The sequence below is a fragment of the Oncorhynchus gorbuscha genome, linkage group LG11, assembly GCF_021184085.1.
Source record: "Oncorhynchus gorbuscha isolate QuinsamMale2020 ecotype Even-year linkage group LG11, OgorEven_v1.0, whole genome shotgun sequence".
Lineage (NCBI taxonomy): Eukaryota > Metazoa > Chordata > Actinopteri > Salmoniformes > Salmonidae > Oncorhynchus > Oncorhynchus gorbuscha.
Window position 1 is genome coordinate 67,919,732 of NC_060183.1, and position 128,218 is coordinate 68,047,949.

The 128,218-nt window shown below is 42.4% G+C and overlaps 2 protein-coding genes across 6 annotated transcripts; one reads left to right on the forward strand and one right to left on the reverse strand.

The window, feature by feature from the left end:
* Positions 1–12,519: 12,519 nt before the first annotated feature.
* Positions 12,520–46,105, forward strand: LOC124049156 (1-acyl-sn-glycerol-3-phosphate acyltransferase alpha-like). 2 transcript variants are annotated; one of them, XM_046370531.1, is made up of 6 exons: positions 12,520–12,964; positions 22,369–22,502; positions 39,886–40,061; positions 40,420–40,515; positions 41,498–41,570; positions 41,744–46,105. In XM_046370531.1, exons 1-6 carry the CDS (start codon positions 12,789–12,791, stop codon positions 41,908–41,910), a joined length of 822 nt encoding a protein of 273 aa, XP_046226487.1. In that variant the 5' UTR covers positions 12,520–12,788; the 3' UTR covers positions 41,911–46,105. The 2 variants fall into 2 exon arrangements, with proteins under 2 accessions (XP_046226487.1, XP_046226488.1); XM_046370532.1 differs by having other exon boundaries at positions 41,498–41,600; positions 41,744–41,884.
* Positions 46,106–46,501: 396 nt separating this feature from the next.
* LOC124049157 (epidermal growth factor-like protein 7) lies at positions 46,502–68,211 on the reverse strand. 4 transcript variants are annotated; one of them, XM_046290218.1, is made up of 9 exons: positions 68,001–68,211; positions 56,904–57,166; positions 55,824–55,949; positions 51,802–51,914; positions 51,628–51,723; positions 51,134–51,334; positions 48,478–48,554; positions 47,292–47,454; positions 46,503–47,142 (listed from the first exon to the last, which is right to left on the reverse strand). In XM_046290218.1, exons 2-9 carry the CDS (start codon positions 56,981–56,983, stop codon positions 47,123–47,125), a joined length of 876 nt encoding a protein of 291 aa, XP_046146174.1. In that variant the 5' UTR covers positions 56,984–57,166; positions 68,001–68,211; the 3' UTR covers positions 46,503–47,122. The 4 variants fall into 4 exon arrangements, with proteins under 4 accessions (XP_046226489.1, XP_046146172.1, XP_046146173.1 ...); XM_046370533.1 differs by having other exon boundaries at positions 46,502–47,142; positions 51,628–51,914; XM_046290216.1 differs by lacking the exon at positions 68,001–68,211 and adding an exon at positions 66,586–66,949 and having other exon boundaries at positions 46,502–47,142; positions 51,628–51,914.
* Between the last annotated feature and the right edge of the window lie 60,007 nt (positions 68,212–128,218).

Below are 128,218 nucleotides of genomic sequence, written 5' to 3' on the forward strand. Positions count from 1 at the left end.
TTTATCAACATTAGGAACATAACAACATTAGACCATTTTGTGCCATAAAGAAAAGGCAATCCATTAACAATATTAACAACATTAGAGACCAAAAAAATTAAAAACAACATTATATGTGTTTAGAAACTTGTTCTACCTGTCACCATTAGACTAAAACATTAGACCATTAGACCATAACAACATTAGAAAATTAGATCATCAACATTAGACCATAGACCATAACAACATTAGGTCTCTACTTAACCTAATATCTGTTAGACCAGTTTTTAGACCATAACAACATTAGACCATTAGACCATAACAACATTAGACCATAACAACATTAGACCATAACAACATTAGACCATAACAACATTAGACCATAACAATATTAGGTTAGGTACAGAGTCAGTGTGTAAAAAAAATAAAAAAAAATAAAAGCCCCTATTTCAAAACATTGCAATGTGGATAACTTATTCAAAAGACATTGCATTTTTATCAATGGCCACTTGTTTTGTGCCAACAAGAAAAGGCAATCAAGAGAAAAAAATAAAAAATATATGTGTTTAGAAACTTGTTCTACCTGTCAGCTAAAGTGGTGTGGAAAATACTCAGTAGGGTCTCTACTAACCTAATATCTGTAGTTTTGGAGGTGGACTGTGTAGTACATATCCAGCAGCACTTAATTATCCACCCCCTCCATAGCCCCCAATGCAATACACTGTAATAGACTATACATTGGAAACATCACTGATACATCACTTGGGCCAAGCTTCCTGCCATCCAGGACCTCTATATCAGGTGGTGTCAGAGGAAAGGTACCCCCCCCTGTATATAGCCGCCACACTGACTCTGTACTGGTACCCTCAGTATATAGCCTCCACATTGACTCTGTACTGGTACCCCCTGTATATAGCCTCCACACTGACTCTGTACTGGTACCCCCTGTATATAGCCTCCATACTGACTCTGTACTGGTACCCCCTGTATATAGCCTCCACACTGACTCTGTACTGGTACCCCCTGTATATAGCCTCCACACTGACTCTGTACTGCTAGCCCCTGGATATAGCCTCCACACTGACTCTGTACTGGTACCCCCTGTATATATATAGCCTCCACACTGACTCTGTACTGGTACCCCCTGTATATAGCCTCCACACTGACTCTGTACTGGTATCCCCTGTATATAGCCTCCACACTGACTCTGTACTGGTATCCCCTGTATATAGCCTCCACACTGACTCTGTACTGGTACCCCCTGTATATAGCCTCCACACTGACTCTGTACTGGTACTGTATATAGCCTCCACACTGACTCTGTACTGGTACCCCCTGTATATAGCCTCCACACTGACTCTGTACTGGTACTCCCTGTATATAGCCTCCATACTGACTCTGTACTGGTATCCCCTGTATATAGCCTCCACACTGACTCTGTACTGGTATCCCCTGTATATAGCCTCCACACTGACTCTGTACTGGTACCCCCTGTATATAGCCTCCACACTGACTCTGTACTGGTACCCCCTGTATATAGCCTCCATACTGACTCTGTACTGGTACTCCCTGTATATAGCCTCCACACTGACTCTGTACTGGTATCCTCTGTATATAGCCTCCACACTGACTCTGTACTGGTATCCCCTGTATATAGCCTCCACACTGACTCTGTACTGGTATCCCCTGTATATAGCCTCCACACTGACTCTGTACTGGTATCCCCTGTATATAGCCTCCACACTGACTCTGTACTGGTACCACCTGTATATAGCCTCCACACTGACTCTGTACTGGTACCCCCTGTATATAGCCTCCACACTGACTCTGTACTGGTATCCCCTGTATATAGCCTCCACACTGACTCTGTACTGGTACCACCTGTATATAGCCTCCACACTGACTCTGTACTGGTACCCCCTGTATATAGCCTCCACACTGACTCTGTACTGGTACCACCTGTATATAGCCTCCACACTGACTCTGTACTGGTACCACCTGTATATAGCCTCCACACTGACTCTGTACTGGTATCCCCTGTATATAGCCTCCACACTGACTCTGTACTGGTACCACCTGTATATATGCCTCCACACTGACTCTGTACTGGTACCACCTGTATAAAGCCTCCACACTGACTCTGTACTGGTACCACCTGTATATAGCCTCCACACTGACTCTGTACTGGTATCCCCTGTATATAGCCTCCACACTGACTCTGTACTGGTACCACCTGTATAAAGCCTCCACACTGACTCTGTACTGGTACCACCTGTATAAAGCCTGGCTTGTTATTTACTGCTGCTGTTTAATTATTTGTTACTTTTCTTTTTTTAAATTTACTGAACACTTAAAAAAAATCTTATCTTCTTAAAGCATTGTTGGTTAAGGGCTTGTAAGCAAGCATTTCACTGTAAGGTGAAATACACCTGTTGTATTTGGCGCATGGGACAAATACAATTAGCTTTGATTTGTGTTGTACTACTGAATGAAACTGTGAAGATATGCACTCAGACCAGCCTTTGTGATTGAACTTACGTTAATTACATGACTTTAGTTGGCTGCTTTGACCAAAACGTGAATGTCGTAACCTATTCTACGAGCCTATTGTTTGTGTATGATCTTTATTCATTGCTCACTTGTTTCTTAACCATGTCAGGTACAGGCCAGGATGACTGGGACCTTCAGCAAGTAAAAGACAGGGGGTAAGAAATCATTTGAACATCACAGATATAAATTGCCACTGTGCCCATGATAAATTTAACTACATTACTTTAGTTGTCTGCTATGAGAAAAATGTGTATGTAATATAACCTATTCTGGGAGCCCAGTGGGTGTGTATGAACTATGTGGAATATCTTTGGACCATTGGCTTCCCTGAAAACATGTACTGATAGGAGGAGCAATATGAGTCTCAGAGGTCGTTACGCTGGCTGGGGATGGTGATGGAGGCTTTGGTGGTCCACACAACAAAGAAGCAGGTGTTTCTTCCAATGATGTGGAGCTAGCCTTGGACCTGGTGCTAGTAAGGATGGTCTTCACGGAGGCGGTAAGACCCTCCCCCCTTGATATAGAAATCCTTTGACTTCATTGCCTCTTCAATGGTAAGGTCCCTCGCACCATAAGGACACTTGATCTCCACCACTGCTGTGGTGCCCACAAAACCATCTGGTGAGGCACCAAGGATCCCAGACCCTGTGACTCAAAGCCCTCACTCCTGCACATCAGTCGTTGTAGCCATTTTGAATGCCTTGATGTCCTCCACTTTGCTATCTGTGCCCCAATACACAAACAACCCCTGTGATCTGAGGACCCTTTATAGCAGTGACATATTAAAATGCTTGGCCCTAACCCCTGCTACATAATTGCTGGCCCTTAGCCACTGAAGATCCTCCTCTGTGGGCTCTCAGGACAGAAGGCTGTAGTCTTCGGCCGGGTACAGGTCCTCCACTGACTGCACCTGGTTGGGCATGGCAGGCTTCCTCCACTCACGTTCCACATCCGTGCCGCCGATATTGTGAACCACCAAAATAGGCTGCATGGCTACACTTACTGTATGATCTTCATGGAAGCATTTGAATGTTAGAATCCCCTGGTCACCTATAGAGACCTGCCAAGAGGAAGGATGTTAAGTGCCACATGCCTTTCAATGCATGACTTTGAACACCTTGAAAAGGATTTGTGGTAAGAAATGTGTTTTATAAATAAAGTTTGATTTGATTGATGACATTACTAGGACGGTTCCGACCTAGAATATGTGGACAACTATAAATACCTAGGTGTTTGGCTAGACTGTAAACTCTCCTTCCAGTCTCATATTAAACATCTCCAATCCAAAGTCAAATCTAGAATCGGCTTTCTATTTCGCAACAAAGTCTCCTTCACTCACGCTGCCAAACTTACCCTAGTAAAACTGACTATCCTACCGATCCTCGACTTCGGCGATGTCATCTACAAAATAGCTTTCAACACTCTACTCAGCAAACTGGATGCAGTCTATCACAGTGCCATCCGTTTTGTTACCAAATCACCTTATACCACCACTGCGACCTGTATGCTCTAGTCGGCTGGCCCTGGGCTGGTCATCTATAAGTCTATGCTAGGTAAAGCTCCACCTTATCTCAGTTCACTGGTCACGATAACAACATCCACAAAGCCAACACCTCATTTGGCCGCCTTTCCTTTCTCTGCTACCAGTGACTGGAACGAATTGCAAAAATCGCTGAAGTTGGAGACTATCATTTCCTTCACCAACTTTAAACATCAACTATCTGAGCAGCTAACCGATCACTGCAGCTGTACATAGCCCATCTGTAAATAGCCCACCCAATCTACCTACCTCATCCCCATATTATTTTTCTTTACTTTTCTGCTCTTTTGCACACCAGTATTTCTACTTGCACATCAACATCTGCTCATCTATCACTCCAGTGTTACTTAGCTAAATTGTAATTACTTCGCTAATATGGCCTCATTTATAATTGAGATGTGTCCTAATGGTCCATGGTCATTGCCCACTGTCTTCATGTATAAATGAGATGTGTCCTAATAACCCATGGTCCACTGTCTTCATGTATAATTGAGATGTGTCCTAATAACCCATGGTCCACTGTCTTCATGTATAATTGAGATGTGTCCTAATGGCCAATGGTCCACTGTCTTCATGTATAATTGAGATGTGTCCTAATAACCCATGGTCCACTGTCTTCATGTATAATTAAGATGTGTCCTAATAACCAATGGTCCACTGTCTTCATGTATAATTGAGATGTGTCCTAATAACCCATGGTCCACTGTCTTCATGTATAATTGAGATGTGTCCTAATAACCCATGGTCCACTGTGTCTTCATGTATAATTAAGATGTGTCCTAATAACCCATGGTCCACTGTCTTCATGTATAATTGAGATGTGTCCTAATAACCCATGGTCCACTGTCTTCATGTATAATTAAGATGTGTCCTAATAACCCATGGCCCACTGTCTTCATGTATAATTGAGATGTGTCCTAATAACCCATGGTCCACTGTCTTCATGTATAATTAAGATGTGTCCTAATAACCCATGGTCCACTGTCTTCATGTATAATTGAGATGTGTCCTAATAACCCATGGTCCACTGTCTTCATGTATAATTGAGATGTGTCCTAATAACCCATGGTCCACTGTCTTCATGTATAATTGAGATGTGTCCTAATGGCCAATGGTCCACTGTCTTCATGTATAATTGAGATGTGTCCTAATGGCCAATGGTCCACTGTCTTCATGTATAATTGAGATGTGTCCTAATGGCCAATGGTCCACTGTCTTCATGTATAATTGAGATGTGTCCTAATGGCCAATGGTCCACTGTCTTCATGTATAATTGAGATGTGTCCTAATGGCCAATGGTCCACTGTCTTCATGTATAATTGAGATGTGTCCTAATAACCCATGGTCCACTGTCTTCATGTATAATTGAGATGTGTCCTAATGGCCAATGGTCCACTGTCTTCATGTATAATTGAGATGTGTCCTAATGGCCAATGGTCCACTGTCTTCATGTATAATTAAGATGTGTCCTAATAACCCATGGTCCACTGTCTTCATGTATAATTAAGATGTGTCCTAATAACCCATGGTCCACTGTCTTCATGTATAATTGAGATGTGTCCTAATGGCCAATGGTCCACTGTCTTCATGTATAATTGAGATGTGTCCTAATGGCCAATGGTCCACTGTCTTCATGTATAATTGAGATGTGTCCTAATGGCCAATGGTCCACTGTCTTCATGTATAATTGAGATGTGTCCTAATGGCCAATGGTCCACTGTCTTCATGTATAATTGAGATGTGTCCTAATGGCCAATGGTCCACTGTCTTCATGTATAATTAAGATGTGTCCTAATAACCCATGGTCCACTGTCTTCATGTATAATTAAGATGTGTCCTAATAACCCATGGTCCACTGTCTTCATGTATAATTGAGATGTGTCCTAATGGCCAATGGTCCACTGTCTTCATGTATAATTAAGATGTGTCCTAATAACCCATGGTCCACTGTCTTCATGTATAATTAAGATGTGTCCTAATAACCCATGGTCCACTGTCTTCATGTATAATTAAGATGTGTCCTAATAACCCATGGACCACTGTCTTCATGTATAATTGAGATGTGTCCTAATAACCCATGGTCCACTGTCTTCATGTATAATTGAGATGTGTCCTAATAACCCATGGTCCACTGTCTTCATGTATAATTGAGATGTGTCCTAATGGCCTTCATGTATAATTGAGATGTGTCAATGGTCCACTGTCTTCATGTATAATTGAGATGTGTCCTAATGGCCAATGGTCCACTGTCTTCATGTATAATTGAGATGTGTCCTAATAACCCATGGTCCACTGTCTTCATGTATAATTAAGATGTGTCCTAATAACCCATGGTCCACTGTCTTCATGTATAATTAAGATGTGTCCTAATGGCCAATGGCCCACTGTCTTCGTGTATTAATGAGATGTGTCGTTATGGCCAATGGCCCGCTGTCTTCATTTATAATTGAGATGTGTCATAATGGCCCACTGACTTTTATGTAAAATTGAGATGTGTCCTAATGACTGTTGGCCCACTGTCTTCATTTATAATTGAGATGTGTCATAATGGCCAATGGCCCACTTTCTTCATATACAATTGAGATGTGTCCTAATGACCCACTGACCTTCATGTATAATTGAGATGTGTCCTAATGACCCACTGACCTTCATGTATAATTGAGATGTGTCCTAATGACCCACTGACCTTCATGTATAATTGAGATGTGTCCTAATGACCCACTGACCTTCATGTATAATTGAGATGTGTCCTAATGACCCACTGACCTTCATGTATAATTGAGATGTGTCCTAATGACCCATTGACCTTCATGTATAATTGAGATGTGTCCTAATGACCCACTGACCTTCATGTATAATTGAGATGTGTCCTAATGGCCAATGACCCACTTTCTTCATGTATAATTGAGATGTCATAATGGCCCACTGACCTTCATGTATAATTGAGATGTCATAATGGCACACTGTCTTCATGTATAATTGAGATGTCATAATGGCACACTGTCTTCATGTATAATTGAGATGTCATAATGGCACACTGTCTTCATGTATAATTGAGATGTCATAATGGCCCACTGTCTTCATGTATAATTGAGATGTCATAATGGCACACTGTCTTCATGTATAATTGAGATGTCATAATGGCCATAATGGCACACTGTCTTCATGTATAATTGAGATGTCATAATGGCACACTGTCTTCATGTATAATTGAGATGTCATAATGGCACACTGTCTTCATGTATAATTGAGATGTCATAATGGCACACTGTCTTCATGTATAATTGAGATGTCATAATGGCACACTGTCTTCATGTATAATTGAGATGTCATAATGGCACACTGTCTTCATGTATAATTGAGATGTCATAATGGCACACTGTCTTCATGTATAATTGAGATGTCATAATGGCACACTGTCTTCATGTATAATTGAGATGTCATAATGGCACACTGTCTTCATGTATAATTGAGATGTCATAATGGCACACTGTCTTCATGTATAATTGAGATGTCATAATGGCCCACTGTCTTCATGTATAATTGAGATGTCATAATGTCCCACTGTCGTCTTGTATAATTGAGATGTGTCCTAATGGCCCACTGACCTTCATGTATAATTTAGATGTGTCCTAATGGCCCATGGCCCACTGTCTTCATGTATAATTGAGATGTGTCCTAATGACCCACTGACCTTCATGTATAATTGAGATGTGTCCTAATGACCCACTGACCTTCATGTATAATTGAGATGTGTCCTAATGACCCATTGACCTTCATGTATAATTGAGATGTGTCCTAATGACCCACTGACCTTCATGTATAATTGAGATGTGTCCTAATGACCCACTTTCTTCATGTATAATTGAGATGTGTCCTAATGACCCACTGACCTTCATGTATAATTGAGATGTCATAATGGCCCACTGACCTTCATGTATAATTGAGATGTCATAATGGCCCACTGTCTTCATGTATAATTGAGATGTCATAATGGCACACTGTCTTCATGTATAATTGAGATGTCATAATGGCACACTGTCTTCATGTATAATTGAGATGTCATAATGGCACACTGTCTTCATGTATAATTGAGATGTCATAATGGCCCACTGTCTTCATGTATAATTGAGATGTCATAATGGCACACTGTCTTCATGTATAATTGAGATGTCATAATGGCCCACTGTCTTCATGTATAATTGAGATGTCATAATGGCACACTGTCTTCATGTATAATTGAGATGTCATAATGGCACACTGTCTTCATGTATAATTGAGATGTCATAATGGCACACTGTCTTCATGTATAATTGAGATGTCATAATGGCACACTGTCTTCATGTATAATTGAGATGTCATAATGGCACACTGTCTTCATGTATAATTGAGATGTCATAATGGCCCACTGTCTTCATGTATAATTGAGATGTCATAATGTCCCACTGTCGTCTTGTATAATTGAGATGTGTCCTAATGGCCCACTGACCTTCATGTATAATTTAGATGTGTCCTAATGGCCCATGGCCCACTGTCTTCATGTATAATTGAGATGTCATAATGGCCCACTGTCTTCATGTATAATTGAGATGTCATAATGGCACACTGTCTTCATGTATAATTGAGATGTCATAATGGCACACTGTCTTCATGTATAATTGAGATGTCATAATGGCCCACTGTCTTCATGTATAATTGAGATGTGTCCTAATGACCCATGGCCCACTGTCTTCATTTATAATTGAAATGTGTCCTAATGGCCAATGGCCCAATGTCTCCATTTATAATTGAGATGTCATAATGTCCCACTGTCGTCTTGTATAATTGAGATGTGTCCTAATGGCCCACTGACCTTCATGTATAATTTAGATGTGTCCTAATGGCCCATGGCCCACTGTCTTCGTGTATAATTGAGATATGTCCAAATGCTCCAGTGTGTCTAACTGCACGCACCACCACAGCCTGATGCACTCGCTGTAAATTAACACTAGGGCCAGACAGCTGTGGGCTGTTATATCCTATGATGGCTGGCAGTGAAAGAAGATATGGGTCATTCTCATTTAACCAAACATTTTTCAACTGTCATTTTTCACGAAATATGCTCTTGGATCACTGAGATTAGGATCTGCAAATATCCGTTTCATTATTATTTGTATGTTTTTTGATCAGATATTATGCATTTTACCACAATTTCCAAAAAAGTAATGAACAAATAAATGTATAAGATTTTTTATTTTGCTCCCCCAATGAAAAGGACTGAGTTCAACCAAACTGAAAGTAAAAATATTTAAAATTAAATGATAAAATCATTAAATTCAATCAGACTTTTAAAAATGTATTTTAGCTATCTGTTTCGATAATGAGAAGGCAAAGTGGGGTAAATGGGATGTTGAGAATAAGAACCTCATTCTGAAGGCATGTAAGCAAGTCAATTAACTTCTACTACTATTCTAGAGGATGCAGGATTGGTGAATCAATCATTTTCAAACTAGGACCCAGTCATCTTTCTTTCTGACAGGCCCAAACACCTGTGTCACCATGGTGAAGGATGGCTTGTTAGTCTGAGGGCTCCTGTAAGTCAAACACACAGAAGCACAATACAACACCACTCACTCACTCAGTCAAGTGGTTTTAGTTATGTATGTTTACATGCCTTGTCACTGACAGGAAATATTAAAACCGGAACTTGTGGAAACAGGGTGAATGGTAAATGGTGTCTTTTAAAAGGATTGTTGTGCGAGTCAGTGCATGGTTGTGTACTGTGAGAGAGACTGTGATAAGATTGTTTTAAATAAGACCGATTTGGTCCGACAACCCCAGATCCAACTCATCAGAAAGCCCCCACCCCATGACTCCCGAGGCTCCTGAGTGGCGCAGCGGTCTAAGACACTGTATCTCAGTGCAAGAGGTGTCAGTCCCTGGTTTGAATGCAGGCTGTGTCACATCCAGCCGTGATTGGGAGTCCAATAGGGTGGTGCACAATTGGTCCGGGTTTGGCCGGGGTAGGCCGTCATTGTAAATAAGAATTTGTTCTTAACTGACTTGCCTAGTTAAATAAAGGCTAAATAAAAAATGACCCAACTATCAATTTAGATCACAGATACAGTACATTTTAAGTGACAATGCAGTGTGGTTACTTTGTTCCCTTAGCTACTATAGTTGTATGACTAAGGATCTCTAAGGTGACACATGGTAATACCTGAGGCTACTAGATACTGCCCATTTCACAGGTAGCCTGGTGGGTAGGTGCGTTGGTCCAGTAACCGAAAGTTTGCTTGATTGAATCCCTGAGCTGATGAAGATGTTGATTAAGGCAGACCCCTGCACATGAATGTTGCTTAAGGCAGCCCCCCACATCTCTCTGATTCAGAGGGTTTGGGTCAAATGTGGAAGACACATGCATTCAGTTCTACAACTGGCTAAGTATCCCCTTTCCTTCTCTTTGACTTCAGTTTCTGTCATGTAAATGTCAGGCATTAGGTGACACTCCTATACAGGTAGGCTACAGTTGCTCTCTGGTTTGATTATTGTGAAGTGAGAGAGTGATAAGTGCAGCACACAATTGGCCCAGAGTTGTCCAGGTTAGGGGAGTTTGCCTGGGGTAGGCCATTATTGTAAATAAAAATGTGTTCTTAACTGATTTGCCTAGTTAAATAAAGGTAAAGCAAAAACAAAATAAGATCCAATGATAACTGTAGACTATTCAGGAAAACAGACATTACTGTAATAAACAGACATCTACAGTGGGACAAAAAAGGATTTACGCTATTAAGTCACACTTCGTTCTTGGAACTGAGCTGAAAACTTAAATGGGATGCAGTTAATCTAATCTCCAGTAGGTGGAGACAGAACACCTTCAATTATTGACAAAAATAGGGTACAGGCTGAGAATTTTCAACTCCACAATAAGAATTCTCAGCTTGGTACCGGGTTGATTTTACATGAGGAGAAGAAGCTGGGGAAAAACCAACTCAGTTCAACATGAAAAATAAAACATTTATTGATACATATGCAATAAACAACACTGTAATTTTCTAAGGAAATCTTTGGGCTCTTGTCCAAAACCATAAACTATTTTCTATGATGTAGTAGGATATAAATAATCCAATAACTTTCGGAGGCTTCTTACAATCAGATTACAGCAACTAATGATTTGATAAAAAACGTAAAACAATGTTGACTTTGTAAATAATGACAGTGAATGACAATCATAATGAATCAATGCTATTTTGTCTACTCCTGAAGCTGCAGGTTTACAGCTTTTGACTGACTAGAACAGTAGTAGTGGAATAGTAAGAATCACTGCAGTCACTCAGTGATTGATTATCTGGCCATGGTCCAAAGCATCTCTAGTTAACAAACAGCAGATACACGGTCTAAAGCCTGAGGCACCGGGCAGGGCTAGATTACGCTCCTGGATTATCACAACTAATCCTGTTTTATCTGTAGTCTTAATCTGGCATATTGATGACTTAACATCTTGATCTATAAGAGGGATAAACGTGTAAATGTCTCTTCACTGTCAGAAATGCTTAAATCTGGTTACGCTTGGACCATAGCGGAAAAGGGTTTTGTTGCATACACTCATGATTGGCTTTTCCGCTCATCTTCCTGCTTTTTCTTCTGAAGACCTCTAACCATCAGATCCATCTTGTTGAGTGTATTGAGCCATCCTGACAGGGAGTCCACCAACATGTATTTCAGAGCATCCTCAGTCCCACGGTGTGTGTGAGTCAAACATGAGTCATCCTGGTTCAGATGCCAATCAAAGTCTGTGTTTTCTGTGTCATATATTAAATACATGATTTATCCTACTTCAGACATGTTTAAAAGGACAGAACAACAAAGATATTGTATATACAGTACCAGTCAAAAGCTTGGAAACACCTACTCATTCAAGGGTTTTTCTTAATTTTAAAAACTATTCTATACATTGTAGAATCATAGTAAAGACATCAATGCTATGAAATAACACATATGGAATCATGTAGTAACCAAAAAAGTGCTAGACAAATCAAAATATATTTTATATTGGGATTATTCAAAGTAGCCACCCTTTGCCGACACAGAGAGAGAGAGAGAATGAGATGCTGTACAGCCCAACAAATATTTTATGAAGATTTTAAGAGGATGACAAATAACACGAGTTTTGACTTGAGTTTGGCCCCAGGCATCAACAGTAACTTAATGCATTTTTCAATGAGATCAGCAGCCTAAGTCATTAGCTGGATGTATAAATGCAGCCTGCAAGCTACATCTGTTGAAACCGTAATGTTATTTAAAAAAATATTTTACAACTTATTTAAAAGAAAAGATTAGTCACAATACAAAGCTTGCTCTTCTACATTCCCTACTTCTGGAAACCGTTACTACAGTATTTGCTTTGGGCTGGGCTGTCATCACTGAACGTGATCTGAGAGCGGTGACCGAGGAACCATATAAGGTGCAACCGGAAACAGAAAAAAACATCGAATTCCATGGCAATTTACCTAAAGAACCTCTACACGAGGCTGCCTTTCACCATCGTTGACTGAACAGTGTTGTCCACGAGTTATATTAATCTAGAGAACGAGTCGTGCACCACCGAAGTTGCACAAGTTGTGTGTTGCCTCTTGCCAGTTGTAATGTCAGTCGGTGCCACACAGTGCTGCTAATGATTGCACAACATTAGCTAGCACCATCAGAGACTCTTGCTGGCAATATCAGTGGAGGAATCAGTATGGATGCGCTCTTGGTGTTCCTACTGCTGCTGGTCCCACTCTTGCTATGGACCAGCAGCACTTTTGTTTTTTATTTTAAAAAGTGTTTCTACGTGGCCTATATGATGATTTTGGCTGCGATTGCGATTCTGCTTAGTATTCTGAAAAGCGGCGGCAGGGACATCGAAAACATGAGGTAAGTTCCAGGTTGTACAACAACGCGAGCCGTGCATTGCTAGCTAACGTTTGCTCATGGGAATGGAAGATGGCTACAGTAGCTATATAGCTCGCCAAAGACTGAAATAATGCAACCATAACATCACTATTTGTTTCTACTTTCAGGAAAAGTATTTGCAGATATTTTCACCTATTCGTTGTTGCATTTTGTAACGGACTGCGAGATGGCTATCCAGCGGTTGGTAAGAAGGCTAGCGAGCTAGCTCCAATGCATTGCCAGATGTTTGGGACTTTCTGTACGGTATCATGCGGCTAATGCTAGGTAGTTTGCTAACGTTGTCGTTACATATGGCATTCAGACATGGCCTCAGGGCCCGACATTTTCGTGGCTGGAAACCAGGTCCAAACATGTATCCAACAGGCATGTTTTTTTTTGCACAGATTTAAACCAACAACTGCAAAAAATGGCACTTTAATCCATGCATTGTTGTCATCGATTTTGTGTCTCAAGTCTAAACAGGACCAAGGCAAGATGTTTTATTTGATCAGTTGGTTTAATGTGATTGGACACGGTGTATTCGGAATGTATTCAGACCCCTTGACTTTTTCAAAATGTTGTTACGTTATGGCCTTATTCAAAAATAGATGATCGTTTTTCACCCCTCATCAATCAACAAACAATACCCCATAATGACAAAGCAAAAACAGACATTTAGACGATTTTACACATTTATTTCAGTTCGTCAAATGTCTTCAATTGACTTATATCCTTATATGAAATAACTCAGTAAAATATTTGAAATGGTTGAGTTTGACATATTTGTCAGGTGTAAATCGCAATTCAAATCGCAATTGCAACATTTTGTTCAATATCGTCCAGCCCTATGTGGCTGTGGAATTGCAAATAAAATTTGTAAGTCGCTCTGGATAAGAGCGTCTGCTAAATGACTTAAATGTAAATGTAAATGTAAAAATGTATGAAGTTGAATTTAATAGCAATCAGAATGGAGAAATACCCATTGAAATCACTTGGAATGTATGTGTTGCCACCAAACGGTCACGCACTACTCCTAAAGAGAATTTCGATTCTAAAATACAGTTAAACACTACCTTACTGTAAAAAAATAGGTTTTTTAAATGCCGTGATATATTTCGGCCATATCGTCCGGCCATATCTTATGCAGATAAGATTTTTGCGGGGGGCGCACGTAGACTCCAGGGGGTTATTAATATCGAATTATTACTGTGCATGTAAAAGTACTCAATGAGTAACGTTACAAGGGGTACCAGGTATTATATCGATGTGCCGGGGTACGAGGTATTTGAGGTAGATACTGTATGTACATGACTAGGAATAAAGTGACAGTAACCAGTAGCAGCAGTGTAAGTGGAACACTGGTCTATGCAGAATGTTTGGGTAGCTATTTGGTTAACTACTTAACTATTTAGCAGTCTAATAGCTTGGGGGTAGAAGCTGTTTTAGGATCCTGTTGGTTCCAGACATGGAGCATCGGTACCTGAAAGATTAGTGGAATCTGTGGGTAGCTGGACAGGTAGAATGACTGACAGTGAAGGTGAACAGGTGGTCACGTGTCAGGTGACAGAGGAATGGATGAGACTGAGGAAGGAATTCCTTTAACCATAAAGTGGTATATTTACTGAGTAGTCTGTGCTGCATCACAAAGGAAACAAATAACATGTATCCAATCAAATTCATAATCAAAGATCAAATCAGATCATTCATTATTAACATAAGTTAGGGAGTTCAACAGTTCAGTTCATTAAGTCAATAGTAATCATCCGCGAGTCATTTAGGCTCGTAACTATTCATCATAAATCATGAAAGAATACAAACGGTGAATGGTTATACAATCTATAATCCCCATTATCAAAGTCAATCAGTTAGCAAACAATGACGTTTCTCATTTCACTCTTTCAATTGTCTTCATGTGTACATATAATTGATTTCAATACACATGAACCATATCGATTGCATAATTGGCCTATGAGGATCCGTAGGGCCGTGATCATTGACAATTCACATTACACAATATGTTTGAAGCTGCGCTCCAAGCTGCGCTCCAAGCCGCGCTCCGCGGTAATAACTATTAACAGTAACTGAATGGCCCACTCTCCCGATCGCCACAGATAATTCAGATGAAAGGTAAGAGTCGGTGGACTTATGTGGATTCATGGAGGCACAGAACTTCTGGATCAGATGGAGTTAAGGAAGAGAAAGCAGCGAGATCAGGCGATGGCAATTTCCTCCTTTTATGGAGTTGAGATCTGTCGGACATTTCCACCTGACCTAATTAAAGCGCCCCTGGCCCAGCTGAGTAAATGGCAATGAATTACTGCCGTGCAGTAGCAGAGACCACCGTGTATGACTAGGGTGGCTGGAGTCTTTGTCCATTTTTAGGGCCTTTCTCTGACACTGCCTGGTATAGAGGTCCTGGATGGCAGGGAGCTTGGCCCAGGGATGTACTGGCTTGTGTGCACTACCCTCTGTGGATCCTTGCGGTCAGATGCCATGCAGTTGTGATACCAAGCGGAGATGCAGCCCGTCAACATGCTGTCATTGAAGCAGCTGTAGAACTTTTTGATCTAGAATGATGGTATTGATGTGAGCCTGGAGCAGCCTTTAAAAACATTTAATGGCTACAGATGTGAGTGTTAAGGGGCCATAGTCATTTAGACAGTCCCTGTGCCCAAGAATGCAAACGTCAGTCAACTGGTCTGCAGGCCAGAGGGATTGGGACATATTTTACTGTGGCTAGTGAGACGACATGGCCGGTTGGACACAATAAGAGAGGAGTTGGGGGTCAGATAGTCTCTCCCTTTCAGAGTCATGTTACCGGCTGGTTGTAACTTATCTCTTCCGAAAGGTACCCTAGAAATCAATGTATGTCTTCCCCAGCCTTGTGCTGCCTGTTGTCCTTTATGTTAGTGATAACACAACTGGCAGACTGACTTGGCTCAGGTTCAGTGCTCTTGGAATAACAGAACTGTTTCACAGCCAGGTGTGCAGACCAGAAGTATTGGCTGTGGTGTCATGTTGCACCTGGCAGTATTCTCTTAACCCAAAGGTTTTCTGCAGCTGGACCATTTTCACAGTCGCCAACAAGTGTGTGTGTGTTTTTTGCATGTGTGTGAGAGACAGAGAGATTGAGTGTGTGAGGGAGCGTGTGGGGAGAAGTGGAAGATGGAGATCCAGACACACAGTGACACAGACCGAGAGGGGGCAGGCCGTATTAGAAAGAGTTGACTGATTCAACACGGAAGGATAGCACAGCCTGTCACGGTCATCTACCCTCAAATTGCTAGTGGGAACTAGAGGTCGACCGATTATGATTTTTCAACGCCGATGCCGATTATTGGAGGACCAAAAAAAGCCACTACCGATTAATCGGATGATTTAAAAAAAATACAAAATAATAATAATATAATTTACATTTATTTGTAATAATGACAATTACAACAATACTGAATGAACACTTTTAACTTAATATAATACATCACTAAAATCAATTTAGCCTCAAATAAAAATTGAAACATGTTAAATTTGGTTTAAATAATGAAAAAACAAAGTGTTGTAAAAGTGCAATATGTGCTATGTAAGAACGTTTAAGTTCCTTACTCAGAACATATGAAAGCTGGTGGTTGCTTTTAACATGAGTCTTCAATATTCCCGGGTAAGAAGTTTTAGGTTGACTAGTTCTCTCTCTACCATTTGTATTTGACTATTGGATGTTCTTATAGGAACTTTAGTATTGCCAGTGTCACAGTATAGCTTCCGTCCCTCTCCTCGCTCTTACCTGGGCTCGAACCAGGAACACAACAGCCACCCTCGAAGCAGCGTTACCCATCGCTCTACAAAAGTCTCAGAGCGAGTGACTTTTGAAACGCTATCAGCGCGCACCCCGCTAACTAGCTAGCCATTTCACATCGGTTACACCAGCCTAATCTCGGGAGTTGATAGGCTTGAAGTCATAAACAGCGCAGTGCTTGAAGCACAGCGACGAGCTGCTGGCAAAACACACAAGTGCTGTTTGAATGAATGCTTATGAGCCTGCTGCTGCCTACCATCGCTCAGTCAGACTGCTCTATCAAATCATAGACTTAGTTATAACATAATAACACACAGAAATATGAGCCTTAGGTCATTAATATGGTCGAATCCGGAAACTATCATCTCGAAAACAAGACGTTTATTCTTTCAGTGAAATACGGAACCGTTCCGTATTTTATCTAAGGGGTGGCATCCATAAGTCTAAATATTCCTGTTACATTGCACAACATTCAATGTTATGTCATAATTACGTAAAATTCTGGCAAATTAGGCGGCCTAAACTGTTGCATATACTGACTCTGCGTGCAATGAACGCAAGAGAAGTGACAATTTCACCTGGTTAATATTGCCTGCTGACCTGGATTTCTTTTAGCTAAATATGCAGGTTTAAAAATATATACTTCTGTGTATTGACTTTAAGAAAGGCATTGATGTTTATCGTTAGGTACACATTGGAGCAATGATACGCACCGCATCAATTATATGCAACGCAGGACACACTAGGTAACTACACATGGTTGATATTACTAGTTTAACTAGTGATTATGATTGATTGATTGTTTTTTATAAGTTTAATGCAAGCTAGAAACTTACCTTGGCTTACTGTATTCGCGTAACAGGCAGGCTCCTCGTGAAGTGCAAAGGATGGTGGTTAACTAATGTGGCAAGATTGAATCCCCCGAGCTGACAAGGTAAATCTGTCGTTCTGCCCCTGAACGAGGCAGTTAACCCATTGTTCCTAGGCAGTCATTGAAAATAAGAATGTGTTCTTAACTGACTTGCCTCGTTAAATAAAGATTTAAATAAATAAATACAAATTTAAATCAGTGTCCAAAATACCGATTTCCGATCGTTATGAAAACTTTAAATCGGCCCCAATTAATCGGCCATTCCGATGAATCAGTCGACCTCTCGTGGGAACTGGGACTCTTGATCCTCGCTCACTCTGTGTGAATGACCATAGTTTACAGCCCCAGGTCAAACACCCACTCAATGCTTAGTGTCTTTGAAAGCCTTATAGGTTGGCCATGTTTTCCTGCCAAACTAGTGCCGGTGTGTTGAGCATTATCACATGGCAAAAGGCATTTTTAGCAATTATTCTAGAATGGGAGACTGTTTTTGTAGAGTCATTTTATTCTCAACCAAGACAGCGAAGGCACTGTCTACATCCCTATAGGAATGTTGCTACAAGATTCCAACCTGAATTGTCACACAGAGTTTTGGGATGGAAACAAATGAGGTTTAGACACTGCTCAAGGGGAATGGCTTATTATCAGTGCTAGTGAACCATGATGTGCTATGTAGTGTATTGCAGTGTGCTGTCAACTCTTTCTTTTTTTCTCTGGGTTATGTCAACTGTCTCGGACTGCTTAGACTGGAACTTTGGCACGTTTATCTGTTGAAACTGGAACAATACTTTGGGATAGAATTGAGGTCCCCCTGACCTTGCTCAATTAATATTTAATTAAAACGCTTTGTGAAACACTTACACGGTAGACTTTTGTTGAAGATACTGTTGGCTTTGCTCGTTTTGAAATAGTTAAAAACGAGGGTTAAAATGTGTCTTTTAGAGAGCAGTCATGCAATGGCATTCAGGAGGAAACTGACAACCTAAACATGATCATTAGAGGATAACCGTTGTGATATGTCAGTTGTTGACATTGCGGTTGCAACTGAATTTAAGGCAATTGTCTTCCTCTTTACGACTGTGCTGTAGTCTAATAAGAATAGCAGCTTGCTTGTCGATAGAGGCCTTGTGCAAAAGCATGCGTGATTGTGCAAGATTGGACGGTTTTATCGTCGTGATAGTGTTTTTATTCTGGTTTGAAGATCATATTTTGACATGCAGATCCAGTCTCATTGCATTCTACTCTACACACTCATTCTTGTGACTTGAGCAGTGTTGATCGTATTCTAAACCCACACAGGGAGGGGCCAGTGGAGAATAAAAGGACAGTATGCTGAATGCTAGACTGGAGTAAACAGAACCACACACCTCTTCATCCTTTAGGGACAGAGGCTGTAGTCTTCCAGTAATGAAGGACATCTGTTAGAGAGCATGCTCTGCTAGCCTTGTGTCCCGGACAGATCTGGGGGTTTATGTTATGGCTGCCTTGCCCTCCTCTCTTCAGCATGATTGTTATTGCTTTCCTGACAGAGAGCCTCAGCTTACCTTAAACTAAGATACATAGTCAGTAATGAGAAACCGACATCTCAGGCCGGTCTACTTTGTGTAAAACTAAATAGCATTAGGGTAGAATTAGACATAACATTGTGTTTATGATTAAATACCATTGCCTATCCCCCTCCCCCCCTTAAAATATTTAGATGCACTATTGTAAAGTGGCTGTTCCACTGGATGTCATAAGGTGAATGCACCAATTTGTAAGTCGCTCTGGATAAGAGCGTCTGCTAAATGACTTAAATGTAAATGTAAATGTAGTACAGGCTATCGTTATTCATATGTTACGTAGGATAGGCTATTTTATAACTGACCCCAACTCTAAGAGAACGATTTCTTTCCACTTATTATGGTTGTAAGAACAAGAACAGCAGACCAGTCTAACCATGCTATTGTATGTGATGGTGAGTCTAACCATGCTATTGTATGTGATGGTGAGTCTAACCATGCTATTGTATGTGATGGTGAGTCTAACCATGCTATTGTATGTGATGGTGAGTCTAACCATGCTATTGTATGTGATGGTGAGTCTAACCATGCTATTGTATGTGATGGTGAGTCTAACCATGCTATTGTATGTGATGGTGAGTCTAACCATGCTATTGTATGTGATGGTGAGTCTAACCATGCTATTGTATGTGATGGTGAGTCTAACCATGCTATTGTATGTGATGGTGAGTCTAACCATGCTATTGTATGTGATGGTGAGTCTAACCATGCTATTGTATGTGATGGTGAGTCTAACCATGCTATTGTATGTGATGGTGAGTCTAACCATGCTATTGTATGTGATGGTCAGGGTTTCCATTAGCTGGCAATCGCTGGCTTTTGGCTGAAAATTTTAATCAAATTAGAAGGCGATTGGAAATAAAACTGTTGCTGGCCAAAATGACTGGGGGGGAAAAAATGTATTTCATATTATGAGGCATGTCTTTCCTTGCTTCAAAGTAGCCTATAGGCAGAATCTGACCATGGAGGCAATGATTTCATAGACTTCATAGGCAGTGAGTGAGTTTCAAGTTTGGGGAAGCTCATAATTTATCCTACCATTTTCTACCGTTCTGTGTGCCAATTATGATTTTCATATGTACATTTAAGTCGAACAGTTTCATTTCACTAACGTTTTCGTTTCTCAATCATTTTCACGTGGTTAATCATAAAAATCTGAATTAAATCGATAAGTCAACTAATGCGAGATCACCAGCCTCTGCCATATGGACACATTGATACACCGTGATCCATTGGCGGCTAAAGAAATGAGCGCATGGAACTCATTGTCCATAGGTCAATAAGGCAGTAGACCTATAACTTCCACTGCTCTTTCACACTGAGGATTGGTGATTATCCATGGGGAGATTGTTGGAAAGTTTTTTCAAATAGCATAATGTGAAGAACTTTACTTTTAATATACACTACATAGCAAAAGTATGTGGACACTTACTCATCAAACAATCTCATTCTGAAGTCATTGTAATTAATATGGAGTTGGTCCCCCCCCCCCCTGCTGCTATAACAATCTCCACTCTTCTGGGAATGCTTTCCACTAGATGGAACATTGCTGCGAGCCAGGCGATTAGGCCTGGCTCGCAGTCGGCGTTCCACTCCATCCCAAAGGTTTTCGATGGGGTTAAAATTGAGGCTCTGTGCAGGCCAGTCAAGTTCTTCCACAGCGATCTCAACAAACCATTTCTGTAATGACCCCGCTTTGTGCACAGTGACATTGTCATGCTGAAACAGGAAAGGGCCTTCCCCAAACTGTTGCCTCAAAGTTGTAACCACAGAATCATCTAGAATGCCATTGTATGTTAAGATTTCCCTTCACTGGAACTAAGGGGGGCCCGAACCATGAAAAACAGCCCCAGACCATTATTCTTCCTCCACCAAACTACAGTTGGCACTAAGCATTTGGGCAGATGGCGTTCTCCTGTCATCCGCCAAACCCAAATTTGTCCATCAGACTGACAGATGGTGAAGCGTGATTCAGTACTCCAGGGAACACATTTCCACTGCTCCAGAGTCTAATGGTGGCGAGCTTTACACCACTGCAGCCGACGCTTGGCTTTGCGCATGGTGATCTTAGGCTTGTGTGCGGCTGTTCGGCCATGGAAACCCATATTATGAAGCTCCCGACGAACAGTTCTTGTGCTGACGTTGCTTCCAGAGGCAGTCTATAGTGAGTGCACTCGGCAGTCTTATTCTGTGGCCTACCACTTTGCGGCTGAGCCGTTGTTGCTCCTGGATGTTTCCATTTACAGTTGACCGGGGCAGCTCTAGCAATGCAGACATTTTACGAACTGACTTGCTGGAAAGGTGGCATCCTATGACGGTGCCATGTTGAAAGTCACTGAACTCTTCAGAATGGGCCATTCTACTGCCAATGTTTGTCTATGGGGACTGCTCGACTGTGCTCGATTTTATACACCTGTCAGCAACGGGTGTGGGCTGAAATAGCCAAATTCACTAATTTCAAGGGATGTTCACATACACTACATATACACATTTTGTGTAACAGCCTACTCATTATGATTAGGAGGTAATCAGTCTGCTCACCTGGTGATCACGGACTGAGCAGAACTGATGCTCACGGACTGAGCAGAACTGATGCTCACGGACTGAGCAGAACTGATGCTCACGGACTGAGCAGAACTGATGCTCACGGACTGAGCAGAACTGATGCTCACGGACTGAGCAGAACTGATGCTCACGGACTGAGCAGAACTGGTGCTCACGGACTGAGCAGAACTGGCGCTCACGGACTGAGCAGAACTGGCGCTCACGGACTGAGCAGAACTGGCGCTCACGGACTGAGCAGAACTGGCGCTCACGGACTGAGCAGAACTGGCGCTCACGGACTGAGCAGAACTGGCGCTCACGGACTGAGCAGAACTGGCGCTCACGGACTGAGCAGAACTGGCGCTCACGGACTGAGCAGAACTGGCGCTCACGGACTGAGCAGAACTGGCGCTCACGGACTGAGCAGAACTGGCGATCACGGACTGAGCAGAACTGACGATCACGGACTGAGCAGAACTGACGCTCACGGACTGAGCAGAACTGATGCTCTGAAACTCTGCCGTTAATGTCTTTGTTTTGTTTCTAGTCACACCGTTTGACACTGAAATGGTTTTCAAATAAAGATTGAATTGATTGTTGTTCCTTTCTTGGTTTCCAGGGTGATCCGTGCTTTGGTTCGTCACGTGAAGTACTTCCTGGGTCTGAGGTTTGACGTGAGCGGCTTGGAACACCTGCAAACAGAGGGACCCTACGTCATCATCTCCAATCACCAGAGCTCCCTGGACGTACTGGGTAGGAGACACACACAGATGGATGAACGGACCGACACACTCACAGATGCACACTTACGCGTGCACACACACACTTTTGAGTAGGATCGAGGCATTTCCCTGGTCTCTGAGTCTCTTCCCTCTTGTATTGAATGCAAACACTGGGTTTCTCCCTTCTCACTAACTCCCACCTTACCCTCCATAGCTCACTTCCTAAGGGAATCTTCTAGTAATGGTTTGAGTGCTGCAAGTCACAGAGCACTCTATTTTGAGAGAGGAGGATAGTGGGGATTGATACGCATGGTTTCAGTGGGCGAAGACTGACAACTGTCAGTTGGAATAGCGTCACACAAGCTCCGATCACTACCATGGCTGTCTAAGTCTAAACCCAACACCGACTGTGTATCCTCACTCTAGGGCTAGACAGCACTATTTTAAGATGGTGTATTTTGTAAATAATGTGGTTACATTAGAGAAAGGCATGGATCAATATAAACTGCATTATGCTTGGCACCAGAGGATTGTGCAGCACTAGTCTTAATTAGTGCCATGAGGCTGACTGGCTGAATTTAGTTATTGAATGCAGAATGTGTTATGCATTTTCACATCGAAATTGATCATCTTTGGTATCCCCTCATGGGAGATTTTGTTATCATTCTAAAGGTCTTTGAATGATGTCTATTCAGAGAGTTGGTCAGGAGAGGAATTCTTAGTATGTCTCCTACTGGATGCTCATATGGCCTAGGTTGTGTTCCTTGTGTGTCACATTGATTTAAGTGTGTGTGGGGGGGGGTTCACTTTAACAACTAGCTGGCGGAGTCAGTGTGTATGTGTCTTGGTGGTGACTGAGTGATATGAGCTGGCTGCAAGTCAGGAGACTGACTACACGCTAGGAGACTGACAGCAGGAATGCAAGGGAGGGAGGGAGCGAGCATGTGTGAGGGAGAAGGTGATTGTGTCTGACAGCGGGAGGGAAAGAAGGAGTGTGTGACAGTGAGGGAGAAGGAGAGAGGTGCTTCATTAGAGCTGATAACACACCGCAGGAGGTTGATGGCTGATCTAGGGTCGGAGTTACCATACCAACCTCCCATAACAGATAATCTACTGAACTACTGCTCCACCTGCTGATCCCAATCCTCATGAACAACCCCGACCTTCTGTCCCTAGCTTCGCACCCAATGAACAACCTGGCTTACTGTCCCTAGCTTCCCTCCTCATGAACAACCCCGGCCTTCTGTCCCTAGCTTCCCTCCTCATGAACAACCCCGGCCTTCTGTCCCTAGCTTCCCTCCTCATGAACAACCCCGGCCTTCTGTCCCTAGCTTTTCTCTCTGCTCCTGGCCTCAAAGAGCACTTTGTTGGGACAACTCGGTTGACAGGACACCAAAACAAACAACCATCCAGACACATGCCAGCGATATAGATCAGACTCGCTCAAATGATCAATACACTACTGATGACATTGACTACAGACAACTCTCTAGGGCTCACCCTATTTAGTCGACTGGTTGGTGGATAGGCTGTTGGACCGATAACTGTTTTTAGTCGGGCAGTTAAAATGATTACATTTTGATTGACACCTGTCTCAGTGGACTAATCCATAGTGTAGGCCACGGGGATGGCTCACCAGTAGTATAGTTACCATTAATTCCCATAATTTCTAAGTACAATGTTTGTTTGGTTACCGGAACTTCTGTTAACCTCTCTGCGCACCGAACCCATTAGCCAGATTAAATTCGACAACATACGGTGATCGCTACATAAATAGTCATATTAAACATTCATGTAAATACAAGTGTCTCCCATGGTTCGAAAGCCTAGAATCTTGCTAATCCAACTGCGTTGTCAGATTTAAAAAAATATATTTATTGTGAAAGAATACGCTGCGATTATGAGCACAGACCCCCATATCAAACGACTTATTCAGCCAGCGCTTGCGTAACAAAATCACAGATTGCATTGAAATAAATCATTTACCTTTTGAAGATCTTGCTCTGGTTGCAATCCCAAGGCTCATTGTTACACAATGAATGGTCTTTTGTTCGGTTAAATCCATTTTTTTTATAGCCTAACACAAAACATTTTGTGAAAGCTTATCTCGTTGAATTTCGTGTCATTCAATTTTCGACGTAACATCCAACGTAAAATAGACTTTCCCTGACTTTATCCAGTCATGTTTGGTTTCCTTGCAATCAACTGTTTGTTTGTAAGTAACACAACCAAACCTGATGGGTCATTTTGCGGGACGTATTGACCCGGAAAAAACGATTGGAAGACAACAAGTGACGAGCCCATTGTGCACCAATTATATGACCACTGTCTCGTTGATTGACTGTCTTTTAATGACCACTGATCGTCTTGAAATCTAGCTGGGTAGATAGCCAATGAGCAGAGGTAAACGGCAATATCCCATGATTCTTTGTTGTAAAACAAACCTTTCCATTGAACGCTGGCGTAAGGACCGTTCTTTCACCATTGCCAATTCAACCGTGAAGGAGCAAAGCTTATTACGCACAGCAGTATTTCGGTGACTTGCATCTTCAGCTGTTTATTTATCCAATATCATGGTCGAATAAGTCAAGGAAAGCTAATTCTAAGACTAGATATATATGAATGTACAAACAATTTTAGAGGAAATTCATCGTGAAAGTGAGACAGATCTGCTTTTTGAAGACTCCATTTTGAAGACTGAAACTGGGGCATATTTTTTGAACGGAGAGGACATTGTTTTGGACTGGTAAGTTGCTTTCATGCTAATGCCGTTGTTTGAAATTAATATAAAATATTATTTGTTTTTTACGTTTTATTTGCAATATATAAAGATGTAATGAAATGGTAAAGGTAAAATGGTAAAGTACACGTTAGCTAGTCATTGTGAGTGTCTGTTTGTATGAGAATGACCTGTGTGTGTGTGTGTGTGTGTGTGTGTGTGTGTGTGTAAAATATATATACACACACATACTGCTCAAAAAAATAAAGGGAACACTAAAATGACATCCTAGATCTGAATGAATAAAATATTCTTATTAAATACTTTTTTCTTTACATAGTTGAATGTGCTGACAACAAAATCACAAAAAAATCAATGGAGGTCTGGATTTGGAGTCACACTCAAAATTAAAGTGGAAAACCACACTACAGGCGGATCCAACTGTGATGTAATGTCCTTATAACAAGTAAAAATGAGGCTCAGTAGTGTATGTGGCCTCCACGTGCCTCATATGACCTCCCTACAACGCCTGGGCATGCTCCTGATGAGGTGGCGGGTGGTCTCCTGAGGGATCTCCTCCCAGACCTGGACTAAAGCATCCGCCAACTCCTGGACAGTCTGTGGTACAACGTGGCGTTGGTGGATGGAACGAGACATGATTTCCCAGATGTGCTCAATTGGATTCAGGTCTGGGGAACGGGCGGGTCATTCCATAGCATCAATGCCTTCCACTTGCAGGAACTGCTGACACACTCCAGCCACATGAGGTCTAGCATGGTCTTGCATTAGGAGGGACCCAGGGCCAACCGCACCAGCATATGGTCTCACAAGGGGTCTGAGGATCTCATCTCGGTACCTAATGGCAGTCGGGCTACCTCTGGCGAGCACATGGAGGGCTGTGCGGCCCCCCCAAAGAAATGCCACCCCACACCATGACTGATCCACCGCCAAACCAGTCATGGTGGAGGATGTTGCAGGCAGCAGAACGTTCTCCGCGGCGTCTCCAGACTCTGTCACGTGCTCAGTGTGAACCTGCTTTCATCTGTGAAGAGCACAGGGCGCCAGTGGCGAATTTGCCAATCTTGGTGTTCTCTGGCAAATGCCAAACGTCCTACACGGTGTTGGGCTATAAGCACAACCCCCACCTGTGGACGTTGGGCCCTCATACCACCCTCATGGAGTCTGTTTCTGACCGTTTGAGCAGACACATGCACATTTATGGCTTGCTGGAGGTCATTTTGCAGGGCTCTGGCAGTGCTCCTCCTGCTCCTCCTTGCACAAAGGAGTGGTCCTGCTGCTGGGTTGTTGCCCTCCTACGGCCTCCTCCACGTCTCCTGATGTACTGGCCTGTCTCCTGGTAGCGCCTCCATGCTCTTGACACTACGCTGACAGACATCGCAAACCTTCTTGCCACAGCTCGCATTGATGTGCCATCCTGGATGAGCTGCACTACCTGAGCCACTTGTGTGGGTTGTAGACTCCGTCTCATGCTACCACTAGAGTGAAAGCACCGCCAGCATTCAAAAGTGACCAAAACATCAGCCAGGAAGCATAGGAACTGAGGTGGTCTGTGGTCACCACCTGCAGAACCACTACTTTATTGGGGGTGTCTTGCTAATTGCCTATAATTTCCACCTGTTGTCTATTCCATTTGCACAACAGCATGTGACATGTATTGTCAATCAGCGTTGCTTACTAAGTGGACAGTTTGATTTCACGGAAGTGTGATTGACTTGGAGTTGCATTGTGTTGTTTAAGAGTTCCCTTTATTTTTTTTGAGTTATATATATATATATATATATATCTCTCAAATGGTATTGTGTAGAATGCAAACTCATACATCTCAACACAGCCAGCATGCTTCCTCCAATCAGTCTACATTAGAGGGAGCATCAAGGAGCAACAGCACCACTGCAACAAGCCCTGTCCCTTCTGCTCATCTGCCCAAATATATTTGTGCATGCATGGATGTGTCTAAGGGCCAAAAGGGCACAGCATGGAGGTGTTGCTGTGTTGCTTGCAAGATAAAGTATCCCATCACATGCACCACATGCTCAGGGCCCTCTGCTTTACATCAGAAAGAGACTGCTATGGCATCTGGCATCAGCAGCAGAATATTGTCTAGAGTTTTGGCAAAGTTGGTGGGATTATATGGCAAAGTGGGTGGGGGCTAGGGTCAGTATGTTATATCTGGAGTACTTTTCCTGTCTTATCCGGTGTCTTGTGTGAATTTAAGTCTGCTCTCTTTCTCTCCTTCTTTCTCTTTCTCTCCTGAGGTGCTGTCCTGTTGCACCCTCTACAACCACTGATCTCCACCCGGCACAGCCAGAAGAGGACTGGCCACCCCTCATAGCCTGGTTCCTCTCTAGGTTTCTTCCTAGGTTTATGCCTTTCTAGGGAGTTATTCCTAGCTACCGTGCTTCTACACCTGCATTGCTTGCTGTTTGGGGTTTTAGGCTGGGGCTATATAAATTGATTTGATAGAGGACTGAGGGTCTTCCAAATATTGAAAGTGTGTAAATAGTTACATGTTATTTTGTAAGTGTGTGTGTGTGTGTGTGTGTGTGTGTGTGTATACATACATAAACCCCCCCCCCCCCATGATTTTACCTCTATTTTTATTAAATGAGGGGGGGTGTCAGAATACCATTTTGGTATTTTGTATATAGTTAGGTTTCAAAATGTATACCTTCACCAATTTGGCCACTTGGGTACATTTGGGCTACTCGTGTGGGACACCTGGGTGATTTCATGATAAATGTCATGTAGCACACTCATTTTGGAAGTTATCATTCTGAAACTTTGCACAAGTACTGTTGCCCTATTGTATTTTTCACTGAAATTGTCCACATCATCCAGGTTGCAATTGTAAATGAGAACTTGTTCTCAACTTGCCTACCTGGTTAAATAAAGGTGAAATAAAAGAAATAAAAGAAATAAAAATCCTATCTGAATGTTTGTTTTATCTTGTTCATTTGAAAGATGATAAAAAAAACGTATGTTTTTTTTCCATTGTTTTATCTAAACCAGATCTATTTTGTTATTCTCCTACATTCAATTCACATGTACACAAACTTCAGAGTGTTTTCTTTCAAATGGTACCCAGAATATGCATATCCTTGGTTCTGTGCCTGAGCTACATGCTGCTAGATTTGGGTATGTCTTCAGGCGGAAATTGCACAAAGTAGGGGGGGGGGTGCTAAGAAGTTTTAATGCATTTAATTTATTATTAGTCATTTACAGTTGTCATTGTCGGAGTGGACACGTTGTTTGCAGAGCACAAACCTCGGCTACACAAGTTTTTATTTCATTCCATTTACGAGTTGTCAATTTATGAATTGTTTAGTTTTGGAGCGCTCCTCTCAATGTTGAGTAAGGACGCGCACCTGATTTATGCGCAGAAGTAGGCCTAGGCTACCTAGCCTGCGCCAACTGTATGTTTATGTGCCCATTTGGGGATCTGATAGTATTTCTGAGTGTCTTGACTCACCACCACTAATGAGCTTTGGCGCTTCTCGAAGTAATTTCTTTTTCACATCAAATGGCAAATAAACAAAGTATGTTTTTACATCCATTGAGAATGACAATAGTTCCTCGATGTAGCCTATTTGAACCTTTCCAGTCCTCTCCCTTTCGAAAACCACTCAGGGGGAAAGAAAGTCCTGCTTTGATCTAGTGGAAAGTCCTAAGAGGCCCAGCTGTTTTACTTCTTATCCCTTGCGCTAATAGCCTACAGCTGTGTCTGTCTGGATCTCACTGGTTCTGGAAACTTGAGGTTCCAGAATATTCTATACAATGCTGCAAGTTTGTTAGTGCAAGCTTGTGGCTGGATCAGCTAGTTAAAGTGAACATCCTTTTCGGTGAAATTTACCGTTTTGAATCCAAATTTGGTGACCTACGTGATTCGTGTAGATCCGATGAGAAGTTCGGGAGGGGGTCTTTGGATCACTACTGGCTGTAAACGAACGAGTGATGCGCTTTTGTAAGCGATACTGTCTGTATCTAAGGCTCAGCCAATCCTTCACATAACAGAATGCAGCGCGCGGCTGAAAAGAGCAGAGACAACCAATTTGCTAATTACAGAATCGGCGAGCGCTCTGGAAAGACCGCAGTCGGGTGTAAAGGCAGTTTGCCGAACGATAACGAAGAGGTAGGTGAGAAGCCTGACCAAGGAGACTGGGATGAGAAGGTGATGAAGTGTACTTCATGAGCTGTGACCAAAAAACAACTGGCATTTGGAAAGTTTGAGGTTATGGAGAAAGTGTGGTGGAACAAGAATTGTTAGCATTGTTAAGTATCTTGCTATAGTAGCTGGATCAAATTCTCCGTTAGCTAGCCAGAGAAATATTGAGCACATCAAGTAATTGAGTTTATTGTGTGAAAATTAGCTGGCTAATACAGTCCGACAGCTAGCTAACGTTAGTAACCTAACCAATTTGCTATAGTATTAACGTTAACTGGTATACAACTCCTTGCCGTTCCTCAAGTTTTAACGCGTTAGTTGCTTCCTGCCTGGACCCTGGCAATTTGTGTAAAATGTTAACTAGCGAACGAACTAATGTTTCCCCTCTAATTTTCAGAATGAGAGCATGAGGTGAAAGTGAGGTCGTTGCTTGTTAAACAAATGGATTCAGGGATAAAGTGGAGCTGGAGCTGGGCCTGGCTTATGCTGGATGCCAATAGAGGTGAATGAAATGCCACACACTTTCCTTCTTTCAATATAGTGGATAAAAAGGTGTATGCCAGGTGTACTCTGCCTGAAAGAGATCAATTGTGCCAACAAAGGGTATCATGCTCCACTGGCCACACGCTCCACTGGCAGACAATGTAATAACGTGCAGTTGTAGCCCAAAGATATTGCTTTAGTTGTGTTGAACTTGAAAGTAACACCTTTGGGATTTGAGGGGGATTATTACATTTTTTTACTCTGAATGTTATTTTTGCATGTAGCCTTGTGCTCTTGATCGATGTCTATAGTGGCCACTATAATAGTGCAAAAATGTAATGCCTGTTTGTTTCATTCTATTTTTAAGATGTTTTTTCCCCAAGTGCAATATTTAGATGTGTGTGGTCACAAACATTCTATTATAAAGGCTGTCATGTCTAACTGCAATATTACTGTGTTTGTTTTCAAGACTTGAGTGTCATTTGCAGTGAAGTCTGGGCAACAAATAACATTGGATTGCTTTCCTTACATTTTTTAGCTGTGAGTTCGGTTCACATTAACCACTTTATGTTACACACATACTGATGATGTAGATCATATTCTTTGTTTAATTAGTTAAAACCTGGGATTTGTTTGCATGTTTCAGTGTGAAAAAAAGTGTAACCTTTTTGGGCCCTCACCAGTTTGCATCCCTGGGTAAGAAAAATTGGCACTCCAAATGGGAAAAGGTTGCCGAACCCTGGTGTAGCCTATTAGCGGCCACTTCAGTAGCCTAATGACAGAATCTGCGAAGGCAAGCAGCAGCTGGAAGAGGTGGGTCGGGAACAGGTTTTTTTTTCTTCTGGTTTGGCTATCTTGATTTCTGGCTCCCTCTTGAGTCCTTTGTGTCTGATTTAAATAATGATGTCTGCTTAAAGCATCAGACAAGCTCCGTAGCCTACATATAGTTGATTTTATTAAAACGCATAGGGTGTGTTTACATACCGAAAAATACAAGTTTAATGAACAGTCGATTCGTCGAAGGAACAGACGACTCTTGGTCGACCAAGATTTTTTTTTTTGTCGGCGACAGCCCTATAACTCACTACAAGGCATGGCGACTTGACCCAGTACAAAATTCCAGACCAATCAAATGCAAAACTTTACTGATTGTAATCAGCCACCTCAAACAAATACAGGGCTCTACAGTGTGATAATTTTGCTCGCCTATGTGCCTAAATATTTTTGCTGTGCGACCTGAAATTGATTTAGGAGCACCATTCTAGCTTTAAAGCAGTGGTCACCAAACTACGGCCTGCGGGCCGGATACGGCCCGTCAGCACATTTGGCCCGGCCCTCTGAATAATACCAGAGACGCTATCGAATTTTTTTTCCTATTTGGCCTCCAGAAAAAAAATCCTAGGCCCGGCCCTGTCAAAGAGAGAACGGAATAATGGCGAAAAGGTTAGGTAAGAGAAAAATTGATACAGAATGCAGGGTATTTAACCTGCAGTGGACAAACGATTATTTTTTTTGTTCAATGCAAAGAAAAGGCTGTTTGTCTCATCTGTCAAGAGACGGTGGCGGTATTCAAAGAATACAATCTTCGCCGACACTATGAATCCCGTCACAAAGACAAGTACAATAGCTTGCAAGGCCAAATACGAGCAGACAAACTCTCAAAGCTAAAAAGTGGACTACTATCTCAGCAGAATACATTTGTACGCCAAGCTCAGCTGAACCAGGCATCCGTTCGGGCCAGCTTTCGGGTTGCTAAACTGATAGCAAGAAGCGGTAAGCCTTTCACTGACAGAGTTTGTTAAGAAATGTATGGATGGTGTCGCGGAGGAGGTGTGTCCCGAGAAGAAAGATGCATTTAATGCCGTAAGTCTGTCGGCGAGTACAATCACCAGACGCGTTGAAGAAATCGGGAGTAATGTATATGCCCAGCTGCAGCAGAAGACGAAAGAATTTGACTTTTTTTCATTAGCACTGGATGAGAGCACGGACGTGCAAGACACAGCGCAACTGCTCATTTTTATTCGTGGAGTTAGCGCAAACTTTGAGATATGCGAGGAGCTGGCAGCCCTCCAAAGTCTCAAAGGGACTACAACGGGAGAGGATATTTTTGACAAAGTGTGCCAAACCATGGAGAAGTTGGACCTGGACTGGTCAAAGCTAGCTAGCATCACGACTGACGGGGCTCCTAGCATGGTGGGCGAAACTCGCGGTCTAATAGGACGCATGAACCGGGAGTTGGAAAAAAGGGGTCTCACCGCCCCGCTACGAGTCCACTGCCTAATTCACCAGCAAGCACTGTGCTGAAAAGTGTTGACGTGGGATTCTGTAATGAAGGTTGTGGTGTCGTGCATAAACTTCATCAGAGCAAAGGGACTTAAACACAGGCAGTTCCAAGAATTCCTGTCTGAACTGGAGTCTACGCACGGAGATGTGCTGTACTACACAGAGGTCCGATGGCTGAGCCGGGGCAGAGTTTTGAGGCGTTTTTACGAGCTGCTACCCGAAATTAACGCATTTCTTCATTTTAAAAGACAAAACGGTCCCAGAGCTGATCGACCCAGAATGGAAATGGCACCTCACATTTTTAACAGATGTGACAGAAATACTTAACAGCCTTAACTTGCAGCTACAAGGCGAGGGGAAACTCATTTGCGACATGTATTCACACATAAAAGCATTTGAGGTGAAATTAGCGCTGCTTTTGGAACAAGTGAAAAAGCGCAACTTCGTCCATCTTCCTGCTACCCAAAACCTGTCGACAGAGAACCCAGCGGTCCCGTTCCCAGCTGAAAAGTGTGTGGAAGCACTGGAAATGCTGAAGGCGGAGTTCGGTGTGCGATTCAGTGAACTACATGTTCATATGCAAAAGAAATCCGTCTTTTTCAGAACCCCTTTGTTGCCGACATTGATGAAGCCCAGCCTTCATATCAGTTTGAGTTGGCTGAGTTACAGAACTGTGATGTTCTGAAAGTCTCATTCAAGCCCAACAGTCTCATTGACTTCTATGCCGCCCTCTCAAACGACACATATCCAAACATCAAAAAACACGCAATGAAAATGTCCACAGTTTTTGGCAGCGTGTATATCTGCGAGAACCTTTTCTCGCATGAAACTGCTGAAAACCCCGATGAGATCAAGATTGACAGATGAACATTTGCATCAGTGCTTGAGACTGGCTGTAACTAGAATGGAACCTGATATTCAACTTCTCACCAGCCAGATGCAGGCCCACAGTTCACACTGATGAACATACATAGGTAAGCTCACTTTTCTGACTTGAATGAGTCATTCTGAGCATAAACAAATATAATCATAATAAAATCTACTGGGATAAAATCCATCTTTACAACCATACTGGTAGTGAAATGTATTGTGCTGTGTAGGTGCTGTATCACATAGTTCAGTTTCTCAACCTGCTTTTGTGGTTTTCACAGGGAAGTTGATGAGAGAGAGCTGCAAACAGCGGTGTCTACAAGCCTACTGGAACCTACAAAAGGATTATAAGGAAGGAACACAAGAACTTTAAGAGACTGCTCATATGTGTCAGAGAGATTCTGCTCTGACAACTGAGCTGAACTTTTATCTGTTAAGATTGTGCATGGCACGACAGAAAGTTAATGTTCCATGGCTTTTTTTTCTATGAAGAACCCAGAGAGAGTTATTTAGTTATTATTTATTTCCTGTTTTTTCTGTGAAGAACTCAGAGAGGGTTATTTAGTTATTATTTATTTCATTAATAGTGTTATTATTTGTTTCCTGACTTTTTTTCTGTAAAGAACCTGGAAAGGGTTATTTGGTTATGTGTGGCTTTCTGGAAAACAATAAAAATTTTAAGCTCCCCTACGATCGTCACACTTTTTCTGTTACAAACTGACACCGGCCCCCCATCAGAGAAGGGAAAAGTTATGTGGCCCTCACAGGAAAAAGTTTGGGGACCCCTGCTTTAAAGGGTAGGTAGCATGAGTTTTTACCCACCAATGTAATTGTGTGGTCAAAGATGTAGTAACTTAGTTATAGTCACGATCTGGTTACCTATAAGTACAAACATAGGTATGTTTTGGGGTTATTACATATTAACTTATTTCCAGATCACTTCTAAACTACCCACAATGCACTATTTCTCAACGTCGTATGGAAGATCTACTGTGGCTACATAGTTCGTAGGCTAGCTTGGTAGCTAGCTCAAGGTGGCTTACGTTAGCCACACCTCATGCTATTTATGGCTTTGAGGCTGTTATCTAGTAAGGCAGGCTCTGTTGCTATCTTGCCGTGAGTTCAAAATGTAAGAGAATCATGCCTGCTTTCTCTTTGTGTAGTACCTCGTCTGTTTTCCTTTTTGTTTTAACTTTTCGGCATGTTCTCTGTGAAGTAGGCTATGGGAGTTTTGTAGATTTTTCTACCTTGGCTTGGTGCTGGCACATGTTTGTGCAACGGTATCTTATCAGAGAGAAATAGGCTGGATATGTTGGCTGGATAGCTAGCTAGCTACATGAAGTAAGAGTCACCTGGAAACACTGACCAACACTTTGGTTCCTACCCTGTCAATAATTCCTCCCTCGTTTATTCATTGGTCCTCCCCACGATATTCCAACTATTTAATTAGAATAATCATATTTACAACAGATCACCAATTAACTAGGAATGTATATTTTTTGCCAACATGTGTGGAAATGATAATAGAAATGCAGCGATTGATTGAAAATGCTGAATATTTGTTTTTTTTGGATTTGGATTAAAAAGTATATATAGAGAGCCCCATTTTAATAGTTTGTGAACAATTCATACAGCATATTTAGAACTTTTATTATTAAGAAACATAAAATACTGTCACATATCAAACATTTTGTGATATATTTAGTTCATATTGCCCAGCCTTACTACCTACCCTTTATTATTTCAAATGTTTCATTGTGCTCCTAATTTCTTTGTCTACATTTTTCAATTTAGGCTCACATGTGCTCCTTGTAAAAAAGGTCAGTTCTAGAGCCCTGCAAATAGATGACATATTAACTGTGACTTCGTAAGGCTAGTGTGAGATAAGGTGAGGGAACACCATTCAAGGTCAGACATTTCCTCACAATAATAATCAGACTACTGTGCATTAAAGGGTGAAGTCGACTGATCAGACCACTGACTCAACAGTGTGATTACCAACAACAGCAGGGCTCTCCAGAGGGTGGTGCGGTCAGCCTAACACATCACCAGGGGCACACTGCCTGCCCTCCAGGACATCTACAGCCACAGGAAGGCAAAGAAGATCAAGGACCTCAGCCACCCAAGCCACGGCCTGTTCACCAGCTACCATCCAGAAGGCAGACTGTACAGGTGCACCAAAGCTGGGACCGAGAGACTGAAAAACGGCTATCTCCAGGCCATCAGACTGTTAAATAGTCACCACTAGCCAGCCTCCTCCGCCCAGTACCCTGCCCTGAATTTAGTCACTGTTACTAGCTGGCTACCACCTACTCTACTCTGCACCTTAGACTGCTGCCCCTATGTACATAGTCATTGAACACTGGTGACATTAATAATGTTATAATGTTTTACCCACTTCAGCAAGTATTCATACCCCTTGACTTCTTCCACATTTTGTGTTACATTCTGAATTTCAAATGATTCATTTTTTTCCCCCCAGCCATCTGCACACTACCTCATAATGACGAAGTGAATACAGAAATATCTAATTTACATAAGTATCGTCACCCCGGAGTCAATGCTTTGTAGAATCACCTTTGGCAGCAACTACAGCTTGGTGAGTCGTCTTGGGTATGTCTGTATCAGCTTTGCACATCTGGATTTCCTCCCATTTTTCAAGCTCTGTTACGTTATACGGGGTGATTAGCAATCTGGAAGTCTTTCCACAGATTTTTAATGGGATTCAAGTCTGGGCTTTGGCTGGGCCACTCAAGGACTTTCACATTCTTGTTCTGAAGCAATTCCAGCATTGCTTTGGCTGTGTTGCTCGTGGTCATTGTCCTGTTGGAATGCAAATCTTGGCCCCAGTCTAAGGTCTTTTGCACTATGAAACAGGTTCTCATCTAGGATTTGGCTGGATCTTCATTATTTCCTCTGGCCTTACCAGTCTCCCAGTCCCTGCTGCTGAAAAGCGTCCACATAGCATAATGCTGCTACTACCATGCTTCATGGGTTTTCTCCAGACATTGCGCTTTGCATTCAGGCCAAAGAGTTACATTTTTGTCTCATAAGACCACAGGCATTTTTGCCTTATCTTGCATGCTGTCATGTCTTTTTCTCAGGAGTGGCTTCTGTCTGGCCACTTTCCCATAAAGTCCCGATTGGTGAAGTGCTGTAGAGACTTTTGTCCTTCTGGCAGGTTCTCCCACCTCAGCCAAACAGCTCTGTAGTTCTGTCAGTGGTCATTGGGTTCTTGGTCACCTCCCTGACCAAGGTCCTTCTAGCCCGGTTGCTCAGTTTGGTCTGAAGACCAGCTCTAGGCACACTACCGGGGTCGGGTTAACACAGAATTCTGTGTTTATCGTGCATAAGAAATATATTGCTTCATTTTGTAAACGCAGATCTAAAATGCTTCTTGTGATTTGTGCTTGGCATTACACATTTGCACTCCGATGAGAATTCACAAACATGCAGACAGCGCTCACACATCAGTCAAAGTTATTTTCTCAGTGTAGCCTACTTTACTCTGGTAAATGCAAGATTAACTTTAAGAAAAATATTAGGAAATGTAGCTGGCTACATTTTTTCTATGATAAACGTTGTACATTTGTTGACCTTGCATAGTTTTAGCAAAAAATACCTTGCTTTTTCATTGTAAGCTCATTTACTTGTGTAGCTGCTATGCATTGCACTTCTGTCATCTGATGAAAATTATTATTTTTTTCTGCCTAATGTGTTGCGCTAATGCATTTTTTTGTGGAGGAGAACATTAGTTGCGCGCTCCTGATCACACTTGAATTCTAACATAAAGCGCATGTGAAATGGTTTGAAATGCAGATTTTTTTTAAAGATCTGCATTTTGAAAATGCTCTAGAAATGTGTATACCCTTCCCCAGATATGCATAATTACAATCTCGTAGATCTGCGGACAGTTCCCTGGACTTGGTATAGTTTCTGCTCTGACATGCGCTATCAACTGTGGGACCTTATGTAGATGGGTATGTTTCTTTCTAATTCATGTCCAAGCAATTGAATTGGCGACAAGTGGATCTCAAGGATGATCAAAGGAAATTGGATGCACCTGAATTAAATTTGGAGTGTCATATCAAAGGGGTGGGAGAACTTAACGAAGTTAGATTTCTATATTTCATTTTGAAAAAATCTATATTTTGTCACTTTGTCATGAGGTATTGTGTGTAGATGGGTGAGATTTAAAACATATATTTGATCCATTTTTAATTCGGGCTGTAAAACAACCATGTGAAATATGTCCAGGGGTATGAATACTTTCTGAAGGCCTTGTATATACTGTATTCTAGTCAAGGCTCATCCTATATAGCTACTGTTGTACACACCTTGTCAATTCATATTTTTTCTACACACACAATCATACAGTGCATTTGGAAAGTATTCAGACTCCTTGACTTTTTCCACACTGTTACGTTACAGCCGTATTCTAAAATTGATTAAATAAAATGTTTTCCTCAACAATCTACACACAATACCCCATAATGAAAAAGCGAAAACAGGTTTTTATACATTTTTGCAAATGTATTAAATAAACACTTTTATTGGGTCACAAGGGCAATACAATCCTAAAAAATTAAATATTACCCTTTTACATGTGTTTTGTAACTTACACACCCCCATTCCAAACATGCTCCAATGTTGGACAATCCACAAAAATAAGGTACCAGTCAAAAGTTTGGGCACACCTACTCATTCAAGGGTTTTTCCTTATTTTTCCTGTTTTCTACCCTATAGAAGAGTAGTGACGACATCAAAACTATTAAATAACACATGGAATCATGTATTAACCAAAAAAGTGTTAAACAAATCAAAATATATCTGAGATTCTTCAAAGTAGCCACCCTTTGCCTTTGACAGCTTTGCACACTCTTGGCATTCTCTCAACCAGCTTCACCTGGATTGCTTTTACAACTGTCTTGAAGTAGTTCCTACATATGCTGAGCACTTGTTGGCTGCTTTTCCTTCACTCGGTGGTCCAACTCATCCCAAACCATCTCGATTGGGTTTGATCTCTGCAACATGGTTGCCATGGAAAATCTTTGAATGAGTAGGTGTCCAAACTTTTGGCTGGTACTGTATGTGAACATCAGATGCAAATCTGTATTCCCAGTCATGTGAAATCCATAGACTGAATCCAAGGCCTAATGAATTTATTTCAATTGACTGATTTCTTTATATGAACTGTGTAACTCAGTAAATAGAAATTGTTGTATGTTGCATTTATTTATGTTCGGTGTACTTTTTTTCAGATTTGCTTGAAGTGCATTCTAGAGCATGCACTGTTTTCTTCTACCATACAGTATATCAAGAACAGAATAATTGAATGGCAATAGTTCATTGTCACCGGCAAGTATACACATTTCTAGGGCAAATGTGACATTGTACCATGGCTGTAATTTAAGACTCTGGAATATGTAAGGGATAATCAACAAGGGGCTATGCGTCCTCTGGAAAGTAATGCAACTCTGTGGATGGTTAGATCCACTCCGTTAGTACGTTGTGGAACAAACCTTCTACGTTCATTATTTTCTATAAAACACACATCCCCTCATTGATAATCCCTTACATATTCCAGACTCTGACATTGCTCCTTCTGATGTTTCTTAATTTATTTTTATTTTGGGGATTTGTTTGTTTTCTTCGGTGTTACTGCACTGTTGAAGATAGAAACATAAGTATTTCGCTGCACCTTTTGATAGTATGTGTACATGACCAATAACATTTTGATTAATTTGTTTTTAATGCACAGTGGTCTGATTATTAGACTTGGGCCTTTAAGGGCTAACACGGAACCCAAACCGGCAATCTTGCATCCATTTATTTTGTCCCCCTACATCAAACGCGATCACGACACGCAGGTTAAAATATCAAAACAAACTCTGAACCAATTACATTTAATTTGGGGACAGGACAAAAAGCATTAAACATTTATGGCAATTTAGCTAGTTAGCTTGCACTTGCTAGCTAATTTGTCCTATTTAGCTAGCTTGCTGTTGCTAGCTAATTTGACCTTTGATATAAATATTGAGTTGTTATTTTACCTGAAATGCACAAGGTCCTCTACTCTGACAATTAATCCACACATAAAAGGTAAACCGACTCGTTTCTAGTCATCTCTCCTCCTTCCAGGCTTTTTCATCTTTGAACTTATATGGTGATTGGCATCTAAACTGTCATAGTATTACCACGACGACTGACAACACAGTTCATCTTTCAAACACCCACGTGGGTATAACCAATGAGGAGATGGCACGTGGGTACCTGCTTCTATAAACCAATGAGGAGATGGGAGAGGCAGGACTTGCAGCACAATCTGCACCAGAATTAGAAAGGACTTCTATCTTAGCCCTTGGCAACGCAGACGCTCGTGAGCAGTGGGTGCAATAATTGAATAACATAGATTTCTAAATTTATTTTGCCACGCTCGCGCAAGCAACATGAGCGGTGTAGTCAGGGTATTAGTCTCATTCCAAATCATTCAGTGGTGTCAATGAAATCCTTGTGCAAAACTGTTAATTCAGTTACATGCATGGTTGGTTCTTAAGTTTTAGATTCAACCCCACATGATGACGATTTCATACAGATGAAATATCCCAGCAATCCGATCTAAAAGATCCTTGAATGCTTCATTTACACAGGCAGCCCAATTTTTATATTTTTTTTCACTAATTGGTCTTTTGACCAATCAAAACATCTTTTCACATCAGCTCTTTTTCAGTGCTGATCTGAGTGGTCCAAAGACTAATTAGTGAAAAAATATTGGGCTGCCTGTGTAAATGCCTGACAGATCTAATAGTCTAGATCTCCTCAGGTCTAATGGAGGTCCTGTAACAGATCCACTAACAGATCCTTTCCAACCCCCAGGTCTAATGGAGGTCCTCCCAGATCGCTGCACCATGGTTGCCAAGAAGGAGCTGGTGTACGCTGGCACTGTGGGCATCGTGTGCTGGCTGGGCGGCATCGTCTTCATCAACCGCAAGAAGACACGAGACGCCAAGAGTGTCATGGCCGAAGCTGCCAAGACCATGCTGGATGACCAGGTAAATCAACAGGACTAATCTATTGGACCAGATTAATTCGTAAACCCGCGCTGTGCTCTGGAGCCTTCCAATCTAACGACTAACTCCATTCTGAAAGCCCAATAATGTATGATGTCAGGGAGTGACATACTGTTAGATCATAATAATTAATTAAACAAATTAATTAAATTCCCAAGCCAGTATATCCTGAAACTTAACCCAAGTTTGAATACTTGTAACTTGATAAAAAATACTTAATTTTTTTCTATGTTTATTTCTGGTTTAGTGTCCAGACCTTTCTCCACCACTGATATTTAAATACTGTTTCCATGCTTCCACATAGGCCTCACCTTTGACCCCTAACCGTTGCCCCCTGTAGATCCGTCTGTGGGTGTTCCCGGAGGGTACACGGAACCAGAGGGGCGACCTGTTGCCCTTCAAGAAGGGAGCCTTCCACCTGGCAGTGCAAGCGCAAGTGAGCCACAGGGCCGTGTGTGTGCGTGCATGCCTCTATTCCAGTGTTCACAAGGGGGACCTAACAACCTAACATTGAGACTGACTGAACATCATATGAATTGCAGAGGACATTTTCACTACCTTTGACACAGATTGAAGACAAAAGGGAGTAAGAGAGACCGAGAGAAGCAAAGACTGAGGGAGCAATACAGTGGGAGAGAGACCCAGAGAGCCTAATGGAAAGGGTTTCTAAGGTTATAGATGGAGGGTGATATCGGATGAGTGTTGGGGAGAATGAAAGACTGAGGAAGGGAGACAGGTGAAATAAATGTAAAGAATAACGTTACATGAAACAGAGCCAGACCGACACCGCAGGTTCACTCCAGGTTATGAGGCGTCGAAGTGTGTGTGTGTTTATTGTACAGTCTGTCTGTATAGCCTGTATTCAATGTAGGCCTTGTGCGCCTGCATGCTCAATCAAAGGATGTGTATCAGTGGATAGATCTGAGAAACAGACGGAACACAGTAACCAAGACCTGCTGGTCCATATTAACTAACACAGAAATGTCTGAGGAATCTGGTCTACAGAAGGGTCAATTCAAAACCCTAATCTGTGTAGTAGATCTCTGCAGAATGGTATATGTTTGAGTTTCCCATATCATTAACACATGACTGTTGTACTCCAATGCAGAGCTAACGATATCTCTAGGGCTGCCTCTGCAGGGCTGGAGGAGATGGTGCATGTGTGTGTGTGCCCATAGATGTGTGTACAGAGAGTCTGTGTAGGCCAGTCAGCCATGCATGTCTTTGTCTGTGTGTTCATGTTTGTCTTTGTCTTGCCTGAGGGAGGGAAGCATCCTTAAAGTAGATTTTACTTGTTGGTTTGTGATCGTGGAAATAATGGTATTTTGGTACCCTGGGCTTATCGAATGTGGAACGAACTGTCATGGTAATTATATTTCTTTGCTTCTCTCTCTTTCTTGCTTCTGTCTCTGTTCCAGGCTCCTATCATTCCCATCGTGTTCTCCTCCTACAGTAACTTCTATCTACGGAAAGAAAAGCAGTTCAACTCGGGTACAGATGTTTGTAGTTCATATTGAAAAGGTGTTATCCACAGCTACTCTTAATGGCTTATAATATTATTTATCAAAATAAGTTGTCCTTTGCTTCCATGCAGACACGATGAGGGTTGTTGTGATGATGTTTACGATGATGTTGATATTTATGCTATGCTATGTTCTAACAAGGGACCATCACACTGAAGATCCTTCCGAAGATTGAGACGAAGGGCATGACGTCAGACAACGTGGCCGACCTCTCCAACAAGTCCTACGACCTCATGCGCTCCGTCTTCCTAGACATCTCTGGCTCTGCCCCCGTAACCCAGAGCAACGGGCCCTCCTTGTGCCACTAAACATGAACAACCTCCCTCCTCATTTTCCTGTCCAAGACACCAAACCCCCCCCCCCCCCTTCTCTCCCCTCCACATCGTCCCAGCTACCTACCTACCTACCTACCTACCTACCTACCTACCCACAAATTAAGTCAAATATATTGGCACCCTCGCACTTTACAATGGCGCAGAATGTTCTGTTTTCTCTTTTCAAAACTGGTTGAATGGGTATGTCTTACCCTTAAGGCACCTGCAACTTACCACGGGTGAGAGAAATGACACCGTAAACAAGATAATTGCTTCCAACCAAATTAATTTTGTATAATTTAGTCCAGGCTATCTTTTTTTACTTTGAAATGAACAATCTCAATTTTAGAAGAAAAAATGTATTGGTCCTGTGCAGTTGTAAATAAAACAAATTCATGTGTGTACACCAAATGTTTTTTAAATGTCAACTTATCTTAAACATAGTGAATCATGCAAGGGTGCCAATATATTTTTTAAATGTCAACTTATCTTAAAAAACATAGTGAATCATGCAAGGGTGCCAATATATTTGAGTGTATCTCTACCAGGACAGAACGCACACACCAGGTCTACGTCATGAACTCTTCTCTGCTTTCTGATGTGTTGGCCTGGTCCAGTTTGGTTCTGGTTGGTTCCTGGTCTGGCCTGGCCCAGTACATTCCAGCCCTGACCGCTCACTGCAGCAGGTTAGAACAGCAGGGATGTGATGTGGTTCATCATGCATTCCTTTTGGATTACTCTGTTGTCCAGCTTTTTGTTTTGTTTATCTGTTTTTAAGTGGCTTCATGGTTGTCTGATTTTATGGCAGTAGTTGTGCTTTCGCTATTTTCCCTCTCCCTTCCTTCGGCTTGACTTTAGATTTTCGTAAATGTCGCCAGTGGATATTTATAGCTTTTTCTGGTGCTGCCTAACCTCTTTTCTTAATGCGCTCTCAGACAATCGCAACACACAACCACCCTGCTTTAACATGCACACACAACAGTTCCCGCTGCTCAACACCACATCCCACCCAACCCCAGTGTATCATCCCCTGTTCTGCATTCCAGCCTATTGTCTCTGTGAAGAACAGGGGGTCTGGAGGGGAGGTGGAGGGCAACAGAGGAGCGAGATGAGATCAACAGTAGTTGACTTAGGAACTTGTTCCTTATCTGTGTCTCAGTGGAATCCACTCTATATTGTTACTTACTTACATACTGACCACACTGGCATCTCAACCACCTTATCACAATAGCTCAATGATATACTGTACCATGCTTGATGTACTGTACCATGATATAATGTACCACGCCAAACAAGGTATACAACGAAGACAAGAACCATCCTCCGTGAATTCATGGACTTTACTGGACTTATCCGTTTCCAAATGTGCATTTTTGGTTTACTACACAGATTTTCTTCATTCTTATTTTCTATCCGCCTAAGAAATAACCTGCATGTAACATTGAGCAAAGTGTTCTATATTTCTCTTTATTTATATCTACATCATATGGTCTTGTGTTAATTTGATTTGTGTCTTAAAGGTCTGTTCTTTGTGCATGGAGAACCTATTTAAGATGTATAAAAGGTGATTTTATGAAGTGCAATGTCCAACTGTTCAATCTAAACTGCTCCAAAGTGTAAGAGTTCTAGGATGTATTCATTACATCTGGCAACGGAAACTGTTTTAAGAGCCAAACAAAGCAAATGGAGCAAACTGAATGAAACGGAGGGACTTACTTGAACTCTGGTTTTGTTGGAAAAAGTGTGCTAGTGCTTTAAAAGTAACACTTTGGGAAGTGATCTAGATGTAACACGGGTACACGAGTAACATGTATTTATTACCTAAGTCTTGTGCATTCTTTGCTTGGCCAAATGTTCCTTATTGTTACATGGCAACTATACTGAACAAAAATATAAAAGCAACATGCAACAATTTTAAAGATTTTACTGAATTACAGTTCATAGAAGGAAATCAGGAAATAAGTTCTGTAGACACTAATTTATGGCTTTCACATGACTGGGCAGGGGCACATGGGTGGGCCTGGGAGGGCATCGGCCCCCCCACTTGGACGCAAGGCCCAGTCAGTCAGAATGAGTTTTTCCCCACAAAAGGGCTTTATTACGGACAGAAATACTCATCAGCACCCCTGCCTCCAGACGATCATGCAGGTGAGGAAGCCAGATGTGGATGGCCTGAGCTGTTGTGGTTACACACAGTCTGCAGTTGTGAGCCAGTTGTACGTACTGCCAAATTCTCTAAATTGACACTGGAGGTGGCTTACGGTAGATAAATTAACATTAAATTCTCAGGCAAGAGCCCTGTTGGATGTTCTTGCAGTCAGCATGCTAATAGCATGTTTCCTAATTTTGACAGATCTGTGGTAACGTGTTGTGACAACTGCACATTTTAGAGTGGCCCTTTATTGTCCCCAGCACAAGGTGTACTGTGTAATGATCACGCTGTTTAATTAGCTTATTGATATGCCACCTGTCATGTGTATAAATTACCGTGACAATTTAGAAATGCCCACTAATAGGATGTAAACAAATTTGTGCTCAAAATTTGAGAGACAAGCTTTTTGTGCCAATGGAACATTTCTGGGATATTTCAATTCATGACACATGGGACCCAACACTTTGCATGTTACATTTATATTTTTGTTCAGTGTAGAAGGGCTGCTGTCAGAGTGGTTTCCTTAGCTTTATACTTGATAAACTGGTGCTTTTCCTATTAATGGGGAAGAGGAGGGATACACGCATAGTCATTACATACTGTGGTTTTCTGACCAATTATGATACCCAAAACAGAACTGAGAATATTACATTTGATGTTTTTAATCGATGGATGGTGTATGATATGTACAACTCTGACTGCGGGGGAAAGGCGCGGTCTATTTTTAAAGGAAGCGAGGAATTGGCTGAATATTTTTGGCCTTGTATTCAAGGTAGTAATAATCAAAGTTGGGATTGTGAAGTTTGTAAACTTGTGAGAGGTTTTATATTCCGTAATTAATAGACAGATGACTGGAATGACTGAAATACTTTTAATGTATGGCAACGCAGCTTCTTATTATAATTTGTATCCAGATCTTGACATTTTTTATATTCACTGCCTTTACATTAGTGGGCTAAAATGATGTCGCTTGAAGCTTTTTGCCTGTCAAAAACACCAGTCTGAGAATGTATTTCAGGATTATTTGTGTACTACTTATTGCATTTAACTCTTTATTTTTCAATTTAAAAAAACTAAGTATAACTTATTTCAATGGAATGTTGTTTTGCATACAGTTGGTTTCTGACACGAAGAAATGTCAATGATTAATTGTTTTTATTTTAAATTAAGGTAAAGTAATTGAAAACTTAATTTAATCTCCAGCATTTTTCTTTGTTGTGCACCCAAACTTCCTGAGGTACAGGGTTGAGGGTCAATCAATTTAAATTCAGTCAATCCAAAAAACATCTACTTCAATTATCCTCAGTGCTTCTCTGAAACATGTTTAATTAGAATTTCAGTTTACTTCCTGAATTGACTGAGTTGATTAACTCCAACCCTGTTGAGCCGCTCATGCTGTAGAAGTGAAATCATCTATGCTTTGTCTGGTAATAACCCTGTATACGAGGCCTCTTCATAGTCGATTGGCTACAGTAGCTTTACCTGCTGGGCTTTTGGCTTACTTGGTTCTGAGGAGTAAATCAACTCAAGGCCCGGGCTTTCCTCATCTGTATGTTCTTGAAGGCCAGTACCACCATGTAAGGAATATCAGTCTGAATACATCAAATAAATCTGTGACTTTAATTTATGTTAATAGAAGTATATATGAACAATAGTAAGCCTTTCATGGTTTTTGTTATCTTAATGCAGTGGTGTCTTTTAAAAAAATCTTACAACAGAGGTTTGAATGTTCATCAAAGATGCTACCAAATTGGTTTCAACCAAATGTATACTGTCATTGATTTTTAGACAATGGTCAATAGTTCGCCTATTAATCTTTTTATGATTATTTTCATGGTGTTTTGTAGCTTAACTTTCTAGTGTGTCAGCTAAAAGCGTCATTGACTCATGACGATCATATGTTAACTCAACAGGCTCTGCAGCACTACTTTGGAGAGCCTGGTTGGTTGATCTGGCTGTTGTTTACAAAATGATATATAAGATATTGGAGAAAGATTTAAAGTATTCTAAATATGAATAAAGCACTTTTCATGTTGAGTTTGTGGTTATATTTGAAAAGAACAAATCTTATAAATATTCAAGTATGCAATTCAAGTGTAATCTGTTGGCTCTAGATGACTATGAAGCATTGAGCTGTGGCCAAGGTGTCTTGTCTTATGACATCCTGCTGAGCTGTCTGTGTGGCCTAGACACACACACACGACAACATAGAAGCCCATTGTAGTATCTGGTTAATATCGACGATGTAGTATTTCTTGATTTCACAGAAATATTGATTAAACATGTTTGATGAATTCTTTGGAAAATAATGTCTTTTTTTCTTAAGGAGCTGTTGTAGAGCTTTATTACTGTTTCTTAACTCTCCATAGAATTGAAATCGGCAACTAGTAATGTGTTCATTGAGTGTTCAAATGAGATCTCTAGTTCTTCCACGTGGAGCAGACACACATCCTCTCCCAGACATTTTTGATTTAATCAATTTTATTACAAAAAGTTACAAAACAAGGTAAAAAAAAGAAGTAAACTAACTATTGTAGCTCTATGAAATAAGCACAAGGAATTCTAACTTAAATACATAAATATAGATGTCCATGCGAACCCCACCATGGGGGCTCTGACAGTGGACTGAACCTAAAACATGGAAACCAGATACTTCAGAGTGAAATTGGCAGTTTTAACTTCGACTCTCAGGTAATGTGCTAATGGTAGAATGAGGCCCCTGTAACCATCACAGGTGGTGATGCTATATGCTCTTCTATGTCTCCGTAATACAGCAATGACATGAAATTATGCTGTTAGGAGTGAAGGAAAGGGACACTTAAAAGGGTTGTATGTGTCACTGACAAAGCACATGACAGGGTTGCCCATCATAGAGCTAGTGTTCGAGTTAGCCTTTGGGCTGGTATAGGAACAGGAGTAGGTAGGCCTATGTTTTGCTAATGTTCATCCTCATCCTCCCATATCGCTGGGCTGGGGCATTCATTCCTAATGTGTTGTGGACTCAGACTTGCCTGGAGATATCTGGTTGGTGAGGGTGACCCAGTCCTGTTGTTTCTAATTCTCTTGGCAGGAACCTTTAGCAACAAAGGACAAATCAATGTTACTATCCATAGTCAACCAAATCACTTCACATCCATTTCAAGCCATTATATGGCCACTTTGTCCTGTCCAACAAGAGGAGTACAATGAAAAAAAGTTTGAAACTTTGTCTTTATCCACTCACAGCTTCCGAGGCGTTCCTCGAGGAAGCCGACCTGTTCGCTGAGCGAGTCGATGCGATCCAGCTGCTGGAAGGAGTGGGACAGGAAGCTGGTTTTCTCAGACACGCCCTCGTCCAGCGACATGGGGAACAGACTGGTGAAAGGGGCCAGGACCAACTGGAGCTTCTGGAGAGGTGAAAAGGGAGGGAGAGAGGAGATGGAGAGAGAGAGGAGATGAGGAAAGAGATGGGTGAGAGAGGAGATGGGGAGAGAGGAGAAGTTTGGAAGAGGGAGGCAAGAGAGAGGTTTGGAAGAGGGAGGCAGGAGAAAGAGGAGAGAGGTTTGGAAGAGGGAGGTAGGAGAGAGAAGGGAAGAGTGAGGGGAGAGGGAGAGAAGGGCATTGGCAGGGAGAAAAGATGAGGGGCTTTAGTATATGTAGTGTATGTGACTAACAACATGGGTAACAAATCCCAACACAATCCGTCTCGCCATCACAGCGGTCGCTGTAATGTGAAAGTACTGCTATATTATACGGATCCTCCCATTTCAGCTGCCTGCATCTCCTCATTCACTTTTACTGTAATCCACCGAGCATTAACGACATGACTTCTAATGAAAAACTAAAAAGACGTTTAAAAGGTCACTATGACAGTCTGGCATTTCAAAGGATGCTGGGTTTTGTGAGTGATTGTGTTCTCTGTTGGTTAACAAAGTTCATGATTACATCTTGAGTGGTATTTGATAATACACCAGCGTAACAGTCTAACGTGTGTCTGCCTGGCGCTGGCTCAGAGTGGGTGGGAGATGAGGGGTACTGGTAAGGGTTTAAGGGGGACTTTACAAGGATAGGAAGGGAGAGGGTATGTACGCCTGTTTGTGAGTGTGAATGTGTGTGTACACGTTTTCCTACTTTATCAGGACCACAATCCACAGACAAGTCACCAGAATGTTCTGACAAGTCACTAGAATGTTCTGACAAGGTAGAAAAATAATATATATATTTTTAAATGTCCTGAATTTGTTAAAATGCTATTTTTGGCGTAAAGGTTAGGTTTAGGGTTTGAGGTTAAGGTTAGGTTTAGAGTTTGGGGTTAGGAAAAATATAATTTTGAATGGAAATACATTTTTACTCCCCAGAAAGTCCTGAAAATTCCCCAAAACAAAGCTGTGTGTGCAGGTGATGGTAGAGAACAGGGGGTGCAGTTGTACCTGCTCCAGCAGCTCTACTCTGTTCTTCAGGCTCTGGACCTCCTCTGTTACGTTCTCAGTCAGCCCATACCCTCCACCTGAAGACAACACACACAATCACACTGTGGATCACCAGTATATAAGACACCCTCTATCTACACAATGGGGTTGTATATTGGGAGAAAACGTTTTGAAAACTATGAGGTACTACCTGACCTGATTTTTATTTTCTGTTGCAAAACGTTTTGCTACAGTGAACCCTACTGAATATGATCCAGTAGGGTTAGTTTACAAAGCTTTGGGGACAGATCAAATCAAATATTATGCACGGAATACAACAGGTGCGACCTTACAGTGAAATTCTTACTTACAAGCACTTAACCAACAATGCTTTAAGAAGTTTCAAGAAAAAATAAGTGTTAGATAAAAAATAGATAAGTACAAAATTTAAAATAAAAGTTTAAAAAATTAAACAGCAGCAGTAAAATAACAAGCCAGGCTATATCGAGGTAATATGTACATGTAGGTATAGTTGAAGTGACTATGCATAGATTATAAACAGAGAGTAGCAGCAGCATAAAAGAGGGGTCTGGGTAGCCCTTTTATTAGCTGTTCAGGGGTCTTATGGCTTGGGGGTAGAAGCTGTTGAGAAGCCTTTTGGACCTCGACCTGGCGTTCCGGTACCTCTTGCCGTGCGGTAGCATAGAGAACAGTCTATGAATACGGTGGCTGGAGTCTTTGACAATTTTTAGAGTGGAACGGGTTGGAGAGAGTGCGATGGTTAATCCTTCCAATTCTATCTAAAGCTTAGACTTGTGACATGTCTTTGAGATAGATAATGACTTCAGCATCTTACTCCGATCCTGCTCCAGAGTGATTCATAAGCAGACAGGGGGCCTCAGTCTCCGAGCTATGAAACAAATGGGAAGAGAACCACAAGCTGGCTGGGGAATTCAGTGCTAGGGGTGAAGCCGGTAACAAATCCATAACTTAAGACTGCAAAAGGGGCAGAGGATATGAGGAAATGACACACACACACCATGTAACTGGAAGAGAGGGCACTATGAATAAGACACACAGTCCATCATGGCTAAACATGTTGTCCTGTATCAGTTATAAGACAAGGAGGGGTGAGCTAAGTTGGCCTGAGTCCAACCAGCCACTGAGTGTCCCCCTGTTCACCATGACAGGTCCCCAGAGCTATGGCCTCAGAGCTGGGTACAAATCCCACGTCTCCCCCCGGTCAGCCACGGAGCTAAGGCTGAGAACAACTCAATCTCTCCCAGATGTGGACAAGAGTCGAAAGGGAGGGGGGGTGGAAGGGAGGGAGGCGACCCCCAGCAGATGAAGTTGATGAAGCTGGAATGAGAGCGCAAGTTCCGGCCAAGAAGAGAGAGAGACCGAGAAGGAAGAAAAAAGATGGAGGGATTCAGACGAGAGCTGTTAAGGTCTGAGCAGGGCATTTATTCCCTTGTTTGTCTTGGTGATCTTCATCAACATCATACCTAAGCCTGGATATGAACAGTTCATGGATATAATAGGGCCATTAACCAAGACAATACTGCTGCTGATGTTAATGCTGCAGCAGCCTGCTGGCCTTGCACTTTGTTGGCCAGGAGAACAGAACTGTACTGAGCCTGCACATCTCTCTTTGTGTAGTTTAGTGTGTAAGACAATCTATCCTGTTTATCTCATCTCTATCTAGACAGACAGACACAAGGTAGAGGAAATGATTAGTCTTTCTTTATGTGTGTACTGTATGCTCACCGTACTACAGTTTACTGGCTAACAGTCTGAGAGAAATGGGAATTTTTTTAGTGTTCCATCCAGCCACTTCTAGACATGGGAGGTTGTTTTAGCCTGTTGCTGAGTTACGCCAAACACAGCACATCTATGGGAGCTGTTTTTTTTCCTTTTCTTCAGTGATATGCAGCAGTTTAGAGAATAGCTTGAGTGTGTGAAAGTGTGGGAGAGGAGGATGTTTCACTGCATACTAAAGGAACATTTTGGAATGGAACAAAGTTTTCCTATGTTAAAGATGGGGAAGAAAGGTCTACATCAGGGATGGGCAACAGCCCCCCACCTGTGGATAGTTAGAATAGTATAACAACATTTAGCTTAGGGCCCCTGGCCCCAAAAGCCTAGGGCTGGCTCTGACTGCATGTGTGGGTATGAAACGTGACCCACGAGCCACTGCGGCCCCTCATGATGAGTTCCAATTTTTTGTGGGCCCCACCCCCATCAAAGCTGCCCATCCCTGGTCTGCATCAAACAGCTAGCTGATGTACAAACAGTGGTTATCAGCATGGTTCATCAGGTACCATACTGTACATGACCAGAAACTGTTGGTTGCTGACCGCAGTTGGTCTATCAATCGTTGTTTATACTGGTTATCAGTGTGGTCCATCTGGTCATAACATACACCACCACACCTTGTTGGTTGTTGACTGCATGCGGTCCACTTTGCAGTGTGCACCAGTCTCAGTGCATTATTACTCACGGTACGAGTAGAGTTTGGCATAGCGCGTACCAAAAGTAATAATGGACCAAGAGCCTGGCTGTGGTCCTGTCTGTCCTCTTCTTCACTCCCATTGGAGGCTTTGCTGAAACACACACACACACACACACACACGATTGATTATCATGTCTGCAGATAAAGATAATGGTGGAGGTGTACCTGTATCACTGGAGGGGGGTCTGTGATCGTTTGCTGCTTCTTGACTGGGGTGGGTGGAAGAGGCTGGAGGAGGAGGAAGGTTCTCACAGGAGTGTGTGTCTCCTGCCAGCCTGTAGCCCTCTTTACACACACAGTGGTAGCTGCCTGCCATGTTCACACACTGATGAGAACAGGGCTGCTGCTCACGGCACTCATCCACATCTGACAGAGAGAGGGAGGAGAGACTGGGTGTCACTGATATTGTTAGGGTTAGAATTACGTTAAGGGTTAGGGTTAGGAGCTAGGGTAAGTTTTAGGGTTAAGAATTAGGGTAAGTTTTAGGGTCAGAACTAAGGAAAGTTTTAGGGTTAAGAACTAGGGTTAGGTTTAAGGTTATAAAGGTAAGAGTACAGGCTTAGCGAAAATAGGATTTTGAATGGGACTGAATTGTACAGCTATCCACAAGGTTAGCTGTACAATACTGTGTGTACGTGCAAGAGCGTGTGTGTGTGTACCTGTTTGGCAGTGACGACCCATCCATCCCAGAGGACAGGCGCAGTGGTTGGGTCTTAAACATGTTCCTCTGTTCACACAGGACTGGCCACACACCGCTGGAGAGGACAGAGAGAAATAATCAAAAATTAACACGCACACATACGGGATGTTAGGAGAGTGTAAACCCCTATTACCTTGGTTACAGTTGTGTGAGTGGAGTCGTCGCCAACCCGGGCAGCATTCTGGGTAAGAGTGTGAGACTGGCACTGCTCTGGTCACCTGACGGTACGCCACCCTGTACACTGTCCTGGAGAAACACACAACAGAAAGTTACAGCTAGGTCAGACAAGGTCTTTACTGCCCACACAGAGCCACTTAAATAGGTTTGAGTGATGATTCTGAGAACCACTGTGTGCGTGCAGAGCTCCTAGAGTTTTCCCCTTGTCAGCAGACATGGACACACAGGTATATTAGGCTGGACCATGGACCAATGGTTACCAAGTGTGTGTGACAAGAGGGGGAGGATGTGGACAGGATGGCAGGGGGTGAGGTTGACACCAAGCCAGTTCTGGGTTCTGCTGTTTCACTGAAATCTGCTGAAATGTTTCCTGGCATTGTCCTCAGAGAGAAAAAGGGAAAGAGAGCAGGAAAGAGAAAAATAGCCTCACAAAAGATGTCTCACAAATTCATCAATAACATCAGTCTCATAGTGGGAAGAAAAGTTTATGATTATGGTTGTCGGCTGGGAGCAGTCTGCTGCTGCGGAGAGAGAGAGCGAGAGAGAGAGAGAGAAAGAATGAAAGAGTGCGTAAGCACAGAGGGAGAGGTTGTCCAAGATAAACACAGCAGTGGTCTCTGTGGGCTGGCTGTTCATTTCCCGTAGTTACACAAATTGCTTGATATTTATATTCCACCAAAATATGTACCGCCATGACCCACTTCTGTGTATGAGTATGATATGAAAGAGAGACTTAGAGAGAGAGAGGGGGGGGGGTGAGCCAGAGAGAGACAAAGGGGGAGAGAAAGAGGGAAAGCGCGAGAGAGACATGGAGGCGAGAGAGAGAGATGAACAGAGAAAGCGATACAACAGAGAGGACAGCGGTAGCGAGGACAGCGGCAGCGAGGACAGTGGTAGCGAGGACAGCAGCAGCGAGGACAGCGGTAGCGAGGACAGCGGCAGCGAGGACAGCGGCAGCGAGGACAGCGGCAGCGAGGACAGTGGTAGCGAGGACAGCGGCAGCGAGGACAGCGGTAGCGAGGACAGTGGTAGCGAGGACAGCGGCAGCGAGGACAGCGGCAGAGAGGACAGCGGCAGAGAGGACAGTGGTAGCGAGGACAGTGGCAGCGAGGACAGCGGCAGAGAGGACAGTGGCGAGGACAGTGGTAGCGAGGACAGTGGTAGCGAGGACAGCGGCAGAGAGGACAGCGGTAGCGACAGCGGCAGCGAGGACAGCGGCAGCGAGGACAGCGGTAGCGAGGACAGCGGCAGCGAGGACAGCGGCAGCGAGGACAGCGGTAGCGAGGACAGCGGCAGCGAGGACAGCGGCAGCGAGGACAGCGGCAGAGAGGACAGTGGTAGCGAGGACAGTGGTAGCGAGGACAGCGGCAGAGAGGACAGTGGTAGCGAGGACAGCGGCAGCGAGGACAGCGGCAGCGAGGACAGTGGTAGCGAGGACAGCGGCAGCGAGGACAGCGGTAGCGAGGACAGCGGCAGCGAGGACAGCGGCAGCGAGGACAGCGGCAGAGAGGACAGTGGTAGCGAGGACAGTGGTAGCGAGGACAGCGGCAGAGAGGACAGTGGTAGCGAGGACAGCGGTAGCAAGGACAGCGGCAGAGAGGACAGTGGTAGCGAGGACAGTGGTAGCGAGGACAGCGGCAGCGAGGACAGCGGCAGCGAGGACAGCGGCAGCAAGGACAGCGGCAGCGAGGACAGTGGTAGCGAGGACAGCGGCAGCGAGGACAGCGGTAGCGAGGACAGCGGCAGCGAGGACAGCGGCAGGTCTTCACCTGGAGGGATAAGACTCCTCTGTCAAAACATATGCGGAGCTGTCTACCTTCTTTAGAGTGTAGCCCTGCTAACAAATAAACACTGTAGAACAATGTATAAATTCCCCTTAACATCTTCTGTGTCAGAGATGAATGTATTGCCTGATGTTGGCTGAGGTCAGACTGTATAGACAATGCTAAATATGTGGTTCTCTGTAGCTCAGTTGGTAGATGATGGCGGGTTCGATTCCCATACATACACAAAAAAACAAAGTCGCATGACTAAGTCTGCTAGCGATAGCAATATTAACAGTGATAGCAATAGAGATATTGACAGAGATAGCAATAGAGATATTGACAGTGATAGCAATAGAGATATTGACAGCGATAGAGATATTGACAGTGATAGCGATAGAGATATTGACAGCGATAGAGATATTGACAGTGATAGCGATAGAGATATTGGTAGTGATATTGACAGCGATAGAGATATTGACAGTGATAGCAATAGAGATATTGACAGTGATAGAGACATTGACAGTGATAGTGATAGAGATATTGGTAGTGATATTGACAGCGATAGAGATATTGACAGTGATAGCAATAGAGATATTGACAGTGATAGAGACATTGACAGTGATAGCGATAGAGATATTGGTAGTGATATTGACAGCGATAGAGATATTGACAGTGATAGCAATAGAGATATTGACAGTGATAGCAATATTGACAGTGAAAGCGATAGAGATATTGAAAGCTATATCAATATTGACAGTGAAAGAAACATTGACAGTTATAGAGATATTGACAGAGATAGAGATATTTACAGTGATAGAAAAATATTGGTAGTGATATAGACAGTGATAGAGAGATATTGGTAGTGATATAGACAGTGATAGAGAGATATTGGTAGTGATATTGACAATGATAGAGAGATATTGGTAGTGATATAGACAGTGATAGAGAGATATTGGTAGTGATATAGACAGTGATAGAGAGATATTGGTAGTGATATCGACCGTGATAGCGAGATATTGGTAGTGATATAGACAGTGATAGCGATATTGACAGCGATATCGACAGTGATAGAGATATTGACAGTGATAGAGATATTGACAGTGAGAGATATTGACAGTGAGATCGATATTGATAGAGATATTGACAGTGATAGAGATATTGACAGCGATATCGACAGTGATAGAGATATTGACAGTGATAGAGATATTGACTGCGATATTGACAGTGATAGTGACAGAGACAATGATAGTGATATTGATAACGATAGAGATATTGACTGCGATAGCGATAGCGATAGAGATATTGATTGCGATAGCGATATTGACAGTGATAGCGATAGAGATATTGACTGCGATAGCGATTTTGACAGTGATAGCGATAGAGATATTGACTGCGATAGCGATATTGACAGTGATAGCAATAGAGATATTGACAGCGATAGAGATATTGACAGCGATAGAGATATTGACAGTGATAGCAATAGAGATATTGACAGCGATAGAGATATTGACAGTGATAGAGACATTGACAGTGATAGCGATAGAGATATTGGTAGTGATATTGACAGTGATAGCAATAGAGATATTGACAGCGATAGAGATATTGACAGTGATAGCAATAGAGACATTGACAGTGATAGCAATAGAGATATTGACTGCGATAGAGATATTGACTGCGATAGAGATATTGACTGCGATAGTGATATTGACAATGATAGTGATATTGATAATGATAGAGGACAGTGGTAGAAATATTGACAGCGATAGAAATATTGACAGTGATCGCAATATTGACAGTGATAGAGAGATATTGGTAGTGATATTGACCGTGATAGCGATATTGACAGTGATAGTGACAATGATAGTGATATTGATAACGATAGAGATATTGACAACGATAGAAATATTGACAGCGATAGAAATATTGATAGTTATAGCGATAGAAATATTGCCAGCGATCGCGATATTGACAGTGATCGCGATGTTGACAGTGATAGAGAGATATTGGTAGTGATATTGACAGTGATAGCGATATTGACAGTGATAGTGACAATGATAGTGATATTGATAACGATAGAGATATTGACAGCGATAGAAATATTGACAGTTATAGCGATATAAATATTGACAGCGATTGCGATATTGACAGTGATAGAGATATTGACAGTGATAGCAACAGTAGTGGTCATGAGAGTCATGGCTGTGTCACTTACTTGTAGGTGCTACAGAGGCGGTGTCCCTGACATAGGGCGATGTAAGGTTTGTGAACGGGCTGGACGAACGACTCGGTCGTCGTGATGACACTGCTGTGATGAATATCTCTGCCACACACCCTCCTCCTGCAACACACACATAGGAACACACAGGTGAGATCACTCACACAGGTAGAGACTAGTGAGGTATTCTTTGGAACATATGAGAACTGTGGGTCCGATTCCTGGGACCACCCATATGTAAAAAAGTAATGCATGCTTGTCTGTTAAAAGCATCTGCTAAATGGCATATATTATATTAAATTAGGACTGTCTCTGCTGTCATCAGTCTGTCACTGTGTTAGGTTTAACAGCTCCATGTCATGAAATTCAACATAATCACAATTCTTTATCGTCAAATAAACAATTTGCTTAATGTTGGAAGTGAAATTACTGACAGGAATCGTAATGGTTTAAAATGTGAAATTACACCACTTACTCTTGATTACCTCTGAAGCATTCACATATAGAATGTGCCGTGTCAGGGGACAGTTTGAGACTGGGTTTAAAACCTGCTGTGGTGGTCTCTCTTAACAAGTCTGAGAACTAATCAGTCCCTCAAGCATTTTAACCCTCAGTTGATGACGTGACCTCGAGGTCTCTGTGTCAGTGGCAGTTAACTGACATGTAATTGATGCTGACTGGCCAATGTTATCGCCACTGAACCTGTCTTGAGTTGAGAGTCACCTCTAACCTTTCATCACCCTTTGATCTTTTGTAAGGGTTGTAGTTTGTTTTCTTCTCTGGCCAAATCAACTGAGATCTCAAAGAACCTGCATCTTCATAGAGTTGGCATAGGTCTAATACAACATGTCACCGTCGTAAATGTTTAACTGTTATCTGGACTATCAGTATACATTTACTCAGGGTGAGAATGCAAAGTGAAGCAAATAACCATTCTAAATATATAGCCCCCAATTAACTCCATAAATGATTGGTGTGTAACTGAAGCTAGAGGCCCATGTAACCGAGCTATCACAGGGACCAATAATGGGTGACGACCAATAACAAACACAAGAAATGGAATGAGGGAGCTGTTACCCGTGGTGACCGTGGAACTGTGGAGTGGCCGTCACATGGAGGATGAAGAGCGAGGAGGAGAGGAGGAGTGTTTGGTACATGTCTCCCTTTTCTTTTTCACTTTCACTCGCTCTTTCCCTCTCTCTCTCTCTCTCTCTCTCTCTCTCTCTGTCCAATGGGAGAAGAAAGGAGGATGAGGGGAAGGGGAGAAGGGCTGTGGCTGTGTCTCTCTCTCTGATGTTAAGAGCCTTGTTTTAGACTTCTAGGAGGAGGATGCCAACTACCTGTAGGTACACAGAGAGGGACAAACACAGAAGTTTGGGTTCAGAAAGTGAAGAGTAACTTCTGTTCACTCTTTTCATGCATTTCCACTTGACGTTTCCACTCCACTTATGATGCACAGACGATCCGGGTTTGAATCCCAGTCAGTCATATCAACATCTAACCTTTTAGAGAAACCATGATAGAAAGAAGTTCACTGAGTTCTCACATCAGAGGGAGTACTAGCTTACTTCTCCACTCTCATAGCTGATGTGGAAGGCTTAAGTGTTACCCCCATTTATAAACACTCAAACAGAATCCATCTCCAAACAACACTCCAAATATCAGTTCCCACACCAGAAAACATACTTACTGCTTGACTTGAACCTCAAATCAAGTTCTGGAGTGAAGAGCAATGGGTTATGTAATACTTTAAGTTAAAACAGATGATGTACATACTGTTTTAATTAGTGGTCGACCGATTAATCTTGCCTAGTAAAATAAAGGTAAAATATATATATATTTTTTTAATCGGAATGGCCGATTAATTAGGGCCGATTTCAAGTTTTCATCACAATTGGAAATCGGTATTTTTGGGCGGCAATTTTTTTGCCATTTATTTTGTATACCTTTATTTAACTAGGAAAGTCAGTTAAGAACACATTCTTATTTTCAATGACGGCCTAGGAACGGTAGGTTAACTGCCATGTTCAGGGGCAGAACGACAGATTTTCACCTTGTCAGCTCGGGGGATCCAATCTTGCAACCGTACAGTTAACTAGTCCAACGCAATAACAACCTGCCTCTCTCTCGTTGCACTCCACAAGGAGTCTGCATGTTACGCGAATGCAGTAAGCCAAGGTAAGTTGCTAGCTAGCATTAAACTTATCTTGTAAAAAACAATCAATCGTAATCACTAGTTAACTACACATGGTTGATGATATTACAAGATATTATCTAGCGTGTCCTGCGTTACATATAATCTGACTGAGTATACAAGTATCTGACTGAGCGGTGGTAGGCAGAAGCAGGCTCGTAAACATTCATTCAAACAGCACTTTCGTGCGTTTTGCCAGCAGCTCTTTGTTGTGCATCAAGCATTGCGCTGTTTATTCAAGCCTATCAACTCCCGAGATGAGGCAGGTGTAACCGAAGTGAAATTGCTAGCTAGTTAGCGCGTGCTAACTAGAGGGAGGGAAGCTATACTGTTTCACTGGCAATACCAAAGTGCCTATAAGAACATCCAATAGTCAAAGGTTAATGAAATACAAATGGTATAGAGGGAAATATTCCTATAATTGCTATAATAACTACAACCTAAAACTTCTTACCTGGGAATATTGAAGATTCATGTTAAAAGGAACCACCAGCTTTCATATGTTCTCATGTTCTGAGCAAGGAACTGAAACATTAGCTTTCTTACATAGCACATATTGCACTTTTACTTTCTTCTCCAACACTTTGTTTTTGCATTATTTAAACCAAATTGAACATGTTTCATTATTTACTTGAGGATAAATTGATTTTATTGATGTATTATATTAAGTTAAAATAAGTGTTCATTCAGTATTGTTGTAATTGTCATTATTACAACAACAAAAAACAACAACAAAAATTGGCCGATTAATCGGTATCGGCTTTTTTTGGTCCTCCAATAATCGGTATCTGCGTTGAAAAATCATTATCGGTCGACCTCTAGTTTTAATACAATGATGAGGTTGAATCTGCAGTGGAGAGTGTAGCTCTGTTACTAAAATAAGGCCAGGATTCAATCCGGAAGATCCACGTTGTTGCGCAGTTGACATTTCTGATTGAGCCAACATCTGCAGCGTTTCATTTGAATGCCATCTCTGCGACTGCGGTAACATCACCTTTAAATGGTGCATAGCCAAAAAGGGACGATCGGATTGAATCCTGGAACTAAAATGTTTTAATGGAATGGGGTAGAGGTGGACACACACAGAAAGAGAGAATTAAAGTCAGAGACTCAGTACGACTCCCCCTGTATAATAAGAAATGTGCCAGTGATTAACATACCAACACTGACATTAATTTCACTTCACAGCAAATGACTCAACATTTACACTAGGGTTGAATGGCGGGAACCCGGTTCCCGAGATTTACTGCCCAAAACCACTTCCTTTTCCCAGGATAAATAATGATGACAAACCAGCGAATTATAATAAATGATTTATATGAACAGCATGGCGTGAAAAGTGAACTGTTAAATTATACAGTGCCTTCGGAAAGTATTCATCAACGCTCAGGATGGGGATAGACAGCCCATCTCAGTATGGAGCATAGTTCACAATGCATGTAGACCTATCATCTCATCATCATGGACATCATTTTTTATACCAATAGACTATTCGACAAGGGATGGAAGCTCTTGTTTGCTGAATGATAAATACAGCAGCCAATAGAACAACTCACGGGTAGTTTGAAAGAAGAGTGAACAGGCAATGGCGATAGGCTATAGCAGTTATTTATTCAGACCCATAACCATTCAATGTTCCTGAAGAGAAGTGAAAGCTTTCTGCATCTAATTCTAGTCCTATATTATTCAAGGATGTCATTAGAATGATGAAGATGAGGACAACAAAACATATTTAATTTAACTGTTGAAAGCGAGGAAGGAATGAAGCAACAACAGAGAGAGAAAGAGGAAGTAGGCTAATAACATTAGGGGAAATATTCTGATATGGTATGTATGCGTCAGCCTACTAATTATACAAATAGGCCTTATTATGCTTCAAAACTCAAATCCATTTTGCTAGCCTATAATTGTAACTTTTTAGGCCGCATGTGCTACAACAGAATCGCATGTTCTCTCCCTGCTTTATCATGGATTGAACAATGAGTGTAATTCCAGTCATATAATCCAGTACTTATTATTTATTGATTTATTTGCACCACACAGTAATATAGTCCACACTCAAATAAATAAGCCTACTCATTGCTTTTACTTGAAAGCTACCTACACAAATAGCTAGCTAAGAACAAAGTGTTAATAAGATAAATTCATTAAAAAGATTAAAAGTAATTCAAATAAGTTATCCAGTAGGCATCTGGAGTAGGGAGCTAGTTTAATTTATTTACCCAAGAGCGCATAGACAGTGGGGCAAAAAAGTATTTAGTCAGCCACCAATTGTGCAAGTTCTCCCACTTAAAAAGATGAGCGAGGCCTGTAATTTTCATCATAGGTACACTTCAACTATGACAGACAAAATGAAAAAAAAAAATCCAGAAAATCACATTGTAGGATTTTTTATGAATTTATTTGCAAATTATGGTGGAAAATACATCTGCAATAGGTAAGCAGCTTGGTATGAAGAAATCAACTGTGGGAGCAATTATTAGGAAATGGAAGACATACAAGACCATTGCTAATCTCTCTCGATCTGGGGCTCCACGCAAGATCTCACCCCGTGGGGTCAAAATGATCACAAGAACAGTGAGCAGAAATCCCAGAACCACACGGGGGGGACCTAGTGAATGACCTGCAGAGAGCTGGGACCAAAGTAACAAAGCCTACCATCAGTAACACACTACGCCGCCAGGGACTCAAATCCTGCAGTGCCAGACGTGTCCACCTGCTTAAGCCAGTACATGTCCAGGCCCGTCTGAAGTTTGCTAGAGAGCATTTGGATGATCCAGAAGAAGATTGGGAGAATGTCATATGGTCAGATGAAACCAAAATAGAACTTTTTGGTAAAAACTCAACTCGTTGTGTTTGGAGGACAAAGAATGCTGAGTTGCATCCAAAGAACACCATACCTACTGTGAAGCATGGGGGTGGAAACATCATGCTTTGGGGCTGTTTGTCTGCAAAGGGACCAGGACAACTGATCCGTGTAAAGGAAAGAATGAATGGGGCCATGTATCGTGAGATTGGTGGCTGACAAAATACTTTTTTGCCACAATGTATGTATTGGATAACAGCACAATCATTTGGGCTTCCAGACATAGGTTTATTTATGTTTTATCATGCTTTTGAATGACCTTTCCGGTTTTTGCGAGAAATAGCGGGTTACCCAGGAGAAAAGTGATTTATTCTCGGGATGAAACATTTGTAAAAATACAGGGAAAATATTTAACCCTAATTCACACAGGTCATATTTTCACTGTATTCATAATATATAGCTATGTACTTTCTCTTTCGTTTGTTACGTGACTCCAGTTTCCCTACCACAGCTCTTTGTATGAACGGCAGAGCCCTTCATCTTGAAAAGCTTAACGTAATCAACCCATTTATTTATATAACGATCCCCCGATTTTATGAGTTGTTTAAAATAGATTTGATTGTGCTTCCCTGGTGGGTGATTTTAAACATGGCTGTCGTAAAAGTGAATGAGTTCAAACAACAGGTAGCAGCAGTAAGGGGGTGCAGTAACCAGATTTAGCACGTTGGTGGTTACTGTACCCCCTCCACTCAGAACACTGTTTGCCACTGACTGTAAAGATGATTTGAGCCATGTTTGTGCTTCATGCTGAGTGTCTGAGCTAGATTGTTTGTCGGGTGCTCTGAGCGGTAGGTTGTGTGTGTGCATGGGTGTAAACATTCACCATACTCTCTCTGCTGGGTTAATGTTCCCGGCTAACCAACATCCTGTGGACTCCTCCGACACTGCACCCCTACGGCCCGTGGATGATGACCTGTCATTAGAGGGCTGTTAACCCATCACTCCCCACCACAGCCAGGCCCCAGGGAGAAAGGTGGCATCATGCGGTGTTCCCCAAATGCCACCCTATTTCCTATATAGTGCATTACTTTTGACCAGGGCAGATAGGGTTCTGGTCAATAGTAGTGTACTATGTAGAGAATAGGGTGCCATTTGGGACAGCCATGGAGCCAACAGGGCGGTCTGGATGATGAGGCACTAAGAGACCGTATAGCTGGTTTAGTGGTTTTATCTGAACCCCAGATCCACCCTAAAACCCTGGACATTATTATAGCTCTGTTATATTGTCTATTGACCCACACACACACAGATACCAAGGCGACACACACACACATGCATACACATGACACGCATGTACATACACACACACAGAGAGACAGATCCTGTGTGAGGCCAGGGTGAACTTGCCCGTCTCTCAGAACATAAAGTGAAGATAGGTCTACCTCCAGCTCTGTCCCATAATCTCTTCCTACCTCCCGTTCCACTCTGTTAGATTGATGGAGAACTATAGCAGGAGTTTGGTTAACCTTCAGAAGAGCTGGGGGAACTCTGGCTCTGGATTTTGATTTAGCCTCCAAGATGGCACTACAGTTAACCTGGGATACATCCCAAATGGCACCCTATTCCCTATATAATGCACTACTTTTTTACCAGGGCTCATAGGACTCACTATATAGGGAATAGGGTGCCATTTGGGATAGAGTAGCAGACCTGGAGTTGATCCTATATAGGCCAGGGCCTTGGTTCTTGTTGTAGTCAATAGCATAACACTAATGTTACCCTGGGTGGTTGCTCTTAGCCTTGGGCTAGCGGCTAGCCTGATAGGGAACAAAGAGTTAGTCTGCGTTGTAAATGTCACCATACTTTAGTTTTGACCAGAGCCCCATGAGCCCTGGTCAAAAGAATACACTACATAGGTAACAGGGTGCCATTTGGGACATAGACAGAGTTAGGCTGGAGGTGCCGCTAAGCCCTGGCTGACAGCGTGCATGTCTCTCAGATCCTCTATTGGCTCTACACCCAGAGAGCAAACACGCAAACCTTACACAGCTTGGATTCATTCACAAATCGCCACAGCAATAGTACAGTACAGCATAGCTCCAGTCTGCTCTTATCTTTAGAGTAGATCAAGTGCAAATTTTAAGTATCAAAAAAGACCTTAAGGTGTGCAGCTATCACAGCCTTGCTTCCTGACAAAGTGTCTAGTGTGGTTTGAGAACATCATAGCCAGCAGCTGTGTTGCCGATGATTAGATTGTAGTTAAATGTAAGGTTGTGAGACTGGCTACTGCTGCCAATAGTCGGAGTCATACTCCCACAGGGAATATATAGTACATGTAACAACCTCTGGCTGAGATATAGGTGGATGATATCAACACGTAATTGAACCTACAACCTTGCTGGTTACATACAATATATTTCTACAGACATTATCCTCTCTAATAGAAACATATTAAGCCAAGCAGCCAATGCCTGGGTTCACTCTCCCTGCACAAAAGACACTCACCTCCACAGGTGATAAAGCACCATATAGGAAAGACTTTTAGGCAATAAAGACCCATAAAAACATTTTTCCCTTTACCCCATACTCCAATATCTCAGTGCCCCCCTTCCACCCCCCTTCTCTTTGCTGTGTCCCAGGTGAGCCCACCTAGGCAGAGGTCCATGCTGACCGACAGACCGACGATGATAGTGGCTGGGGGCTGTCTATCTGTCTAAGTGTAAATCTGAGGAGTGAGGCTCTGTGAATCCCTGTATGGAGGATATCTCCCTAATGGCTTCAGACAGTGGGATCAGCTGACAACACAACATGCCTGTCGGGGGGTTACCAAGGTCGGGCCCAAGGAGGGGTTATGGACGGTGGGTTGGGTGGGGGAAGAGACTAGTACATCTGTGTCTGAGGGTTCCTCCCCTGTGGAAAGAGAGAGGGGATGGTAGGGGAAGGCAGGTAGCCTAGCGTTTAGAGCAGGGGTGGGCAGTTCCAGTCCTTGAGGGCCTGATTGGTGTCACAGTTTTTCCCCAGCCCCAGCTAACACACCTGACTCCAATAATCACCTAATCATGATCCTCAGTTTAGAATGCAATTTGATTAATCAGCTGTGTTTGCTAGGGATTGAGAAAAAGTGTGACACCAATCAGGCCCTCGAGGACTGGAGTTGCCCACCCCTAGTTTAGAGTATTGGGCCAGTAACTGAAAGGTTGATAGTTCGAATCCCCGAGCCGACATGGTGAAAAATCTGTCCATGTGCCCTTGAACAAGGCTCTAAACCCTAATTGCTCCAGGGTTGCTGTTGATATTAGCAGACCCTGGCCATGACCCCACTCCCCTTTCGGAGTTGGGATATGTAAAAAACACCAGGGTTGTGGGTTCAATTCTCAGTACCAGTACAGGGGAAAATAAATGAAAAATGTATGCACTCACTACTGTAAGTTGCTCTGGATAAGAGTGTCTGCTAAATTACTCAAATATAAAAATGGGAAGAGTGGGCAGGATAAGGGTAGGTCAAAAGTCACTGCCGTTTCCATGTTCAGATAAAGTGTATGGGTTATAAGATGAAGAGCACACACCTCTGTCTTCCTGAATGGATTTACCTAACCTTACCTTACCTAATTATGTCATACCCCTGGGGATCTGTGAGAGTGCATGAGGTGGGGATTTGACACTGGCAGAATCATAAACCAATGCCATTGACTGAGACATGCTGTGTATCTTCCCTGACTGCATGGAGCCCTAAAACACACACAGTTCACACTGAGTTCATCTTCAGTTCACACGTAGAACGATCTAACCACAACTCTCCCCAGCCGAGAACACAGTACTCAAATCAGACCTGGCCACACAAAACAAAACTGAACAGCTTCACCTGGACCGATAAATGGGTTAATTGCTCAAATCCTCTGAACTCCAACCTGGACTCAGAGTATTTTGTATTATTCTGTATGTAAATTCAAGCCTCTCCATTTAATGTGATATATTACGTTTCATGTGGTCTGTATTAATTTGTGGCTGTCCATCGGCCATTTCATATGAAATGTTCCGAATTACAATTTGTATTATATGTTACGAATTTTCAAAACGTTTGATATGTTACGAATCTAGCTAGGTTGCTAACATTAGCTAGTTGGCGAATGTAATCTAGGCTAGGGGTTAGGGTTAAATTTAGGAGTTAGGCTAAAGGGTTTAGGGGAAGGGTTAGCTAAACAGGTTAAGGTTAGGGGAAGGGTTATCTAAAAAGTGAAATGGTTAGCTAAAAAGTGGAAGTGCAATGTTGTAAAGTACTCCAGTAAAAATAATTTAAAGTATTACTTAAGTCATTTTTTTGGGTATCTGTACTATACTATTTACATTTTTGACAACTTTTACTTCATTACATTCCTGAAGAAAATAATGTACTTTTTACTCCATACATTTACCCTGACACCCAAAAGTACTAGTTTGATTTGGAATGCTTGACAGGACAGGAAAATGGTGCAATTCACGTACTTATCAAGAGAATATCCCTATTGCCTATGATTTTGCAGACTCATTGGAGTGTGCCCCTGACTATCCAAAATTAAAAATGTAAATAAATCGTGCCATCTGGTTTGCCTAATACAAGGAATTTGAAATGATTTATACTTTTACTTGTGATACTTAAGTATATGTAAAATCAAATACTTTTAGACTTCTACACAAGTAGTATTTTTCTGGGTGACTTTCACTTTTACTTGAGTCATTGTCTGTTAAGGTATCTTTACTTGTACTCAAGTATGACAATTAGGTACTTTTTCCACCACTGGGGAAGGGTTAGCTAACATGCTAAGTATAGAGAAAGGTGCTAATTAGCTAAAATGCTAAAGTTGTCCGTGATGAGACTCGAACTCACAATCTCTAGGTGGTTAGACATTTGCGTTATACGCCCACCCATCCACCCTGACCATCCACCCTAATTTCGTTTTCGCCTTAAGTAACCATCTGTTTTATGTAACCTTACGAAATCTAACATATTTTACTAATTTGAGTGTCTAGGATTTACGTTACATCTAGTCTATGAGACGAGGCTGTGAAATCAGGTAAATATTGATCTAGTTGAGATCTTAAAATATTGTTATTGATGCTAATGAGCTTGGTATTCAAAGTAAACAACAGCTATCCCAACACTCAGTGGATGGAACATGCCCTCATTGCCCTGGTCTAGTCCAGGGTTTTCCAAAGTCGGTCCTGGGGTCAACCCTGGGTGCACGTTTTGTTTTTTGCCCTAGTAAAGTTGGTTACTTGAATCAGCTGTTAAGTGCTAGGGCAACACTGGTCTAGTCAATGCATCATTATAGAATTAAGCAGTTGGCACATGCGACACATTTCTTACAGTGGCCAACAGACGGCAGTGTTTTACAATACTTTCATCATTAGATCACACACCGCAAACTTGCCTCTGAGCCAGAGATGCTCTTGCTCTTCTTTCTATCTCACTTTCGCATACACATACGCACGCATATACACGTATACCCACTTATTCTCAGTAGCCTACAACATAATGCAAAAGTTACCGATATTAATAATAGTCAAAGTATAACAAGCTTAGCCTATAGAAATGATATCATTGATATGGTCCTATCAAAAGTAAAAGTGAGCGGATCTTACGCATTGGCTATATAATTAATGTGCGTAATGGGCTGAAATGGAATGAAAACGTGCAACTTACAAGTCTGATATAGTAATTCCAATGTGCTCCTTGTAATTTAGTGAAATTAAGTGATACTCGTTTTCGCTTTTAAACTTACAACTGTTCCATGTGCAGCTAAGTAGCAACGCACTGTTCCCTTGTCCAGAATGTGAAATGTCTAGCAAAACGGAAAACCTCGGTCAAATCCACTCGCTATGCTAGTTTAGTAGCCTAGTGAGCGTTTCCCTTTGAGTCGTCTTGTGTTATAGCCTTGTAGTAATATCTCTCTGCCAGTCCAGATGCAGGTTCCGTCTCCGTGAGTAGCCTACAAACCTACTAACTGTCAAAGTGCGCATGGGGGGTACCCGCGGCAGCACCCCCTCCGGCTCGAGCCAGCTGGGTATCTCGCAACCGCGACGGGTCGAGGGGGACTCCCCGCGTTGCGTTACTACAAAGAGATTTCACTTGAATTTATTTGTAGGCTATTTATTACAAGTGCTATCGTGGCCAAGAGCGAATGAACCTGGAGTTGCATTGGAGAAGGATAATATGGTTTTGGCGTCTTTTGAAAATACAGGCTACTGTAGCCTGTAACAGGTCCTAAAAATAGCATCACCCACATTCATATTTTGTTGTCCATTTCCAGCAGAGCTATTGATAGCCTAGGCCTACCAAGGAAAATGACAACCAACTGGGCAGAGACCTCAATTCAACGTCTAATTCAGGTTGTTTCAACATAATGTTATGAAACAGCAGGGAGCAGGTCTCGATTCCTCGACCTTCTAGCCCGAGGTCCGGGGCGCTATCGACTGCGCCGCAAAAGCATATACGTGCTGCAGAGTCGATTTCCGCGCTTATAAACCCAGGGTCGTTACAATAATTTCATTAGGTTGAATCACGTTGATTCAAGCAATACCTAGTGGGAATTTTCTCATCAAATGTGATACATTTAGTTGAAATATGCCACCTTTATAAATATATTGTTAAATGTAGGCTAATTGTTGTTGTAGCATACCACATTCTCAGACGTTAATAAATATATATTTTTGCAATGAGTTGACTAGCACAATGCTTGGGAGCGCATTCAATTAATACCATGAAGGCCTATCGTATCCCAATGTCTCAAGCTACTTTCTCAAGTATAGGCTACATCCCCTCCAACCCCGTGCCACACCCACGACGAAAAGGTCATTTCCATTTAGACAGGTCCATAAATGCTCATAGCATATCATAAAGCTATTCCGTTTCGCGCCCTTGGTCGTGGTCGGCTGTGGCTTGATCGAAACGGGTCCCAATGACGTGACAATGATTTGTCACATTTGAGTTGTAAGTAAGGTTAGGCTATGCATGTCTAATATAAAAATGAGTGTCATTTTTAATACTGGCAGTAGGCCTAGAAGAGGGCTCAATAGCCACCGTTGTTTCGTCAACACAATTAAAACATCTTACATAAGTATAGTAAATACTTTACTAAATTTTCTCCAAAAGTTAACAAAATTATGAGTTAAGATAAACGAAAACAACTCTTCTTACCCCCTCAGTATGAGGTCATGTGGTGGTGCGGCTCGCGCACGCAGAGCCGATGCTGCCATGGGAACCAACTCCGACCACTTGACAGCCAGTTTAGTGGACTCTTCCATCGTTGCAATTTATTTTTAGCTCGTCCCTAGTGTTTTTTTTCCTTAGAATTAAACCTCAACGCTTAATGTTTAGATGCTCCCCGTGAACCGAATGGAGAGAAATGAAATGCCTTTGGGCGTTTTTCAGTTGCTTTTTATCCAGAGCTTCCTGTGGAACGCAGGAATTGGATGGACAATCCCAAACCGGAATTCCTGTGAGTGTTTCACGCTGATAAAACCGTTCTACTGCACAAACACTCCATCCTGCTTGAACCTCTTTGTCAATTACCTTTTAAAGCATTCTCTGCCCCCATTAGGCCTATAGTCTGCGGTCAGAGTTTGAAGGGGACAAGAAAAAGCTTCTTGCTCTGACTATTGTCAGAGATGGGGTTAATTCGAATTAAAAGCAGTCACTTAGGAAGTGATTGACATAAAAAAACATTGAAAAACAAATCAAATAAATAGCTTCTACTTTTCAGTTTATTGAGAAGTCATTGGCATTTCAGTACTTCCTGAATTGACTGCCTTCAATTTGAATTGATCCCAACCCTGGACTGTACTGTAGGCCTTCAGATTTTAACCCACAAAAGATTTCATTACATTGCACCATTACAGCGTAGGCTTAATCAGCATACATTATTACTGTAAATAGAGACCCCTCCTGTTTAGGGTTGCATATCAAATCAAATTGATTTATATATCCCTTCTTACATCAGCTGATATCTCAAAGTGCTGTACAGAAACCCAGCCTAAAACCCCAAAAAGCAAGCAATGCAGGTGTAGAAGCACGGTGGCTAGGAAAAACTCCCTAGAAAAAGGCCAAAACATAGGAAGAAACCTAGAGAGGAACCAGGCTATGAGGGGTGGCCAGTCCTCTTCTGGCTGTGCCGGGTGGAGAGGACTGGCCACCCCTCAGGACAGCGGAGTCAATCACCACCTTCCGGAGACACCTGAAACCCCACCTCTTTAAGGAATACCTAGGATAGGATAAGTATTCCCTCTCACCCCCCCTTTAAGATTTAGATGCACTATTGTAAAGTGACTGTTCCACTGGATGTCATAAGGTGAATGCACCAATTTGTAAGTCGCTCTGGATAAGAGCGTCTGCTAAATGACTTAAATGTAAATGTAAATGTATATTATATGTTCAAATGTTCATAAATGACCAGCATGGTCAAATAATAACCACAGTAGTTGTCGAGGGTGCAGCAAGTCAGCACCTCAGGAGTAAATGTCAGTTGGCTTTTCATCCCTCCATCAGTTTCCAGACTGTCTGCAATAGGCTGAGAGAGGCTGGACTGAGGGCTAGTAGGCCTGTTGTAAGGCAGGTCCTCACCAGACATCACCGGCAACAACGTCGCCTATGGGCACAAACCCACCGTCGCTGGACCAGACAGGACCGGCAAAAAGTGCTCTTCACTGACGAGTCGCGGTTTTGTCTCGCCAAGGGTGATGGTCGGATTCGTGTTTATTGTTGAAGGAATGAGCGTTACACCGAGGCCTGTACTCTGGTGCAGGATCGATTTGGAGGCGGACTGAGCTTGTCATTGCAGGCAATCTCAATGCTGTGCGTTACAGGGAAGACATCCTCCTCCCTCGTGGTACCCTTCCTGCAGGCTCATCCTGACATGACCCTCCAGCATGACAATGCCACCAGTCATACTGCTGGTTCTGTGTGTGATTTGTCAGTGTTCTGCCATGGCCAGCGAACAGCCCGGATCTCAATCCCATTGATCACGTCTGGGACCTGTTGGATCAGAGGGTGAGGGCTAGGGCCATTTCCCACAGAAATGTCCGGGAACTTGCAGGTGCCTTGGTGGAAGAGTGGGGTAACATCTCACAGCAAGAACTGGCAAATTTGGTGCAGTCCATGAGGAGGAGATGCACTGCAGTACTTAATTGCTGAAAATAAACGCAGTTGACAGTGAGATGACGTTTCTTTTTTTGCTGAGTCTATAAAGCATGCTCCACTCTCAAGTTGAAGTTGAACTTGTTGACTGATGCCAAGGCGGTGGCTGCTAAGAAGAAGGGAGCAGCTGCGGACCAGCAGACTGCAGCCAAGGCAGCACTGCGAGTAGTATTGGTTGGTACTGTATGTGCCTTTAGGTTCCTCTCCATGTGTAGGCTATTGTACTTGCCGGTGTGTTGCAGTCTTTCATATTTGTAGTAGTTTGTTGCAATGCTTTGCTTAGTTTATCATTTGTGTCAACTTTGAGTTCAATCTAAGCCACAGATTGTTAACTTCCTGCACTTTGAGAGCAAGCAGTATATAAATGCAGTGTATTCTAATCAAATCAAATCAAATTGTATTTGTCACATACACATGGTTAGCAGATGTTAATGCGAGTGTAGCGAAATGCTTGTGCTTCTAGTTCCAACAATGCATTAATAACCAACAAGTAATCTAACTAACAATTCCAAGACTACTGTCTTATACACAGTGTAAGGGGATAAAGAATATGTACATAAGGATATATGAATGAGTGATGGTAGAGAGTAGCATAGGCAAGATACAGTAGATGGTATCGAGTACAGTATATACATATGAGATGAGTATGTAAACAAAGTGGCATAGTTAAAGTGGCTAGTGATACATGTATTACATAAGGATGCAGTCGATGATATAGAGTACAGTATATACATATGCATATGAGATTAATAATGTAGGGTAAGTAACATTATATAAGGTAGCATTGTTTAAAGTGGCTAGTGATATATTTACATAATTTCCCATCAATTCCCATTATTAAAGTGGCTGGAGTTGAGTCAGTGTCAGTGTCAGTGTGTTGGCAGCAGCCACTCAATGTTAGTGGTGGCTGTTTAAAGGTCTGATGGCCTTGAGATAGAAGCTGTTTTTCAGTCTCTTGGTCCCAGCTTTGATGCACCTGTACTGACCTCGCCTTCTGGATGATAGCGGGGTGAACAGGCAGTGGCTCGGGTGGTTGATGTCCTTGATGATATTTATGGCCTTCCTGTAACATCAGGTGGTGTAGGTGTCCTGGAGGGCAGGTAGTTTGCCCCCGGTGATGCGTTGTGCAGACCTCACTACCCTCTGGAGAGCCTTACGGTTGAGGGCGGAGCAGTTGCCGTACCAGGCGCTGATACAGCCGGCCAGGATGCTCTCGATTGTGCATCTGTAGAAGTTTGTGAGTGCTTTTGGTGACAAGCCAAATTTCTTCAGCCTCCTGAAGTTGAAGAGGCGCTGCTTCGCCTTCTTCACGATGCTGTCTGTGTGAGTGGAACAATTCAGTTTGTCTGTGATGTGTATGCCGAGGAACTTAAAACTTGCTACCCTCTCCACTACTGTTCCATCGATGTGGATAGGGGGGTGTTCCCTCTGCTGTTTCCTGAAGTCCACAATCATCTCCTTAGTTTTGTTGACGTTGAGTGTGAGGTTATTTTCCTGACACCACACTCCGAGGGCCCTCACCTCCTCCCTGTAGGCCGTCTCGTCGTTGTTGGTAATCAAGCCTACCACTGTTGTGTCGTCCGCAAACTTGATGATTGAGTTGGAGGCGTGCGTGGCCACGCAGTCGTGGGTGAACAGGGAGTACAGGAGAGGGCTCAGAACGCATCCTTGTGGGGCCCCAGTGTTGAGGATCAGCGGGGGGGAGATGTTGTTGCCTACCCTCACCACCTGGGGGTGGCCCGTCAGGAAGTCCAGTACCCAGTTGCACAGGGCGGGGTCGAGACCCAGGGTCTCGAGCTTGATGATGAGCTTGGAGGGTACTATGGTGTTGAATGCCGAGCTGTAGTCGATGAACAGCATTCTCACATAGGTATTCCTCTTGTCCAGATGGGTTAGGGCAGTGTGCAGTGTGGTTGAGATTGCATCGTCTGTGGACCTATTTGGGCGGTAAGCAAATTGGAGTGGGTCTAGGGTGTCAGGTAGGGTGTAGGTGATATGGTCCTTGAATAGTCTCTCAAAGCACTTCATGATGACGGAAGTGAGTGCTACGGGGCGGTAGTCGTTTAGCTCAGTTACCTTAGCTTTCTGGGAACAGCAGACTGGTATAGGGATTGATTGAATATGTCCGTAAACACACCGGCCAGCTGGTCTGCGCATGCTCTGAGGGCGCGGCTGGGGATGCCGTCTGGGCCTGCAGCCTTGCGAGGGTTAACACGTTTAAATGTCTTACTCACCTCGGCTGCAGTGAAGGAGAGACCGCATGTTTTCGTTGCAGGCCGTGTCAGTGGCACTGTATTGTCCTCAAAGCGGGCAAAAAAGTTATATAGTCTGCCTGGGAGCAAGACATCCTGGTCCGTGACTGGGCTGGATTTCTTCTTGTAGTCCGTGATTGACTGTAGACCCTGCCACATGCCTCTTGTGTCTGAGCCGTTGAATTGAGATTCTACTTTGTCTCTGTACTGACGCTTAGCTTGTTTGATAGCCTTGCGGAGGGAATAGCTGCACTGTTTGTATTCGGTCATGTTACCAGACACCTTGCCCTGATTAAAAGCAGTGGTTCGCGCTTTCAGTTTCACACGAATGCTGCGATCAATCCACGGTTTCTGGTTAGGGAATGTTTTAATCGTTGCCATGGGAACGACATCTTCAACGCACGTTCTAATGAACTCGCACACCGAATCAGCGTATTCGTTAATATTGTTATCTGACGCAATACGAAACATATCCCAGTCCACGTGATGGAAGCAGTCTTGGAGTGTGGAGTCAGCATGGTCGGACCAGCGTTGGACAGACCTCAGCGTGGGAGCCTCTTGTTTTAGTTTCTGTCTATAGGCAGGGATCAACAAAATGGAGTTGACACTGTTTTGCAACAAAGTTCTACAATAGCCTCAACAGCACTCTCAGGGGTAGCTAGCTTCTGTCCTCTGGGTACATTGACTTAAATTTAAAACCTAGGAGGCTCATGGTTCTCACCCCCTCACACAGTAATTATGACAACTTCCGGAGGACGTCCTCCAACCTATCAGTCCTCCAACCTATCAAAGTATCAGATAAGTAATCTAGTACTGAAAGCATAAATTACAGCTAGCTAGCACTGTAGTGCATAAAATATGGTGAGTAGTTGACTCCAAGAGAGAGAAAGACAATAGCTGAACAATTTTGTACAAATTTCTTCAAAAATTAAGGAGAATTAGCAGCAGCACCAGCAGAAAGAGCTAGATATATTTGGTTGTATTTTTTTCTTCCACTTGTCATTTAGCTAGCTAATTAGGTCTCCTCAAACAGAGTGGATTGCTATTTATGTTAGCTAGCTAGCTAAGGCTATCCAACACGGGCACTCCTCCAAGTCAAGGTAAGCTTTCGGTTGTATTAATTTATTGCAACTGGGGCCCGCCGGTATAACTGATAAGCTGCTTGCTGTACACTGTACTGCTTGATTGTGGCAGGTTTACTAACACGTTAGTTCTAGTAGCTATGTGGACTATGACGTTAGCTAATATGGTGACAACGATGTAAGCAGTGTGTAGCGGATATGGTATGAAGGTTTGGCTTGGAAAGGTCCACAAGCGAAAGGAAAAGGTGAGAGGAGGAGAGTGCGTAAATGTGAGAGAATTATACAACGAGCAAAGTTATAATGCTGTTTGTATGTGGCTACTATGAAAGTGAACTGTGTGTATTCATTCCGCCGATTCTCTTGGAATAGTTTCTTAAACGGAAGCAAATGGAACAAAACGGGGATCAACCTACCCAAATTTGTCCAATAGAAACTCTCGTTTGCAACTGTTTGGATGAATGATTTCACCCTAAATCAGCTAGAGGCAGGTAAAAGTGTGCAAGGCGGTATTGAATGTGTCACTGTCTGTCACCTTGATTACTACAATTTGTCTCTCGCCCTGTGCACCTACATTATAAACTTTTAATTTGTGGCTAGGTTGTAGCAACTATATGATGGGTTTAGGGAAAATTTGAGTGTTATGTAGTAGCCTAAACCTATCGATGCTACATGGAGCTGGGTGAATGGAATTTGAATGACCGACTGTGGCACCGACTGCCACTGCTCTCTAAGGACGGGACTGTAAAACCCATGCATTAAAATGACTCCATCTACAGTCCCTTCAGAAAGTATTCACACTCCTTGATTTAAAAAATAAATAATTGTCTTACAGCCTGAATTTAAAGTGGATTAAATGTTGTGTCACTGGCCTATATAGAATAGCCCATTTTGTCAAAGTGGAAATGTGTTTTTAGAAGTTAACAAATTTATTTAAAATGAAAAGCTGAAATGTCTTGAGTAATTAAATATTCAACCCCTTTGTTACGGCAATCCTAAGTTAAAAAGTAAACATTTGCTGGACTCTCTGTGTGCAATAATAGCGTTTTAACATGTTTTTTGAATGACTGCCTCATCTCTGTACCCCATACCTACAATTATCTGTAAGGTCCCTCAATCGAGCAGTGAATTTCAAACATAGATTCAATCACAAAGACCTTGAAGGCTATCCAGTGCCTCGCAAAGAAGGGCACCTATTGGGCACCTAAAAAGCAGATATTAAATGAATATCAATTTGAGTATGGTGCAGTTATTAATTACACTTTGCATGATGGATCAATAAACCCAGTCACTACAAAGATACAGGCATCCTTCCTAACTAAGGTGACGGAGAGAAAGGAAACCGCTCAGGGATTTCACCATGAGGCCAATAATTACTTTCAAACAGTTTCCGAGTTTAATGGCTGTGATATGAGAAAAGTGAGGATGGTCAACGACATTGCAGTTACTCCACAATCCTAACCTAAATGACAGAGTGAAAAGAAGGAAGCCTGTACCGAATACAAATATTCCAAAACATGCATCCTGTTTGCAACATGGCACGAAAGTAATACTATAAAAAAGTGCTATGTTCATGGCAAATCCAATACAACACCTTACTGAGTACCACTCTTCATAATTTCAAGCATGGTGGTGGCTGCATATGCTTGTAATCGTTAAGGACTGGGGAGATTCCACCAGACACTGGGAGATGAATTCACCTTTCAGCAGGAAAATAACCTAAAACACAAGGCCAAATCTACACTGGAGTTGCTTATCAAAAAGACACTGAATGTTCCTGAGTGGCCAAGTTATAGTTTTGACTTAAATCTACTTGAAAATATATGGCATGACCTTTAAATGGTTATCTAACAATGATCAACCAATTTGACAGAGCTTGAAGAATTTTGAAATGTTTTGAAGTGTTGCAATATCCAGGTGTGGAAAGCTTTTAGAGACTTAACCAGAAAGACTCACAGCTGTAATCACTGCCAAAGGTGCTTCTACAAAGTATTGACTCAAGGGTGTGAATGCTTATATAAATTAGTAAATTATATTTTTCAATGTAATTTTCTAGACATTTACAAACATATCTAAAAACATGTTTTCACTTTGTCAATATGGGATATTGTGTGTACATTAGGGTTGAAAGGCGGGAACAGGGTTCCCAAGATTTACCGGGAATTACCAACCAAAACCACTCCCTTTTCCCGGGATAAATAACTGGTAACTTATAAATTATTTATATGAATAGCATGGTGTGAATTCATATAGACCTATCATCTCATCATGGTAACCTTTTGTTTTATTGTGACAAATAGTCCTACATTTGCTGCAGCATAGCTTATGCTACAGTTATATAAAGACAGAGGCTGCAGTCCAGACAGTTAAAAGTCGCACCCTATCCCCTCAGCCCTCAAATTAAGTAGACACTTCTGATGATGTATCATGAAGTCTGACAAGTATACACTTGCAGGGCAAGGGGCAAGGGAGGAAGGAATGATTTTTAAAGGGACCACCCTTGGCCATAGATTCGTCACTAGTTCATCCCGTGATGATTGCGTTTTCAGCCACCGGTGGCTTGAGGGTTCTTTATATGCGCTACAGTCAATTATGAGTGCATGTCTACTTATATTAAATATATCATTATTAATACCCAAACATTTCTGCAGCATTGAAGGTCCCCAAGAACACAGTGGCCTCCATAATTCTTAAAAACCACAAAGACTCTGGCTGCCCGGCCAAACTGAGCAATTGGGTGAGAAGGACCTTGGTCAGGGAGGTGACCAAGAACCTGATGGTCACTCTGGCAGAGCTCCAGAGTTCTTCTGTGGAGATGGGAGAACCTTCCAGAAGGACAACCATCTCTGCAGCACTCTACCAATCATGCCTTTATGGTGGAACAGCCAGACGGAAGCCACTCCTCAGTAAAGCACATGACAGCCCACTTGGAGTTTGCCAAAAGGCACCTAAAGGACTCTCAGACTATGAGAAACAGGATTCTCTGGTCTGATAAAACCAAGATTGAACTCTTTGGCCTAAATGCCAAGTGTCATGTCTGGAGGAAACCTGGCACCATCACTACTGTGAAGCATGGTGGTGGCAGCATCATGCTGTGGGGATGTTATTCAGCCGCAGGGACTGGGAGACTAGTCAGGCTCGAGGGAAAGATGAACGGAGCAAAGTACTGAGAGATTCTTGATGAAAACCTGCTCCAGAGCGCTCAGGCCCTCAGACTTGAGTGAAGGTTCACCTTCCAACAGGACAATGACCCTAAGCACACAGCCAAGACAATGTACGCTTGTAGCGTCATACCCAAGAAGACTCGAGGCTGTAATCGCTGCCAAAGGTGCTTTAACAAAGTAATGTGTAAAGGATCTGAATACTTATGTAAATGTGATATTGCAGTTTTTTTAATTTGAAGTAAATTTGCAAAAAGCTAAATCTGTTTTTGCTTCGTCATTATGGGGTATTGTGTGTAGATTGATGATAAAAAAGGACAATTTAATACATTTTAGAATAAGGCTGTAATGTAACAAAATGCCAGAATACTTTCCAAATGCACTGTATATGCATCAGCCTACCAATTATACAAATAGGCTCTATTATATTTCAAAATTCAAATCAAATTTGCTAGCCTATACTTGTAACTAGCCTATACTGCACCGGAATGGCATGTTCTCTCCCTGCTTTATCATGGTTTGAATGTGTGTAATTCCAGTCATCTAATCCAGTGTAATACAATATATACATCAATACAGTCCATACTCAAACGGATTAGCCTACTGGAGCTAGTTTAATTGATTTACCCAAGAGAGCATATAGCTACAGTAGCTACATCTATGGAGGTTTATGTTTTTCTGTCATGTGTAATGTGCAGTAGCCTATATCGAATATGTATTGCATAACAGCATAATAATTTGGTCTTTTTTGGGCTTGGGCTCATTAAATGCCTTTTAATGTAGGGCTCATAAAATGTATTTAATATATGGTTCATCAGTCTCAGGAAGCATCAGACTTGAATCAAAGCTCTAATCAAATCCAGACATAGCATTATAAAGCATATAAATAGGCCTTTTGAATAACACTTCCAGTTTTGGAGCGAAATACCGGGTTACCCGGGAGAAAGGGTATTTATTCTTGGGATGCAGCATTTGAAAATTACCCTGAAAGTGTTTAACCCTAGTGTAGATGGGTGGGAGAAAAAAATATACTTAATCCATTTTGAATTCAGGCTGTAGCACAACAACATGTAGAATAAGCTAAGGGGTATGAATACTTTCTGAAGGCACTGTATGCTGAATTTATTAAACATTTTTACTTCAAAGCTTCTTTTAACTATGTTATGAAATTTGTTCAGAGGTTAACATTTGGTTAAACTTTTCGCTGGTAAAAATGTGATATTGGTCTACAGATACGTTACAAAACTAACAGAGAAATATAATAACGTATGCATTTTAAACGAAAATACCAAACTTGCTAAAGTGAGGTATGTTTTTATTCCTGAGGTTAGTTAAGGGCCCAGTGATTTGGGTTGTAGCCTAGCGATGTGCCTCTACTGTACCTGCACACATACTGTTTTTACTGCGATGACGAAAAAGTCTATGTGCTGTAGCACCATGGCTGGGGCTCGCAGTTGACCACACACACCAACACACACTCAGGACTTTCTGCCAAGGGTGATTGGCAGGAAAGGTTCAAGCACCGTGAGACACAAAATGTGCGTGTGTGAGCGAGTGTATGTTTCTTTTCAAGGAATATATTTTTTTTCTTTGAAATCAAGGCTTGGCCTGACGCAAGCAAAGTTTTGTATGCCGATTGCTGAGACCAAAAAAATAACTGAAGCGAAGCAGCACTTCCTGCCGAAGAGGAAGCAGGAAATGGCTGTGGTAGTGAGATTCTGGAGTTGGGTCCCTTGGAACAATAAAAATCTCACTTGTACAGGAAGCGGACGTGCGTCAAAGGGGACCTGACAGATTTGGCTAAAAGGCAGAAGCTCTGACCCTGGAGAGAGTAGAGAGAAGGGTCACTGTGCCCATGCTATGGTCTGAAGAGGTTTAGAAACATGAACAAACTTTCCTGATGTGGGCTGAGAGAGAGAGAGTGGTGGGGTAAAGAAGGGCATACAATACAGTAAATATGATTGTTGCTGGCAAACAATTAGGTCTGGAGCATTGCCGGTTCTGGTTTATTATCTGGCTTCACAATAGGATTGGGGTGTGTTTATGTAGAAAGCGTTGGTTGTGCCAGTGTAAGTGTGCAGGCGGGCGGTGTGTGTGCGACCAGTGTGTGTTTTCTCCACCGGGAGACATCAGGTATTTCTCCCTGGCTACTGAACTATAGTGAACACCTCCCTCCCTGTCTCTGAGTATTGATGACATCACCAGTGTGTTTACAGAGTTTGGTCCTGGTCTGTTCCTGTCTCTTCTGTGGCTGCAGGCACTTAGATCCACCACTGATATCTACCTGCTCTTTAAAACATGAATGGATAAACAGAGCATTGATAGAATTAAAAAATCCCTCTCTACCCCCCTCTTGCTCTCTCCACCCTCCCCTTCTCTACCTTAGTTGTGGATCAGTGATGTGTTTAAAGTCTCTGGCCAACTCTAAGACGGTTGGGCTGTCCTCACCAGTAATGTAGGAATTTGAGGACACAAACATAGTCAGCAGAATGGGCACAGTTTAACATTTACTGACGCTTCCAGATACTTGATACAGTAGTTCAACATGATTATGTGCTGCTTGGTCTCTGTCTGTCTGTCTGTCTGTCTGTCTGTCTGTCTGTCTGTCTGTCTGTCTGTCTGTCTGTCTGTCTGTCTGTCTGTCTGTCTGTCTGTCTGTCTGTCTGTCTGTCTGTCTGTCTGTCTGTCTGTCTGTCTGTCTGTCTGTCTGTCTGTCTGTCTGTCTGTCTGTCTGTCTGTCTGTCTGTCTGTCTACATGCTGGAGACTAGAATGAAGAGACTGGATGCTGTGGAGATTTGTATTGTAAGGCTTCTGAGCATGTGTGAGAGAGACACTGAGATATGTATGTGTGTACAGATATGTGCAAATGCACACCTATTGTCCCTACACAATGATGCATACACACTGCTATAAAACCACACGTCCTGCATACTAATCCTTGTCATGACCCTGTTTGTTGCTTAGATAAGACAGAGGAGAGGATGAGTAAGAAGAGAAGAAAAGTCTCTGGGACCCTCATATAGCCCCCCTTCCCCCCAATACACACACATACTCTTCACCCCCCTCTCCCTGTGCTCTAGACCTCTCCCCACCACTACCCCAGTGATGACATGATTTCCATTCATTCAAGCCAAACAGGACGTCCTGCATCCAAGGCCTCAAACCCGTCTTTTCACCAACACCCATTTCTTCTTAATTTTACAGTCATCAACCCATCTCACTTCATACAAGCAATAATGATGGAAGCTTTATGAACCATGCAGTGGGTATAATATGTGTTCACCCCCCATTGTATTTCTTCACATTTTATTGTGTTATAAAGTGGGATAAATGGATTTCATTGTAATTTTTTGTCAATGCTCTACACAAAATGCTCTGAAATGTTAAAGTGGAAGAACAATTCTAATTCATTTTTTGAGATGAATGAAAAAGAAAGCACTAATATCCCTTGATTAGTTAAGTATTCCACCCCCTGAGTCAATACATGTTAGAAATGTAGTTTACAAAAGTTCAATCAGGAAGGCTGGTCTGAATGGCATTTTTAATTCATCTAGTAGCCACGAGCTCCTCTCTTCTGGCTGCGGATGTACTCGGCTTATCTCTGCAACTCCTAGACGATGTTATCCCCTTTGCGGGAGAAGAGGTTTTCCCCCAGAGGGAAGAAAAGGCTCTAGATTCGGCTTCACCAGCAAAAGGGATATTCCAAGATACAAGGTTATGGGCTCCTCTGACCAGGCTGTTCCTGCTTCCTTCACTCCAATGAAGCCGCCGTGGCTCCTCCACCACTTCCACCCGTGCCCCTTTCTCGGCTCCTATGACCAACGACCCAGCACTGGTGTCTATCCAGCCATCTTTACAACTGATTCCAGGCTACATCATATCCAGGAATGGGTTTACCACGCTGGTTCCTTTACTGCTAGTGTACAAGGTTCATCTGGCACCTGCAAGGGATTGGGTAGTGCTCAGTTTTAATAATACTTTTATTCAAGTGCCTTTACATGGTTGGTCCTATGGTCACGTCGCAATAGCGCCTGATCTCAGATCTCATTATGGGTTAGATAGTTGGCTCTTAGTACGGGTACTACTACGGATGCTTCCTATCCATGTACTTTTGGGGGGATTTTCACGCTCAAAGTCGGCAGTTCATCAGATTTACATGACAGGTAATTGGTTACTCTTTAGTGGGGCTCAAATCATAGGCCTAGCGTCAGCATGTCATACACCAAGCGAATCACGTTAGTCAGGCACTACTACGCCTGGTTGCTTTGTCTCGTGCCATCTTTTCTCATTTCTATCCAATCAGCATGACTGTTCAACACAACAGTTTTAATCTCTATCCTCAGCCACTACATGACCAAAAGTATGTGGACACCGGCTCGTCAAACATCTCATTCCAAAATCATGGGCATTAATATGGAGTTTGTCGCCCCTTTACTGCAATAAAAGCCTCCACTCTTCTGGGAAGGCTTTCCACTAGATGTTGGAACATTGCTACGGGGACTTGCTTCCATTCAGCCACGAGCGTTAGTGAGGTCGGGCAGTGATTAGGCCTGGCTCGCAGTCGGCATTCCAATTCATCCCAAAGGGGCTCGATGGGGTTGAGGTCAGGGCTTTGTGCAGGCCAGTCAAGTTCTTCCACACCGATCTGAGAATTAGAAACAGGCTCAGCCTCTGGTTCAACCGTGATCTATCCGGAAGGCCAAAGTTAGTTACTTTAACTTCTCTAGGGTAGGGGGCAGCATTGGGAATTTTGGATAAAAAGCGTGCCCAAATTAAACTGCTTGCTACTCAGCCATAAAAGCTAGAATGTGCTATATTTGGATAGAAAACACTCGGAAGTTTCTAAAACTGTTTGAATGATGTCTGTGAGTATAACAGAACCCAGTATAACAGAACCCATAACCTGAGAAAGAATCCAACCAGGAAATGGGAAATCTGATGTTTGTAGTTTTTTGACTCTTGCCCTATTGAATACACAGTGTCTATGGGGTCATGTTGCACTTCCTAAGGCTTCCACTAGATGTCAACAGTCTTTAGAACGTTGTTTGATGCTTCTACTGTGAGGTGGGGCCGAAGGAGAGGGGAATGAGTCAGAGGTCTGCCAGCAGCCACGAGCTCAGTCTCGCGCATTCACGTGAGAGCGACCTGCGTTCCATTGCATTTCTGAAGACAAAGGAATTCTCCAGTTGGAACATTATTCAAGATTTATGTTACAAACATCCTAAAGATTGATTCTAGACATCTTTTGACATGTCTCTACGGATTGTAATGGAACTTTTGGACTTTTCATCTGCTCGTGCGTCATGAAGTTGAATTACTGTGCTGATCGCGCTAACAAAAAGGAGGAATTTGGACATAAATTATGGACATTATCGAACATAACAAACATTTATTGTGGAACTGAGATTCCTAGGAGTGTATTCTGGTGAAGATCATCAAAGGTAAGTGAATATTTATAATGCTATTTCTGACTTCTGTTGACTCCAACATGGCGGATATCAATTTGGCTTGATTTGTCGTCTGAGCGCCGTACTCAGATTATTGCATGGTTTGCTTTTGAAATCTGACACCGCGGTTGCATTAAGGAGAAGTATATCTCTAATTCTGTGAAAAACACTTGTATCGTTTATCAATGTTCATTATGAGTATTTCTGTAAATTGATGTGGCTCTCTGCAAAATCACCGTATGTTTTGGAACTACTGAACATAACGCGCCAATGTAAACTCAGATTTTTGGATATAAATATGAACTTTACCGAACAAAACAAACATGTATTGTGTAACATGAAGTCCTATGAGTGTCATCTGATGAAGATCATCAAAGGTTAGTGATTAATTTTATCTATATTTCTGCTTTTTGTGACTCCTCTCTTTGGCTGGAAAAATGGCTGTGTTTTTCTGTGACTTGGCTCTGACCTAACATAATCGTTTGGTTTGCTTTCGTCGTAAAGCCTTTTTGAAATCGGACACTGTGGCTGGATTTACAACAAGTGTATCTTTAAAATGGTGTAAAATACATGTATGTTTGAGGAATTTTAATTATGGTATTTCTGTTGTTTTGAATTTGGCGCCCTGCACTTTCACTGGCTGTTGACAGGTGGGACGCTACCGTTCCAGGTACCCTAGAGAGGGTAAGGAGCAGTTCTCTCTCTGTGGGTCTAACCCTAAGAAGTTCTGGAAAATGGTTAAAGACCTGGAGAATAAACCCTTCTCCTCACAGCTGCCCATGTCCCTTAATGTTGATGATGTGGTTGTTACTGACACGGAGCACATGGCTGAGCTCTTTAATCACCACTTTATTTAGTCAGGATTCCTATTTGACTCAGCCATGCCTCCTTGCCCATCCAATATTTCCTAATCTCCCACCCCTTCTAATGCGACTAGCCCCGATGCTCCTCCCTCTTTTTCCCCTGTTCCGCTACAAAATGTCTCCCTGCAGGGGGTCACTGAGTCCGAGGTGCTAAAGAAGCTCCATAAACTTGACCCCCAAAAAACTGTCTGGGTTTAGACCCTTTCTTCTTTAAGGTTGCTGCCCCTAACATCACCAAGCCTATTTCTGATGTTTTTAACCTGTCTAAACTCACTGGGGAGAGGCAGCCACGGTGTGTCCTTTTTTTAAATGGGGAGATCAAGCCCATCTTAACTGTTATATGCCAATTTCTATTTTGCCCTATTTATCAAAAGTGTTGGAAAAACATGTCAATAATTAACTGACTGGCTTTCTTAATGTCTATAGTATGCAATCTGGTTTCCGCTCAGGTTATGGATGTGTCACTGCAACCTTAAAGGTCCTCAATGATGTCACCATTTCCCTTGATTCTAACCAATGTTGTGCTGCTATTTTTATTGACTTGGCCACGCTTTTGGTACAGTAGACCATTCCATTCTTGTGGGCAGCCCTAAGGAGTATTGGTGTTTCTGAGGGGTATTTGGCCTGGTTTGCTAACTACCTCTCTCAAAGAGTGCAGTGTATAAAGTCAGAACATCTGCTGTCTCAGCCACTGCCTGTCACCAAGGCTCGATCCTAGGCCCCACGCTCTCCTCAATTTACATCAACAACATAGATCAGGCAGTAGGAAGCTCTCTCATCCATTTATATGCAGATGATACAGTCTTATACTCAGCTTGCCCCTCCCTGGAGTTTGTGTTAAATGCTCTACAACAAAGATTTCTTCGTGTCCATCAAGCTTTCTCTGCCCTTAACCTTGTTCTGAACACCTCCAAAACAAAGGTAACGTGGTTTGGTAAAAAGAATGCCCCTCTCCTCACAGGTGTGATGATTACCTCTGAGGGTTTAGAGCTTGAGGTAGTCACCTCATACAAGTACTTGGGAGTATGGCTAGATGATACACTGTTGTTCTCTCAGCACATATCAAAGCTGCAGGCTAAGGTTAAATCTAGACTTGGTTTCCTCTATCGTAATCGTTCCTCTTTCACTCCAGCTGACAAACTAAGATTCAGATGACCATCCTACCCATGCTAGATTACGGAGATGTAATTTATAGATCGGCAGGTACGGGTGCTCTCGAACGGCTAGATGTTCTTTACCATTTGGCCATCAGATTTGCCACCAATGCTCCTTATGTGACACATCATTGCACTCTATACTCCTCTGTAAACTGGTCATCTTTGTATACCCGTCGCAAGACCCACTGGTTGATGCTTATTTATAAAACCCTCTTAGACCTCACTTCCCCCTATCTGAGATACCTATTGCAGCCCTCATCCTCCACGCGTTCTGCCTGTCACATTCTGTTAAAGGTCCCCAAAGCGCACACATCCATCCCTGTGTCGCTCCTCTTTTCAGTTCGCTGAAGCTAGCGACTGGAACGAGCTGCAAAAAAACCTCAAACATGACAGTTTTATCTCCATGTCTTCATTCAAGGACACAAATCATGGACACTCTTACTGACAGTTGTAGCTGCTTCTCATGATGTATTTTTGTCTTTACCTTCTTGCTCTTTGTGCTGTTGTCTGTGCCCAACAATATTTGTACCATGTTTTGTGCTGCTACCATGTGTTGCTACCATATTGTTGTCATGTTGTGTTGCTACCATGCTGTGTTGTTATGTGTTGCTGCCATGCTATGTTGTTGTCCTAGGTCTCTCTTTATGTAGTGTTGTGGTGTCTCTCTTGTCGTGATGTGTGCTTTGTCCTTTATTTATTATATTTTTAATCCCAGCCCCTGTCCCCTGCAGGAGGCATTTTACCTTTTGGTAGGCCGTCATTGTAAATAAGAATAAGAACTGACTTGCCTAGTTAAATTTTAAAAAATTAAATGTGAACTTCACTCAACTTTATAGAGTAGTGGTCACCAAGGCATTCCTTGTCGAACGCCAAACATTTCTGTAAAAAAAAAGAAAAGATAATGCCTTGTGTTCCATTTTTCTTGTATTAGTCTCGGGCTGTTGGTGGTGGGTGCACCCGATTCAGCTGCCCTGCGTGCCGGGTAGGCAAACTGTTGCCATTTTGAACCATTTCATGTGTCTGAGGGTAAAAACTCTGCCTTCCCAGCAGACCCAGAGAGCAAATCAGGTGCACTATAGGCCTACTGCTGACCAATCGGATGTCTCAGATTACCATGTCTAAAGTGACGTAGCAGGCATAAAATAAAGCTTACAGCGAAGTTAATACTGTGAGATTTCACAACGTTTAAAACCATGACTAGAGAGAGACTGTCAACGAATACAGCAAAGCTGCAGTTTGAGTGAGTTCATGTTAAAGTTCTTACTCAGCACTGTCAACACTTTGTAGTCAACACTTTTATAAGCCATAAAATGCCTCGTTCTTCCTATTACCACTCAGCGCTACAACAAACAATGCAGCAGTAATGAATGAATAGGAAAGTGTATCTATATTCTTGCATTGTTGTTATTATTAGTGGCTTGGGTCTTTTTTAATATTTAGGAATATTTAACTTTCTCTGTTCATAGGAGTAACAACATGAATTTGTGCATGAGGCAGCAATAATGCGGTGCGACTCGAGTTTCCCTATCAGTTGGAAGACGGTGTCCATTTTTGGTCAGTGTCAGTGGAGGAAAGGGAGAGTGGAGGGATGTTGAGGCTGCTAGAATCCTGACTAGAACCACGTTTTTTTTTATCATATTACTCCAGTGCTAGCCTCCCTACACTGGCTTCCTGTTAAGGCAAGGGCTGATTTCAAGGTTTTACTGCTAACCTACAAAGCATTACATGGGCTTGCTCCTACCTATCTCTCTGATTTGGCCCTGCCGTACATACCTACACGTACGCTACAGTCACAAGACGCAGGCCTCCTAATTGTCCCTAGAATTTCTAAGCAAACAGCTGGAGGCAGGGCTTTCTCCTATAGAGCTCCATTTTTATGGAACGGTCTGCCTACCCATGTCAGAGACGCAAACTCGGTCTCAACCTTTAAGTCTTTACTGAAGACTCATCTCTTCAGTGGGTCATATGATTGAGTGTAGTCTGGCCCAGGAGTGTGAAGGTGAACGGAAAGGCTCTGGAACAACGAACCACTCTTGCTGTCTCTGCCTGGCCGGTCCCCCTCTTTCCACTGGGATTCTCTGCCTCTAACCCTATTACAGGGGCTGAGTCAGCTAATTGTAGGCCAGTGTAACTCAAAATTTGGGTTGTTGGGTTGTGCCGTGGCGGAGATCTTTGTGGGCTATACTCGGCCTTGTCTCAGGATGGTAAGTTGGTGGTTGAAGCTATCCCTCTAGTGGTGTGGGGGCTGTGCTTTGGCAAAGTGGGTGGGGTTATATCCTTCCTGTTTGGCCCTTCCGTCCGCGCCGTCGTGCGTGCTTCGCCAAACTCATTCTCCTGTAAATTCCGCGCACTGTTCCATCGAATCCCAGGCGGACTCCGGCACTCTCCCTGGGTCGACCGCCCACCTGTCTATCTCCTCCCAAGAAGTATAGTCCATACTGTACTCCTCTTTGGGCTGCTCTTGTTTCCTCTTCTCCTGCTGCACCTTTGGGCGGCTACACTCCCCTGGTTTAGCCCAGGGTCTTCTCCCGTCAAGGATTTCCTCCCATGTCCAGAAATCCTTAATACGCAGCTCCTCTTTGGGCTGCTCCTGCCTGTCGACACGCTGCTTGGTCCGTTTACGGTGGGTGATTCTGTCACGGTTTTCATGTGGTGAAGGAGAGTCGGACCAAACTGCAGCGTGTATATTACGATCCATGTTTAATCACACAACGTAACACGAATCCAAAACACAAACTCTACAAAACAATAAACGTAATGAAAACCGAAACAGCCTAAACTGGTGCAAACTAACACAGAATAAGGACGTCAAGACACTCACGACAAACTCAAAGAATATGGCTGCCTAAATATGGTTCCCAATCAGAGACAACGATAAGCACCTGCCTCTGATTGAGAACCACTCCAGACAGCCATAGACTTTGCTAGATAACCCCACTAGCTACAATCCCAAATACATACACACCAAAACCCCAAGACAAAACACACCACAATACAAAAACTCCATGCCACACCCTGGCCTGACCCAATACATGAAGAAAAACACAAAATACTTAGACCAGGGCGTGACATGTTGTGTATTTAACCTTCTGTTTCCCCTCATGTCTTTGTCAGAGATTGTTTATTGTCAGTGTAGTGTTTTTTGTATAGGTGCGCGACGGGTCTTCGTACCCATATTTGTTTATATTCATTTTTCTATTTAGTGTTATGGAGCATGTTACTTGGACATTTATTAAAAGACTCAATTTTACACTCCGTTTGACTCTCCTGCGCCTGACTTCCCTGCCACCTATACACATATATCTGACAGCTGATGTACGAAGGGCTATATAAATACATTTCATTTGATTTGAGGCGGACCCTCAGCCTGCAGGCACCAGCAGCCCAGTAAAAAAAAGAAATGAACAAAAAATGATTGAAATGTATGCTCACTCAGCTGTGCCTCACAAAGTAATACAACAACGGCTCTATTACCAGTGTGATCATACAGCCTACCTCAAATGTTAAAATATCATTTTAAAAAACGGTCCGAACAACAATGCATAGGCAGGGCAATTCAAGCAAAACCAATATGCGGTCATAATGTACTGGGCCTATAGCTTACTGCACAAACCTCATTTCTACAGTACTGTTTTTAATTGGTTAATGTTGCATATGCTTACGGTTTTTACGTCATGTAAAAAAAAAATTGAGCGATAGATCTCAGCTTTTATTTTGACTCAAAGTGATCTTGAATCAGAAAAGGTTGGTGACCACTGTTCAAGTTTCCCCATCAACGATTCCCTTTATTGTGGCAACTGATAAAATCAATGCAATATTAGCCACATTCTATTCAACATACTGAAACAACACGAACTATGCAAGAGATTTTGTTGTCGGCAGAACGCATTGGATTAAGATTCCATTGCATTGGCACGCACTACTCAGCCCATACTCTACGCAGACCTGTGCAATCAGAGCTGCAGTAGGTCTATATGCAAATAGACCATTACCATATATGGGTCTGTGTCATTTACTTTGAACTGGGCTATGTTTACAGCATGAGCGGTCGTGAGTAGATGCGCTTGGGATGCATTTTTTCCACAGTTCTTTTTTTAATGGTAGGCCACTCTGGTAGGGTTAAATTATGATCAAATAGCCACAGTAACCCACATAGCCACTGTTAAAGCTGTAACTTAAAGCGGGTACAGCCTCAGTGTTCACAGTAAATGTGCACTGAAAGTTTTCACAAGTTTGCGCTCAGCAGACTTAAATTCGCACACTGCCTAAGGCAACATTACCCATAACATGATGCAGCCACCACTATGCTTGACAATATGGAGGCAATTACTCTGATGTATTGTGTTGGATTTTCCTCAAACATAAGGCATTTATTTGCATTTATGCCAAAAAGTGTATTCCTTTGCCGTGTTTTTTCACTCTGTCATTTAGGTCATTATTGTGGAGTCACTGCAATGTTGTTGATCCATCCTCAGTTTTTCCCCATCACAGCCATTGAACTCCATAGCTGTATTAAAATCATCAATGGCCTCATGGTAACATCCCTGAGCTGTTTCCTTCCTGTCTTGCAGTTTAGAAGCCTGACTGTATCTTTGATGTGTCTGCGATTTAATACAGCATCCACAGCATAATAATTAACTTAAAGAGATATTCCATGTCTGATGTGTTATTGTTACACATCACTGCCCTTCTTTAAGAGGCTTTTGAAAACCACCCTATTCTTTGTAGTTGAATCTGTGCTTTAAATTCAATACTTTAATGAGGGACCTTACAGATGTTGTATGTATGGGGGTAGGTGCTTATATTTGTGATGGCAAGGGTCACCATTGTATAACTCCCCTGGAGCAATTAGTGTTAAGTGCCTTGCTCAAGGGCACGCGGGCAGATTTTTCACCTTGTCGACTCCGGTATTCGAAGCAACGACCTTTCGATTACTGGCCCAACGCTCTAACCTTGAGGCTACCTGCCACTCATATGGGGTACAGAGGAAGGTGTAGTCATTCAAAAATCATGTTAACCCCTATTATTTCACAGAGTCCATGTAGCTTGATATTTGATTTGTTAAGCCAAATTTGACTCATAAACTAATTTAGGCTAGCCTTAACAAAGTGGGTGAATAATTATGCAATGACTATATTATATGTTATTTCATTTGGCTTAACACAACATTTTGTGTAGATAAAAAAAAATTAAAATCACAATTAAATCTATTTAAATTCCACTTTGTAATGCAACAAAATGTGAACAAATCCTAGGGGATTTGACCATTTATTTTAAGAAAAGTCATGCTTTGATATACTTCCCAGTTTTGGATGTGTGAATAGCCTTTTTAGAGGTACCAACCTTTATTAATCTCACTTCCGCTCTCTGGTCTTCAGGAGAGGGTAAGGGAAACTAGTCATCTAGTTGAGTAGTAGGATGGGTAAGTTTGTCACTAGTGTATCAATGTTGCGCAATTGGTTTTACCATCCATGCCTTGGGCCCCTACAGTAAAAATGCTTAGGCATCACAGAAATACATGAGAATAGCCTTGACTAATTTTGTCCTGCATATCAATGTGAGCACATTTTTTAAACATGCCTTTTTATGGCCTCCCTCCCGTTCCGCTCAGATTTCTTCCCCTTGTTGCTGTTGCCAACAATCCTCGTCAGAAACTGTCAACGGCGACCAGGGAGGGATGGGGATTTTATACACATTCCACCCAAACTCTGCTCCCTCAGAAACACGTGACAGTAATTGGCTTATTTACCATAGTAATCAAATTCTCTCTCCATGAGGCTAGCATTTGGAACATCTTGTATTTGAGCCAAAACATTCCCTAGAGTTGTTTGAGGAGGCTGGTGAGTGTGAACTGTGGACATTCACACCACAATAGTCCTGAAGGATCTCTTGTAGTTCAAATCAACTGTGATTTAATGTACAGTTTTTGCTCAAATATTTGTTACAGAACACTGATGCATTCCAGCAAGGAATTAAGTTATATGGAGACGTACATTATTTGTTGGCTATTTAATATCCCATGGTCTGCCAACTTCTGCGGCGTTTTGCAATCAATAATATATGCCACTCTGCTGCTGTGTGTTATGCTATTTCTAGAAAGATTATCCCCATGGTTTCCTAACCCAGTCATAAGAGACTGTGTAGTGTGTGCGCGTGCATGCGTGCGTGCGTGAATGTGCATGTGTGTGGTGGGGCAGTAAGAATAGATAAAGCTGCTGTGAATTAATGGCAGGTGGTGCCAATAAGGGTTCTGTATCTGTATAGGCTAGAGATCAAATCCACATAGGTAGTTGATAAGATCAGTTTTTATAGATAGAGGTTTGATGGCAGCTAAGTGGAGAGGCTGGGCAGTAGGTAAACCAGGATTAATGTAAGGAGATAGAGGTGTCCAGTAGTTTCCACCACTAGAGAGTAAGAACTCTACACTTCACTCAGACTGTAATGTTAGCAGGGTTATTTGGCTGTCCCCATAGGAGAATCCTTTTAGTTTCCAGATAGAACCCTTTTGGATTCCTTTAGAACCCTCTGTGGAAAGGGTTCTACATGGAACCCAAAAGGGTTTTTCAAAGGGTTATCCTGTGGGGACAGCTGACAAATCCTTTTAGGTTCTAGATAGCACCTTTTGTGTAGCGTTGAAGCCAGAGCCTAAACTGAAGTGTATATAATGGAGCCTTCAGGGCCCAGATTCACAAAACATTCTTAAGAAGAAATGTCTACTTAACTGCCATTTTTCCTTAGCTATAGACTTAAGAAGAAAGTTAAGCAAGTTGATATTCCTCAAAGGTTCTTGGACATTTTCTTGCGCTATTTCTTATTTCTCCTTAAGCAAAAGGTTCAGAGCCAGAGCGGGCCCTGGTCAAAAGTAGTGCACTATATAGTAAATTGGGTGCCATTTCAGACGTACCCTATGACTTCTTTCCCTGGATGAGAAGAAAAGGCCCATCAGAAACAGTACAGATGTAGGATCTTAATTTGATAACTTTTTTGTTGCAGAGAGTTTTCCTTCTCTGCAGGAAATGCAGGTGAGCTTTGTGATTTACATAAATTCACTGAAAACCCACTTACACACAGTTATGTTAAAACTATTGCACTTTTCATGTAGTCTAATTTTGGCCAGCTGATAGCCTAACCACAGATCAAGCAACATTATGGACAAAATGTTAAAATCCTGTTTATGCAGGATTATTTTTCTGCAAATTAAGATCCTACATATGTAGCACATAGAGTCTAAAGACCTTGATTCAGTCGGCGAGGAGGCTTGTTAAAGTAGATGTGCACAGTAGCAAAAAGATTTGAAAAACAAGCCTGACGGTAGCAAAAAGATTTGAAAAACAAGCCTGACAAATGGCCTTCTTTGTCAAGGCCGTGTCCCTGACCAGCCTGGTGCTCCTCAGTTCATTTATGGGGCGAGGTGCTCTCTTAAACATGTCAAGGACATGCACACTAATGCGCACATAATGTGTGAAGGACATGCAGTCTAATGCGCCAATAATGTGTGAGTGACATGCTGTCAACAAACACACTTCAACAACCAGGCACTGGTAATGTATGACAATTGTGTACTTTTTCCACCACTGTTGGTAAGCGAGGGAAGGAGAGAGGGTAGTTAATGGAGGGGAGGAGGGTGGGAGGGTGTTAAAACAAGGGAAGGCTGATTGACCCCCACAGGTAAGAACAATAACCCATCAGCCAAGCAATTGTTAAATCCACACTGTTTCCATGTGGGGTCGTTCACCCAAGGGACTATTAATCCTATAGAAATCATGGGCCATAACACCTATTATATCAGTCAAACACAAACACACACACATTCAAACACACACGCACATAGAAAATAATTCATCCAAGCGCTGTCAAATACGCTCAAATAGTATAATGCACTTAAAATAGAACAGCATCACTGCAACTTGCACAAATTCACATTGTATTCACGCAAAAACACATTTTCCCACAGTGTGAACAGAAGTTGGAAGAGGTTTGTCCGCCTCAAATCCCAAAACCCTGTACTGCTGACAGACAGCAGTTTCCTAGACTCATTAGGGTGATTGAGGTCTTTCTGGAAAGGAACAGAGGATTACCCTAAATCTGTCCTCTGTCGACGTTGAGCCTCAGCCTGAGACATGTATCTCCCTGACGTCCCATAGGAGACAAACCCTTCCACTTAAAATCCCCTAACCACGTAGGATAGAAGTGAGTGTGTGTGAGTAGTGCCAACACCATGAAAATGCAAGACGGGTTAAAACACACTGTAGTTTAAAAGTGAGATGTAGTTGTTGTCTTAGGAAAACACCGTCTTTGTAGGCTTTCATAACGTAATAAAGAGTATGGCAGTGTTTGTCTGTCCGTTAGCCCTGGGCTGGCATTGGTCACTTTGTAAATCACTGTTTATGTTTGATGTTCACACACACACTTCCTTTTAGGGTCTGTGAGTGTTTCTACTAGCGTGCTGTGGGACTGTGGGGCTTGGCATTCCTCAGTGCCCTGGCCTGAGATACAAGGACAGAATGGCTGGTACAGGATGTAGACAGGGTGTGGTAACAAACCATTCACATGCACACGCACACACAGAGACACTTAGAAGCCTGTTCCACCCCCGACATAGGGGTTAATAAACTTGTTTTGAATTCCTTCACCTCTAAACAGGATTTACATTCCAAGCCTTGAAAATAGAGTGGTTGAAACAAAGACAGGAAGTGATGTTAGAGGGCTTCCTGTCTCACCTCCTCACCCTCCTCTCTCTGCATTTATCTTGACCCTGCAGACTGGACTCCCTGCAGCCGGCCACCACACCCACCCAGCAACCAAAGCGAACACACACCCACAAGGACACGCGCACACACACTCTCAAACGCCAGACTCTGTACCCCATTAAAATGCCCCTACATCCCCCTCCCAACCCCCTGCCAGTCAAGGACCAGACACTCACCTAACCCTTAAATAAGGCAGGTAGCCTAGTGGTTTGAGTGTTGGACTAGTAACCGAAAGGTTGCAAGATCAAATCCCAGAGCTGACAAGGTAAAAATCTGTCTTTCTGCCCCAGAACAAGGCACTTAACCCACTGTTCCTTAGGCCGTCATTGAGAATAAGAACAGATTCTTAACTGATTGCCTAGTTAAATAAAGGTTAAATTAAAAAGACCTCTTGTTCCACTTGACTGTTGAATTTGTCACACTCACTTAAATGTGAAGAATATTCCAAATCATCTGCAAACAACACAATAAAATATGCACATCAGTGATATTCTCTTGTGGAACAGTTAGTGTAATTTCTTCCACCCAACCACCTGAGAATGAAAGTTCTTGGACAGACGGAGCTGTCATTCAGCATCATGGAAGCTACAGTTCCTCATTAGGAATGGATGCTGCATGGCAGGAAAGCTGTATATTGGTACAGCTAATATAAATGTTGCCAACGAGCTTTAATCTACACTTTATGAATGAGTAATTTAAGTGTTTTTGGGGACTATAAACTATATCTGTCTTGATAAAGGTCTCCAACTGAAATGTTGACACAAACAATATGCAGAGGCTCGTTTTTGTGGAAGTTATATTGTATATTGTGAACTGCACTATAAGCCTCTGGTGTTGATGTAATGAATTACAGGGCTATATTAGAGCAGGAGATATATAGGGTGGGAGAGGAAAGGACAGGAAAGGCTATTTAGCCTGCAGTGACTCAATCTCCAGAAGCAGACCTTCCGGCCCATGGCTTGGGTGCTTTCCTACGTTAACACTGCAATAATATGAGTCACCCTAACACTGATAGGCAGAGAGAGGGACAGATGGAGAGAGAGAGAATGAAGGGTAGATTGATACTGGGGATGTGGAATAGAAAGAAAGGGGGCAAGGAGAGAGAGAGAGAGAGAGAGAGAGAGAGAGAGAGAGAGAGAGAGAGAGAGAGAGAGAACAACAGGATGGTCAACTATTTTTGCTGGTATGACAATGTTATGTTGGAAAATAATATACTTATAGTGCTGAGGTTTCTGTAGGGGGACAAACGCTCTACAAGCATACTGTAGAGCACTGAGGAAAATAATAGAGAGATAAGAGAGAGAGAGAAACAAGACAGAAAGAGAGAGAGTGGGGACAAACTATACAGACTGCAGGAGCCGTACAAAAGCCATTCCTCATTCTCGACCACCCTGGGCCTGGATTGGGGTGCAAAACAAGCCTGCTGATTTGGGTTTCCTTTCTGAACTCCACAGATGCAGCCACACACTGCACGCTACATGTTTTTTGTCAGCAATGTTTCTGTCTCTCTCCACCATGCCTCCACCTGCTCCTCCACTCTCGTCACCTCTCCTCCTCTCCCTCACTCCTTCACTTCTCTTTTGCCTCACTCCTCCTCTCCTCCTCCCCCTCACTACTCCTCTCTCTCACTGCTCCTCTTCCTCACTCCTCTCTCTCACTCCTCTCCCTCACTGCCTCCTCTCCTCGTCTGTCATTGGGGCCATCTGTAGTGTTTGGGAGGCTGTAATGTATACGGCCAAAACACATCTCACAGTGAACGAGAGTCCTGAAGTACTGACCCCCTATTTCTTTCTTTCTGTTCCCTCTTTTTTTCCACATACAGCATGTGTGCTGGAGCAGTGTGTTTCCCCAGAGCCTGACTCAGACCCAGTCAGCAGAATCTATGTAAAGGCATGTTCCACTCCTTCACTGATGGAGGGGGTAAAGATTTAAAGACTGCTGATGTGGGAGGCCAGCGACCTCAGCCCCTCCTCCCCCATGCTGCTGTCATGGCACATCACAGTAAGTAGTGCAGCGGGGTCCACCCTGGTTGAATCAATGTTTTTTTCTACGTCATTTCAATTCAATTACATTGAACCAATGTGGAATAGACATTGAATTGACATACGTATGTGCCCAGTGAGGAGCCATTCTCCAGCTGTCTGTGTCAGGTCTTTCACTCTCTGCCCCTGTTTAGTGTAGTCCACCGGGTGGCACAGAGAGTGTGGGAACTCGACGATGTCCAGGTGTAGTAAACATACGGTAACTATTCAGAGAGGGGAGGGGTTGGAGGAAGGGCAGGTTTAACATTAGTGTGTCGGGGCTGACACTGTCAAAGAAGATAGCGCTGCACTGGGTCTCTTTTACAGCTAAATCAATGCATGTCTGTGTTATCCCTGCTCACATTGTAGTCTAGTGTTCTGATAACAGCCTAATCAATGACTTGTGTGAATGAGTGTGTGTGTGTGTGTGTGTGTGTGTGTGTGTGTGTGTGTGTGTGTGTGTGTGTGTGTGTGTGTGTGTGTGTGTGTGTGTGTGTGTGTGTGTGTGTGTGTGTGTGTGTGTGTGTGTGTGTGTGTGTGTGTGTGTGTGTGTGTCCCAATGCAAACTCAGACGAGACTCCTAAAGTGCTCTTTGTAGCAGGGTGGCGCCCTGATAACTTATGGTGTCAGTCCATCTTCATTAAAGTTTGAGTAATTAAATATTTTCTCAGTTTCTGTCTCAGTGAGTGTGATGTGAAAGCTCAAAGCCGTGAAGGTGATAACTCTTTTCAGTCTTCTCTGCTTCAAGAAGAATAACAATCAATGTTGCCATGGAGTTACCATGGCATTTAAATGCACTTAACTCGAAGATTCTTAAATTGTTCTTTCTCAGCTCTTAAGTTTTCTTGGAGAACTCTTGCCCAATAAAGAACCTTTGAGTTAAGTGGGGGGTTATCTACCTTTACTCAGAATTTGAAAAGGTTATTGAAATGTGTGGAAGCCTGCAGATGTGTCCCTTTCATAGCACACAGCAAATTGTCCAGTGTTTACTAGTGTTGATTTTTCAGTGTAACATTAATAGTGTTGATTAAATAGTTAAATTAACACTCAGTGGTGTAAAAGAACCATGGTGTTGGTGTTAATAACCAGAGTTGAACCAAAGCCACAAAGCCTCAAAGGCCTCAAAGGCCTCAAGCATCAAAGGTGGCCCAGCAGTTGATGCTAAGAACTGGGTTGACCGGTTAAAGCAATGGAGGTGGATCAGTCCAATGGCGTGGGACTAGCAGCAAGGCATCACTCTGGTTTACTTGACCATGGTTGTGGACACCTGGACTTGAGGAAAGTCCTTGGTTGGTGTCATGTCAGGATACATGGGACATTGCTGTAGGTTGCTCTAGTATGAGTGGGTGGCTGGTCTGGTGCCAGCCGGAGTTCCCTTCATGTGATCCTGCCTGGTGGTCGATCGCGTCTTGAGTTTTTGGCTCCTGCTTGGTGCCACGCTTTGTCAGGTGACTGTTCAAGATGCGGCTGGGGGTGCATAGAGGGGAATAATCTTCACCCATTTCTAGAAGGGAGTGGCACAGCTCCGCCTTCTTCAGCTCGTTCTGGGCCTGGTGAAGGCGTTGCTGCTGTCGCCATTATCTTTCTCTACTCTCCAGCTGCATCTTCTGGGATCTTCTCTCCATGGTGAGTTGGAGTCTCTCGATCTCTATTTCCGAATTTAACACCTTTTGTTCTGGCTGACCTGGGCTCAACAGTTCGCTTTGTTGAGGTTGATGATGATCCTCTTCATCAAAATCCTCCTCAAGGTCTTCTTCTTCTGGGGCGTGGCTTGCCTGAAGCTGACCTATGGGGGAGGGCTCACCAGTTAGAATGCCCTCACCTCGGTGGGCATGGCCACTTGGAGCGGTTCAGAGTGCGTGGGTGATTGACTATGTAGTCCTCCATTCCTTTAGGCTGCTGTATCTGCCATAGTGGATGGTCTTCTCCTCTGGGATGGGATCCTTGGGAGATCTGGTTGTCCTCAGTCTCGATGTCCATCATCTGGCTTAAATGACCATAAAACGGAGTCTGGTGCTCTCTAATGTGTGGATTGTCACGCCCTGGCCATAGAGAGGCTTTTTATTCTCCATTTTGGTTAGGCCAGGGTGTGACTAGGGTGGGCATTCTATGTCCTTTTTTCTATGTTTTGTATTTCTATGTCTTGGCCTGGTATGGTTCTCAATCAGGGACAGCTGTCTATCGTTGTCTCTGATTGAGAACCATACTTAGGTACCCTTTTCCCCCACCTGTTTGGTGGGAAGTTAATTTTGACTTTGTTCAGGGCCCAAAGCTTCACGGTTTGGTTTTGTTCTTTGTTTTGTCGGCGTCATTTTTAAATAAAGAAAATGTACGCTTACCATGCTGGACCTTGGCCCAGTCCTTCAGCCAGCCGTGACAGAACTTCCCACCACCAACGGACCAAGCAGCATGGTAAGGTGGACTCCTGGACATGGCAGGACGTTCTGGACGGCAAGGGAGTCTACACATGGGGGAGATCCTGGCGGGAAGGGTTTGCCTTCCATGGGAACAGGTGGAGGCAGCTAGGAAAGCAGAGGCAGCCGGAGAGAGGAACCAGCGTTATGTGGGAACATGGCTGGCAAGGAAGCACGAGAGGCAGCCCCCAAATTTATTTTTGGGGGGAACATGGGGAGTGTGGCAGAGTCAGGAAGCAGACCTGAGCCAATTCCCCATGCTTACCATGGCGAGCATGGGACTGGTCAGGCCCTGTGCTATGGGGTGATGCGCACGGTACCGAGGCGGAGTATTCACAGGTCGGTATGCTCGGTGCCAGCGTACCGCATTTGCCGGGAGGAAGCTGGCATCCAGCCAGAACAGGTGGGGCCAGCTCTGCGCTCGAGACCGCCAGTGTGCCTCCACGGCCCTGTGTATCCGATGCTTCCACTACGCACCAGGCCTCCGGTGGCAGCCCCACGCACCAGGCTGTCTCTCCGTCTCCTTCCTCCAGGTGCTCCAGCCTGTCTGGAGCTGCCAGAGTCTCCCGCCTGTCCGGAGCTGCCAGAGTCTCCCGCCTGTCTGGAGCTGCCAGAGTCTCCCGCCTGTCTGGAGCTGCCAGAGTCTCCCGCCTGTCCGGAGCTGCCAGAGTCTCCCGCCTGTCCGGAGCTGCCAGAGTCTCCCGCCTGTCCGGAGCTGCCAGAGTCTCCCGCCTGTCCGGAGCTGCCAGAGCCGCCCTCCTGTCCGAAGCTGTCAGAGCCGCAGCCCCTCAGTCCAGAGGCGCCCCTCAGTGCAGTGGCACCCTCTACGAGGGTCTTCAGTCCGGGGCCCGCTGCGAGGGCCAAGACTGAGGTGGAGCGGGGTCCACCTCCCGCACCCGAGCCACCGCCGTAAGAAGGCCAACCCAGACCCTCCCCTTTAGAGTCAGGTTTTGTGGCCGGACTCCGCACCTTTGGGGGGGGAGGGGGGGGGGGTACTGTCACGCCCTGGCCATAGAGAAGCTTTTTATTCTCTATTTTGGTTAGGCCATGGTGTGACTAGGGTGGGCATTCTATGTCCTTTTTTCTATGTTTTGTATTTCTATGTCTTGGCCTGGTATGGTTCTCAATCAGGGACAGCTGTCTATCGTTGTCTCTGATTGAGAACCATACTTAGCTACCCTTTTCCCCCACCTGTTTTGTGGGAAGTTAATTTGGACTTTGTTCAAGGCACATAGCCCAAAGCTTCACGGTTTTGTTCTTTGTTTTGTAGGAGTCATTTTTAAATAAAGAAAATGTACGCTTACCATGCTGCACCTTGGTCCAGTCCTTCAGCCAGCCATGACATGGATAGGCTACTTGGAGTAAATGGATGCCGGACTGCACTTTGGTCAAAGAGCGATGACAAACACAGAAGCTCAGTACTTGGACAAAAACTCACAAATATCCCTGCAAATGAAAACGGTCTGATCTTCACGAAAGCCAACCGAACTGAGAAAGTTTTGTTTTTATACTAACAAGTGGTTGCCATGGTAAATAATCCAATAATACTTGGTAGGAACCATCAAAGAGTTTACCAGAATCTCTAAATGAAAATACTGGCAGATCAATAAAATTTCCTTGTAGATCTAATTACATTTTTAGGATTCTAAATGAATATCTAAGGGGCTTTTATGCACTGGTGGATTGTAATAGTTTAAGATCTGGTTTGGTGATTAGGGTTAGTTGGCAGTTACAACTAATAGCTATAGGTTTACTGGGGCTGAGTACCATTTAGGGTGTAGGGTCAGTGGTCTGTGGAGCAGGTGGCTGTAAGACTCGCCCTGTGTTTGTTTCTCTTCTCCTCTTGTTGTTTCTGCTCATTCATTTATTTTGGGTGTCCATTTCCTCATCCTTCCTCCTCTCAACCCAGGCAGGTTGTTCCCAAGACCCCTATCACAGTGGGGGTTCCCAGATGGTACGGACTCCATAACAGACCCCCTCTACTCAGAGGTGATCTCACACTTACATGGTAACACAGGGCATATTATTCGGTCATGCTTGCCTACATAGTAGTAGCTGAGAAATTAGTGCTTTTTACTTTACTTTAAGAAAAATATTTCAGTTGTGTATAATACATTTGTTTTATTTGATGGCGTTATTATTTAATTCCAAGTCATAATCTACTCTATAAAGCTGCTGCCTATGCTGTCTGACAAAATCACTATTTTGTTCTTCAAAGTAAATAAGGCATACTTTTATGACTGCTGAAAACCAACTATCAATCACTTAGATAATGTATTTCCAGGTTGAGATACCTTGCGAAACAATTGCTCAATGCCTCTCGATCATACATTCTTCTGTCTCTTTTATGTAGCGAGTGTAAAAGAAACCGGACAAGTAGGCAGGCAATGAATCATGATCATTGTAGTATATTACTACATTTTCTGCGCTAAACTATGTACAATATTGACCTGTTGGAAACTACAGCTCCCTACTACATGGCACAGTTTGGGCTTGATCTGATTCATCTCTACAGAAACAAACCTAATCCGAATTCAAATAATTAAAACGACATTGGTTCAAATAACTTAAATGTTGGTTAATCGCGCAGCACTACAAAGATAGTCTCACACTAGCTGTTTCAGTTAAATTATCCTTTAAGATTCTGTACTGGACAATCTTCTTTCTCTGTTTTCACAGTATACTTCGTTCTGCGTCCCAGAATACACCATTGGCAGGAATAGGACATTTAAGGTACCTGGCTGGTACATACATTAGTTACGTTTGTTTTATCTGTGAATGGCACATACTCTTTGAAAAGGAAATGTCCTTGTGAGTGTTCAAACAGGTGTGTGTGTGTGTGTGTGTGTGTGTGTGTGTGTGTGTGTGTGTGTGTGTGTGTGTGTGTGTGTGTGTGTGTGTGTGTGTGTGTGTGTGTGTGTGTGTGTGTGTGTGTGTGTGTGTGTGTGTGTGTGTGTGTGTGTGTGTGTGTGTGTGTGTGTGTGTGTGTGCTCTCTGTGTTTAACTACAGACAACATCCTTTATTTTCCTCAGCTGTCACCTTCAAATGGACAACAGTCAACATGGTGCTTCCTCGTTAGTTCATTGGGACGTTTTCAGGTCAAAATGTATGACCACAGTCAGAGAGGGAAATCAACCACACTTAAACCGCTATTCCATGATGTCCATGCCGCCATAAAACCAGTCATTTATCCCATGTGTTTTACAGCCTTCCCATTGCTTTGCTTTACACTACAGCCAGAAGTTTAAGTATGAATTTCTCACATTTTAGCAAGATAATTTACAACAGTCATTATTCAGATCCTGCCTGATTGACTAACGACAAGAATTATTAACTGATATTGGCTTATAAACCCTGACTTCGGGCCTCTATGATTGAAAATTGATTTATTGTCTTCCAGAAACACATGAACATGGTTTTATGGCCATTACTGTAATACAGTCAAACAGAAACATCTCTGGGTGTTCTGACAAATTTATTTTCATAAAAATAACTATACCAGCCAATGGACCCTGAAACTGGTCTGGTGTTGGCCTCCTTCCCATTCACTCTATCATTCTCTCTCTCTGTCTCTCTCACTCTCCTTTTCTCTCTCTCCCTCTCTCCTTGTGTCTCTCTCTCTTCTCTCTCTTTCCAGTGGTTGTAACTTGTAACCAGACCTGGGATATGTTAAAAAAAAGATTGGCTGCCACCCAACCTGAAAAGTATAGCTCCCTAACGGAGCTTTATAGCAGTCAGACCAGCCATATAGATCACTCTCACTATATACTGTACTCTATCTGCTCCCTGGGGTGGGCTCTCCTGGAAAATAAAGTGCTTTTAATATAGGCTTTCGTAGCGGCTCCCAAACCACAACTGTATAGTGCTATAGAATAATATTGTAGTGGTTTCAAAACTTATTTTCTTTGTGACCAACCTAAAGCATTTCAAGGTTGTAATGCCAAATAGATAAAACATGTTTTTAACCACAACGCAGGACGCAAGAGGGACCGGCCATGACCTACCATTTGAAAACTGAAGTATGGTAGCCCCCCAAAAATAGAATGGTACCCCCATTTTCTCTTGACCCGCTGTTCGTGATCTTAATTATCTTCATGGGTAGCTCTCACCCCTGAGAGAGGAAGACTGGGGAGGAAGAGGAGAAAGGAAGAGGAGGATGTTGGATATATACAGTGGGGCAAAAAAGTATTTAGTCAGCCACCAATTGTGCAAGTTCTCCCACTTAAAAAGATGAGAGAGGCCTGTAATTTTCATCATAGGTACACTTCAACTATGACAGACAAAATTAGAAAAAAAATCCTGAAAATCACATTGTAGAATTTTTTATGAATTTATTTGCAAATTATGGTGGAAAATAAGTATTTGGTCACCTACAAACAAGCAAGATTTCTGGCTCTCACAGACCTGCCGCATTCAAAACTGGGAACTATAAAAAAAAAAATATTTAAAAAAAACAAGCTCAGACTGAAAAAATACATTTCTGTTGCTTCATTCCTTCCTCGCTTTCAACAGTTAAATGAAATACGTTTTGCTGTCCTCATCTTCATCAAGTATTTCATGACATGTTGTTTTTAGAAAAGGGCATTATTTTTTAAAGTACCGGGGTAATTGCCCCGGAATATGACTAATAACATTAAATAACACTGGAATATATCATTTAATAACAAGAACTCATAATTTAACGAATGTATTCAGTGTAACACTGATGTGGAAACTCTCTTGTGCTCTGCTATTGTACGATTCTAATTTGTAAATAGGTCACAAATAAAGCTACATTACCAGACAAAAGTTTGGACACCTACTCATTCCCGGGTTTTTCTTATTTTTACTATTTTCTATATTGTAGAATAATAGTGAAGACGTCAAAGCTATGAAATAACACATATGGAATCATGTAGTAACCATAAAAGTATTAAACAAATTCAAATATATTTTATATATGAGATTCTTCAAAGTAGCCACCCTTTGCCTTGATGACAGCTTTGCACACTCTTGGCATTCTCTCAACACACCTCCAGGCTGTGTAAGGACTTTTTTAACAAGAAGGGGAGTGATGGTGCTGCACCAGATTCCCTTGCCTCCACAGTAACCCAATTTGAATAGTTTGGGATGCGTTGGACCGCAGACTGAAGGAAAAGAAGCCAACAAGTTCTCAGCATATGTGGGAACTCCTTCAAGACTGTTGGAAAAGCATTCCAAGTGAAGCTGGTTGAGAGAATGTCAAGAGTGTGCAAAGCTGTCATCAAGGCAAAGGGTGGCTACTTTGAAGAATCTCAAATATAAAATATATTTTAATCTGTTTAACACTTTTTTTGGATACTACATGATTCCATATGTGTTATTTCATAGTTTTGATGTCTTCACTATTATTATACAATGTAGAAAATAGTACAAATAAAGAAAAACCCTTGGATGAGTAAGTGTGTCCAAACGTTTGACTAAAAGTAAAAAAGTAACTAACTATAAAGCTATCTCCAGTGGAAACATTTACAACTGCAATTAAGTTACTTGATCTTTTTCTATGTATTTTCCCTCAGACAATCTCGTAGGAAGGTTGCTAGCTTGCACTCCTAGCAGCTTATGCTAACTAGCTAGCTGGCAAGCATTTACTGCTAGTGAAGTTGCTAGCTAGCAAGTTAACGTAAACTAGTGCTAATTGGGCTAGTCATTGCCTGAATGACAGATAGAAACATATTCCTAACTGCAAAGGGGTAACTATCCCCCAGGGGCCAGTTACCCCCTAGGTGGGGGGGGTGAGTTGTCCCCAACACACTCATCCAACATATTACTATTTTACTCAAAAATGATCTAAATGTTTCTCTCTAGACAAGTGGATTATTTATCTTAAGGCTTTCCTACTTGTTTATTAGAAGAAAAAAATATATATATAGCTCTAACTTCATTGAAATATATCTATAACTTTTTCATTTTTTAAAATCAATTTACCACAAAATCGTTTTGTTGAAATATCTCCAAAAGTTGTGATGACAGGACATTTTTTGTTGAGTAAGAGCAGTGGCAGCCAGGGAAAGTGTTGGGGAAATAATTTGGTGACATCTTGTGGTCTTAATGGGAATTACGGGGGAGGGAACAGTTACTCCAGTGGGCTAGTTACCCCTAAGTACCTTATTCACCCCGGAAAAGGGAGTGGTTTTGGGTGGTAAATCTCGGTAACCGGGTTCCTGCCATTCAACCCTAGACAGCATGTTTCGGTTCCCGCCAATAGCCAGCAGCGTCGCACACCTATTGAAGAGGAGTGGGACAGCATTCCATAGGCCACAATCAACAGCCTGATCAACTCTATGCAATGGAGATCTGTTGCACTGCATGAGGCAAATGGTGGTCACACCAGATAGTGACTGGTTTCCTGATCCAAATCCCTGCATTTTTCTTTAAGGTACGGTATCAGTGATCAACAGATACATATCTGTATTCCCAGTCATGTCAAATCCTAATGAATGTATTTCAATTGAATCATTTCTTTATATGAACTGTAACTCAGTAAAATATTTGAAATTGTTGCATGTTGCGTTTATGTTTTTGTTTAGTCTAGTAGGCTCATATGTTTTACAGTATTGTACAATGGCCATAGATATTATTATTGAGCTGAGTTCAGTGTATCTTTTCCCTTGTGCATGCAGATGGATGGCCTGATGTACAGACAGAGTGAGGTAGGGTGAATCAGCATTCTCTATGTGTTATGGGCCTTTTGAGATCTAAAGCAGTCTTTTGAGATCAAAGAGAAAGACTGGGAGAGGTAAGAGAGACAGAGATACTCAGCCAGGCTAGGTGACTTTTTGGCCTTTTCGTTCTTCCCCAACATTTCTGTCTATGTTCTCCAGGGAAATCTAGAGAGAGGGCAAGAGAGGAAGAGGGAGAACAAGTCTGAAAGACAGAGAATTTGATTAAATTAATTATTTAGGCTCTGAGCCAATTAGATGGCTCTGATCTTATAGCTCTGACGATGATATGGAATGTGTGTTTGTGTGTGTACAGAAACATATTTTGTGGCGTATTTCATCCATTTACATGATTGTGAAAAGCACTGAACTCCCTCTGCTGGTGTTGAAGGGTAAGGACTTGACTTGACTCATTATATGGTGCCTACTTTGCAATTCCAGAGCACTTTGATAAAAGGGCTTAAACTGCATTGTAGGGGTAGGATGAGAATCCTGGTGGAGGCTGTAGCTAAATGTTGGACTTAGTATCACCTGTTGTCCTCGCTCCTCCTTTCTCTTTTGATCCATTGTAGTTCACCAGCTGAGGTATGTTCTCAGTACAGGCCTGAGTCTGAGTCTTTAACGGTGGATCACGTTTCTAAGACACCTGTAAGTGTGGTGCTGCTGAGAATGTGTGGGAAGGAGCTCCTGCTGGTCACACTGTTGGTGACAGTTTGGGTTTCACTGTTGAGAGCAGCACAGCCAGTGGCCTTTGTAAAATGGCATGGTACTCTCTGACATACTGTTTAAGAGAGAGAGCGAGAGAGAGAGTTATGGAGAGCGGAATTGGGGAAGAAGGCTAGTCCACAGCCACAGTACTCCCACCACTTATAGAGAAACCCCTTATGGGAGTTGTCATTACAGTTAAATGAGGAAATACTGAGATATTCAAGTCCTGTTAAGAACCAGATTCACAGCCAAACACCAACCCCTCTGAAACATGTTTACATTCAACCAAGAGGGGAGACAATACTGTATATGAACGGGGAGGGGGAGAGGATCTACAAGAACAACAAGTGATAGTGATTGAAGGAGTGAAACACCTATTTATTCTATGTTGATTTACTCCTCTTCACTCTCACTCCATCTTCTTTTAGCAGATTCCCTCGTTCTAGACTTCACAGGAATGTGCTTTGGCCCTGTGTTTATTCTCCAAGGACCCGGGCTGCCCCAGGGTGGGGGGGGGGGGGTGGGAGGCTGGGTTAACCCAGGAGAAGAGAGGGGGAGTTGGGGTCAGCCGGGAGGGAAGGTGGGCTTTTGTAGTGGCAGGGGCCTCTGTTTAAACTGAGATTAGTTGCTGACCTGTCCTCTGTCCTATGAACATGAAGCCCTCAGAGGTGCCCTGTTCCATTTCACAGCCCTTGCCACCACTGATCAGAACTCATCCAATGTTCTCCAGAACACTTATCCTCAAACCTTTTGCCTTGGAACCCACCACAAGCATCTCATCCATTAAAGTGACTTAGATCTCTTTTCCAACTGTTCAGTCAGGTTTTGTACATGTTCATACCTGTTCATACTAGATATGCTGCTTGTCCACCATTATAGGATTTATTATCAAAACTCAGTCTGTCAATAGTAGACCTATTACTACGATATGAAAATGTCTGGTAACACAAGATTTAATTAAACACTGCCATAGACATAATATTTCCAATCTGCCAAAGACATCAAAGTCTACGCCAAGGTCCACAGTGGATAGCCATTGTTACTTGGCTTTCCTAGTTTGTGTTTCCTATTTAGAAGACCATTGAGAGGATGCCCAGACTTGTCAGACTAGGGGATTTTGTTACTATACTCTGCAGCCCAGCCAGAGAGAGAATCCTCTTGCGAAAAACTAAACACATACTTCACCGATTACAGGCTTACCGTACAGCAGTGTATATACAGTTTGGCAACTCGTCATTCAGGGCAGGTGGGCCTGTTTTGCATGTTATGTCATTTGACATTAATACGCCTCACATATCAGTTTGCAAACAGTATACAAAATAAATAATTGAGTAAATAAAGACGCATTAAAAAATCGATTTTTTGCTTTCTTGAGTAAGGCAGCTCCAAATTGCAGGTGTTTCAGCCTAGCTCTGTGCTTTCTCTGGGGGAGCCAGCACAAAATACAGAGTGTAGGGGTTGTTAATGTTCTCTAGTTGCGCCGTGATTGGCTCAGTGTTCTGTCATTCATGGGGACACTACGTCATAGTTAGAGCTAAACAACTACGTCATGGTTAGAGCTAAACAATTCAAGCCCCTTGGGTGCTGCCATATATTTATATTAGAAGTGCCCATCCAAGAAGGCTCAAGGTCATCAGCCACAGATAAATTACATCAAATCACATTATATCAACAGTAGCTTTGATTGATGTTGACATGGGCAACAGTCCAATCTTAGCTAGCTAGCTAGCAGTCATCTTCATGAGTCAAGTCGACAATACACTGGCAAATCCTTTTCAATCCTTGTCATATGAAGAGAAATTATAGATAAAAGGTATCGGTGATCATCGGCCATTGGACATCATCATTAAACAATTGCAAACAATTGCAAATTCAACAATGAATGGTTTGGAAGGAATCAGTGGCTAACTGCAAGCGTTGCAAAGCAATCAGTAGCCTGCTATTCAGTGGAGAGGGTGTGTATTCCAAACCACTCCACCTTCCTGGTCACGTGAGCACAGCACAACAAGATGAGTCCTAAAAGGTATTGTATGCTGCTGCATAAATGATGTAATATGTTAGGGAGATATGTATACTGTAGCTAAGAAAGTAATTCTAAGTGTATGTTGTGTAGTAAGCTATTAGTAGCCCTAATAATTTGGTCCCTTTCCCCTTCATAACTTAGCCTACTGTTCTGACTTGGTGGTGCACATGTAGCCTATAACCTGTTTTTAGAAATTTCATCATTGAATATTGTAAGAGCTTTCATTGTCTGCTTATATGCCCCTTTTATTTATCCTACGGTTCTGACTTGGTGTACAGGGAGAATACTGTAAGAATGGCCTATGTTCCGAATTCGGTTGCTGTACATTTCAAAAGTGCTGAACAAATAGTTATGACTACTTCCGTCTTAGCTCGCTCATTAATATCTTAATCGAAATTAGGTATTGCATCTCATCTGCTCATCGTCCCCTCATGCCATAGTTTGTTCATCTCAATTGCCAGTAGAAGCTACATTTGTTTAATTAAGCAAGTCAGCCATATCAGCTATGTTTTTTTAAAGCAGTAAATGAGGCTGAATTAACTGTTTCACTGACAAGGCTCCGCTGATAGCCAGGTGTAGCGATGGTAAGGATTCACTCCATGGTGCTGGAAAGAAAGATCTGCTGTTGGGACAGCTTTATGTAGGCCCTAACAGTTTGTGGGCACGGGTTGTCACCGTTATAGTGCAATTAATGTATTGTTTAGTGGTGTGATGTGTAGTGGCTTTGCTGGCCTGTATATACAGTACAGTATATCTGATACTGAGTGAAACTATTTTATCATCACTGTACATTTAATTAGAAATGGAGGTGGTTGTTGATGTCCTCTTCCAAGGAAAGTATCATACATTCTCATCAGATAGTCTTTATTGTGTAATTAGCTGAAGAAAAGTTGATCATTTGTGGGATTATCTCAGACGTTCCTAATACTACAGTCCCTGGTTTGAATCCAGGCTGTATGACACGCGGCCGTGATTGGGAGTCCCATAGGGCGAAGCAAAATTGGCCCAGCATTGTCCGGGTTTGGCCGGGGTAGGCCGTCATTATAAATAAGAATTTTTTAACTGATTTGCCTAGTTAAATAAATATTAAATAAGCATGTATAAATAAAAATATAGACTAATATCTGACCCTGTGTAATGACTGTGTAGTGTCAGATTACCAAACATCTGAAAATTAGCTGATTGAGCAGAGGGCACTACTGCCATGACTATCCTAACACACACGCACACACACATTTATCAAAAAGGAAAGCTGAGGACCGTGAAGGGGTGAAGAGTAAAATTAGATTTATGAGGTCCCAGGGGTATGGACAGGTGGAAACACAAACACTGAGAGGAAGAATAGGAGACTAGAAAAGTATAGCTGGATTAAGATGACTGGGTTTTTACTGCGGTCCAGGGGGTTGTCATTGGACTGAGGCAATTCACTATCACGCTCATGTAATGACTCCCAGACTTTGTTGATATTTATTTTGTTACAAACTTATTTTATTTTCTGTTGTTTTGGCACATGCTTTGGTGACATAAATGAATTTCTCCATTGCCAATAATACAACCTGAAATGAGCGAAGGCTGAAATGGAAGTGGAAATGAGAGTAAGAACTAGGATTAAAATATAAGATTGTGAAAGGGCATATGTCATGTAAAACATGTTGTGGTGTTCAGACCAAGTCAAAACACTGAATCTGAGTTCCTGAAATCAACTTGCCAAATGCCTTTTGTCATGATTATTATGGCTATTATAAAAGAGAAATACACAGTGGTGTAAAGTACTTAAGTAGTTATTTGGGGTATCTGTACTTTACTATTGTAAGGGATTTCCTCCTCTTCTTCCGAAGAGGAGAGGCGAGAAGGATTGGAGGACCAATATGCAGCGTGGTTAAAGTTCATGGTTCTTTAATTAGAGAAACTATACATGAACAGAATACAAAACAAGAACCGTAAAAACCCGAAAACAGTCCCGTGTGGCACAAACACTGACACAGGAGACAACCACCCACAAAATTCCCAAAGAATATGGCTACCTAAATATGGTTCCCAATCAGAGACAACGATAAACACCTGCCTCTGATTGAGAACCACTCTAGGCAACCATAGACTTACCTAGACAAGACAAAACACAATAAATCACCCATGTCACACCCTGGCCTAACCAAAATAATAAAGAAAACACAGATAACTAAGGCCAGGGCGTGACAACTATTTATATTTTTGGAAGAGAAAACACACGAAACAGCAGAAAACACGCAGTCCTTTGTTTGGCTTCTTCCCTCACGAGGCAGAGGGCCTGTTTTGGCAGATTTACAGCCAGGTCATAGACCAGAGAGAGTGCCAGGAAGGCAGGAGAGAGGCAGGTGGGAGTCAGGGGGTTCACGTCACCTGACTGATCCTGATTCATTTATCTAGCTCTGTTGTTCACCTGTCATACAGAAGCTGATGAAAGAGTCTACTGATCTCAGAACAGTGAGATTATATAACAAACATTCACGTCACCTTCCATAGCAGCCAGTCAGTCAGGGAGCCCCAGGGCTCTCATTCAACTAAGATACTAGATCTGTTTTGTACCTTATTGTCACAATTTTGCTGCTTTGCTGAATGTTCTAATCATAATGTAAGATTTATTGGAATATCAGTCCAGTATCATTAATATCATCAGCCATCTTGCCTCTATAAAGCCATAGGCAAAGCAATTTTCCTTTTGCAGGAAACCTATTTAGTTTTTCATCTGTCTTCCTCCCCTCCCTTTTTAGTCTCTGTTCCACAATTAAACTTATATTGTTATGTCTGTACATTTACATTCCAACTCGCATTCTTTAATATAAACTTGTAAGTGTTACCTCAGCCCTAGCTAGGGTGGGCCAAGTTCCCGGTGGGGTGTGGGGTTGGGGAGGCTAGACAGAGAGGGTGGAGAAAGGATAGAACATGTAGCCTCTATAAACCAAACCATTATCTCTCTCCCCAGTAATAAAACAGAAAGGTTTGATCTGAAGGGTCAGAAAGGGAAATTAAGTCAAAGATGAACAGGTCATGAGCGGGGCAATGTTATTGGTACAAAATAAATCAAAATATGAACATGACCTTTTAATATTAAAGTAACAAAACAGAAATGTGACCCCAACTGCCTCCAAAACATAAACAGGAAGATAAACCCTAAGATCTCAAAGTGGGGAGTCAGAACGTTAAACAACATGATTCCCCTTGCCCCAAATAGTCATGTTATGTCCGGTTCAATGATACATGTCTTTATTAATGTGTCCTCAGGCATCATGGGATCAGGTAGGTCTTGAATGGGTCTGAAGTACAGACATTCTATCTCTGTCTGTCTGTCTCTCCCTCTCTCTTCATGATCTGGCATGTCTTTACAACAATGTACAGTGTATGAAGTCAACTGTCGTCAGTGGTGTAGCGGTGCCTGGAGAAGTGGATATACTCTAATTTTGCCAAAGAATTCCTACACGTTCCACCCGGCAAAGGAAAGGTGTGAAACACTCTATGACAAACCGTGACATACACACTCTGAATGACCTAAAATGATAAATCCCCTATTGATCATTCACAGTCAGGCCAACCCAAGCCGTACTGTGCAGGTAGGCTAATAGTAGGGCAACTATTGAAACAGATAAATGAGGCTGTCAACTGTACATTTGCTCATAGGCCCACCGCCATTTGCACATTGCTGCACTTAAAATGTTAAACATTCGGGTCTCTCACGCTCTCTCTCTACCTAATTTCATTAGCCAGATCTGGCATCGTGTTGGGGGACTAACATGTTATCCAGAGTTCTAGAGTGATCTATGATTCAAAATGATTTATAACATATTTATTCAACCGTTATTTAAACCAGGAAGTCACATTGTTTTAATATAGAATCTAATTTTCCACTTGACTAAGAACACAGACCTGGGCCTGTACTAACACAGTACCAGCATAGTGTTGCAACACTGCATCTGATCATCAGCCAACAACATTAAAATTCCTCACAAGTACACAGTATAGGAAAGTAGAGTATGCTCATTCCAGCAGAACCATCTGTCTTGCTCCATCTCTGACCCTGGCTGTGTCGCCCAAATCCTCTGGCTTATAGCACAGCTAATGAGAAAATAACTCTTTCAGATAGAAAGGAAATGGCACACCATATATGTTATTATATAATTCAGAACTCAACAAATGTGTGTTCTATGGGCATGTGGAGGGACTACTAATGGTGTATTTGGTCAAATATATAAACATTTTTCTCCAGTCTCAGTGTTGACTTTTCAAATTCTCAAAAAATATTTTGATAGATGCGGTAAAGAGGTCACTGGAACTCTACCAAAACAATGGAAATGCCATGGAAACGCGTGGGGAGAAGATGTTGAAGGGGATTTGTAGGCTTTACAAGGTGCCTGTTATTCGGCAGGATAATTCCATTGAGAAGGTAGATTTCTATTACGGTAAAGCAAGATATTTACTGTAACACAATAATGCCCTCTGCTGGTAGGCTTGTCAATTTATTCTGAATAGGACAGGATAGGAGTGGCACATTATTTGTGATAAAAAAATCAGATATACTGTATTGGTCCCTTTAAATCTTCATTACTGAGTTTACTGTAATGACATTCATGCAACCTTGTCAAAAATGAACTTTCATTTCACCTCTTAGGCCTATGTTGCACTCATCTTCAACCTATTAGTTTGTGTCTTAGATGACCAATGTTCTTAACAAATGTTACCAATATCTATTTACATACGTTGTTTTTTTTTACACTATGAAGAATGACATTTCATAAATTGTCCAACCTTGCCCTTTAGACTGTGACGTCAGAGACAGACATACAGACACATTTTACTTGTCACATGCTTCGTAAAAATTATTCTGATTGGCTGTGCCTGGATGCCAAGTGGTTGAGCCTATGCCCTCCAAGGCCCACCCATGGCTGCACCCCTGCCCAGACATGTGAAATCCATAGATTAGGGCCTAATTAATTCATTAAAATTGATATGAACTGTAACTCAGTAAAATCTTTGAAATTGTTGCATGTTGCTTTTATATTTTTGTTCAGTATACATTCATGTGGATGCTACCATGATTAAAGATAGTCCTGAATGAATCGTGAATAATGATGAGTGAGAAATATGGTTGAATGACGGGAACCCGGTTACTGAGATTTACAGCCCATAACCACTCCCTTTTCCCGGGATAAATAACTGGAAAAACTAGTCAATTATAATAAATGATTTATATGAACAGCACGGTGTGAAATGGAACTGTTGAATTATATGCCATGTCTAAATCTGGCTTAGCCTGGGAACGTTTAGCCTGAGTTTTCTTCTAGAATGGGCCTGTATTTGGCTCCATCCATCTTCCCATCAATTTTAACCATCTTCCCTGTCCCTGCTGAAGAAAAGCAGGCCCAAACCATGATGCTGCCACCACCATGTTTGACAGTGGGGATGGTGATGTTCGGGGTGATGAGCAGGGTGATGAGCTGTGTTGCTTTTACGCCAAACATAATGTTTTGCATTGTTGCCAAAAAGTTCAATTTTGGTTTCATCTGACCAGAGCACCTTCTTCCACATGTTTGGTGTGTCTCCCAGGTGGCTTGTGGCAAACTTTAAACTACACTTTTTATGGATATCTTTAAGAAATGGCTTTCTTCTTGCTACTCTTCCATAAAGGCCAGATTTGTGCAATATACGACTGATTGTGGTCCTATGGACAGAGTCTCCCACCTCAGCTGTAGATCTCTGCAGTTCATCCAGAGTGATCATGGGCCTCTTGGCTGCATCTCTGATCAGTCTTCTCCTTGTATGAGCTGAAAGTTTAGAGGGACGGCCAGGTCTTGGTAGATTTGCAGTGGTCTTATACTCCTTCCATTTCAATATTATCGCTTGCACAGTGCTCCTTGGGATGTTTAAAGCTTGGGAAATCTTTTTGTATCCAAATCCGGCTTTAAACTTCTTCACCACAGTATCTCGGACCTGCCTGGTGTGTTCCTTGTTCTTCATGATGCTCTCTGCACTTTTAACGGACCTCTGAGACTATCACAGTGCAGGTGCATTTATACGGAGACTTGATTACACACAGGTGGATTGTATTTATCATCATTAGTCATTTAGGGCAACATTGGATCATTCAGAGATCCTCACTGAACTTCTGGAGAGAGTTTGCAGCACTGAAAGTAAAGGGGCTGAATCATTTTGCACGCCCAATTGATTTGTTAAAAAAGTTTGAAATATCCAATAAATGTCGTTCCACTTCATGATTGTGTCCCACTTGTTGTTGATTCTTCACAAAAAAATACAGTTTTATATCTTTAATGTTTGAAGCCTGAAATGTGGCAAAAGGTCGCAAAGTTCAAGGGGGTCGAATACTTTCGCAAGGCACTGTATATTATTCAAGGATGTCATTAGAATGATGAAGATAATGACCACGAAACGTTTAATTTAACTGTTGAAACCGAGGAAGGAATGAAGAAACAATACAGAGAGAAAGAGGAGGCTAATAACATTAGCGGAAATATTATGAAAGGTATATATATCAGCCATATATCAGCCCACTAATTATACAAATGTTATATTTCAAAATTACAATCAAATTTGCTAGTCTATACTTGTAACTTTGTAGTCTGCATGTGCTGCACCAGAATAGCATGTTCTCTCCCTGTATTATCATGGTTTGAATGATGTGCATAATTCCAGGCATATAATATAATACAGTACATTAATACGGTCCACACTCAAATAAATAAGCCTACTGGATCGAGTTTAATTTATTTACCCAAAGGAGCATATAGCTACAGTAGCTACATCTATGGGCTTTTATGTTTTTCTGTCATGTGTAACGTGCAGTAGCAACTATCATATATGTGTTGGATAACAGCACAATCATTTGAGCTTTTTTGGGTCTTCGATTAAAGCTCTAATCAAATCCAGACATACAGTGCATTCGGAAAGTATTCAGACCCCTTGACTTTTTCCACATTTTGTTTCGTTACAGCCTTATTCTAAAATTGATCAAATTGTTTTTTTAAAATCTTATTAATCTTCACACAATACCGCTGATTGACAAAGCGAAAACATTATTTTTTAAAGTTTGCACATTTATAAAATAAAAAATACTGAAATATCACATTTACATACATTTTCAGGCCCTTTACTCAGTACTTTGTTGAAGCACCTTTGACAGCGATTACAACCTCAAATCTTCTTGGGTATGATGCTACTAGCTTGGCACACCTGTATTTGGGGAGTTTCTCCCATTCTTCTCTGCAGATCCTCTCAAGCTCTGTCAGGTTGGATGGGGAGTGTTGCTGCACAGCTATTTTCAGGTCTCTCCAGAGATGTTCGATCATGTTCAAGTCGGGGTTCTGGCTAGGTCACTCAAGGACATTCAGAGACTTGTCCCGAAGCTACACCTGTGTTGTCTTGGCTGTGTGCTTAGGGTCATTGTTCTGTTGGAGAGTGAACCTTCGCCCCAGTCTGAGGTCCTGAGCGCTCTGGAGCAGGTTTTCATCAAGGATCTCTGCACTTTGCTCCATTCATCTTTCCCTCGATCCTGACTAGTCTCCCAGTCCCTGCTCCTGAATAACATCCCCACAGCATGATGCTGCCACCACCATGCTTCATCGTAGGGATGTTGCCAAGTTTCCTCCAGACGTGACGCTTGGCATTCAGGCCAAAGAGTTCCATCTTGGTTTCATCAGACCAGAGAATCTTGTTTCTCATGGTCTGTGAGTCCTATAGGTGCTTTTTGGCAAACTCCAAGGCTTTTACTGAGAAGTGGCTTCCATTTGGCTACTCTACCATAAACACCTGATTGGCGGAGTGCTGCAGAGATGGTTGTCCTTCTGGAAGGTTCTCCCATCTATACAGGGAACTCTGGATCTCTGTCAGAGTGACCATTGAGTTCTTGGTCACCTCCCTGACCAAGGCCCTTCTCCCCCGATTGCTCAGTTTGGCCGGGCGGCCAGCTCCAGGAACAGTCTTGGTGGTTCCAAACTTCTTCTATTTAAGAATGATGGAGGCCACTATATAGGAAGATCGTGAAAGGGCATATGTAATGTAAACATGTTGTGGTTTTCAAAACTGAACCTGAGTTACTGAAAATCGTTCCACTTTATTTTCCTCCTGAAAATCTGTTGCTCAATGAAAGAGAGATGAAGGAAATGCAGCTGTTTATTTTTCAAATCTGTCTGGAGTGTTTGTGCAGATCCCTTTTGATAACAGAGGCAGACGCTGCCAAGAGTAGATGGGTCCGGGAGGGGGAGAGGAGTGTTTGTTGGGATGTGCCCTCTCAGCTTTCAGGCTTCCTCTCTTGTCTTATCTCTCTGCCTGCAAGAAGGCCTGTGTTTCATAATTTACCCCCTTCCCCCCTCCACCACCACCACCACCACCGCGGCACTTGAGGAAGTGCACTGATCCTGGAACATAATGACCACCACTTGGTCCCTCTGCGTTAGGAAAAACAGCTTTACACAAACCCACAGAGAGGAAGACAAAACACCAGGCCCTTTGTTTGGCTTCTTCCCTCACGAAGCCGAGGCCCTGTGTTGGCAGATTTACAGCCAGGCCAGAGACCAGGAAGTGTCGAGTTGCTCCCGAGTGGTGCAGCGGTCTAAGGCACTGCATCTCAGTGCAAGAGGCATCACTAGAGGCACCCTGGTTCAATTCCAGGCTGTATTCCATCCGACCGTGATTGAGAGTTCCATGGGGCGGTGCACAATTGGCCCAGCGTCATCTGGTATTGGCCGGGGTAGACCGTCACAGTAAATAAGAATTTGTTCTTAACAGACTTGCTAAGTTAAATAAAGGTTACATTTAAATAAAATGACAAATTAAAAAAGTGAGGTGTCAGGTGGAAGTCAGGGAGTCCCAGGGCTGCCGAAGGGGGCCACGTCGCCCGATTGATCTCTACGGCTCTATTGTTTACCTGTCACACAGCAGCTGATTAAAAGAGCTGATCTCACTGATCTCAGAAGAGCCAGATAATGTAATAAACAGCCAGGTCACCTTCCATAGCAGCCAGTCAGAGTCCCAGGTGTCTCATTCAACTGAGATACCAGACCTACTTTGTAACTGGTCACAATTTTGCTTCTTTCCTGAATGTTCTGATCATACATTATTGCTACAAAAAATAAAAACATGACCTTTTAATATTAAAGTAACAAAACGGAAATGTGACCCCAACTGTCTCCAAAACATAAACAGGAAGATAAACCCTAAGATCTCAAAGTGGGGAGTCAGAACATCAAACAATCAGATGTATTTATAAAGCCCTTTTTATATCAGCAGATGTCACAAAGTGCTATATAGAAACCCAGCCTAAAACACCAAACAGCAAGCAATGCAGATGAAGAAGCACAGTGGCTAGGGAAAACTCCCTAGAAAGGCAGGAACCTAGAGAGGAACATCTGAGGGGTGGCCAGTCCTCTTATAGCTGTGCCAGGGGAGAAAATAAGTACATGGCCATTAAGGCCAGATTGTTCTTCAAAATGTTCAAACTTTCATAGATGACGAGCAAGGTCAAATAATAATTACAGTGGTTGTAGAGGGTGCAACAGGTCAGTGCCTCAGGAGTAAATGTCAGTTGGCTTTTCATAGCCGAGCATTCAGAGGTAGAGAGAGAGAGAGAGAGAAAGAGAGGTGAAAACAGCAGGTCCAGGACAAGGCAGGTCCAGGACAAGGCAGGTCCAGGACAGTTCCTGTGAACTGGCCAGGAGTCATCAGACCAGGTAGTACTGAGGCATGGTCCTAGGGCTCAGGTCCTCCGGGAGAGGAGGGAGAAATAATTAGAGGGAGCATACTTAAATTCACACAAGACACCAGATAAGCCAGGGAAATTACACCAGATAGCCCCCCCATCACAGAATATTGCAGCATAAATACTGGAGGCTGAGACAGGAGGGGGTCAACAACAGTGTCACTGATGAGATGTGTCACACAGATGCACACACACACACACACACACACACACACACACACACACACACACACACACACACACACACACACACACACACACACACACACACACACACACACACACACACACACACACACACACACACACACACACACACACACACACACACACACACACACACTTTGTATAGAGGCATATATAGAACAGATAGATTTACATCCCAAAGATACATTAACACCTGGCTTGGTGTAACATACAGTACATTCAGAAAATATTCAGACCCCTTGACTTTTTCAAAAAACAATTACATTACAGCCTTATTCTAAAATGTATTAAATTCTCAATCTACACACAATACCCCATAATGACAAAGCAAAAAATGTTTGACATTTTTGCAAATATTTTAAAAATAAAACTGAAATATGACATTTACATCAGTACTTTGTTGAAGCACCTTTGGCAGTGATTACAGCCTGGAGTTTTCTTGGGTATGACTCTACAAGAATGGCAAACCTGTATTTGGGGAGTGTCTCCCATTCTTCTCTGCAGATCCTCTCAAGCTCTGCCAGGTTGGACGGGGAGTATCGCTGCACAGCTATTTTCAGGTTTCTCCAGAGATGTTCAATTGGGTTCAAGTCTGGCTGGGCCACTCGAGGACATTCAGAGACTTTCCCCGTAACCAGTCCTGCGTTGTCTTGGCTGTGTGCTTAGGGTAGTTGTCCTGTTGGAAGGTGAATCTTCGCCCCAGTCTGAGGTCCTCTGAGTGCTCTGGAGCAGGTTTTCATCAAGGATCTCTCTGTACTTCCTCCGTTCATCTTTCCCTCGATCCTGACTAGTCTCCCAGTCCCTGAAGCTGAAAAACATCCCCAGAGCTTGATGCTGCCACCACCATGCTTCACCGTAGGGATGGTGCCAGGTTTCTTCCAGAAGTGACGCTTGGCATTCAGGCCAAATAGCTCAATCTTGGTTTCATCAGACCAGAGAATCTGGTTTCTCATGGTTGGAGAGTTCTTTAGGTGCTTTTTGGCAAACTCCAAGCGGGCTGTCATGTGCCTTTTACTGAGGAGTGGCATCCTTTTGGCCACTCTACCATGAAGGCGTGATTGGTGGAGTGCTTCCTTCTGGACGTTTCTCCCATCTCCCGAGAGAAACTCTGGAGCTCTGTCAGAGTGTAAATTGGGTTCTTGGTCACCTCCCTGACCAAGGCCATTCTCCCCCAATTGCTCAGTTTGGCTGTGCGGCCAGCTCTAGGAAGAGTCTTGGTGTCTCCAAACTTCTTCCATTTAAAAATAAAGGAGGCCACTGTGTTCTTGGGAACCTTCCTTCCTGCAGACATTTTTTTGTTACTCTTCCCCAGATCTGTCTTGACACAATCCTGTCTCGGAGTTCTACAGACAATTCCTTCAACCTCATGGCTTGGTTTTTGCTCTGACATGCACTGTCAACTGTGGGACCTTAAATAGACAGGTGTGTGCCATTCCAAATCATGTCCAATCAATTGAATTTACCACAGGTGGACTCCAATCAAGTTGTAGAAACATCTCAAGTAGGATCAATGGAAAAAGGATGCACCTGAGCTCAATTTTGAGTCTCGTAGCAAAGGATCTGAATAGTTAAATAAATGTGATGGGTCCGTTTTTATTTTTGATACATTTGCAAACATCTCTAAAAACCTATTTTCACTTTGTCATTATGGGGTATTGTGTATAGATTGATGAGCAATTTTTTTAGTGAATGGATTTTCGAACAAGGCTGTAACTTAACAAAATGTGGAGCAAGTCAAGGGGTCTTACTTTCCGAAAGCACTGTATAATAATGACTTATTTCATGGGTCATGGACGAATAATATCATAGTTCACATATACACTTTTCTCTGTAAAATGACTGGCATAACCATCCCTTCTCTGAACTGCTCCTTCCCTTTTATTGTGTCAATCAAAAACATCTGTCAGTCCAAACAAAGTATATTTGTCACGTGTGCTCCCTTGCTGGCCTCTAGGTCACCAGGTTACTCGTTATGGCGCACACCTGTCACCATCGTTACTTGCACCTGCGCGTCATCAGACTCACCTGGACTCCATCACCTCCTTGATTACCTTCCCTAGTTATGTCACTCCCTTTGGTTCCTTCCCTATATATGTCACTCCCTTTGGTTCCTTCCCCAGGCATCATTGTTTCTTTTCCAGTGTCATGTCTGTGCGTTGTTTGTGTTTCTTGTTTTGTATTTAGTTGTGTTTATTTATTAAAACACTCCCTGAACTTGCTTCCCGACTCTCAGCGCACTCGTCACAATACTGAACAAAAATATAAGCACAACATGCAACAATTTCTTAGATTTTACTGAGTTATAATTCATAAGGATATCAGTCAATTGAAATAAATAAATTAGGCTCTAATCTATGGATTTCACGTCTTGGAAACGTGATCCACCGTTAGACTCAGACTCAGGCCTGTACTGAGAACATACCTCAGCTGGTGAACTACAATGGATCAAAAGAGAAAGGAGGAGCGAGGACAACAGGTGATACTAAGTCCAACATTTAGCTACAGCCTCCACCAGGATTCTCATCCAACCCCTCTACACATAAACCTTGCTGTCTATCTCTCCGACATTTGCAACCTTGTTTCAATATTCAAATTTGATCTCCAGCTGTCCCATTGTAATGAACACGATAGGCAGGCAGCGTTTCTCACCCAGTCGAAGTCAGGAATCAGCCGACATCTTTTTAATGGATATATACAAAGAAATGTACATTTGAAAAAGGTAAAATGAAAAGAAGTGCAGCTATTTTGCAGTCTTTCCAGCTTCAGTTTGAAGACATTGGGTTAGCTGTGTTGTTGGCTAGCTCCTCTGAACAACAGTTTCCTGACAAAAGACCACATTTTCTATGCCAGTAGTAATTGCGCCTCATTAGCTCATTGTTATGGATGTATCCAGATAAATATCACTAGAAAACAGCTTAAACAAATGCAGCTACTGTTGTTATTCTGGCTGCATTGCTTGATGTGACTGTAAGTTAGCCGTAGTTGGCCAGCTAGCAAGCAAGGGATAAGAACGTTGCCATGGAACATTTAGAATGAAAGACTGGGTCACGTCCATAGATACAGAACAAAAAGACTCAACCACCAGCCGGCTTGGGTAGCAACCCTAGATTTGTGTGGAATTATATATTGTGGAAGGATGAAACAGTATGAATAAATTCATCAAAATAATGAATTAATTAATATTTTAATGAATAAATGTTCATTAGTATTTATTTACAGTACCATCACACCTCCTCCTCCATGCTTCACCATAGGAACCACACATAAAGAGATCATCCGTTCACCTACTCTGCGTCTCACAAAGACACGGCCGTTGGAATCAAAAATGTCACATTTGGACTCATCAGACCAAAGGACAGATTTCCACTGGTCTAATGTCCATTGCTCGTGTTTCTTTGCACAAGCAAGTCTCCTCTTCTTATTGGTGTCCTTTAGTAGTGGTTTCTTGCAGCAATTCGACAATGAAGGCCTGATTCATGCAGTCTCCTCTGAACAGTTGATGTTGAGATGTGTCTGTGAAGCATTTATTTGGGCTGCAATCTGAGATATAGTTAACTCTAATGAACTTGTGCTCTGCAGCAGAGGTAACTCTGGGTCTTCCTTTCCTGTGGCGGTCCTCGTGAGAGCCAGTTTCATCATAGCGCTTGATGTTTTTTTGTGACTGCACTTGAAGAAGCATTCAAAGTTCTTGAAATCTTCCATATTGACTGACCTTCATGTCTTAAAGTAGTGAGGGACTGTTGTTTCTCTTTGCTTATTTGAGTTGTTACTACCTTCTGTATACCACCCCTACCTTGTCACAACACAACTGATGGGCTCAAATGCATTAAGAAGGAAAGTAATTCCACAAATGGACTTTTAACAAGGCACGAAATGCATTCCAAGTGACTACCTCATGAAGCTGGTTGAGAGAATGCCAAGAGTGTGCAAATCTGTCATCAAGGCAATATTCTATTGTGTGTGTGTGATCTAATGTGTATTACGGTTATGACTTCATTTGAATGCTCATAGGGCAAGGAGGTTTTCCTGTCAACATCACCAGACAAGGAAAACCCGCAGGCCCTGCTCATAAACTGCAGAGAGTTGACTGATTGATGCATTACCACCAACACCATTGTGTCATTGGGATGTCATCAGTAGTGATAATGAACTATTGTTTGTTTGCCTCTGTCCACAGGGGCGTTAGTCAGTGGATTCCCAACTGCGTGTTTGACATCCTGATAAAGTTGGTCGGGTTCTCTCTCTCCACGCAGCTTTCCTGTAACACCCCATGTGATGCGCTCAAACACACAACAGGAACACGGACGACCCAGCTTGCAACAGGAAAGGGACAGACCAGTGTGGGGGTCGAGGGTGGGGCTTGGACAGGAAGTTGAGAGAAACATTAAGAAGGGGAACAGGAAATTACCTCAGACGAGACAGGGGGAGGGAGAGACCAAGAGAGGGAGAGAGAAAAGAGAGAGGGAGAGAGGAAGGAGTGAAAGAAAAGAGAGAGCGAGAGGAAGGATTGAGAGAGAGAGTAAGAGAGCAAAAGAGATAGAGAGAGGAAGTATTGAGAGAAAATAGAAAGAAAGAGAATAGATAATACACACCAGGACAATACTGTACTGTACTGTATATACTGTAGGGTGATGAGATTGTACATCACAATATGGAAACTTTCTCCAAGGTATCCCATTGTATTATAATGAGCTACTCTACGTTATAAGTTAGAAAGTAAACATCCACCAATACCCTAAGTCTATATTTACACCTCTAGTTAGGAAGTGACTTCATATCCAACATCATCTTCTTCCTCCCCAGTCTTACTCTCTCAGGCGAGGAGAGCTACGCATAAAGAGAATTCAGATCACGAACAGGGGGTCAAGAGAGAATGGGGGTACCATTCTATTTTTGGAGGGCTACCATACTTCATTTTTCAAATGATAGGTCATGGCCGGTCCCTCTTGTGGTAGGTCCTGGGTTGTCGTTAAAAACATGGTTTTATCTATTTGGTGTTACAACCTTGAAATTATTTGGGTTGGTCACAAAGAAAATAAGTTTTAAAACCACTACAATATTATTCTATAGCACAATAGATTTGTGGTTTGGGGGCCTCTACAAAAGCCTATATTTCAGCCCTCTACAGAAAATGGACTTGGGTGATATCATTAAAATGACTATTTTCCAGGAGAGCCCAGCTCAAGGAGCAGAAATAGTACAGTATATGGTGAGAGGGATCTATATAGCTGATGTGTTCAGATTGGGTGTCAGCCAAAACCCATATCCATTAAAACTCATATACACAAATTTCAACCACCTCTCACTGGGGAGAATGAGAGCGTTTGAGACACAACGAGAGAGAGAAAGAGAATGAGAGAGAGTGAATGGGAAGGCCAACACCAGAACAGCTTTAGTCAATGGGTCAGTATCTGAATAATGACTGTTATAAATTATTCTGCTAAAATGTGAGAAATTCATACTTAAACTTTTGACCATTATGTAAAGGAAAGCAAGAGGAAGTGGATAAATGATTGGTTTGATGGCAGCATGGACATCATGAAATAGCGGTTTCAATGTGGTTGATTTCCCTCTCTGACTGTGGTCATACATTTTGACCTGAAAACGTGTCAGTGAACTAAAGAGGAGGCACCATGTTGACTGTTGTCCATCTCAAGGTGACAGCTGAGACAAATAAAGGATGTTTTCTCTAGTTAAACACAGAGAGCACACATCACACACACACCTGTTTGAACACTCACAAGAGCAGTTCCCTTTCAAAGAGTGTGCCCTTAACAGATGAGGAAAAACGAATGTACTGTGTGTACCAGCCAGGTAGGCCTAACTTAAATGTCCTGTCACTGCTAATGGTGTATTCCGGGACACAGAACAAATTATACCGTGAAAACCAAGAAAGAATATTGTACAGTACAGAAACTTAAAGGATAATTGAACTGAAATACTTAGTGTGAGACTATGTTGGTAGCGTGAACGAATAAGATCCCCTAAGTGGTACCGTGTAACTGTGAGATCACCTCTGAGTAGAGGGGGTCTGTTATGGAGTCCGTACCATCTGGGAACCCCCACTGTGACAGGGGTCTTGGGAAAAACCTGCCTGGGTTGAGAGGAGGAAGGATGAGGAGAGGACACCCAAAATAAATGAATGAGCAGAAACAACATTAGAAGAGAAACAAACACAGGGCTAGTCTTACAGCCACCTGCTCCACAGACCACTGACTCTACACCCTAAACCTTACCCAACCCCTGTCATGAACCATGGGATAGATGTAACTCTCACTCCTGCTGAGCTACAGTTGATTCTGTCATGGAGAGTGCAGGAGGCCAGAAAACAAACAAAAACTAAAATGGAAATATAAGAACAAAAATATAAATGCAACATGCAACGATTTCAAAAGATTTGACTGAGTAACAGTTCATAGAAGGAAATCAGTCAATGTAAATAAATGCATTAGGCCCTAATATATGGACTTCACATGACTGGGAATACAGATATGCATCTGTTGGTCACAAACACCTTTAAAAGAAAGTAGGGGCGTGGATCAGAATACCAGTCAGTATCTGGTGTGACCACCATTTGCCTCATGCAGTGCAACACATCTCCTTCACATAGAGTTGATCAGGTTGTTGATTGTGGCCTGTGGAATGTTATCCCACTCCTCTTTAATGGCTTTGCGAAATTTCGAACATCCCAAACATGCTCAATGGATGACCTGTCTGGTGAGTATGTAGGTCATGAAAGAACTTGGACAATTTCAGCTTCCAGGAATTGTGTACAGATCCTTGTGACATGGGGCTGTGCATTATCATGCTGGAACGTGATGGCGGGGGCTGAATGGCATGAGAATGGGATCTCATCAAGGTATCTCTGTGCATTCAAATTGCCATTGATAAAATGCAGTTGTGTTCATTGTTTGTAGCTTATGCCTGCCAATACCATAACCCCACCGCCACCATTGAGTACTCTGTTCACAATGTTGACGTCAGCAAACTGCACGCCCACACGATGCCATAAACGTTGTCTGCAGTGTAAGGCCGGTTGGATGTCCTGCCAAATTCTCTAAAACATTTGGGACGGCTTATGGTAGAGAAGGGAACATTGAATTCTCTGGCAACAGCTCTGATGGACATTCCTGCAGTCAGCATACCAATTGCGTTGTGCCTCAAAACTTGAGACATCTGTGGCATTGTATTGTGCACATTTTAGAGTGGCATTTTATTGTCCACAGCACAAGGTTCACCTGTGTAATGATCCTGCTGTTTAATCAGATTGTTGATATGCCACACCTGTCAGGTGGATGGATTAGCTTGGCAATGGAGAAATACTTACTAACAGGGATGTTAACAAATTTGTGAACAACATTTGAGAGAAATAAGCTTTTTGTGTGTATGGAAGATTTTTGGGATGTTTTATTTCAGCTCATGAAACATGGGACACTCTCTTTACATGTTGCTTTTATATTTTTATTCAGAGTAGTATAGTAAACACTGTCGAAGATGAAGCCAAATATGATACAGATTTTGCTGCTGGGGGTGCTGTTGTGTAACATCAGTACCAGCATAGCAATTGGTACGGCCAAAGATTTTTTATAACTAACCCAAGATAGACCACACAGCTTGTCGTTTCCAATGGAAGCAAATTAATCATAGGGGGCAGAACAAGCAAAGAGGTGGGCAGAGCCAAGCACCAGCCAGCAAGCTCCTATTAGTAGGTTCTAGCATTTATTTGCATATTTCCGTTAGGGAACTACTACTCTGTGAAATGCAGGTGTGCAATAACTCAATTTTACCCTTGAACTCCTTCTAAACAATGCATTTTTTAAAACTTTGGCAAAGGGTAAAGTCCACAAAACTTAGTCCACTCTGTTCGTAACAGATTATAGTTTTGGGAACAGAAAACTGTATTGAGATCAAATGTTTAATCGATGACCAAATTTGCAGAATGTCGGCCAAAATCCATTTCGCTCCATCTTCTTCTACTGCCGGCCACTGGGTGGTAGAAATGCCAACGGAGGATTCAGATTTATACAAAAGGGTGAAAAATCAGGCTCATTGTTCTATCTGTGGTATGGTTGCAGCTATGGAGCCAGATAGAGGCCAAAAGGTTGAACGTACGTATCGTTAGAATCGTAAGAAAATCCATACGTAAATTGTTGGATCGTAAGAAAAGCCATGCGTGAAACATGAAACGTAAATGTGAAATTTAATCTGTGAACATACAAACACCATGTTATTATTACGGACTAACATTTCAGGCTTGAACAGATCTTGTGTTGCAATTCTGACGTACAATAACACCTTTCAAAGTTTTGACAGTTTGATCTCACCAACAGAAAAAAGCATACACCAAACAGCCTGTAAGGAGTGCTATGTGAACAAGAATAACGGTATTGAAAAAACGGAGGTCTATTACTCCTCAGTTGAGTTACTTCACATTTAGGCAGCTAATGTCATGGATTTGTTTTCCAGTGCAGGTCTAGATAGCACTAGCTGTATTATGTTTCAGTCCAATAGGTGTATCTCTACAGCATGGGCATATCTCTGGGTGACGTGGACATCTCCATGCATGCATGCACCTTATCAAAACATGACTAATTCAATATTGCACCGTCCCATTCTCTGGGATGTCTGCAATCATAACCTGTAGTATATTCCAGGAATAATGAAACATAATTCATCAAACCTCTTTTATTATTCTATGTATGCCACCGGAGTCTCAGAATATGCCTTTCTGGAGGCATGCAGCCATAGTCATTATACCCTCATGTCGGCCTATTTGTCTACTAGCCAAATAAAGTGCAGAGCATGCATGATGCGTGTAACTCAGAATTCCAACATTTAATTCATCCTTCATTCACTTCAGTCAAGATAGCCAGGTGGGACGCTAGCTTCCCATATACCCTAGAGAGGTTAATAGGCACAAATACCATAACTATTATCCAGGGAAGTGGGTAGCGCTACCTTGGAAAATATTTAATAGAGTGTATTAGAGACGGGAGTGAGGAAATCTAAACACCCTGGGCATGAGCAATATACCAATTTGGCTCAAATATGGGAAATTAGTAGAGGTACTCAGCTGCAAACAGACTGGGTACTGGAGTGCATTGATAGAATTTGTACTTCGGCTTTGATGGCAGGTTTGGAACCTGTGATCAAAATGGCAATTGCGGGGTTGTGGATGAAATAGAGCAAGATGTTTTGAGAGTGGAATATAACTCCACTCACTTTGCAGGCGTGTGAGAGGTTAATACGGCCACAGTGAAAGTTACTAACCATGGTTTCAATGGCCAGGGTAAGACAAAGAAACATAGCGAAAAAACATCAAAGCGTAAGGAGATAGCTCCCTGTTTTAGATGTGGGAAAATCGGACATTGGAAGAACGAGTTTAGAGTAGGAATGGAGCCTGCTGCATTCGGAGGAAATGCTGCCATGCAAACTTTTACATAGCTGTGTATGACCTTGTTCATAGAGAAAAGTTTCTATGTGAAGGAAGACATATGAGATCACATCTTACCCAGCTTTTTAAAACCTTATAACTCCATAAGGAAGTACTGTCTCACAAAGTAATGGTAAAATAGAACAGAGACTGGTGTTTCTCATTAATTTTATAATTAAGTCCTACCTGTTTTGTTCATGTCTAGTGAGATGCATCAGGCCTCACCAGAAAGTCAGGATACAGGGCATTTGACACCATTAAATATTTCCTCTCTCATGTTACACCTTTCAATAATTCTGCATAACCACCGTACCACAATGTTCATGAACTATAACAATTAAAAGGTCATTTTAGGTTTAGTAACCCCCTTGCTATTTCCTTGTTACCCCTCGACCCTTTCGTCCATTTTAGAAATCTATTTCAGAATAAGACGACATAAAATGTAAATCTATTTTATAATAAAACCACAAAATATCTCATGAGATCGAAAAAATAATGTTTTCTGAGTTTGCAAGGAATGTTTGGCGAGATAATTTTAATTTGTTACCTTTTTAGAATCCACCCCCCTGGCATTTCGCATGATTCTTCAAGCCAAAATGGTTTTCCTGTGGCAAATTTAGCCAATTTCTCATCATAAGGAATACGCAATATTTGATCCTGGGAACTAGAGTTGTAATTCTAAGTTGATTGGTTATTCGAATTAGTTTATTTTTGATTTAACATGCTGTTTTTGAATCACAATGTGAATCATGTGTTCAAAGGGAAATTTACCAGTTTCCTGGGGTCCTGGTCCTTGGGTAAATATACAAATGTATTTTGTTCAGTTTGCATATAGAAGGAAAAATATGTTAAATAGGGATGAGTTACTCCAAATAGATTGTGATACGTGTATTGCTGATTTCATTTTTTCTTTTTGTGTCGATACAAATTTCACCAGATTGGGACTGCTGGATTGTTGGTGGGATTCTCCAATGGGTTAGGGTGCTAACTCCCTGATCTTACATTTGTTATAGAGATAATTGTTATTAAGAAAATTGGGAATGTAATTTGTCATATAGTCAATGCTTGTCTGGATTTCTTGAAAGAGAAATGAATTGAACTAAACTGTTGTTCTGTCCTCTCTTGAGGTTATCACGGAAGGTGACGTCAGATGGTGTCTTAATGCATATAGGAATAATTTGGCCACAAACAATGTGTGTGAGCCTCGAAACCCTCCCTAACCGTCTGAAAAAAGAGCGACAAAGGCGTTCAATGCAACAGTGATTTTTAAACACTCCAATCTGAGTCCGAGTCAAACCTGGGTACAGGCGGCAGGAGTGCGGAGACCATGCGTGTGGAGTGAGCGTTGAGAGAGATAATGGCTCAGGTGAGAGAAACGGATGTATCTATTTGGATATTGAAATCGGGACATTTTCAAGGACCATCAAATATGATAGGCAAGGATGAACTGTAATGCTATCTGAAGAAGACATGCTAGAATGATAAGTGCTGGGTGAAGGGGGTGGGGGGAGAGGTCTACACACTGCAAACCATTTAGATTAAGTATGCACTGAGATACCGATCTTTCATTACCAGGCCACTTGCGACAGGACAACAGGGACAAAGGGTGGCTGTAATGAGAAGAGTTATAACCGGCTCCATTTTATAAATGTACATTAACTTCTTATGGCTGGAGGGTAGTATTGAGTAGCTTGGATGAATAAGTTGCCCAAAGTAAACAGCCTGCTCCTCAGTCTCAGTTGCTAATATATGCATATTATTATTAATATTGGATAGAAAACACTCTAAAGTTTCCAAAACTGTCAAAATATTGTCTGTGAGTATAGCAGAACTGATATTGCAGGCGAAACCCTTAGGAAAATCAAACCAGGAAGCGGCTTCTATTTTGAAAACTCCATAGCCTGCCTTTGCTCCATTTAAAGGGATATTTTATTTATTTATTTCACCTTTATTTAACCAGGTAGTCAAGTTGAGAACAAGTTCTCATTTACAATTGCGACTTGGCCAAGATAAAGCAAAGCAGTTCGACACATACAACGACACACACACATGGAGTAAAACAAACATACAGTCAATAATACAGTAGAAACAAGTGTATATAAGATGTGAGCAAATGAGGTGAGATAAGGGAGGTAAAGGCAAAAAAAGGCCATGGTGGCAAAGTAAATACAATATAGCAAGTAAAACACTGGAATGGTAGATTTGCAGTGGAAGAATGTGCAAAGTAAAAATAAAAATAATGGGGTGCAAAGGAGCTAAATAAATAAAATAAATACAGTAGGGA

Bases quoted from the DNA above. Each gene is read 5' to 3' on its own strand.
- LOC124049156 (XM_046370531.1), top strand. From the start codon at position 12,789: ATGGATGCGCTCTTGGTGTTCCTACTGCTGCTGGTCCCACTCTTGCTA. The intron at 12,965-22,368 runs GTAAGTTCCAGG...CTTGGTTTCCAG, and splicing joins AGGGACATCGAAAACATGAG to GGTGATCCGTGCTTTGGTTC. The intron at 40,062-40,419 runs GTAAATCAACAG...TGCCCCCTGTAG, and splicing joins AGACCATGCTGGATGACCAG to ATCCGTCTGTGGGTGTTCCC.
- LOC124049157 (XM_046370533.1), bottom strand. From the start codon at position 56,983: ATGTACCAAACACTCCTCCTCTCCTCCTCGCTCTTCATCCTCCATGTG. The intron at 55,950-56,903 runs GTAACAGCTCCC...TGTGTGTTGCAG, and splicing joins CAGTTCCACGGTCACCACGG to GAGGAGGGTGTGTGGCAGAG. The intron at 51,335-51,627 runs GTACACACACAC...TCTCTCTGTCAG, and splicing joins GGGTCGTCACTGCCAAACAG to ATGTGGATGAGTGCCGTGAG.